Raw genomic sequence first — 144,179 nt, 5'->3', positions numbered from 1 at the left:
ACGATACAGCTTACTAATTAGATAGTGCAGTTTGATGTTTACATCTTAATCCCGCTTCGGCCGAGCTTGCATCATCGTCAAAGAATCGATTGCAAACGATAACCCTTTGTCAACCCTTCATCTACCCTGTTGATAGAAATTAAATTAAATTAAGTGTAATAGGGAAAGGGTTTGGTTGCTGTTTGTTAGAAGAGAAAGTGACAAAAAGTTAGGCAGACCGAGGTATCGTGAAAATTAGAAAACTTGGCAATCGTGCAAACGACTGGAACATCGTCTCATTAATATACAGCGGGTCGACTTTGCAATGGTAGCCGCACACCTTATCTCAGTCGGCACCGGTGCAATCTGAAATATTAAAAACTGCTATTCGCCAGCTTCAGTTTGCCTGAAACAATATGCAAGGTAATTAGAAAAAACTGTTAACCCTTGCTCGTTGCTTTTCCGCTATCGCGAACGTTGTATATTTCTGAGTAACTAGCTCGATGAAAATGGAAGACAGAGAAAGAGTGAAAGACCGGTGGTAAATTAAAAACTCTGCCCTCTTCGTTGCTGGCTCGTTTTCACGGAATCTTGTTTCTTCGCTGAGAAATAATAATTACGGCAGTTTCATCTAGAGAAACGTTATTTAATAAACACAATGGATTGCGTGACGCGTGTACTGGTTGAAATGCTTTCGAAAAAATATTCTACTGAAGAGAGGAAGAAATAAAATCCATGTTTCTCCTTCAGGCACAATCAACCTTGTGTACTTGATTCTGCTCGCGAACAATTAACCGCTTGTTTTGTAACGTCCGGTCTTACATACACTTGAAGAGGATTGAAGTACCTGCAGTTTCAAAAGGATTACTTTTTAAAAATTCAGCTGGTTTACCTGTAAATATATACGAAAGGATCTTTTGCTCATGGCCAATTTCAAACAGCAAAGAGGATTGCTGAAACGGGATGAAAATTCGATGATTAAGTAACACGGGAAAAGGAGCGTAACGGTGTTTCCGAAATTTAGCCAAAACTTTCCAGGAAATTCGTACACATGTTAGCCAACGTAATAACTGAACGCCGAGTTTCCTCGCTAGATTATTTCGAATCGATTCAACTTGCTGGTAATTTCCAGGCCAACGTTTGCCTTGCGTCTCAATTTAATTATTTCATTCAAATTTATTTGTCCTCGAGGAGACGGGTTACTCGCCGAGCGACTTGTTTCCACGAATAACAAAGCGTGACTACGGTTCGCTACAGTGTTTAATGAACCGTCCGACAAGTCCCTCTGCAAACGAAACGTAGTAGACTTAGAGTGTACCTTGTTTTCACCAAGATAAAAAATGAGCAGCTGCTATGGGAACTGAAGGAACCAGGGTGGGTTAACTAAATTGGATAAATATTCACTCAAGTCCCTGTGTCGCCGACCTTTCGGACGGATTCTTGGTATCTATAAGGAAGCATAGTCCGAGGAGAGGATTTTTCAAGTTTCCGTTTTACCACATTGGTCATCGAACGTCAATGTCCGAGCAGAATGTTATAAATTTCACGCGACAGGAAACCCGTTTACCTCATTACGATAAACCCTTTTGTAGGGTAATCAACGGGCCGCGTTACGAAGCCGAAATTAACTCGTTCCAATTTGTCATCACTGTGTGCCTCGTGAAAATTAGCATACTTATATACAGCAACCATTACGCTTCAATAACCGTTGTTCTGTAATTACTCTTGCGGGGAAATTAATCCACGGCATAATAAATGACTTCTACGAATCTCCCTCCGGTTTGCCGCTCTACTCTCGCTCGTTTTCCAACGAGTCTTCGTCCCTAGGGGGAACAGCGACAGGATGCGAGCGATAAATTACAACGCTCGCGGACGATTCGCGAACGAATCACGTCGGGCGTAAATAGCAAGTCGTTTTTGCACGGTACCCGATGAAATACCGTTTTCCACCCACCGTCCATTGCATTGTCCGCTCGAATCCGCCTCTTTATGACGATTAATCTTAACGGTATTCACAACGTTCTACCCTTTCTTTCTTCGTATTTCAATTACGTATTCCAACCAAATGTTAATCGTTTCGTGCCGATGCTTCTACATGGAATCGTTTTCGAGCGAACAAACCAATTGTTCGACGGCGCAGCGGTGCACAAGCAAGAAGGGAATTAGATTGTTGTAATATCTAGTGGTTGATCTCAAAATGTAATTAGCCATATAACTTGTAGCATATCTATTTGAAGAAAATCCTAGTTCCATCAAATTTCTGTTCAGCGAACAACTCGAAAAAATATTGGCACGACTTTAATCCAACTTAATCTACAAAGGGTTTCGCGCAATATCACGCGAATATTATTTCGAACGAAGCTGTTGAAAGTTTCATGAATAAATCGGCTATTCCATCTGCAACAAGCCAATACATTGGTATCGAACGGTTTAGAAAAAAAGAAAAAGGGAATGGCTCTATCGAGCAAGCAAAGTAGATCGAGTCTGCACGAATTCCGGCCGATCAAGGGGAACGCGTTTCCTGCTTTCTGATTTGCTTTGGAAATTGTCTGCTTCTACCCGACAGAAGTGAAAGCAATTTCCGCTTGATTCTGCGGCGACGATTAATCTTAGAGTGCTCGAGAGGCGGGAAAACTGGCTGTACAGGAAGCGGCTCTTCATTTTTTCCTTCGAGAAACCGGATGACATCGAAAGGGCTCGTGGAAACTTTGTTTCCAAAAGTTTTTCTTGAATATTTACCAAGTTGCGGGCGGATGCTTGCCGCGTTTAATGCAATTTACATTAATTCATTCTATATACCGTTGTGCCAGCAGTAACTCTTTTGACGAGGATCAAAATTCGCATATTTCCAGAATTTCTCGTGGAAAATACTTGCCGCACACGTTCGATCATTTTTCTGTAGAAACGTAAACCTGGTTATGTCGGTTGTAAGAATTCGAGAGGCAAAAGAGTGGTGGTTTTCTTAACGGCAGTCGTTCGCAGACGGAATTTTTCGTCTAGCAAGAGGGGTGGCGGTCTAGGGGCCGGAAAACGGGTGCGAGGGTGCGCGCAGGAAGGGGGTGAGTTGGATCAATAGTCCCGTTGCCGCCTCACTCAATTTGCTCACCCTTCCTTCTGCCGAATTTCTGCAAGTTCACTCAGCAATGTTCATTAACCGAGATACCCTCTAGCTGTCGTTGCTTCGTCTTGGATAACTTTTAATCCAAATAACTTCCGGCCTTGACCATCGTTCACCCCGTAGCACGACACGTTATCGTCCCTCTGAGTGACAGAACGAAATTGTCACCTCCACTCTAAGAATCTCTTCGATTCCTCGTAATCTGACCCCTCTATTCCACCATATCATGACTACTACGTGCCAAGATTTCTTGGATCGTTATCTTTCGGTGAGAGAAGTCGGTTCGTTAGCGGATCCCAATGAAACAAGCAGCTTAGCTATCGAATGCACGCGAACTCTGTTTTCTGTCTTCTTAACGAGATCTTGAAATTCATCTTTCCGTCAGTGAAAACGTTCAAGTCGAACTCCGCTCGAAATGCAGCTTGCAGCATACGTAATTGGGAAACCCAATTTATGTAGCCGAGTATCGTTCACGATATTCCACGAAACGTTTGCGATACATCTCTGCATTACTCGACTTTAAAGAATCGAAACTCTTCTCTAGCTTTCAACGAAAATAAACGATCGTCGGTTGTTAGATAAAAAGCGAACATCCTGCTTAGAACGAGTCATAATTCCCCGCATCCGGAAGTAATAAAACGGTCAACACTCGGGAATTACCCTTATTGCCGAAGGAGGTGTCGCCGTTTCCGACCCCGTCCGCCAAAGACAAATACTCCCTGCTGCAGTGTCGGCAAATTTCCTTCTTCCTATTCTTCTCCCTTCCTGCAGACACGTCGCTTGCCTACAAATTCGCTCGAGTTAAGACAACGATGTTGCTTAAGTAGAAAATCCTTCGCATCGTCCTGCTATTTCGAGGCTCTCATGACGGTACTCGAATTACTTTCGTTCGTTTTAATAACAAAGAGAGATAGTATTCGGTGGACTTTATCGAAGCACCCTGTCTCGAGCACCAGGTGAGAGGCAACAAATTTAGCAACCGGTAGATCAAAGCGGAAAATTAACAGCTCTGCTCTTGTACGGAGTTACCAGCGTATGTACAAAAGTGGAAGGGTGCGGTTCCATTGTGACTGCATGTTCGATCGACTCTGGTAATTGCTGGATTAAGCTGAATCGCCTAGGCGAGTTCTAAACATCGTAGCTACCGTCCGACGAGTGGAGGAGAGAATCGTGTGCCGTGAGTTCGAAAGCTGCGTACACGAGATTAAGCGAGAGAACGTTCAACTCGCGAGTTACACACGTGTTGATCGTCGGGGAAACTAGTTTCCAGCTTGTAATTCGTCTAGTGAATGCTCGGAATTAAAAAGTTTCGCTCTGCGGCAACGGTAACGTCGAAACGAGGCCCCTGAGGGATAGGAGAATCAACTTTTCGAAATTACTCACGTGATTTGGCGCTTCGATCAAGACCGAAGGTTATTCAATATTTCGATTTCTCGTTAAAATCATCGAATACACTTTCTGTTTCGATATTTACCCTTCTTTTCTGATCATTCCACGACCGTTCTATCCTCTTTCGTTCTTCTCGATAATGGTACTCTTCGTTTTACGATCGATAGAATAATACAGAAACTAACATCGTTTCGATCGGTAGACATTCCCAGGGTTATCGTCGTTCGTGCAAACTACCGAGCACGACGAGATTTTTATCCTCAAGTCGAGCTCTCATAGCCGATAAACATATTGGCCTCGGTGTGTTACCCTGGTGAATACATCCGATTTTCAGGACCGTATCATCGACCGACACTGCCTGTAAAACCATTGTCTCGAATCCAACTATCGTGATTCTTGCTCGACAATTTCAAGTGTCTTTCGAGACGAGTCGATTCCATTTCAGTCCGATCGAATCGGGAATCTACTACTGACCCTGGCCCGTTTTACATTCTATCCGGTATCTTCCCTGCGGCTCGTTTCACCTCTTCGATCACTGATTTTCTATCGGTTGTTGCAACCACGAAAAGTTTTACAATTTCTACGTTTCAACTATTTTTATTTAATACAAAGAAAAGGCTAATCCTTAACCAGAGATAAAACGATCGTTTCGAACAGGCAGTCGGCTATCAACGTCGTTTTCCTCGAGTAACAAAACTGCTCGTGCAGTTAACTGTGTTTTGTTGCGTCTAAGGGAAGTAAAAGTTTCGTTTCCGGATCGTTGTAGGTGGGTAACTTTCTCGTATCCACGCCACGTACTCGCGCCGCGAAACTCGTACGTTGAATCGAATTAACAGATATGAGGAGAAGTTCGGTTATCCTTTCAACGGAGTCTGCAACTTAAGTACGACAGCGAGTAAAATTAACCGTGGAATACCGGAAGACGCAACGAGAATACGGAATCTTCCTTTTAATCATCGGAGACAAACTCGATTTCCTCACGCGACATGCATTCGCGTTGACGTTAAATGTTGCGTGTCACCGATGGTACGCTCAAAGAATCCTATCAATTAACTATTAGACTGTTTGAATATTCGTTGTTTCATTATCTTCGTTAGAGGAATAAATAAATATTTTATTTAAAATAATCTATCACCGACAACACGTATTTCCATATTCATCAAAAAAATCTACCCGTCTGAACTTCAACGAGCAACCTCGGCGAGATTCACCTGGCCGTGATTCGTTAGTTTAATTCGCGAAAAATTAGAGGAAAGAGAAGCACAGCGAAGTCTCGAGCGAATGGAAAAGGAAAAAAAGGAAAAAGAAAAAAAGAGAAAAGAGTCTCAAGGGGTTTGAGGTTCAAGCCCCAAGGTCAGTCCGCGTCTGGAGAAAAATTACGGCTCAATTAAAGAGGCTGGCTTTTCAATCGTCGTTCCTCTAGGAAATTCGCGTAACGAGTGACGCCGGATTAACGGGAGGCGAGTCAATTTTACGTTGGCCGGTAATCCGGCTTAATTTGATCTACGAGCTGGCCACGGATTTCGCAGCCGGCGCCGATCGTTCTTTGGAAGAAAAATTATTTCGTTGACAAAGGCGAGCTTCCACGGGAAAAACAGATTAAGCGGCTTGCCACGACTACGGTGGGCGGAAAGGAAAGAGGGGATCGTACTTTTTTGAGAAACTTAAATTGAGAACTTGCCTTCGTCACACCATCCTTTCTCTACGAATTACTTTGATAATTGCTTATTGTCGTTTCATTAATTCAGTCCCCTTGATTGTCTTCCTCTATTCAGATTTCCTCCTGCCTCTTCCCACTGTTCGTATCTTTCTGATTTTCATTTAGAATTCGTATTACCGACCTCCTGTGTTCTATACAGGCTGTTGAACAAAAGAAGGATTTAGCTATGGTAGCTTGAAAAATGGGTATTGTTAGAGCTCCGAGCGATCGATAGGTTTTGATAATGAATGCTACTCGATTGTTTTTGTTTATCAAGTGCGAACGAGAAAAATATGGTGTTGGAGCAATTGAAAATCGCGCGTTCCCGTGTCAACGTTAATTATTTTCAGCTCGTGTCGAATAAAAGAATCATGTCCTTTGTTTACCTTGTTCGAAAGAAACTAGAGCCTTTCAAAGTTTCGAACTCCATCTTTGAAGCGTCCTGTACAGAGAAGACATTATTTCGAAACAAACTTCACCTTTTTCTACTCTTACAAAAGGCGATCGTCTATTTCGAGTCTAAAGACCATAGTGGAACAGGATATTCGCTCGATTCCAACGATGTCAAAGACAAACCGTGTTCCTGTTTCCGGATATCCTTTCGCGAACGCGTTTGTTCCCCGCGCCTCGTTCCAAATAAATAAATATCCCATTGTCGTTGGCCGCATCCATTTCGAACCGTTCCGTTGTCGAGGAAAAGAAAAATGAGACCCGGTTGAAGCGGCCCCGTCCTTTTTAAACAGCGAACCGTGCTCGATGCCGCGATACCAGGATAATACGTATGGCCAACTGTTACCCGCCGACAGCCGTGTATCGCTCGCGAGTTCCTCTACCTCCGAATAAATCGGCCTCCATCAGTTTTGCGGCCGCTGAAAAATGCCCGACGCCGCGACGAAACGAGCGCGAAGCTCCGCCTTTTCAAGAAGAAGAGAGAGAGAAAAAAAATGAATATTACGCGGATTTATGAGAGAACCATAGCAGGGGGTGGTGGATGGTTAAAACGAGCAGGAACATCTCGCTAGGCCGAGAGTTAATGTTTTTTTCTACTTTTTTTTTTTTTTTTTTATCTCGCCCCTACGTACGTTGGACAGACATTTGCATTTTACGGGAATCGAACAAGCGAGAACTTGAGGGAACTGGTCTGTGAAATCTCGAAATTTCCTGCCAGTTTCGGTCCGAGCCGCACGGTAAAACGACCAGCAGGACAACGGTCACGAGAGCGACGCGTCCAACACCGGACACTGCCTCGCTGTTTAACTCGCTCCCCTCGAATTTAGATGGCCCTTATCCGCCTCGAAGCGTGTATTTCCGTGTCAGCGTAGACCACCGTTTCACCTGGATGACGTTTTAAATTTTAAATCAGCGATGATACGTACGACCGATGGCCAGGCACCCTTGATTGCTTTAATCTTTGAACGGTTGAGCCGAATTTTTCCTAAGTCAAATATCTATCGAGTATCTTAAACAATTATCTCTATTGAACCGTGTTGCGTGGCTACGCTCTGTCATCGAATCTCGTGAAAAGATTGCCGCGAACGTATGAAATGCGATTGGGTTAATGGAATACGATACGAGCGAATCGAGCAAATTTATTAGAATCCATTAAACGGTGAAACGCTTTTCTCTCTGTTTTTCTCTCCTCTCTCTCTCTTCCATCAACGATTGGATCACGATGACGCACGGGAGCCGCTGATTAACTATTCGATTTCCTCGTATCAGCGAGCCGAATTTCAATTACCGAGTCGAAACGGTGGTTTTTGTAAACAGAACGAGAGACTCGGTGCCGGGGCAAAAAGAGGGCAGAGGGGCGGAAGGGTAGCAGCTTTTGTCGACCGCGCATTTACGACGAGTAGCGTCCGTGTCCTGTCCGTTCGCTTCCATTCCTCCTTGTTTAACTTTTACGCTAATCTACTTACAATTACAGAGTACGGATTTACTAGCGGAACGATATCGTCGCTTTGACAACGATCGATTTCGGATAAGCTTCGGCTCCGATCGTTTGACGCGACACTGTATCGTAATTGATCCTTTCATCACTCAAATTTCCCCGATTCCATCGTGTTTAGAGGACTCGCTGCGTTATCCTATTTACGAGCTCCGTGCATCGAAACGAATCGTTTCGTATTAATTACAATTTCACGATCGACGAATTTCACAAAAGATTCGACGTTTCCTATTCGAAACTCAACTGCCGAGGCTAAAATTTCAATTTGAAACACGACTGAATTTTTCACGTCTCGATCAGTAGCTGTACATCGAGCGCCTTCGACAATTAGCAATCGGTTTTTACCGACGTACATATACGTCGTTCGCATGGAAAGGGTGAAAAGTGAGCGATGCAAGCTACTCGAGGTCCATCAGCCGCGATAGACCGTGTCGCTGAGCAAGCATTGGAAATCGATAACGCAATCCGGTCGACGTCGCGCAAACGTTTTCGCGTGACAGCGGTCGACTGATATGACCCGACGAATGTGACAAACGCTCGTAATGCATGCAGATCGCGAAACGAACGGCCAATGGCGCCGTTGCTACGAAAAAATGGGAAAGATACGGCGAAAGGAGGAAAGAACGAGACGAACGAAGAAGAGATTTAAGGACCATAGGCAGATCCGGGGAGGGAACGAGAGAAACTAAGTGGCAAGAGGGTGAAAGGGCAGAGGGATTGTTTGAAATAAATGAACGCCATCGCTCTCTATCCAAATGACCACTTTTGCCTGGCAGGCATTGTTCATTAACTTTCCGAGGATCGATTAGTGGAGGAAAAAAATTCATTCGTCACGGAGATATGAATTGAATTCATAAAGAGACGGGTTCGGTGCGAAGTGAAAAGGGTTCGCTTCGACTTGCTAGCTTAATAACACGTTCGATCCCTGAGGTATCGTCGCGTGTTTACGAATCAGCATGGATAGTGAAAGCGGCGAAAACACGTCCGGTTGATCGACGAATAGGGATCGTTGGCGAAGCAAGCCGCACGATTGGGTGAAACCAGTTTTGGCCGGGATGTACGCGTCGTTCATTATCTCCCCGGAGGACGATTAATCGTTTGAGGCCATCAACGAGCTCGTTCGCCGCGTTTCGATATTTTCCGTGGCGCGGGCCAAAGCGGCGCGACGCGGACCGCGTGACGCGACAAAGAACCGCAGACCGGCGCAAAATGGATTACAACCAGACAGAATGCACTTGCCGGTCGAAATCTTCCGCACCCTTTGTTATCGCTTCGAGTCGCAAACGCGACTCGAATCATCCACCTCTGGATGATTTAATTCTCCCTGATCGGATCAACCGTCCATAAGTCAATCAGAGGCTTAAATAAATTCTTTCTTTATCGAGCAATGAATTTGCATGATAAAGTATCGCGGCTAATTTGCCCGATCATCCGGCGTGTTCCGTAATATCCTTTGAAATTCGTGTTCCAATTTAACGGGAATTATTTTCGCGTCCGATCCTCTGACCCGGCTCGCCTAATTTGGACATATCTATTCATTATCCGTGTCGAAAGCACAAGCTCGTAAATCCGTGACGCGGTCGGCGCAGTCTGAAAATCCTCTCTCTCTTCCTGCTTCTCTTCTATACGTTTGTTCTCCCTTCTACATCTCTCTCCCTCTTGGCTCATTGATTTTTGTCAGCAGAACAAACGAACGTATCCGGCTATATTTCCGGGTAGACAGCGGCTAAACGAACTCGAAAATCCGCCACGCGACCCTCGTCTCGCTTATGCTTCCGATGGATTTACTTTCCAAGAAATAGCCACGACTCGTGTTCCATAGGATTGATGGTTATTAGATTCGATATAACTAATTGAAATAAAAAAAAATGAAAAAATATTTCTACCAGTCGCTGTATTCGTTTGAAACAAAACGGAACGCGAGAAAAACAGGAAACATCGTTGAAACAAAGCTGAAAGCAAAATACAATTGGAAAGTTGGCCGCCGCGCGGGGTTTCTCTCGTGACGGGTTAAAGCTTTCGCAGCGAAAATGTTGCTGGAATTTCTAGGAAAGCCGTTAGCATTACCGTCTGATTTCCTGTTGGCGAAAAACAATGGGCCGATACGAGACGCGGCCGGCGTCCTGCGGGAATTTAAAGCCTCTCCGTGAAATTGTAAGGGTTCAATCGGATGTCGGTGGAACAATACTCTGCCGGTGTTCCGTTTGCGGACTATTCTTCGGAATGACCTCTCCTGCCACGGCACTGGCTATCACCTATGTATTTCAAAAAATTCAATTTTTTAACAACAACCACCACCGTTTCATCGTGTGCAGTTTCCTTTCTCTCGATAAAAAGTAATACAGAAAGTGAGGTTTTAATTCTCTTCGACCACTTTTCTCTTTCATGCTTTTTGTAATTCGGCAAAGTTCTTCTCGCGACTGTTACGCACGGTTTACCGAGGAATTATCGTATAAGAAGTTTCGAATGAATTTCTATAGGGACCATTAATAATTAGAGCTTTCGAGAGAGAGAGACACAAAAATCGAATGAAAAATTGGCGAAACATGTACTTAGAAATTTTCATCTTTCAACTCGCTTTTCTATAACAACGTATTTTCGTATTATAGTTTCTCTGTTCCGCATAGAGGGATGAAATGAGCGTAAGATAGTTTTGCATTTGTATGCTGGACGCTTCCGTATGGACGCGCTGAATTATCGACGCTCAAAACAATGGCCATATCGCTGACGAAATTTTTTGCCCTCCCAGCGAGAAAAGCATTGAAACGTTCCCTCTTCGTGCGCCACTCACGATTTTTACCTCGTTTGTCCCCCTTGTTTCTCCTCGTTTTCCACTTTTTCGCTCGCTCGCAGATGCTCTGGCGAATTCTTTTTCCTCTTTTTTCTTTCTCTCCTCTTTATATGTTTCAAATTTTACGAAAAATTAACACCGACACGGCCAATCTGTGTAGGTATACGAAATTAACGTTTTATGAAGTTAAGCACGAGCTTACATATTTCATGTTTTCCCAATAGGTATTTCCGTTTTCCATTCGTCGTAACACATCATTGTCGTGTACACGCGTGTTCGAATGGAAATAATTCGCTGTTTGGAATTGGTAGTCGCAGGGAAAGACGAAATCATTGACACAGTGGTTCCGCAAAACGGTAGCAGTTTCCGTGGAAGCGAACCCTTTGAAACCTTTTACCCGGGAGAATACGCGTCTCGTGTGCTTTCAAGAACGCTTCAATGCCGTCGGAATATCGTCGAGACGGTCTCTTTACAGCGGTCGACCTCTTCTTCAGGTTCTACGTTTCGGTGGTTCGTCCGGTGGCGTACAGAAATCCGTCCTCCTGTTCGATCGCCTTGGAGAAAACATAAAGGGCGTAGCCGCATAATTAACCTGTCGACCGTCGAGCGTAATTAGCCGGTGTCGAGTCAACTGTTTGCACGAGACCCGCCAGGAAAACGGGTCTCCTTCTTTTTTCTTCTTTTTCCACGGTTTTCACCCCTGCTGGGCGGAGGCGAATCTTTAATAACGCCAGCCAGACACAGGGCATGTTTCAAGGCAAGAAAAAAAGAAAGAAAGTAAACTATGAAAGAGTCGGGTAAGAAGCAAAGACGACAGTGTCCTTTCAAGAATAGCCAACGGCGAACCGAAGATTCACTCTGTGATAGAAAAAAAAAAGAAAACACCCCGTTTTCATCGGTAATTGAACTCTCGAGCTTAAGAAATCTGGCCATTCTCGCGAGCTGGCTCGTTAAAATTCCCCATTGCTTATTTAATCCGGTCGTCGATACGGCCGATAATGCGAGTCTCCATTCGCCATCGTTTTTCGACTTCGTTAACTCTAGTTCAGTTGAAACCTTGCCATTCTTTCCTGGCTCCTCTTCGTCTGCGAGAAAATAACGAGGCTCCTTTCGACGATTAACCCTCCTTCGCGAGGACGATGGGTTAGGTTCGTCGACACTGGAAATCTCGATTTTCTCTCCAGGAAAATGTGAAGGAAGATGATCAGTTGACAGGGGAATCGGTTTCCGGTGATTGGTAATTGACGATACGTCAGACATTTTGGAGGTAATCAAGTATTCAATGTTAGTCGGCTTTGGGCTTAGTTAATCAGTCTCGAAAGCAATTAGTACCCCAATCGGTCTGATATCTCAATCGGCTATTAGTTAGTTAACGGTAGGGCAAGCTGATTTACATACTCTATTTGGATTTTGGTAATTGATAGTTTTCACATGTTTTATAATCTTCCATTGGATAATCGAAGGTAATATCGAATAGACGAATAAATCACGTGAAATCTGGTTAAGGTAACGGGGTGTCCGGCATTGTTTGCGATCTTTTACATAGGATAACCACGGTTATTGAGACAGCCAGCAATTTGTACTTGCTCCGTGAGTCAGATAACAGAGTTTCCGTTCTCGAGGCTATATTAATGAGAAAAGCGATAGGATAAGGGTGTCGCGTTCCAAACTAAAGATCACAGTCACAACGAGGCTTTAAATTAATAAAGATAGGCTCGATTATCTCGTCAAATCGAAACACGAACGGATCCTTGGAACCTTCTTCGATTTATCGAATAAAAGAATATCTTCTGCAGAATCCACAACCATGCACTTTTCTCTGCATTAAAAAATAAAAAACCGTTTCCACGCGATGAGCAACTTTAAATACCGAGGGAAACTTAAAGAAAGCACGTTGAAACGGGTTCACCGGTTGAAAGTTTCTCTTTTTAAAGGTCTGTATCATTAATTCGAATGGAGAAAATGAATAGAAAAAAAGAACTGGCTGTTGCAATGGGTTTTATTTCGCGGAAACATCGTTTCCCAACTCTTTAATCGAGTTGCTTTAATTTCGAGTTCGAGCGAAAGGCGAGTGTTTTAAAGTGAATACAGGCAAGTTTGAACAATGGCTCGTATTAATATTGCACGATATTTAACCGGTTAATGCACGATATATCCATTTACAAATTTTAGACAAGTTACGACGTAAATTGCACGCCATGATATTTTAACTGCTTTTGATGATTTAACACCTTGACAGCCACGTATTTTATAGAATCAGTAGTTTGTAACTTTTTCTACCACGTACATGTGTTTTAAACACAACTGGTAGAAAATGTTACCCTTCGAAAGGAATTTCTCGTTCCTTTCAGCTGTTCTTTTTTATTTTGAAAGATTGGACCCCACGATTCTGAGCGTTCGCAACGTGTTATACGAAACTTTTGGACGCAATAACGACGTGTTTCTGTTCGCGGCGAGAAACACAGCCGCAGGCGAAGCGAGAGCTTCCTCGGCACATCTTAGAACTTTCTATAGGGTTCCCTTACCTCGCCTCCTCCCACGCTTCCTTCGCTACCTTGATTGACGGCTGACGAGTATTTGAACCGAGAAGCAAGATAAACTAATCAGCCCGTTGATAGATCGATTAAACTATTGCTCTCGTAAATTAAATTTAAATTGCTGCACTCGACTTATCTACCAAATTAATCGTTTCTGACGAACCGAGTAACCATTCCAACTACTATGTGCCAACAAGAGTATCCCATGCTTAATTAGAGAAATAAAGGGTAGAGGACAAATTTCATTACTTAAATTAGCGAATGAAAGCGTTAGATTATAAAATAGAACTCCCTGTTAACCCAGATCGTCCCGCGTCTGACTAAGCGCGGATACGTACTACTGCGCCAGTAGCATAACACCGATATATGTCAGACGATCGAGAAAAGGAGAGAGCAGTGCACTTTTGAATAGCATTACAATTATGGTGATAATGCTAAGTAATGAATTATATCCTTAATAGTTGTTATTACAAAGCGTGTCTGACTATTCGTGTATATTTTCACTTGCTACTGTAATTTAGTACATGTATCAGGTTGTTGCAGATGAAATTGCAGATTAATTCACCAAACTCTCAACAACCATAAGTTTGTTTACTAGAATATTTATTGTTAAAGCCATTATATATTTAACCGCGGTTGTTGAATCCAATAAACCGTGGCGTTTATTCCGAAGGTTCATAATTTCTGGTTGTAATTTCTCAAACTAACACCGTGTAGCGTGTTATTAGTCGTATTGCGCTTTCTATAAATGTTGCGTTTCATTACCAATTGCCTTCGTTACGGAATTTCCTGATTGAAATTCGTAACTGTACAGTACACAAATTTCAAGCTGCATTGTTCGTTGTAATTAACAAGCAAACCCTTTCGTATTAATACACCATTAACATTAAGCTAGAAATTCTAGCATATTCAGTGTAAATCGGGCGTATATCGTGTCAGTCGAGTCTTTTGCAATTTTTATACCAGCTAGATTTCTCACGTTCCAACTCGAGTCACGCTTCAAGCTTCATACTTTCGCGCTTTGTATTCACACTTTGGCTTCGCGCTCTTTTGAAGATCGCAACCCTAGCGACAGCTTGGCGACGCAAACCATCTTTGTGTGAAATTTTCTTTTCTTTTTGTTTTTTCTCAAAGTTTCACGCAGCTAGCCAACACGCGTCGAATGTGTTTCGAACGACAAAGCGATCGAGTCGACGAAAAGTCTCCGCGGACGTTTCTTTCGCGTACCAGTTTCCAGCCAGTTTCGAGATAATAATTAAAAGCTTATCGCGAAAATTGGCTGGCCGCCAGGCGACCGTGGATATTGCAGATTCGACGATGGTACAGAGAGAGAGAGAATGAAAAAGTGAGAGGGGAAAAAACGAGGAGCAAGAAACGGAAGGTGCGCCGGCCGAAACTCGAATAAATTGCTTTAATTAAATAACTCCCCTTTTCGAAAATTGGTTTCGTGCTTGGTGAAGCGCTAACTGCCACACTTTCAGCACGGCTCTTGGCTTCGTTCACCAGAGGCTGGCGCGTATCGTTTCGCGAACGTGATCACGAAATTTCCAGAGGAATGATCATAATCGTCGCAGCGAGATTAGAAGTAACAATGGAAAACATTTTAACGTTATGAAATTTTTCGCCTAAGCGCGATGGAAATGAAGCGTACGTAAATTAAAATGTATTAAAAAATTATAGTAGAGATGGATTGTAACCAGTGTAAATAAATCGATCGATTCCATCGAACAGAGATATGAAGGGAAAACTTGGTTGGTCGTTGAATGACCGGATATGACCAGGATTTCACCGTTTCCGCCATTCGTGACGGGATGTTTCAGGCTGGTTGGCAAACCCTTCTCCTGTCTCTCTGGCCGTGTCTCGCATTCGTGGCTATTTCGAGCCAGCATCAGAGCCGTCGAAGCGAAATGCAAACAGGGGAATGCCAAACGAGCGGCGTCTAGCTCGAAATCTGACCGGACGGGATTCGAATAAACGGCAATTAACTGTTCCTCCACCTAGCCGCAATTAAACCTTTTTAGGTCTATCGGAGAAACGTGTCCGGTTGCCTCTCAGTAGATTTCAAAGCACAGAATCAAGTGCAGTAGTCGCTTGAAAGGGATCGACCTGTTCCGATTCAATTCCAGATTCAGAGGACCAGATTCGTTTGAGAAATTCGCTTGCCACGGAAACCAAATCTTCTGACATGTCACTGCTAACTTCAAAACATTTCTACGACCTTTGCGTTCGTTTCTGTTTTCCATTTATTTCAACGTATTTTTACGCTGACGCTTGCAATAATATTTTCAATAAACAACGCTGAAAATTTTCAGAAATTTTTCCCAATATTCTCTAGCGAAAGCTGTGAATTCAAAAGAATTCTAAATTGCTTAGTAAAATCATTTTGAAAAAATTCTACGTTCGAATGCATCGAACTTTAGTGGCAATCGAGGACCGTTCGTCCGTCGTTTCGCGAATTAACCAGCGCGAGTATTGGATGGTTAAAAGCAGAATTTACATGAGGAATTTTTCGACGTCATCCAGTAGAGAGTATAGGTTTTTTCAATTTTTACCCTGGCGCCGGTGAACTTTTTAATTCCAACGACACGAGTTTTTGCTTTCAACACGGCAAACCGATGAACGAAACGTGCGTGCGATTTTTCAGCTTCGTATTTCTTGCGCGATCGCGTCTCGTTTTTTTTCTTCGTTAAATAAACCCACGTTCGAACGCAATTTAAAAAAATATACACTCCTACTCGTAAGCTTCGTGCTTCTATACAATTGAATCCGCGTCAGTTTCAATAATTTTTAAACCAACAAAATTACTTTTTTATTTTACGTTCTCTACTATTCGATAAAATAAATAAAAACTAAAGCGCAAATGCCTGTGTACCTGTGCGTTGAGTATACTCTATTTCAAACTTTTTATAACTATGAAAATAAAACATGTATAGAGGAGAGTGTACAGTGAATTGAACCATGATTTTGAAAATATTGATCTCGTAGGAACAAAAATAATTCACGCGTTCTAGCGAGGTGAAAATATTTTTGGTTTAAAAAGGGTTAAATCCAGTCTTCCTGTTCATACAGTTCGCTCGTGTCTCTAAAACTGATCTTCCCAACTTTTACTTATCCGGCATACCCTTTAAAGATTCATGTATGCATGCTCGTACGATAAATGCCTCGACTTTTCTCGCAAACTTCCTTCCCCCAGGATTAAGTTTTCGTCCCGTGCAGTTCCGCTGGCTTGCCAAGATCTTGATTAAACTCGCGACGAAATGACTTTATTGCGTTTTTCCCTCTACCCTGTTTCATTCAACGGTTCGAATTTTTCTCTATCTCTTCTTTTATTTTTTTCTCTCATTCGATTGTACTCTCGTAACACAGCATCCCTTGGAATTTCGATTTTCCCAAACAGAGTTGACTGTATTGTTTCGTTGTTTTTCGAGATCTTTGATCCTGGACGGCAATAAAATAGTTTTGCGAGGCCATCGAGCTAGCGGACAGAGATTTTCACGTAACACTGGCGTGGTCATTTTTCACGCCATCAAGGCGATAGAGGAACAAACGCGACCAACGAATTTATTACGCGTTCGAAGCAGCGTTTAACCCGTCACGCGACTGGCAACCGAGTAAATATTTTCACGGCCTATCGACTAACCGGAAACGGACATTTTTTTCCCCAAAGTTCTATCGCTATGCTTTTGTTTCTTTTATTTTAACCCCGACGAACGTAATCGTTCCGAGAAGAAACGCATCGATTAACACTGACTGGTGATGAGTTTCCCGTTGTAGCCGTTCAACGATCCACGCTAGTCCGTTAAAACTTTGTTAATTATTAGTTCGGGAAATTATTAATTACTGATAGGCTAATCGCTTCGGGACACTGTTTTCCCCAGTTTATCCTGTTTAAACTCTTGTCTGAGTCGTGTATACACGTCGTTGATCCAGAATTTGCATTATTTGTTCGAAACTTTCGAAATGAAATAAAGCTTGTTAATTAAAAACAAATTGCGCTGATACAACGATCATGCTGTAATTTCGAAAACTTTTAGAACGAGCTTCGTTCAGCAGAGAATTCACGTATCCTGGCAGAATCGCTATTCGAAAAAAATGTTAATTTCGGCCACATTCTCTCATATCCCTCTGCACGGCTTTCAAACAGCCGCGAAACTCGTCCATGAAGAATCTCGTTACTTCGGGAACGCCCATAAATCCACGTCGCTTTTGAAAGCTTCGGAAATTGGGAAAGCGCGTTGCAACGTACTTTCACCCCTTCCTTCTACCTTCTTCTCTGTTTCTATCTCTCTATCTATCTCTATTCCCTCGAATCTATGCACGTGTGCGCCACGCTGTCTCCTTCTCTTTCTGTCCGGCCACCACGTTTGCATCCCCCACACTGCTATTCCTTTTCTCGTGTGAAAAGCGTAGCCGATATTATCGGCCCCAGACGAGCTCCTCGCCACTTCAAATGCACGCGATACCAATGTTTCCTGCCGGATAAGGGATTCGAAAGAGAAGTATGCACGGAAACCTTTCCGCTTTGCCCTGCTTCGACGTGCAATCTGTTCGCTTAGTAAATTTTTCATTTTTAACCAAATAGTTTCAGAATTTTTTCACTTTCACTCTATTGTCTCGATTCAGAGAGATTTCATAATCGTTCGCGCTGGCAGGAGCCGATAATTGGGCCGGTGCAAGTTATATTTGCCAGTGTATCTGGTCACGACATAAATCAACAGTGATCCATGCGTGGCACGCTGGAAAAATATATTGCGGGGCCGGCCGTTTATCGCGGCTACGTCAGCCGGCAATATTACATTTTCAAAAGTTATAACACGCCCCCGCTATTTATCGTTGCCAGATGTACGGTGCTCCTGCCCCTTCCGTTTCCGTTTCTCTTTCTTTCCTACCCTCCCAGCTTCGCGTAATCCTTTTGCCACGCCATTCTTAACCTGTTAACTGGTGAAGTGCACTTGTCGATAATGTTTCAAAATTCTGCTCCTTCTATAGAGAGCTCCGCAATATCTTCGATAAAGAAATAACGATATCTTTGAAAACATGGCACGCCTTTTAAGCGGATATATTAAAAAATCTGGTTACAGGCTATTATGGATAATCAATGAAGGACTACAAAGTAGTGAAAAAATTAATAAACGCGCGAATATATGTAAAAAAGAAATTGAAGAATGTGATTAAACTTTCTCCATCAGCTGCCTTGTCACAGATTTGCGATTTGTTCACGAGTGTAAAATACAGCGATTTATAGCGGAGGTTTACTCTACTTTACTTTACCTTCGATCGAAAAATGTGCCGGTTAACAGGTTCAAACGACGTCTTCGACGTCGCGCCCGCGAGTCTCTTTCACCTCAAATATTTGGCCCGGATATAACAGCCTGTTCCCGTGTACTTTCCAGATTTTCCTCCGTGGACCACGATAAAGAGGAAGCCAGGCCTGCGGATCCCCATTGGCTTCCGCTTCCGCCGCCCGTCGACCACTCGACAAACACTTGGCGGGAATCGTTCAGACGTTCGCACACCCTGCGTCTTCTTCGAGCACCAGACTCCACAGTTGCTACGATTTTTCCAACTCTCCTTTAAAAATATCACCGCAATTAAATAATTTGATAACCGAATCCATTTGATCCCGAAAGGAAAATCGTTTTCCCGCCAAAAGTCGGATCAAGTATTCGAAAGAAGATTCGATCGCGCGCTTTGGGACTCGGACCAACTTAATTTCCCCCGTTTCCTCGCGATTTTCCGTGTCGCGTCAGCGAAAGGAACTTGTCTCTTTGACTTTCCTCTTTTTCCCGTCGCACAGCCAGCAACGGGCAACGCTTTATTGCGTGATTTCCAGTCCTAACGGGATGAAAGTATCGACTGGAGTCCCGTTCGCCAAGGGACTCGGACGAAATCAATTTCGGATCCTCTTTTCTGTCCCCTGATTCCAGTTACCGGTCGGAAGGAACGGAATAACTAGATTCTCGAAAAAGTATCGACAGCCCCGAGGAAATCAATCACGCTTCGCGGACGCTGCGTTCAAACGAGATTTCCTCTTCGACATCGAGCCGAACGCAATCATTTGAACGTGGTAGATTGAACAGAACGGAAGAAAACAAGATCACACGCTCGGTTAACTCATCTCTGATTCAAACATTTGTTTAAATAACTTTCCCTTTGTTTCGGTTACTCGCTGAGATTTCAATCAATTTCGAAGAACGATCCCGAAGATTTCGGTACGATACGTTCGGTATTACAGAAGATTAAGCCAAAAAGAAATTCAGTATCGAAACTGTATTAGTCTCGTCTATCGTGAAAGCGTTAAATGGTAACAATAGCCCTTTCAGAACGTCTGAAACTCGCTTTCTCTAAACGTTCTAGAGTCTAGATTCTAGACACCTGGTTCGTGCACCGAAACTTACTCTCTAAGCTTAAGAACTTTCACTGTCGCCCTCGTACAAGCTTAGCCAACTTGAATGCACTCCCGTGACTCCAACTTTTCCAACGTTACAAACTTTTTCACTATTATGCTATCAAATTTTCAACAAGATTCGAAGGATTTTCACGCGAGACCCGTACTCCCTCGAGAACGTTCACGATGCTCTAAAGCGAAAGTAAGGAATTGTACTTTAAACGCGGCTAACTTTTTCACTGGTGTACTTATCGAATTTTCAGTATAACACGATTCCCGGCTGATCTAATCGATCAATTCGGTATTTGCGTAATAGCAATCTTCGTGTAAAAAGGTGAAACGATCCTACGATCAAAGAAGATAGGAATGAAAAAGAGAAGATAGAGAAATAGAGGAACGATTCGACGAGGGAATTTACGGTCCCGGTGTGTCCTCCCGCTTACCCAACGCCATTCTTCCTTATCATTGTCTATCCCATGGCAGGTGGTACCCGGAGGCTGGGAAACAAGACCTCTTAGACTCCTCGTCATAGACGCTTCTTGAACGATTTATCGAGCCGCTCGATCAGAACGGACCGGCATTACCTGCCGCGAATTTTCCAGCCAAACGAGTTTTCGGTATTCAACGAGAAAATGTCGCAGACACCCTATCCACGGACCAGATCGATGCAATCTTCTTTCTACCTGGAAATTCTCCTCTTTCGAGTGTCTCCTTATGGAACGAGAGAATTTCTTGATTAGTCGATCGCTACGACCTGTGGAGCAACGAGAATGAGACAATTTCTTTCATTTCTTCTTTTGTCGCGGAAGCTCGGGAACGTCATTACGAATGGCAATAAAATTTGCAAAACTATGTAAATCATGGATGCTCGTATATTTCCTTCGCCTCCCTTTTTTTCGTGAACGCGTTTTAGATTTCAAAGTAGTCCGTCTATTTCTCAGGCAATGAACGTCCCATTGACGTCCCTTGAATCCAGAGGAAAATTGCAGTTTTTCCGTTTTTTCTCTTTCCCCATTTTTTTTTCTTTTTTTCGTTTTTTTTGTGACACGAGAAATTTATGAAGCTCCATGAAACTCGAGGACCAAACTGAACACGGGCGAGATGGAATCGTCCGATAAATTTGGCGAATAGCGGGCAAACATTTTTTCATCCAAACGAGTCTTTTGACTAGCGCTCGCGACCATCCATCCGGTGAAATAAAACGGAGGAAAGCGTGAAAGCTGGATAATCGTGGAAGATAGTCGACTTTAATCGGACCTTCACGCTACTCGAACGTCTAGTTGACCTTCGTCACTGTCGAACTTGTCGATTACTTGGCGCAAAAAGGAGGCTAAAACCTGTCGTGTGCCAACGACGATTTAAGCCTTTTTGAGGGAAAAAGTAGTCTTTAAAAATATTTCATAGAAAACATCGCATTTACAAAGAAGGGATTAACCTTTTTCCTTCGAAATCAATGGGAAGGACGGGTGAAAAGTATTTCTTTTGAAATAAAAAAAAAAGGAAACGATAAGAATTTTCAAGCAGACAACATTCTGCTTCCATCCGACCGGAAGAAATCTAATTCTCATCCTCCTACCTTCGAGCATTTTATCTTCCCTGGCGTTGTAATTTCGAGAAACGCATAAATTTCAGCTTCTCGTCACGCTGACGTATCGGACCGTTCGCTCCGGGCGTCCCTGTTTCGGTATAAATAAGAGAACTCTCCGTTAAAGGGTCTTCGACGTCTGTGACGGTCGAGAGGAATCGTGCTTTCGATCTTCTTCATGGCAAAGGGAAGTAAAAAAAAAAAAAAAAAGAATAATCCGAAACGAATCACCCAAAGATACCCCTTTTTGCCTCTTTGAAAAGTGACGGTGAGTTCGAGTTGAAAGAGGAGAGAAGTCCAGGATCGCGGGAATTAAGCGACGAGGTTAAAAGGTGGAAACGATGGTGAAAAGATGAAAGCAGGAGCGGGCGGGAATGGCGTCGAAAGGGGTTGCCAGGGCGAAACGGGGCTGTGTAAGTATTAAGCGGGCTGCGTTCGCGCGCACGAGAAACTTTCACAAAGCGTTTTCGAGGTAGTTGAGCGATACTTTGGTAGCGGGTGAAGAGCGTGGAGGCGGCGAAGAAAAAGAAGCTCGTGGGAAATAACGCCACCGCCAGCGAGCGTGTCCTTATGCTTACTCGAGGCCGTTCCTTCTTATCATTGTTCCCAGCCAACCTCCAGAATCTTTCAACTTCCTACGATGCTGCTCGACCTTCTCCGCATGAATGACTCCCGCCAACTGGGTCAATCTTCCTACGAGATCCTTCCTTTCTCTCGTTCCTACTTTCTGCTTACCCCGCGATAATACGTTCATCGAGTCATCGAGCCTGCCCAGCATTTCTCCGAGAAATTTCTATTTATCGTGAAAATCGAACCGAGGACGAGATATAACCGATGGCCGCATCAATTTTAAATGCTTTCACTGCGAGCTTATTGACCAGTAAATACAAAACTGCAGCGCGCAGAGTCGCTTGTTCGAATATTAATATTGTCACCATATGCGTCCTCGACTCGTGACGATGCCATTATTTGGAAGCACGCGTGTTGCCGCGATGAATATTTCAGGATACAATTTTGATCGTGCACTGGCCTACCGTGTGTATATCATTTTTATACCCGTTCGTGGATTTTTCAGTGGAAACAGGGTGGTTTCAAAGCAACCCGCCTGTTACGAATTCAAGCTACGATTTGTGGACTCGGATTCCAGGAGAATTTTCGTTCGAACTGGTCAACAAAGTACGGCGTTTTGTTTAAGTGCTATAAACAGAGATGCGTATTTATTCTCGTAAATATTGAAGCAGAAGAATGAAAGCTAATAAACAGAACGGGAACAATGAATTTATAACGGTGAACAGGAAATCGTTTCAACTCAAGAGGACCCATATTTACCGGGAAATTATACGCGCCTGATGGTTATCGATAATAATTTATCAATAAGTCGTCACTTGGGAATACATGGCCAGACTGTAGCTGGGAATTTAACGAAAAATAATATTGACTATGCGAGATAAACACGCTAAGTATTTATGGAATTTGTAATATACCCGTTCATATTTTACTGCGAAAATTTACGAAACAAATATGCCGGACAAACGACGCGTTAAATTTTCAAGCGAGTTTGTCCCTTTTTGTTTCACGAGTGAATGCTCTTTAATTTAATCAGTAAAATAGCGAAATAATATAATTCGTATGTTCTAAATACCTCTACTCCAGCTAACTCGAAGCAGGCTCGGATCACAGACCGAAACGTTTGAAGAACTGGAAACAACTGAGCTCCGGCTCTGCGTCGAGCGTGTAAAATTGTAAACATATCCCGACTCGTCTCGTTGGACGGATTATAGAATTCCTGGATGAAACACAGAAACACAAGTTACGATCACCTGAGGCAAGAGAAGAGATCTTCCTATCTCAGGAAGTCTATCTCTAAATTCTTTGACAAATAAAGATTGACATCCGCTTTTTTGTATTTACCCTTGGCTGTATTTAAGAGCGACGTTCGCAGGAAGTAGTTGTTCGCCTTCGGGAGGATCCTTGACTGTCTTCCGTTTCATCCAAGCTCGAAGGAATTTCATGTGAATGTTACCTTTGGGACCGTACCGGGAAACATGCTACGTGTAAGGCAGTCGGGATGAAAAAAAAGAAAGAGGAAAACGCACGACGCTTCTCTTGGTCTATTAGGCACGTACAATGTGGAGCGAGTGGCATTGTGCAGCTTGTACACAGTTTCTTCGTCCATTCCTCTACCCTTTAAACTCGTTCATTTCACCTGTTTCATCCCCTTCTGTTTGTTGCCTTCTTCGCTTCCTGCCCTCCGTACATTTCAAACTCTTCCTCTCGCACTTTGTTTTCCACCAATCTATTGACCCTGCCGAACGTTTCCCGTTACGTGAACTTGTCACCTGCTTTCTTTCCAGAGCAATATATTTTTCTAGAGTCAATTTTCCAAAGATCCGTTATTAGCAACGTCTCCGACGAACTCCGGTAGCGGTATGCAAATTGAACGTGTAGGAAAAGCGTACGGTGAAGTGTTTGGTGTGTCGTCGAGCAAGGCCGAAATACCGAGAGGATGTCGGACGGAAAAGAGTGATACGATTCCCTCGGGCGTAAGTGGGAAAGGTTGAAAGGGTGGCGACGATTCGTCGGGACAACGGGTTCCGACGTCTCTCCGAGAGGGACGCGTAAAATGCTGAACGAGACACCCGGTACGGGAACGAATGGAAATTTCTGCTTCGCGCAGCATCGACGACCGGGGGCTTTGAATTTAAATGGCCTTTCAAACAACGTTACTTACGGTTCTACCTCCGGCGAGCCGATGCCCGTTAAATGTGTAACGAGTTAACCGCGAACGCGGAATATTTTCGCGGCCGACCGGTTCTCCGTCGCCGGAATTCTAATGGGATTCCAGTTTCACTGTTTTCTCTCGTTCAGACTCTACTCCTTTCCCAGTATCCTTGCTCCTTCATTTTTATCCGTGCCAACAGCATTATCGCGACTCGAAAGGAGGATTCAGAGAGCAGTAGATTTCGTATGAAAAATAAAAATTTTCTGTTTATCAAACAACTGTGGACACTGTGATAATTAAATGTAGAATGAAACAATTAAAAAGCGCTTTCGAAACAGCCCGATAATTTACCATTAAACTTTCACTGTACTCCCGTTCATTCCTCGGCAAAAGGAATAATTTGCGAACGATTTAGCATCGGCTCGGAGCGACGCGTTATTACGATACGCGTTCGCGCAAGCTGTTAAATAAATCTCGTTCTGTCGGGTCATCGTCGTCAATTTACTAACGAAGCCCATTCATAAAAACCCGTTGGACGAAGGGGCGGCGTCGGGAAACTACATTTAATTACGGAACTTTTCGATATTCATATTGGATGCTTGCTTGTCCAGAATCCGTGATAATTCGACCCTGAATATCCACACTGGAATAGTTGAAGTTGGCTTCCTGCATTTTTTTTTTTTCATCTCTCTCTTTATTCCAATTTGATTTTGCACCATTTTAATGAAATTTTATTATTTTCAAGACCGGCAGCTAGTTTCGCAGGATTAATGGTTTTTGTCATTTGTCAGAAATACCAAAGGACATTATTTATAGCTGTTGTATGTTGATACCATCGAATAATTTATGATTTATTTGTCGCGGTATCGCTTCCAATCAACGCGAGCAATAATTTTCCCTTTAAATAATGTAAACGATCGTATCGTGTACGAATTTTACAACATCAAAAACAATTGTTTTTGTCAGCCCCGTGTAAAACACGACCGTCGTAATTTCCATCGATGTTATAATTCCTCTGAAGTCGAACAAATTTTCCCATGACTCTGAGTTATCGTTTTTGCTCTTCAAATAATATTAAAACTATCGATCTTGTACGTATAAATGTTAAATCGTAATATTAAACACGTTTCGCTTATTTTATTTATAGCGTTACTAAGTTGTTTGAACATTTCTGTTGCAGGGTTGTTATTTCCGTACCTGATACCCGGAGGGTTGACAGAGAGTTTGATCCAGAAGAGTTCCTGATCAGTTTCTACTCCTGCTAATCTTGCAATCCAGTGGCATGAATTCATTGAAGGTTGATGTAGCCAGAAGTGGGTCAATTGGAGCTGGCCCATTACGTTGGCGAACTCGCCGCACATAAGAACCGGTGAAGCCAAGCAAATTGGTACTTTCGTTACAAACGGTCAATCAAGATGGCGCTTATTAACTCGTAATTTTCACTTTTAGTTGGGTTCATCGCGACAAACCATTTCGTACATTCTGCTCTTACAACTTTCTATATTTGGACGAAACTTTGGGTTAACGAGGACCATTTTAAAAAAGGATCCCTTTCAGAATTCACTTTCGATTGAGAGCACTTTCCTGATTAACAGGATGAGAATCAAAATACTTATTCGGATAATAAAAAAGTAGAAGGGGAAGGTGTTGTAACTAATTTAAGAAAGTGCTCGTTGGTACCGTAACGAATCGCATTTCCTTCTTTCCTTTTTTGCTTTCTTCCGGTCCGTGTTTACCCGGTGGAGCCAGCTTTATCGTGGCTCCGAGTGGATTCAGAGGACCCTGGCCATCGTAAAGTCAATGAGACCTCGACTCCCTTACATTTTTCAAGGGCCCTGGCTTTCCCAGCTATAAATTACTGTCCGCCTTTGATCGTTCCCTTCCTCCCGTCGCTTTTCCATCCACTCACTTGCGACAAATACCTCTTCGTTGAAAGATTTCGGGAGAAAAGTCGCGCCTGAGGGTCTGACGGTACTTTTTGCGCGGGAAATAATCATGTGGACGTTAATCCTTTGAAAAAAGCGAACTTTTTTCAGAGGTGATGCGATATTGAATAGTAGATGGTTGCCTTTTCCTGCTCTTGTACCGTGCTCACGGTCCTGGCTGCTGCGCCACTTTTTATCAACTGTGATTTTTCCAGCATTATAGCTTCATCAGAGGTATAAGAATAGCCTCGGTGGAAATACCGACGGCGGATGGCCGATAAGAAGAGAACGGGAAAGAAAAGTACGCGCGGAGAGAAAGGGAGAATCCCTAGGGGGTCGTGTCGAGTCGGACAGGCGACGATAAAGAGGGTTGGGTGAGCTCAATCTGAAAAGTTTCTTTACGATGGTAGGTACGCCGACTCGTAAAATTCTGTACGAATCAAGTGTCGAGCGTATGAAAAGGGCAACGTCGAAAGTGGATGGTGGAAAGAAAAGAAAGCAGGAGCCGTGCGGGCGAGTTGAAGATGAGAGGAGTAAAGAGGGTGAAACTGAGGGAAGAAGTCACTTTGTGGAAACGTTTCGACGATATCGCGATCGCCGGTATAGAGAACCGAGAATAAAAAGATTCTCTGAATACGGTATTTCCGTGGCGAACTTTTCCCCGCTGAATCAGCCGCGTAACGATCAAAAATTCTACAATTATTTTCGCCACGGATCCGAGGGTGAGGGAGGTGAACACGGAAGTCGATCGGATGTAGCGCGAACCAGTGAAACGGTTCAACTAAAAAGTTATCGTTGGATCGAGTTTCAGTCACGGAATACTTCTTGCACGAAACGACCGTTCGCAATGGCCTTCTTCGCCTTTCTTAACTCGACCGAAAGGGTCTTCTTAACTGACTCGCTGGAATTCGAAGAATATTTCTCGAACCGAGAACTATCTCGCCTCGTTTTCCGCCAAACTGGCTGAGACAGGACGCTCTCCTGGAAAGAGAGAAAAGGAAAAATTAGAATAGCGACTGGTGACAGGGAGACACTTTGGTGACGTTGATTTATGGAGTCCGATTCTGTGCCCGGTGTAATTGTAAAGCGGTTAACACTTTGACTGGCATAATGGGAACAACTGGCTCTAGTACGGTATATGTCACGATGCTATTTGTACGAGAAGCTCGTGAATGGTGAACAATTTTTGTTTGCATTCGTTTCGCGACATCTTTTCAATCATGTAAATGAAAGGACGCGCGGGAAATGTTTGCACACATTACCATTGTTATTGTTAGGAAATATATGGACGGCAGGATGTTCGAGAATTTAGTAAACAGCACCGGAATTTCCGAAGTGCATACCATTATCATTAACTCCTGCATATATTCTTGAAAAGCACACATGTTATCAGTATTAATAATTTGTTAACGACCCGTCTATGTTTCAGTGAAAATTTTCAGGAAAATTTTCTACATTCTACGTGTTTTTAACTTTCGAAAACGAAAAATTCAACGCCGATAAAAATCTGTGCTATGCAGCGATAAAACGTAACGTTTGTTCTGGCAAAAAGAAAATTACCGTAAAAGAACACAGTTTCGATCTTTTTCTGCCAGAATTGAAAAAAATAAAAAAGTAGGAATTCACGCGAAAAGCTAAAGTTTACCGAATCGTAAATGCCTCTTTTCCCATTTTAAAACGTTGCGAATGGCTGCGATACGCGAGCTTCCGCTGTACAGACGGCGTATCAGTCCGGTATCGTATTTCAGCCGAAACTTTGTTTCCTGGCAGACTTGATTATGCGCGTCCCCATTTTTCGCCTAATTTCCCTCGTTTTATCCGGCGGCTCGCAAATCCGGTACGCACCGTCCACGTAACATTTGGCGTCCCGTTAACCCGAATATCGATACGAAATTCGACCGTGTTTTTCGAACGGCTAACAAAATTCCCTTGTTGTCTGGTAACAAGGAATTACGTGTCGATACTCGTCGATTTCACCGGCAAACCACTGCGCATCGTTCGGTTAACAAGCGACACAATTTCAATTTCGTTTACCGATTTTACATCGACCGGTGATCAACAGAAAATACACGTGAAAGTTTTAATTTGTTACAGGCAACAACTTTAACGGGGATGATAGAAAGGAAAACGATAAACTGTTTAATTTAGACTGTGTGTTGAACGGTTCTTCGAGCACCGAATAGCAGGAAATTAAAACCCAATCCTTGGATCTTCAGCCGACGCTCTGATTTACGTTCTCCTTAAGTCGAGCATACCCCGAGGGGAGGTTTTTAACTTTCCTCCTCTCCGCGATCATTTCTGTTTCGACGTTATTGCCTCGTGGAAGGGAAATAAATTTTCATTTCCTTTCCCAGAATTTCCTCGATAAACAAATAGAATCTTTTAATTTATATTTTCCGAGAAAATAATGTATCAAGCGTAGGCTATGAAAGTGTAATTACCATTTTGAAATTTTGAATAAATCAGCTATGAAAGCATAGTATAAGATCGTTTCTCGTTGAAATTATTCTTGCTAATGAATTTTAATCGGACGCATGATAGAGAAATTCCAGGAAGTATAAGCAATCTTCTCTGCGTTGGCTCGTATTGTTCTTTGGAATATACAAGAAATCACGGCCAGGAAATTGATGGGAACTTTTCTTTCGTTTATTTCATCGACATCCATTCTGATGGTATACACACTATAAAACGCGATTCTCGTTAATTTTCAATCGACCGTTTACTTAAATACGCTTCGCTTCCGTTGATAAACGGTAAATACGTGGAAATAAATCCCGGCCTCGCCTCGCCACCCCTCACCTCATCTCTCCTTTTACCTCCCTGTGAAATACATTTCATTTCATTTCACGAAACGTTTAATCGATGTCCACGAATTCGCATTGCTGGATTGTAAATCATCAACGAAGACCGTTTACTATTAAATCTTGCATAATCCGCTGATTACCCGTGTCAAAGAAGCCCATAATTGTGTTTGACGGGTGGAAAACGCTCTCTGATAAGTGTAACGGGCTCCAGAAAACCGGAAGTAATTACAATTAACGACGCGTGTAATCGAAATGACCTCGTTGTAAATTGCGCGTTCAATTTTCGTTTTGCTAAAAGTGAAATTTCATTTACTTTTGCAACAGGATTTTCATTGGAGTTCACTGATTAATGTTACATCGTCGAGTGGACGGGTTTCGTTAGAGATTCAAGGATGCAACGATCCTTTTCGATGGAAAATCGGTGGAAAAATGGAAATTGAAGAGAAGTCTCAGAATCGTGCCAGTATCTCAAGATTATTGCTTTCATCCCTCTCGAAGGATTTCACAGTCGCCAAGCGAACCACTTTTCTACGATTGTTCGATCGTTCAAGGATATGCTCTGCCACTTGCTGCCCTTTTTTCCTTCCGTTTATTACCTTCGGTTATCGAACTTACACTCCTTACTGTCTTTTATCCCTTTTTCTTACTATTAATCAATTTTTCTACAGTAGTAGGTCACGTACCTACGCGTCACAGACCAGGTCCCTATTCTTTAACAAGTACCAGGATTTCTTTGATTCGATCCACGATCCGATCGTGCGTACGATTTTCCAGAACACAAAGGTCAGAAACGGGCCAATTATTTTCACGGTGCATTTGAAGGTACATGGATGCAGATTCCGAAGACGCGGTGCAACAGAGCGAATCACGTTTCTGCGATTCGCTACGATCCGCCAGAATTGTTTCCTCTTGCTTAAAATTCGCATACCTACATTCTTCCGGCGAAAAATTGGAGAACGTTTCAGAGGGGATACCGCGATGCTGGACATCTCTGTGGCGTTTAAAAAATGATCCAACCTACGTGACTCTACGTTCCGTTGTTTATTGTATTTTGAAAACCGTAAAATCAACGAGCGGAAAACTACGCGATTTTCCGAAAGATTGACCCTATCCAATAGACTTTTTCATAATTTTTCTCATGGAGAATGAAGATAAAATAAATTCTTCGTTTCATTAATTTACATTTACATTAAAACCTGGGGATGTTTTTCAAGGTAAACGTAAGCGAAAAGTGCGGTAACTTGAGAAACGAGGGTAGGAAATAGGAGTTCAGGTTGGCAACGAGCGAATAATACGATTAGAAGAACGCGAATTTCCTTCGACGAACGTTTAAGCTGTTCGATACGGTAGGAGAGCATCGAGGCAGCTGTAACAGGGTAATTGAATAAAAATATCGAGCTTCAACGGCGGAATGCAAAGCGCCCTTAAACTCGCTTCTCGCCCGGGGAGAGGCTAATCGTCGAATTACCGTAACGACCGCTCCGATCTCACGAATTACGCGCGTGTTTTCGTGTTACCTGTTCGAAAGTGGCCAGAAAAAAAAAAAAAGCGACAGCTAACTTCTATTTCAAGGATCGAGCCGTTGTTACCTTGTTAAGCGAAGGAAAAAAAGAGAGAACGACTTTAATTACCATCTATTTTCAGGACTTGGTGTTTGAATAAAACACCAGGTACGCGGTACACGAATTTAGAGCTTGAAACTTGATGAAAACGACAATTAATTCAGTGATACGTGAAAACAGTTTTTAGTGTTTTCAAAGTATCCTGAAAGCTCTTTACGAATGCATAATTTACTTCATAAATGTTTCTTAAAGATCTTTTGAAACCTTCAGTTAATCCGTTCCTTTCTTACGTTATTCGAAACGTTTCATGCGTTGTTAACGTTTAACGAGCACCGAAGTATGTAAACGAGGGCAACGTGAGGAGAGAGAAAAAAAAACGAAAAAGAAAAAAAGGTCGCCTGCATCTTGTAAAGGAATATTTCGGAACAAACGAGAGACGCGCCGTTTTAAACGGGGACACGAGAATCTGCATAACGAATTTCTAGGGAATTATCATAAACGTAGCTTTCAGCTACGCTTAATCCTCGCCCGCATTAACGCGACAGACACTGTGGTTTAAGTTTCTCTTCATCCGAATACGTCCTCTGACGATTTCAATCCTTCCTAGATCTACTTTCCTCAGAGGCTGTAATCAATGCCGTTGAAAGTAAGCTGCGCTTTGAACTTGTGCCCAGCTGACAAGAAGAAAGCGCGAAAAAGCGAGCGGGCAACTGATTCTTTGCCGGAGCAGCAGGTCATTGACCTATTCTACTGCGGACACCAGCCACGTGGCGCGCATTCGATCCGCTTACCCCATTGTTTGCCAACTTGACGATACTCTGTTTTATGTTTACATACACAGTAAAATTTAATGAAACTAATTGAATCTGAAAACGTACGCGACTAACAAATACCTCAAATTATTCAAAATCTCCTACGCAACGCAATTGAATGTATTTGAAATTTGTTGAAATACTAATGAAATACGTGTTGAATGTTTTAATTAACGTTTCAACTTTCATGTCTGATTTACTTCGTTCCAAATATGAATTTTTTACAAAAATAAATCAGAGTTCATTGTAACAAATTCTGTTTCCAAAATTCGTCCGTATCAAATTAAATTAAACTTGATTTCATTCGGAGAAAATTCTCACGTTCGTCGTATTACATTTAATTAATATTATTAATATTAATTTCATTCGCTTGACGAACGTCGACGGCCCTCAATATTTTACACTTACCTCGAGTTGGAGCCATGGTATGATTAAAATTCTTGAAAAATGTAATCGAGGAATATCTAAGGGAGGAAATTTCCGTATCGCAGAAGGGCTATCCAGTCGGGATCGTCCTGTTTCGTAGCAAAGAACATCTCGAATCGATCCGTTCTGCTTCAGGAAAGATCTGAAATCTCATAAACTAAAAAGGCGATCAGTTTCCGTTCGTATCTGCCGAGCGAACGACATTTTTCTGCACAAGAAATTGAAGGACGACGAAGAGAAAACGAGCAACCGGGTTAATAGAAAAGCTATTTTTATTCTTTAATCTCATATTCAGTCGTGAAAAATCCTTCGCTACATCCAAAGTACGTACGACATGTGCAGAATCGGATACATTACGTTATACACGTTAATACAAATCGTATTGCTCGATCGTTCGGAACATCGTGTGTGTACATGAGCCTGTGTTACATGTATATTTATATATTTATATTACTTATATTATAGGTGTGGACGTGGTGTTGAATGTCGATGTGTATACAATTTGTCTCAAAAAATAAGAGACCGACTTTTTCAACAAAGAGCCAGAAAATTTCGATTGAGATTATTGATAAGTTTCGAATCGATGTAGAATGAGTGGTATTTCGGGATACTTTTTTGAGAAGAACCACCATACGTCAGAGAGGAACTTGAAGTGAAAAATCATTAAAGAAATCAATCTCATTACTTTTTGGACAAAGCACGCACGTGTGCACAAACGATACTGATTGTGTGCGGGTGTATGTGTGTGTAGGTGGCGGTGCGGAATCGTAACTATCTCCGCAGCAAGTTTTACGGTCGAAAGGAGGGTCGAACGAGATCGATACGTCTGCCCTCGATTCTCTACTCCTCTCAGCCCCCTTTTTCTCCGATTTTTTTTTCCCTTCCTTTTCTCGTTCGCCACCCTTCCAACCTAACCCATTCCCGCTTTTACTCCCTTTTCCAACGATTATGAGCCACGAGAAACCCTCGCGTCGGGGTACTGACACGCGCCGACTCGCGCTTTTCCATCGAGATTCTTTTTCCACCCTCCTCGACACGCTTCCCCGTTTCTCGCCGCTCTTCAGAACCTCTGGAATTCCATTTCGACTCGCAACGGCAAACCTAACGCTCGTTACGTCGTTCGAGCTTAGAAAAATACTGGCTGTTCCAAGGAAAACGGATATGAGACTTGAAGAGCTTAAAGTACTCGCTGAGAGGATAAAAAGAATCATCTAGCTGACCAACACCCAATTGTGTTTTTTTTTTTTTTTTTTTTTTTATCAAACATCCTCCATAGAGTGTATTCTTGAATCTCGTTCAATTTCGTTCGTAGACGATTCTCCCTGCGAGAAAAGAAAATGAATTCCTGAATCGTAAAGGATTCGAAAAGTGATTCGTTCAATCTTTTCGTAGATGATTCTCCATGTTCCGGATGGAAAGAAATTTCGTATGGGATGGCTCGTTGATTTTCTTCGCGACAAACTCGATATAGAAGTTCTTGCTCGTCGTGTTACCTGGATCGCAATCGATCGGTGAACAAAAATGCGTCGACTTGTATTTCATACATATATTCATATTGGCACCGCCAGGTTCTGCGACGCGGCTGCTCGACAATTCCTCGAATTTCACATCGCCAGTTATTCCGTTTCGTTTCCAAGACAAGGTAACATTTTTTGTACACCGATCTATCAAGATTCACGTGAAAACTATCGTGTATACAGATTGTAAAATATTTAATTTATTCCATTGAATTTCTTCCGAAAAATTGAAGCTATTTGAAATAGCATTTATCTTGAAACGTCTTCTATATTGCAAGGAAGAATGTCTGTTTTACTCAAAGAAGAATACGTCAACAGAGTACCTTGAGTTTGCAAGAAGAAAAATTAATGTACCTTGAGAAAACGTGGCTGGAACAAAGAGGAAATTCTCTTTCAAAGTTGCATGTCGTTTGTAAAGTGTCTATTGTAACACGATAATCGTTTTCCTACACGCTTCTTTATCCGAATTTACGGAGAAAGCGTACTCATTGTCAGAACGAAGGTTATTGCAACCGAATTAACCGCAATACCGTGGCGGAGTACGACGATTTCGATAACAGAAATTCGTAGAAGTAGTTGAACTGGTGACGGTAAACCCAAAGAGAACTACCGTGGCACGATCTCTGGTACATTCCAAACACGACCTGTGCCAATTTCTAATCCGAAAGCCACCAAAAACGACGGGGACCGAGGCCTTCGGTTAGCTAAATTGGAATAACGAAACCCATTCTGATGAAATTCTACGTTCTCATTATCACCAGAGTGCATTCTAACGCGGCTTGTTTCGCGATGGCCAATTAACGAATTCTATATGAACAGCGTGCTCGTTCCTGCATTATTTTCCCGAATTTAATGCAAATTTCAAATGAGCTACGATGAATATTTGATCGACTAACAAATAACAAAACAGTTCAGAGAGAAATTATTTAGCTGACTAATATATGTATAGTTGAAAATAGTTTGCATTCCAATAAAACAATTTATCATCCAGAGAATTATTTCCAACTAATTTTATCCTACTAATGACCAGAGTATGTTATCATCTGAAAACACAACTAGGACAAATATGGAAACTCATCGAATCATCGATTAAATTCCAATTATTATTAATTATAGTGGTCCTTTGACGCAGCTTCGAATGCAGCTGGTCTTAATTAGACTGAAAATATTCGAGGAATCGAAATGAATTTAATTTATTCGTAGAATGTGTGGTAGAGGAAATATGTCTCTAAAGAGGAGGATTTAATTTGAATAGCTTCATGGTTAATAATTCTAGTTATCCCTGTGTTTCGAAAAGTTGCGAGCGGAAATCGTATACGGGAATAGTTGTAGTACTTAGATGCGGTGAAGCGACAGTAATTAACGGATGGTCGCTGAAACAGGAGACAGTAACCGGAAGGAAACCGATGAAATAGATTTACTCGCATAATTCTTATTCGAGCACTTGATTATTTACACCGTGAACGTGTGAATAACTCTTATCATAGCGTATCATACTAGATACGCTTATTTTACTATGGAGGTCAACTTGTTAAGCCGTCGTTTGATTAAAACAAATCTGACCATTCAACAGAAGTGTGTCCAATCAACAGCTCTCAAAAAAATATCACTCTATTCACCGATTCGAGCATCGAAACAAACAATCGATCGTTTAGTTTGCTCCCGAAACAATCAACATCCAACGAAACAAATTTGAAAACTCGCTTGGAGTAAGAGAGATAGATATTCTACTATATAATGAATATAAAAAAATCTAAACGATACCGTGTAGTTAGGATCGAAAGACAAAATCTGTTATCTGGCTAGCTAGAAGGATTTTTGATCCATCGTTTATTGTCGAAACGGTGAGTGAGCCGCATTAGCGTCGAATAATTAAATCGTTGCGCGCCAATAACCATCGCTTATACCCGCTAATAATTATCACGGCCCGTTGCCGCGTTTCATAACTTGTCGTTAATTGTCGCGGAACGAAATATTCTGTCGATCCAGCTACGGAATCCTTTGTCGAGGTTCGAACACATTAAACTTCCGACAGCACGGCAGAGAGGACAGTGTGCATTGTTAAAAATAATGAATCATCGAGTACCGACGATTCATTGCTCACCCAACGAACTTGTGATATATAATCGAGGTCAAAAACATTTTGTAATGTTCTCCTTTGTTTATTATACGCGACGATAAAGTAGAAAATAACGCGATAAATACCGTGTAGGAAATTGTTTCGTCGCGGGATTAATTTATTAAACGATCGACCGAGGAAATTATTTCGTAGAAAATGCAATAATTTGATTTACTGCTTCCTAAGATCCAATTTCGTAATTTCTCATCTTTGTTATTTTATCACGATTGCGAGCAATCCGTGCGCGTCGACGTACCTAGACGAAATGGGTAGGCAGATCGTAAAACTAATTCTAGGCGAGGCGTGCCAAATAATCTGGACTATGTCGTAACTCAAACACTGTGAACGCGTATTTGAGTTACGACGCGTTCGTGGTTGAACTGAAACGATTTTTTCTCCCTTCGAAAATTTGATTGCCATCGTGCGAGTATCACGCATGAACGCCGGATGCTCGTCATTCTGGATACAGATTATACGTTTGAGTTATCGTCCACCGACTATCTCAACCAAACGAGTTTCTCCGATCCTTTGAACAGGCTATTGTTTGAAATCTGTGAAATCCAGGGAATTACAGCAAGTTTTCCCCTTAATTTAGGATTAGGCCGGTAACTTTTAGGCCATATTGATGTACGGCTCCCTTACACCACTAATCAGGAAAATTAAACGAGGCATCGATCATTTCTATTCCAAATCCTTATTTAGGAAAATGAAAATGTCTGCAGGTGATTTACCGTTTCGAACTCGAAACGAGAAGAAGAAGAACCGATACGACCCAAAGATTCGAGTTACCCCGGTCTGCTCCAATGGACACGGTTCGATTCTACTCCAGGCAGACCATAAAACGAACACTATTCATTCGTGAATCGGTTGGTAATTGCAATGGCAGAAAAGGGGCGAGCTGCGTTTACGATCCGTTTCGACTTGACTGCGTCTTTCATTCGAACACTGCGACCGCCACTTTGATTAACTTAATTAGACCCTAATGCTAAATTAACGGCTCTTTCTTTCTCGTCAAGTTGTCGCGAAGGGAATGAAGTTCCTTTCGAGGTTGAAAGAATTACCTTATTGTTATAAAATCGCATTACCAGCCAAAAGTATGGAAATCTCTGTGAATCGGTTCTTTAAATTTTTCGCCAAAATGAAAATACACCATTGCAGAATGGTTGGGCCCATACCTTCGGTTGGTAGTGGATTTATTCGATCGATCCACACGAAACATTGGATTTCAATTAATTTTCAAAGCTGATTTCTTCAAAAATATCAGATATTCGACGTTTCGTGTACATCGACTTAACTTACATAGGTGAATCGATCCTCGTAGGTGACTTCGCGAGGCTCGATTGCGGTAGCAGATGTTTCCAACTAAAATGTGAGAACCTGTGGGAATAACATCTTTCGAGGTTGTCGAGTATTGGTCAGTCGAGGATTGCTAAACTTTCGAACGAGTATCGCGGGATACCATCCGTCATGATCTTTCTCTAATATAATCGAACCTCGCGAAATCACCACGACCATTATACGTTTAACACTTTGACTGCCACAGTAGAAATATCCAGGAATTTTAAATTTTCTTCTTTTTTAATTTTCCAATGATTCAATTATCAACCTAATAATTTAATAATTAAACTCGCTGATCATCCCGTGCCAGCCAACGCGTTAAAACTTTGTTGGGCGAGGGTAAACCACCCTCGAGGGTTTAAAACGGTTTAAAAACAGCCTTGAAAAATATCTGTTCTCACCGTTTCCTACCATTTCGATCACGTAGTATAGTTCATAACCCCGTACGTGTGTATGTACATGTACGAGAGCTTTATAAATACATATATGTATATATATATACCATTGTCGCGTGTGTAGGTGTGTATGCTTGTGTGGTACGAATTTATACACATACATACGTATTATGTTCAACAGTTCTCTGTACATCAGGTTAAGCACCAGCTCGTAATCTCGCACAGTTCGCCAGTCTTAAACACCGAATTAACGTTATTATCACTACACCAGAATTACCTACAGCCTTTCGTCGGAACTTTCCAGACCGGATACACCAGTCCGGTCCGGGTTTCGGTCCGAATCCGACGGAGCAGTAAACTTTAATAACGATACAATTGGTTAGCCTAAAAGGTAAATCGATGGGGATTGGGAAACGAGTAGAGAATGGGACGAGAGGGACGATGGGGGTTGCATATGAGCTTGAGCAGATATTCCAACGAGTCACAAAAGTACAATAGTTTCTCTGCTTTTTTCACTTTTGCACTTTGCACTCGTAGTTATAGTTATCCGTGATTTAAATCGATCGTGTCTCTTAACGATCAGAAAGTTTACCCTTTTTTTAAGAAACGAAAGATTCTTCTAATTTAGAACAAACACACTTACACTCGACGTTTTACTTTGTACACTCTCGTTCCTTGAAATTCAAGGATCTCGTCCACTTAATGACACGTCTTAAAAGCGAGGTATTTTTCATTTGCCCCTCGTTAAGGCGTTGAATAGCTTCTCCGTGTGTTCCTGGAGTCGTAAGGAGATCACGAAATGTTTGCTCCGGTAAAATTCGATTCCTCTGCACCGTTAACGTATTCCTCCTTTCCAGGAGATTCTATTGTATCGGAGAACGACAAGGGGCGGAACAACGGGGAGGGTGACGCCAAGAAAATTCGAGCACAGTTACAATCGAACCTGGACCCTCGATTGTTTCGATCCGAACAATCGTTTCCCTCACTGTACTCCACCTTTTTCGAGTCAGTGAATTTTTCCAGGAAATTTTCCGAACGGTATAGTAGTCTAGGAGAAATTCTCGTGAGCTTTTGAAACGAGAAGACAAGACGCCTGTTTCCCTTGCACGACGAACAGAATTCGATTAGCGACGTCGGTCCTTCGAACACGGAGCTCTGCTTCTGACAAGAAATTATTCCGAGAAACCTCGCACCTGATTAATCCATTACACACGGACCGCTTTTGTTCCGGCTCAACCAGCACGACGTCTGACATCCATTCTCCTGGATGACTTCGGCGACTACCGTCCCAGCACCCTTCCCTGTCCCCCGAGCTTCTTGCTCGTTCAATCGTGTCCGTCGCTTGTTTTCCATGAACTGAATTCGTGCACGTTCGATCGACTTCCACGAACGTCATGCGTCCTATCAGCAACAACGATCAACCATATCCTCGGTACCAACCACCCTCACAAAGATACCAGATATCCACCATCAAACTTGACTCATCATTGGATTCGTCGATTGCCCCGTCGATCAGCGACCCGAGAATTCGTGAAAGATTCGACAACCGTCCTCTTTTAGACGTCCATTGCATCACCGACGTAACCCTCGTCGGGACTTTCGGGATGATGAGGCGGCTGAAGGTCCTCCGCCCTGGCTGCGGCCGCAGCGGCAGCTTCTCGAGCAGTTTTGCTCAGCAACGATCTAGGAGATAGTGGAGTTGTCTCACCTCGGTACGCAGCTGGTGGAGAGGGAATGAATGGCACCTCCGGGAACACGGCCACTGGCGACACTGGAGATACGGGCAGCTGCTGCTGGAGAGGTTGCTCCACTGGCTGAATCGGTTGCTGCTGTTGAGGAGGATACGGGTATCCCTCGGCAGTGTACCTGGCGTCGGTCCTAGGCAACACGGGGTCGTATCCTGGAGATCTGGCGAGGAACTCTGCCTCCCTCGAGTACCTAGCGGGTGGAGCCACCGCTGACCCCTCTACAGGCATCCTCTGCCTCAGTCGAGGTAACGTGCTCGCGGCGCTGAAGGGGATTTTAGGCAAACCAAAATTCAAAGGATAACCATCTTGATCCAGATAACTCAGTTGGGGTATGTTCGGTGGACGCAGGTCCGGCTGGAGCGGATACCCCGAGTCGTACTCCAGAATTTGTCTCTCCCCGGGCTGATGGCGGTACAGTTGACCATAGCCCACGTCGGTCGTCTCTGGGACCTCGTTAATCAGGTCGGGTTCTGTCAGATACTTTGAAACTGGACTACAATAAGGCTCTTCCAAATTTCTGTGCTCCCTCCGTTCGAGCGTAGCGGCTCTGTTCATTTCTCTTTCGGTATACGAGACCATCTGCTGGTGTTCCAAACCGATCAAACTTCCGTTGCCCTTCCTGCAGGGGAGACTAGTGGTGGTGTCTTTGGTGATGGGCATCACGGACTTGTTCTGCGATACCAGAGCCTTGGAGTTCCTTTTTCGATCACGACGACGTTTACGCATACAGAACACGATGCTGCCTATCAGTGATCCCAAAGCGAACAAGGTGCCTACCAGAGCACCCGCGGCTATGGCTACCACGTATCCTGATCTCGAACGATCGTTTGGAGGTTCCACGGTTATTTTCTCCTGGAACAACACTCGCAGAGAGAGGTTCGCCTCCGCGGATCCTGCTCCGTTCTCGGCTATGCAGGTATACGTGCCCTCGTTTAACGTTTCCACCGAGTAGAGCAGGAGGGTGCTGCTCATATTGGTTCCGCCGCGTTGCCTGTACACGTACCTGAAACAGGCGAACACCGGACTGTTTCGAATGTTTTTAAACTCGTAAAAGCGAATTCTTAATTTCTTCAAACATACCCTTCAGAAATTTTGCAAAACACTAAACGTTCATTAGACCACGAGGAAAGCAACGAGAGTAAGGTTTTAACTATATTCAACCAATTTATGACTCGTACACCAAATGGATTATCAACGAAGCAAAAGTTTCATTCATGGTTACAATAACTGTTGGAACGTTTGCGCGTAAAAAACTTTGTAATTTTTTCTCCTGGACGTCGTTAAAAATCGTCGAACGTACGCGTTACTTTCGCGTCAGTAATTAGAATACTTTGGTGATTAACGACCGTGACCAGCGTCTTTCGAAAAAATAGAACACGACCGACAATTTTTAGCATGCAGAAACAACTCTTCTTTCAAAGTACGCGAAATACATTGCGAACTCTACACGAGAACTATTCAAATATTATTGGAACCTTATTTCTATTCAGACAACCTTCGGAGGGAAGTAGCGGCGCGAGGAACAACGAAAGTTATTTTTCCAGAGGAAGCTTTGATATTCAAAGAGAATATTCGCAGTGTTTAACCCATTGAAAATATCGCTTCGTTGCCTTGGTCGACCTGAACTTAAATGGTGAAAAAAAAAAGAATTACTCACCGAGGGAACATGGGAGAAGAGACGGATATGGAATCATTCTCGTTCTGCAACTCACAGGGTTCGCCATTGAACCACCAGGCAAGCTTAGCAGCGGGCACAGCGTAGACGTCGCACTTGAGGGTGACGTTATCCCCTTCGTAAGCCTCCACTCGTTCCTGAAGCTCGATGTGGGGCAGGCAAGCAAGCTCGTTCACTTTTATAGCCTTGATCTGCTTGCCACGTAACCGCGGAGGTGCGTCGCATACCGGTTCCGACTCCTGGGGGGCTGCTGGGGCAGACTCCTTGAGCCAGGCCTGCGTGGATCGCAGTCTACAGTCGCAGAGCCAAGGATTATTGTGCAGGGTCAGTCCGCGAAGGCTGCCTCCAAGTGGTAACGTGTGTTCTGGTACACGTGTCAACCGATTCCCGTCCAATCGAAGCCACTCGAGAAGATGGAGACCATCGAACGAGCCCTGTTCTACGCTCTCTAACGCGCACTGGCTTAGCTCCAGGTTCGTCAGGTGTGGTAGATTTTGGAATGCCCCACGACGAACTTCCTTTATGGGGTTTCCGTTCAACAATAACTTCATCAGGTTCGAATAAAAGGGAAACGTTTCGGTCGGGATCTCTTCGATCAGGTTCTCCGACAGGTCTAGCTCCACTAATCCCACAAGACCCACGAATGCCCTCGATGCTATACGACTGATGTGCGATCTGCTCAGGTATAATCTCTGTAGATTGATCAAACCTAAGGCTTGAAAACACTCGGGCGGCAGACTGACCAAATGATTACTGGATAGATCCAACACCTGCGTCTCCTCTCGTGCACCCTGCGGCAACCCTTTCAGGTCTCGATTCGCGCACTCCACCCACTCTTTACCGCTTTTCCATTTACACGTACACATACTTGGACAACCCTCCGACGAGGACGTCCACGATAATAGCATCATCGTGCCGAGTAGAGCGCCCCTCCACCACCAGGCTCGCATCTTCGAGCACATGGTGTCCCGTTCCCGACGATACACGGCTGCTGCTTTTCTAGCTCATCTTCCTTCCGATCTTCTTCGTTCCCTCTTTTCCCTCTACGATCTTCTTTCAAGCTTCTCTTTCAGCGGAAGCATCCTGGCTCCTCGGTCTTCGAGATGATGGGTCTTGGCTGGTTGATCTTCGATGTTCAATCTGAAACAGAAATTGAACAGACTTTGTTAGAAACAACGTTGCTCGTGTTTTGTAAGGAGATAAATATTTTGGATGTAAATTTGTTTGAATAAAATTCGTCTACCATCAACCATACCCATGCTCTTGAATATTCTTTGAAATTTAAAAATTTATACCTGTCTGCTGTCTATAGAAATGAAAATTTAATATTTCTAAGGAGTATGAAATATTAGGAGGCACGACTACACTCGTGTTCGACTCGTACCCTCGTAACTAGAGGAGTTCGCTTTCAGGTACTTGCCTGCAGAGTGTGCACACATGATGTTCGTAAATGGACGCTCGTGTTCCTGGCGCACTTATATGCGCCCTCTCTAAAGCGATGAGGTTAGCACGTTCATCACTGCGCAAAATTTATCGTTTGCAACGAAAGCATCGAAAGTAGGTCGAAGCGCTTCGATCACCTTTTGCTCTTTTATCTTTGCGATTATTTTTCCAACTAACCGACGAAATAGATACGCGTTTATTAGTTTAAATTACTAGTTGCTAGAGAGTAGAGATTAGCAACTCCCTGTTGCTGGCGCACATGCCCATAGCCCATCATCAAGCCCCCAGCTAGTTGGAAATTCATCGTTCGCCTCGCTCGTAAAACATCGACACCGTTGACGTTTCCAACGTTGATACTGTTCCCGAATTGACGTACTGCGGATTAATAATTAATCGTTCGTTCCCGCGATACATTTTCAACGTCGCATCGAAGCGCATACTAATCGACCTGTATCCTAACGAACGTCGGCATAGAGAGTAGAATATTCCGTCTTTGTCGAGCAACTGGCGAAAGCTTTCCTATCGCGATACGCGCTGTACAGTCTCAGTGGTAGGATCGTTAATTCCAAGACAACGGATCCAAGGATCTGAACGAAGGGGATCAGTCGGGTCGATCCGGTGGATCGTAAACCGTTGGCTCGTAAAGTCCGCGTACGATGGCTGATATAATCGATTCATCTCGTTGCCAGTGTTCCTCGTGACGATCGTCCTACGCGAGGGCTCTGATGTTCTCTTACCCCGCCAGATCTACCCCCGGTTCGTCCTAAATGTTTTATTAGCCGCGAAATGGGCGACGATCGATCGTCGGATGGAACTTGAACCGTGAGAAATGTTACCGTAGACGATTCGCTTCTTGTACCGATACAGGATTCCTCGATTTTCAATTGTTCCCTGGGGATGAAACAATAAAGATAAGAAGAGGCAAGTTTCAAACTAAAATTCGTTCCTCTAAAATAGCCTATGCTGCAATGGGTTCAATCTGCTCGGAGAAGCATGCTAGAAAACTCGAGGAGAAGAGGATTATTCGCAGTTGAATTCGCAAAACAGCGACGAAGACGTGTTGCCTGTTATCTCTGTCTCGGTTGCAAAAATGCGATCAAGAATCCTCTCTGCTTTCCTCCGAGGCGTGTTTTATGGAAAAATCTGACCCGCATTCGCGGCGGCAAACTTCGGAAATCCTGGCGAGATAGCTGCCGAGGTGAAAAGAGAGGGTTGCAAAGGGGTGTAGCCAGGGGGACTCGGAAAGCAGAAGGAATGGATAAAGCGAGAAAAGTTGTCGCGCAAACGAGAAGTTAATCCTTTTTAGGACATTCTTTCTCAATCTTCGATATGTTCCCCTTTGACGTAGCTTATCCTAATGTTTCTTGCTCGTCTCAACGTATCGGGATGAAAAATCACAAATGAGGCAGGTGTCAAGACAAATAATCGAGCGAAAGTATCAAAGGAGAAAGGCCAACTGTGAAGTTAAAAGTTGCTGGAAGAAACACGTGAGATAAATCATTCAAGGAAAATGGAAACTGTTGAAACGAGTTGGAAAGAAATGGAAAAAAAAATAAAATCCATAGAGGCGGTAGTGTATTTCTGTGTAGGTGTGCGCATCTTGAAGACGAAGAGGTCGGCTCGGAGAAGAAACACTCGTTGCGGCAGAGTATCAGCCGATATCAGGATATCGGAATATCGAACGGAACGCATGCGGTTCAGCATGCAAACCCCACGGTTTTTCATGGCTTTATTCCAGCATGCCCGTTTCAACGAGCCTTTCCACCGGCAGCATCGCAAACGGAGGCCTCGAGGATATTGCCCGCTCGACATTTCGAATCCAATATCTACTCTATCGCCACTTCTTTTTTTTTTCTTTTTTACCCTTCGCAATTCTGACGATGCTCCTTCTAACGCGCTAAAAACCAGACCCTCGCCCCTTCTGGAAAATGAAGACCGTATGGCTGAGACGGTTTGCGTTTCTGTTCGTCGCTTCTCCATTCAATCGAATGGAATTAAGAATATTAAAGTCGACATCGTTCGTGGAACGAAACGTGTGCCTGCTTCGATAAACGATCAGGATTTATTGAAATGATATCGAGGGACGAGGGTAGCTGTCTTTCTTTCCTCTTTTCGTTTTCTCTTCTTGGAATCAATTTTATTTAAATGTTCGTTGGCTATTTCTTTTTTCAGGAATGACCTTACCCTTTATAGCAAGGTTCTATTAGGTATCTTATCGAAAAGTCCAGTGGTAAATCCCGAAGGAAATCTTGTTTTCTTGTTTTGTTCTGTTCGGCAACAAAAGGAGCGTAGGATGGATAAAAGGTAGGACGTCGCGAGCCGTTTTTTCTCCTCGGCTCGACGCCATCAGAGCGATGCTGCTCGCGTCGCGACGGGGCGAACGTAATGGGAAAATGAAAGAGGAGACGAAAAATGGGAATTCGATGTATTCTCGATAGCATCCCCGATAAACTTCGCGTCCCGAAGAATCCCGCCTCGAGTTTCTTGCTCGTCCCCGAGCGTAATGGCAGCGACGAATTCGTCGAAATAAATAACCGCGAAGAATTGGAACGGAAAAATAGGTAGAGAACGTTCAAGCATCCTGTTATTAAAATTCCAACGCTTGCTTGTTGTTTCTAACCCTGCCATCGGAAAATGTAAAACTTGGAAATATGTAGTGAAAATTATTAATCAACGCAGTGGTCGTCATTGGTCTCGTCGCTTATTGTAACGGTGGTAAGGTTTAAGTGGAAATTGTAAATTATTTATTAAAGTTGTTTGATTCTGATCGAAGCTGTTGTCGATGGCACTTCCAGCGAGGAAAAGACTATCGAAGTTTTCGGCTTACGGCTTACAATACCCTAGGCGAACAAGAGGACATCCTACCAGGCCTCTCATCGATCCAACCGAGTGGACCAAATCCACCCTTATTTCTCCTACCCTGTCGATAGTGGTTCACAGACATTCGACTATCTCTTTCCTCGATTTTACAAACCACCTTCAATTTATCTCTGTTGAAAGCAAAAAAAAAAAAAAAAACTTAGGAATACTTCAATTCAATTTTTAATTTAGTTTGCTACACTTCTGAGTGGCAGATTTGATTTTGACAATGTTGCCAGGATGGTTATTCGATTTGAGAACCTCTTTCCGTTCTCTAGTTGCTTCTTCCCTTCTACTCAAATCTTCCACCTTTTCAATCTCATCCTCCCACCATTTCGTGGATTTACTTGAATCCTTCTGGGTCTAAGGAAACCCAGAATCGTAAACAGAAATCGTCTCGGTAGCGATGCCGGGAAGCAAGGATTCAGTTTCATTAACATTTTCATCACTGACAATCTGATGTTTGATTATGGAAAAAGTGTTCAACAATTTTGAAGCAATTTTAAAGGGTTTCCTCAGTGATACCATAAAGTTAGGGGATGAGAGGATGGATGCGTGAGCAGGTTACGAATTTTCGATCAAAAGCGGATTTCAACGGCTACTACCCGGACCAAACCGTAAATCCAAAGTAGGTTTACCTAGCGTGACCGAGATTTTTTCCACCCGCTCGTTTCAGTTCCAACATTTTTCTGCTCACGCCACCAGTGTTCATAAAAGTAAGATAGTACACATAGATGGAAGCGGGCCGAGGTCGGGAGTTAAAGATCAAAGTCCTCTAGTTCGATTCACCGGGAGATCAATCGGGAATTCGGCAATTTCTCGCTCCGTTGGAGCGAATTCTACTTAAAAAAAAAAAGAATCGATGACCGGAAGCTGTTTTTTTTTTCTTACGGAATAGCGGCGTCGATCGTTGTCAGCTCGTTAACGATAGAGCAACCCAAGCCACGATTTCGAAACACAGAGGAAACGCTTTCGATGTTTTTGAAATTTACAATTTTAACATAAATAATGTTTCATTCGATATTCCAAGGATCATTTATTCCTCAATTTTCAAGACCTTACTCCATTACTAGGAAATCCGATTTCGCGATAATAACTTTGGAAACCCGTTCGTTTCTTTCGGATGACTCAGCTCTGGCCAGCAACTTACGGAATTCGACGTTTCGCCCTGCTCCTACCCCTTTCCTCTTCCTTGAAACTTTCCGATCGTTCCAAGTATTCAGTGCTTCTTTGCAAATTTCAGACATCGTTTTAATTCCTATAGATTCTCGATATCACTTGGTCGTTTCAATCAAATTCAGTTGACGTGGCGTTATAAATTCCATATTATACTTCTATATTTTGTGTATACCGTTTGAAGATAAAGAAATAAGGAAGATTCCCTGAGGGAGGGAAAAAAAGGTAGGTCTTTCGGAAGTGCGAAGGGAAAAATGGGGAGAATCGCCGGTGTTATCGAAGGGTGAGGTCTAAAATATTCTTTTGAAATCAAAGGAGCCAGTGTTGTATCCAGAATGGAGGGTGCGAATGTTTGTTTTGTGAAGCAAAGCAAAGTATCGTTTTAAAGTTGCTTTATCAAAAAATAGAAAAAGTACGCATCTTGTTTTGCGCGAGTTTTGTGCTCGGTAAACGAGGCAAAGAGCAGGGAAATCCGAGAAAAGCAACCCCGAAATCCTGCCTAATCGCATCACATTAGTCGGAACGGTTAACCGGAGTCCACCCAGTGAATCCGGTTCTGAACAATTGATATTAACGAGCATCACGGTCGACGTAATCGCGAGGAGAAGTTCGCTAGCTTTGTACGCCACGTAATTGTCCGTTAATTCAACGAATCTAACCCAGTTTCTAACGCGTTCTCTGTACGCGCTTCGCCTCCGTTCTCCTCTTGCTTCGGCTATTTTCACGACTCTACAGTTCACGGATCGATTCGTTTTAAAGGGGACACCGATCATTTCTGCCCGCTACATGGAAAAGCCATCTTCTCCGAAACGATTCCACGCCGGACTTTGAATACAGGGGACACTGGTTGAAAAAAAACCTTCGAGATATTAAGGGAGCAGAATTGCTCCAGGCCAACGCTGTTCATAAATCAAGGATCTTTTAAACAATCGGGTGATTCGAAATCCTGGCAAAAACAAAACCACCTCTGCTTCCGTCGAAAAGGAATATCGCAATGATGAATCCAGAACGTCGAGATTCAGGGTAGCATGAATGAAGAATAAGCCGAGGACAGGTACGAAACGATATCATCGCACCCTCGTTCGTGTTCGCCTTTGAAATTTGATAAAACGACGGCAATCACATATCGCAAATAACGGTTCGTCGTTTAGCGTGAAGTCAATTTCACGGTTCGAAAAGGAGACTTCAATTACACCACGCTTCAGGAGTCGGCTCTAATCCCAGCCGAGATAACGCGAACTCAGCTGATCCTGGTGGCTTGGCAAACGAGAAAAACAATTTTATGATAATTTCGGTAGATAAGAGAAACAGGCTAGACTCGCTATCTCTTACGGATCTAGAACGAACGTAATGGAGAAAGTTGACGAGATGCTGCTCGCACCTGACCTTGCAAATCTTTTAACATAAATCGTTCCGTCGAAGCATAAAATTACCGAATACCGACGCATCGATCGACAAGCCTAACCCTTGCCGCAGGAGGAGCAACTCGTCCTGTTCGACCGCGAGAAGGGTCTCCGGGCTGACTCGGTGAAGCATTACCCTATTACCAGCACCGCACGACCCTTCTGCCAGCTGAATTACCAAGTAGTTCTTCTCGCGCCCAACACTCGATAGGGTTCGAATATTTTATCCCTGCTCGTTAACGTTAGAAAAATTGGAAAATTTCCCGCACCCGATGATCGAGAGCTCGAATTTTCATTGACCCTGTTCGAAATCCCTTTGGATTCCCTTCGGTTTATCTATGAATAACGAGCCATTCAAACTATATTTCGATCTCATTTGATCTCTTTTTTGAAACACTCTGTGTAGAATGGTCTAAAAGACTTTGGGAGCTTTCCAAGTGCAGCTTTCGAACCAGTTGTTTCAGAACTGCTAACGGTATCCAAGTTGCCGAGTATAAAGTGTGTAAAATAATGCTGGTAATAAACTCTCGTTATTGCCATGCTGAGTTCCAACTCTTTAACTCATGCGATCGAAATAACGACTTAGGCCAAAGTGCTCGTAACTCTAAATTCCATGTGTTACCACACGAATACACGATTTTAGAACAAAATTCCAAGCGAATACGATACGTAGCGGGGTAGAAAACACGACCTTTGATTTATTTCATACCATTTTTCTGGAAGATATTCAGCTGATATCTCGTCCACGAAAAGCACAAAATAGACGTCGTCCGAATGGATGAGCTCTCCACCGCGCCACCGCGTCCTACGAGATACTGACGTTGAGAACTTGACGTGTATTCAAGAGATCTCAACGACACCCTTCGCGTGACTTCACAAGGACGAGATTCCCTAGTCACAACAACGGTGAGATCTCTGGATTTCACCGGCGAAGCACCGAGTCGAATATCAAAACGGATATCGAACAGGTACGAAACCCCCTCGGCCCTCCGAGAGGCTGCATAACATCTGCAGTCCATTAGGAATATTCTGCAACTTTGGGGGAGTCTCTGGACAAAAAGCAGCGTCCTCCGCGTGTTTTATGCGGGGAATCGATCGGGGAAATGCACACAACTTCGCGGCTTGACACTGATTAATTGATTAATCTCCGCCACGGTTTCGCAATTCATTTACCGCCCCAGAGACATTCGGTCCTTGTACAGAATGTCCGAAAGCGAATCGGAGATGTTTTCTGCAGCTTGCTGATCGATTTTGATGAATCGAACTAGCTGTGGGTACTTTTTTTCGGAACAGGGGGATTGGTTGGCAAAGAATATATTCTTTCCATTGTCGTTACTGGCAATGGTGTCACGACATAAAAACAACCCCTTTTATGTAACATTTTTTTCCATTCGTGGTATCATGATCCGGGATTCGCTAATGTTGTCTAGTAGAACGGGCAATCGTTGTCGTGCTTCGTGGTCCTTTTATGACCATAGTCCGCTACCATAATCCCTCGGGCTGTCTGAAGCCCGTCTCGGTGTCTCGACCAACGACTAACTGCAATTTTAGCCCCTCGTTAACTGGCCCGCGATAAACCGTCCGACGTTTTAACGACTCGCTTCCGAGTGTGCTGAACCCTGGCAAAGAAGCTACAACTCTCCTTTATTCGGGATTTCGTAGACGGGATTTATTGTCGGCGAATTAAACCTGTAGCAGCGTAGAATTAATCCAAGTCTACCTTTCTCGTCTATGACTCTCAAAATGTGTGTCGCGTGTGGTTTTTGATTTTAACGAAACATTCCGCCGAGGAAAAGACGATGACTGAGGAAAAAATAAATGAACTGTAAAAGAAGCGAGGCCGTATGGTAAGCCTGGGCCATTATTTTCGGTGGGTCCGCTCACGTCGTAAAGCAGAACGTTGCTACGGTTATCTCTAGTGCATTAAGTCTCGTTATCACACTGGCTTCGCTATCATTCCGTGGGTCCGGTATCGTTCGACGTGCCACAGGGTCTCTCAACCCTCCTGCAATTACGCCTACCAGCTACCACATTACTTTTAATGGCCCCCCTCGTTTCCGCTTACGAGCTTCGCTCAAAAAAGTAATCGAACTTTTGAAATAACCACGCACCCCAATTTGCTTTCTAACGAAACAGAGATTCGTCTTGAAAAAAAAAAAAAAAAAGAAAAACATGCAAATATTGAATTATACCTATCGAAAAGTTTTCATTCTTTTGACTTATATCGGTATCGATGCGAGGAAGCGATATTTGAACGTATCGACAAACATCCTCGCGAAGCAGCTCAGCGGAAACTTCTCAATATTTACCGGAGAAAAGTTACGACGATATTTTACAATCTCGCGAGTCGAGCAACAGGAGAAAAAATATGTCCGCGTATATACGCGTATTTTCCACGGACAACAACGGAACAGCAAAGAAATAAGTGGAAAAAGTTGCTGACACCGGACGGGCATCGATGGCACACGCTGGAAACGCGTTTCTTTCTTGCTTTCTCACGAAAATGGTTCGGGTTCGTGTCCCAAGGGTTCCCTCCCGGTCTTCCGCGAAATTTACACAAGGATTTTCAAGCTTCGCGAACGGTTGGAAGGAGAAAAAATAGGGGCAAAGGATGGGGTTCGTTCAATCCGATCCCCACCGGTGGAAACGGAAAAATTATTCAATTCCTGATGTTTCAGACGATAAAAAGAAGGTTGTAATTCCACACGGGACCCCTTTTTTATGGGACTATTCGGGCATTCGCGTTTTACCTTCTTCTATCCCTCTGTAAGCGGTTGCAATTCTGTAAAACTTGTCCCTCGTATTCTATCGAACCGATCGGAACGATTATGTGGACAGCTCGAATGTCACAGTGGAAAATGGAATGGCGGAAAATTTTCTCTTCAATTCGGGAATCTTTAAATTCGAATTCCTTGACATTTGATTCGAAAACGTTTGCAAAACTGATGCGTCAATTTGTGTCAGACTTTCAGAATATAAGATCCATTATCTTTTACAGATAAAAGTGCATAGTTTGCTCGTCGTTTGTTAGCCAAACGAGCTCCAATATAAATGGAAAAACGAAACGACAGTTTACGACTCGTAATTCCATTTCGAAATGGAAGTCGAAACACGGAAACGTTAACTTCCCCCTTTCTCGACCCGTTTCTGTTTTACCAGACTCCATTCCGCTCTAGAGCGGAGGTGAACGAACTTTCCAGGACGTTGCTTCACAACGAAATACGTACATCTAATCGCGGCGAGCGATCAATTTTTAAGAAGGTCGCCAGTCGAATCGAGGGCCAAAAATTCCGTACACGTTTACGGAACCGCACGCGTACTCGATGCGACTTTATTTACACGATAATCGGCGCGAAGAGGGTGCCAAGTACGCGGGTCAAGACGTCTTTCGAGGGAAAACTCGATTTCGCCGCCGATCGAAATCCTGATGGAGTCAGGTGGATACAGATTGACGAGTAAATTTCACCCTACCCACCATGGACGAAATATTCATATTAATTTCATTTCGAAATAATACCGTAACGATGTCGTAAATATATCAGAATTGCCGATAGAGGAGGAGAAAATTGTGCCAGGAAAAGTCAAGACAACGCCTGTGTCTAATGGTTCAACTACTCTCGGGTAACCGGAATTTACGACGTGACTCCGAGGGAAGCCAAGAACAATGGCTTTTATTTTGCCTCTTTATTCTCGCGAAGGGTTATGAATCCTGCTGTTACCGAAAACGATGTCGTTTCTCGATATACTATCCCGTTGAACGACGCTCCGCGCGTTGCCTCGAGAATTCCAAAGGTGTTCTTTATTCAAGCATCGTTCCCACCATTCTGGATTCGTATTAAAGGGAACGGTTCCCCTGTCGGTATACCGTAAACGTTTGCGAACACCGAGGAAATGAATTAATCATCTCGATAGAACAATTTTCTAAAGTTACTAATTGTGTTCGGAATTGCTTTTATAGCTGTATAACCCAATCAGCAGTTTAATACAAGGGGACAAAGCACGATACATTTGCGATCGGACAATTGTACGAGCCGTCTCTACATGCCGATTGTGGTCTCTGTAGATGTCCACGCGCAATTAATAACGCCGTCGGACAATGCAACAATGTGTATCCTATCAAGATTCGTCCATTGGTCCGCGGAAACAGTCGTTGAAGCGAAGCTGGGTGCGATTGGGCGGCAATCGGTCGTTGGATCGCATTACACGGAATTAAGACGACGCGGCGCGATGGGGGAGGATGGTGTCGGAGATCGATCGTGGCCGCTTTACGACACCGATTTCAAGCCCGTGTCACCGGCGATAGGCAGGCAAGGCGATTATCTAGGGAGAGAATCGGCGAGGGGCAACCTTAACACCCTGCACGAGGCTGCGGCTGGTTCGAACCGCAGGGTCTGCAGTCGAGCCGATAACACCCCCGGCCAGATGCATTCACGAGCAGGGGACGATCGTTCGAGCGTGTCGCCTTTATCGGAACGTTCCCGTTTGCTCGGACATTTTTCTGTTTCCTTTGTGAAGGATTTACTTGACAGAAAATCCTGCAACCTCGAAAATCGGAGGGTATATATCATTGTGTAAAGGGTAGATCGACAGGGAGAGTCGAGGGGGGTGATCGATGGATAGGAAACATTTTACTCTTGATTGTACAACCGGATTGTGAATAATGTACGGTATAAGGAGAAGGTGGACAAGTGCGAAGGAAGATACGTCAATTAAGGTTCGAACAAGGTTTCTTCTTACCGTTCTAAAGTAACGCAATTATCTTTCCGCGCACGAAATAAGGGGGACAATAATGAGGGAAACAACGTGTTTTAGTGCTGATGCAAATTACTCCCTACGGAGACGTTAAATGCGTCTTAAATTGCACCACTACTCGGTGGGACTGGAAGTACTCGTCCCTGTAAAACAGCATTTCCCATTATCTAAACCAGAGGTTCTCGGCTTTTCTGGGTCACGGAACTTTTCAAAAATCCAATGCAAGTTAAGAGGCTTTTCCTACGAGCACCGTTGTAAATATATTCGAGGAAGATGTTACGATGAAACTTGGCTAATTAAAATTAACTAGAACTTAAAAACAAGATAATGATAGCGCCAGTTTGTTACCGTTGGAGTAATTTCTTGGGTTAAATGGATGGTAAAATATGAATTACTTGTTGTAACGTATACAAAATTACTTCAGAATCCAGTTCTATTTTTCAGGAACAACAACAACGACTGCGATTATCGTTAATAATTTCGATAGATATTTGACGCGAATGGAGGCCGCGAATGAACACCGATTACCCGATTATTCGCAATAAACGGAGAAGCGTTCCGGTTAACGCGGCATCAACGAAAACGGCATTAACTCCAGCGATTCGCTCCACGTTCAATCTATTTATTTATTTGTTCGCCGGCCGCAATCCTAGGCATCGCTAATGAGTTCGCGGTATTTGCGTAATTAACACATTGTCGACCGAAATTGGTAACCCTTTTTGCGCGGGCGAATCGTGCCGGGCGATTGCCCGCGGTTAAATATAATATTTGTGATATCGCGGTGTACATGTCACGCGCGAACGTGTTCGCAAGAGGTCAGGGAATTCCCTTTCGGGTCTCTGGAGTCCTGCATCGATACGCTGCTATGAAATCTTTTGAAAGTACAGCAAAGAAGAAGTTGCCGAAGTAAAGGCAGTAGAGAATAAGCGCGAAAGAGAGAAAAAAGAAAGACCTTTAACCGTGTAGCAGAGATTTTGTTAGTGTACGGTTCTCTTTTATCGAATACACGGTACATTTGTCGTGGCACCGTTGGTCCAGTGCTCTTTTCCCTCCGTGTTCTCGTTCCTTCGACGCGATTTCCTGGCCTTTTTTCCAAGCATCAGGCGTCGACTGGTCTGAACGGCGACATGGCGTCTCCACTTTTGCCTTTTTCACCCGTCCCCCTCGTTGTCGCCGTTCCATCCCTCTTTCCTTTTCTCTTCCACGCGACAAACTGTCACGGTTCTCTCCATCGAACCTGCCTGCTGCCTGTCTGCGCGCCCTTTGTGCACACCCATCGGTCCAGACTGCCTGAGAGCCTTCGAGTTTGCGGTCGCGAGACAAAAGCTGCCACTCGCGTCGTCTCCAATCAGCCGCATTCTACATCCGTTGCCTCGGAAAGTTGTACTTTTTCTTTTTACAAAATATCACAATTGATATTTTCCCCGAACGGTCTTGGTACCTAACGAAATCGTAGTTTGCGAAAGTTTAGGTGACGATGAAGCGATCCGTGCAGAGGTGGAGGATCGTTTGAAGACGGTCCACAGTTTCCACGGTTGCACAGGAATGGCTTGGAATGGAATCGTGGAAGAGGAGAAAAGCACGGTCGAGCGGGCAAAAGGTATCAGCAAACGGCGTTCCAGAGACGAAACGAGCAGCGAGCCGTAGACTTCTCGCGGCCAGCAGCCAAAAGCTCGGAAACTCCGTGAATTACGGTCCCGCTTATTGGCCCGAAACCGTGTCGACGCTCCAATTTTTTCCCCCTCCATCTCTCCTTTCCTTTCCTTTCCTTTTTATCGACCACGATGTATTTCTTCGCGGCCGAGTTTCGGCGTTTTATGACCATCTACCAAGCTACTATTCGTCTTAACCCGCCCTCCCTGCAGCAATTACCACCCCCCGTTGCCAGGATAAATAAATAGCCGGCTAGACAGGCGACGGTTCCTTTTAATGTCTGCTTGCTTTCTTTGTCGCTTCTTAATGTCCAACGGAAGTCACGGAAAGAGCTTGATTTTCTTAACGAGTTTGTTAACACATTACCGTTCCGATCTTTTTTATTCTAAATCATTCTAAACATTAGACGGGTAAATAGCATTTCGTTCTTAGAACGGTGGCTCGAGTAGGGTGTAGGTGGACGATCGAAAGCTTAATCGTGCAAAACGTTGGGTAGCCCGTAATCTGCGACGGCAATTATGGTACGCGGATATAACGCGAGCTTTAGCCATTTCGTTGAGTTGAAGTAGCACGTTGATCGCGGTGTTTCAACCACGTTGGAGCAGCTCGTTAAGCAGTCTCTCCCCGAAAATCGTTGTTACAGAATTGCAGGGATGGTTGAAACAGAGCGGAGAGGACTTTTTTTTTTTTGGACGGTTTCCCGGACTTTCTCCATACGCGTAACCGTCTGCGAGAGTTTCCACGTCGGCCATGCATATATGCATCTCGAGTGCGTTGCAATTTCGACGATCCTAACTTCAGGAACACCGGTTTACAAACCGAAACCACCGGTCCCTGGCTTCGAAGTTTCGCATTCCCCACGAGATTACGATACATCAATCGCTATTGGCAAACAGGATAGAACTCCTACCAGAGTCCTCCTCCAACTTCTAATTAGAATTTCCGGCCTTTCTGTCCGTAAATAACTAAATTGAAGAGACCCGTGCGCCGAGAGAACGTTCAAACCTGACGCGCCTGAAAGCAATGGGTGTCACGAATCTCGTTTGCATTCCACCGATCTTGCAAACTGGTACTCGCAACTTTGAAGAGGAATTTTTTTCGAGCGAACGTATAGAAATTATAAAATGTACTTAGACCCGTCTATAATTTAAATGAAAAAGTTTAAGAAGCGTTCGTTCAGCTCGTAACGTTATCCTATTATCTTCTTAAACGCCATCCTCTCGCGGAGAACCATTCTTTTAAAGTTCGAAGAAAAGACAAGTTGGTTAAGAGAAGCTAGTTTTCGGAAGAGAAGAAGAAAAATTCTTCTATCTCTTTGACGAGGTGAAACTTGTTTCCCTACGAACGGTGAGCATCGTCGTCGACCAGAAGTTGTTTCCATGCCTCGGCTCGCCAACTTGCTACTAGTAAATCGTATCTCGAACGAACGCTCTTTGTGAACGTCCGCGAATCAATTTTCCAACGAAGCAAGTCGGGAAAACGGGAGCTGTACACGCTTCGAATTCGCTTTGACGCGAATTCCGCTTCGGCCCGCGTTAAATAGAACGCGTGCAAGTATGGTAATTTCGAATTAGCCGTTGCTTCCAGTTAACTAAGGTCTTCGAAAGACGGAAGGAATCAGCTCGGTCATACGAGAAGGATCTTACATAACGAACATGATCGTAGATGGTTGACATTGGCTCTTATTAGGTAGTCTGCCGGAACGGTTTCCGGTCTTTGGAATCTACTCGGTGGGAAGGTTGCTTTAGGAGTTTCTTTGTGCGGTTGGCGGAGCAGGCAGAGGGTTCGAAAGCCGCGTGTGCAACGCGCGGCTGCTGGGACGAGAAAACGAGACGAATTCGAGCGTTCCGCCCTCGAATTCGTTTTCAGGCTAACGAATCTCGGTCGCGGGGCGTACCCGAGAGCGATGCAAGTTCGATTCTAATTTCGCTGAGTAGCTCGCAGCAACGGGGCGCTTGTTAAGACGTCCCGCTCCCTCTAAGACGAACCCTTGCCACACAACTCGCGGAAACTCTCTCTAGAATTTCCCTACCTCTGCCTCTTCTAGTACAGACGGTGAAAGGATCACCGGCTGCTTACCGGCTTCTCTCTAAAACGCTAATTGCTTTCGGCTAATTCCTTTGACGAGACCGATCCTCGATCCCTCTTCAACCACTCGTTTCCTCGCCTCGCAATTTATCGAGGCCTATCGTTCGATGGAAAATTTCCTTTGAACGCCGTGAAAAAAAATCGTACAAAGTTCCGCCGGAGAACAGTATTATTTTCTACACCGCAGAGGAAAATTCAATCTCCAAGATTGGCTAAGAAAATGCGGAAAGGACTTTTAACGAAAGTCACGAGGTTGCCTGTCTGAACGATGATTCAGGCAATTTGGCGGGGAAAGGACGAGGATCCAACTTCTCGTGGAGAAACATCCGCTGAAAAAGCACCGCGTCACCTTAATATTTTAGCTTGTCGACAAAACGTTGCGTGTATTAACTGGATGATTCAGGTCTTTCAGAATTTACCTGGCCCGTTTCACGAAATTTCCTTCCACGGTACCTCTTCTTTAACTGAATCAAGCCAGTCGTTATTGCTATCCTTTTTTACACCAAAAACCAGAAGAAAAATGGTCTTTTTACTTAGAACCCATAATAATCCTACTTAAGGGAATAAGATAGAACAGAAATTCCTCTTTTGTCAAGCGATGTATCAAGTTTCGGTGTCCGAAGTTTGTAAGCTGAAAACTCGAAGCTTGTTTTAACAATACCATTCCTGAAGAACGTTCTTCGGTCGAAGTTGCAACGAATGCAGGCGTATGCATCAAGCGTCCAGCAGAGCCGCCTTTGAGGCATGCCAGATCGAAGTTACGAAGCGAAATCCCTGGAGAAACAACGATACCGTAATCCGGTTAAAATACGACCAGCCGAGTATCCGTGGAAATTCGACCGCGAGACCGGTGTACCGTAAACTTTGCCAGCGGGGGAAAAATATGCAACTCGGGTTACGGTAGAGGGTTCGAGGGTACGCGTAAAGAAGCTTACACGCGCGTACACACGGGGGTTGCACCGCGTGAACAGCATACCAACAACCCACCACTCGAATCGATGCACGCCCGAACCTCGACCAGGGACGTACAAGGAATTCACCAAGTCGTGAAGAGAATGAGGACGATTTTGTATCCTCTGGACGTTCTACGCGTTTCTACATGCTCTACCGAGTCAAAACTTCTTCCCTATTTCATGATATGAAACTAGAAGCAGCTAGATCAAAGCAACGGTCGAGGAAACACGAGTGGCTGGCTCGTGAATACCTAAGGAATTGCAATATTTTTATGTCGTCGCTATCTATGTTTGGGAATCAGCCGTTTGAACGATTAGAAAAGGATTGGAATTAATATTGAAACGCAGCTATATGCGCTAGACCGGTTATTTTCAAATGGGAGGTAGCAATATTCTAAATAATTTCGCGAGTGGTCTCGATAGGACATAGCGTTTTGACCGCGTACCATGATCAAAGCGGGTGTACACCAACAGAGCAATAATGTAGCCGAAATCGTTAGCTCGTCGTTAATACGGTCGATCGTTTACTATTTAGCGGTGTTCATCGAACATTTATAGAACGAGTAAAGGGTCGATAGTAGCGCAGTTTGTATCCTGGGTATTATTTCAAGCCCGCCGGCGCGGATCCATTAATTATTCGACGAATTATTCCAACGCCATGCCGGCTGATTTGCCGCGCCGCACCTCGCCGAGCTGGTGTTTCGCGACACGTGGAGTCGCGAGTTTCCCAAAACTTCTCCTTCGACGACGTACAGTAACTCATTTACGCGGCCATTGTCTCGCGAAACAATCGCAGTTCGCCGTCTCTTTGTGCTCATTACCCGTGCACGCGATCGGAGAACTTTAAGAGGAGAGAGAGAGATAGAGAACCAGCTTTTCTCGCTTCTCCCGGACCGTTGGGAAAATAAATTTTCCGAAGGAAACACCGCGCAAGATAATGGCCCCGACTTGGTGTAACCAAGATGCGGGTTAAATGTTCCTCGTCTCGTGATTTTCGCTCCTCTTTCGATAGAGAAAATCCTCGAAGCGAAGTGGAAGGATAATTTTAGGATTGCCCGAAATCGTGTGACGATTTCGCTCGATCGACCGTACCGTTCGTAATTTCACGAATTCTCCGCTGAAATGTGCCGCTTTGAAAGCATGCTGGATGGTTATTAAACGTTCTTGCAACCCTGTCAAATACGACGTCACCGGGGCTGGAAAATTGTAACCTAATTTTCAGTTAGAAGATGAGCAAACCTCGGGACGTTCATCCGAGACAGAAGCTTAATTGAAGAAAGATGCTGGTTAAAGAATAGAAGCAAAGCGAGTCAGTGGGAAAGTAGTTTTAAGATTAGTTTTAAAGTTCCAACGACTGACCATACGGTGTTCCAACTAAATATCAATTTAACCGAGAACGAACTACTTGCGCAATCTTCGAGTGTTGCTATTCTGACCTCGAGCACCATGGGGAATGAAGTTTGGTAGCGTAGCAACCACTGGTTCGATTAATCGCCAGCGTCGATTCCTCGCTCTGGCTAGCAACTTTTTCAATTAAACAGCATCGCGACGCAGAAGGGTTGCAAGTGGCGAGACACCGTGAGAGCGAATAAACTTTTCATTGACGCATTCAACCCTTGAATGCAATTTTTTAATTTTCAAACAATCATCGAATCTAACCATTATAAAGTATAAAAACAGTTATGGAATAGTCATAAACGAGTCACGGTACGACTCGAGCCTCGAAACCCGAGGGTTGGAGGGCTGGCACAAAGCCGACCAGGGTAAAACGTAGTTGTAGCACAAGTTTTATATGATTATTTGACCGAGGACGCGGTAACCACCAGCCTCTTCCTCCCATTTAAATACATGATTGCGAGAGATTTTTTTCTGGCCAACCTATGTTCTCCAACCCCTTTTTCTCTAGTAAACCACCCCCATTTCGTGCACGGCCCGTTTCAAGTTTTCCATCCGGCTGCACTCGGATCTCGTTTCGTCGGCGGCATTAAGGAGAGGGTCTCGCACTCGAGACTAATTACGGAAATAATGGGCATCAAAAATGAACGCTTCTAGTACGTGGCTCGAGCAACCCACTCGACTATGTACTTTATCATCTTTCACAGATCTTACCATATTTATATATCTACGAAAGAGTGTCTCAAGAAACACAAGAAACTCAACGTGTACGATATGTTACGATTAATCTAGGACATTCTTAAAATTCCACGCGTGGAAATATTTTCCGATGGAATTTATTAACTAAACGCATTCAAAGCACTCGAGGAATCGCCTGCATTCCGTTAATTATTAAATTTGCAGGAAGCGTTACAAAAGATATCTACCATTCATAGGAATTTCAACAAAAATATTCTCCTCCTGATCAAAGATATCGGAGATGTAATGGAAAAAGAGAAATATCCTGGATATTACTTGAAAAATAAGTACAATCAACGCGCTACAAATCGGATCCAGATGTTCGAAATAAATCCGTATTTTTATTGAGGACAGATGAAAAGGGGAGATCGTAAACGAGATCCGTGTTCATAACTCGCAAATACAGGAAAGTAGTTTTTATACCGGCATAGTTCATATTTCGAATATTTCGCTGGTATGACGCATGAACAAATATATTGCATATCTAGTTTCGTAAAATCAGTTCCATTCGTTACCTGTCGATCGATAACATCTCTGCGCATACATATAAATATGAAAAACGCGTGGAAACGTAGATTACATACGGGTAAATTAAAAATATTTGCATTATAAATCAACGATAACGAATTTTTTGCATATTTCCTATCGTCCTTTAATCCGAAACGCACAGATAAATAAAACAAATCGTCATCCTGCAAGCGGTGCTCTTTGAATATTTCTCTTTTAACGCGATTTCATCGCATCAAAATTATCGCAAAAAGTTCACCGGTATCAATTTGATGCTTCAAATCTCGTTGAAATGACCACTCAGAGATGTCAACAATATCGTCAAAAGGGGTGTTGTAAAAATTTGCATGAAACAACAGAACAAAGACAGCAGCGTCGAAAATATTTTCCGGCCCACGTGTTCGGAGTACGAGCGAGTTTGAGAGGGTGGAGGTTCGGAAAAAGAAGAGGGTGGATGAAACGAGGCGGGTAACCAAGCCATCGAATCGTTGCCGGTTCGAGAGCACGGATCGGTTTGCATATTAAACAAGTTGAAACCCTCGTGGATGGTAAAGAGAGTAAATGAAGCACGTTTTCTACATTAACGAAACACGTTGGGATTGCGAGACGGTTGGTTCGAGGGTAAGACGACCAGCCGAAGCTCTTTTAATTCAATTGCTTCCCCTTCGACGCCCTGTCGCTTCTCCTTTCTGTTCCGCGATCTTCGAGATCTCTTGGAAACTTCGCGTCCAGACACTTTCCCCCGTGTGTTTGTTCTTCTTCGAGGATGCTCGTCGTTTCTCTGAACACACACACACCTTCCACTTTTTCCACGAGCAAATTAATTGAGCTATTCTCTATTTATGTAACCTAGATGGACCACGCGATTTTCATCAAGGAAAAAGAATACAAATATCGGGGCCACGTTAATCGCGTCAGCTTCTTCGTTGCCCGTTAATTAGATTCGAGGAGAGAAAGAAAATCAAGGAATCAGGAATTTAATTCAATTTCTTCCAGGCGACGTCCTTTCCTCGGCTCTAACTTCCATCGAGCAATCTCGAAACTTTCTGCCAAGTCCCCGTCACACCCCCATCGTATTTATTCTCCCTACCTACGGGACAATGAAAAGTGATCCAGAAAATTTCGTTCAATTTTTTCACTAATCTACCTAAGCGATATAACAACGAAACGTCTTTGAAAAGTGGAAAAATTGTTCCTATTTGACAATGTCTCTCCAATCAATTCGAATCGAACGCAATGTAATCCCCAGGATACCAGTCGCGTTATTTACCAGCCGCATCTCGTACAAAGATAGATTACACGCCGATGGATGCTGGAGAGGACGAGGAGAAAAGTATTGGAAATCGTGGACATCCTGGTGGTTCGAATAAAGGAGAATCGAGTAGTGCAACCCCCTCCAGTCGATAACCGCATTAACAGCTTTCCTTTGTTCATTCTGCTTATTTTCTAGTTACGAAAACTGGAGGAGACACTAACACACAAGTATATGCCATGTCTCGCCCACACTTTTCTGTTACACTGAGAATTTTTACTCGCGCCCCTTTCTCTCAAGCGACGTCCGGTTTTTTGTAACCGCGACAACGCTGTGAAAGAGGGAGGCACAATGAATGCGGACAAGTCTGTCCGTCATTCGAAGAAAAGGACCAACGACAGAGAGACGGTCGACACCGGAGGGGTAGAAGAGAAAAACTTAGGAGAGAAAAAAAAACGACCAACGAAATGGAGGATGGAGTTTTGAACTGTGAAGAGGGTGGAAAAATAGAGCGAGCGAAATTTTTTCTTTTCTCTGTTTTCACGGATACGAAGCTACGTCCTCGAAACGAAGGTGTTTTATTTTGGTGGGAAGTCTTTTTTTATTTGTTTTCATGCAACATCGCTAGTCGTATTTTTCTAATATCATGTTAGAGCGGCGGGATAGGCGGATTTCTGGGATAGCAAGCTCTCGTCGAATTCGACCAAAGCAAATTCCGCCGGAAAACGTTTCTTAATCCTCGCATACGTGACGCGCGTACCAATATCCGGCAAGCACAACGAATACTCCTCGGTTATTGTGTACGAAGGAAATTCCCGTAACGAGAGCTGTGCGTTAAACGAAGCGTGCAAGAGGAGTGCACGTCAGCTTGCCACGCTCGATATTTTCCTTCGAGCTTTTCATCAACCCCCTCTGACTAGACGAATATTCCAACTATCAATGAGAATTACCCTTCGCCGTCTACGCGCAAAAATTGGTAAAGAGCTGTCGTTTGAGACAGCTATGAAACTGAACTTTAGCAAACAGAAAAGATTTGGAGGCGGAGGACGAAAAAGAAATTCCATTCGTTCGGACATTGGCTGTCAGCTTCTGTTTGTTCCGCTATCAAGTCCAATATCCGTCGTGTATTACATAAAAATTCCAATATCACTTCTTTGAGCGAAACTGGCCAGCTTCGATATGACACAATCGGGAGAGAAAAAAAAAGAAAGTCGATGGTGTTATCAGTTTTTAAGCGTCCCTCCGCAAAGCTGTCTTCAGCAGAATCGTGACCCAGTATTCGTAGCTCAAAGACACCGATTCCAACCCCAAGTTTTAATATAGAACTAACCTACCGGACGAAACTCGGCGACCCCGTGGCAAAACTTAGCTCGTATCGAATTAACATAAGCCGTGCTTTATAACAAAGATCCATAAACACCGGTTTAATCCTCGCCATCGCGTTCCCAGTTCACAGAAGCATTCTCTTGTGTGCTCTTTCAGCTGTTACTTGCAAAATGGATACAATAATTACCGATTAACTAGCGGAATACGATCGTTTCGAAACTGCAGTTTAACCGAGAATATATCGCCGCATTGCAGGGAAACTGATATAACTTGATACTTTTTCAGTTTCATAGGAAAACGAATAGACTCGAAGTCTAAGGGTCCCGCGCGTCGCCGACCTTTCCGGAAGCATTCTTCGAAGTGTAAGAAATTTAAAGTATATCAATTTGGAAATGCTCGAGATTCTATGGAGAAGAGGATCTGTGAAGCAGGCGTCGCGTCGTGCGATCCCCTTGAAATCCTTCGATTCTCCTCTGAACAAACTTCTTCCAAGATCAATGTTTGCTAAGTTATCCAAGCGATTTCGATCGTTATAGAAACTTGAATACCTCCTAGATCGTATCTCGTTAAACGGGTGATTAGATTAATAGAGCAAGTTATATATTAAGCTTCGACGAGGTGCTGTAATGGAATGCTAACCTTCAACGTCTAAGCTCTGAAGAGATTACGAAGAATAAACTCACTTTGTTTTCGTAAAGGCAGGGAATTTAACTGAAGGAAAGCTAACGTTCGATCGAAGAATCGCGTTCTCCATAGCTTATGAGAGACAACGCTACACTACACGGACAATCCCAAGTGTATGCTCGCTTCTACGCACACATATGTTGTGTAAACAAGTATTTGGAGCCACGAAACGACAAAGGCAAATGGGAATTCCTTCTTTGTTTCAGCCCACCTCCGTTATCTATCTTCCCCGCTCGAACGCAAATACCTTCTTCTCTACCTCGAAAGTTCTACCCTTATGAATAACGACACCTGTCCAACTCTGCCATGCCATGTCCGCCTGTAACATACCTTCTTCGTCCGGACAGACAAATTATAACTTTCCACATTTCTTTTTGTCCTCTTCGTCTACTGATCAACATTCGTTTTTATACGGTTGCTTGTTGTACAGAATTCTACAATTCGAAGGTGAGACTCGTTTAAGGGAGAAACGTTTCATATCCATTGTATAGACCGTTCACGAGGAAAGGATCTCGAGGGACGTGCAAGCTTTTCAACGAAACAGACACCAGTGGCGACCGATTGTTTCGTATTTCGCGAATAATTCAAAGCTCCGATGCAGAAGAAAATCTGAATAGCGAGACGAAGAAAGGTTTTTTCAGGTAAACAGGAAATTTTCGTTGATATCATTTTATAAAATTAACCGAGTCAGTAGACGATATCAAAAGAAATTTAATATCACAGATATGTCGTTACAAGATACCTTTCAAGGATCTCGGTAAAAGCTATCCTGGATAGAGTAACTTTGAATGGCGTCTCTGTTAAGACACTCGAGATTATTGAAATCCAACTCTGTTGACGGAAAGAGGAACACCTTTGTGAGCCACTAAGACTGTCATCCCCAAACGTCTTCGAGAATCGTTGAGACGAAGTTGTAAAAGAGAGTTTGTTAGCCATAAAGGAGGAAGAAAAAGAGACGCGAACGTTGAAGAAGAAAGAAGCACGGAAGGATTTATGATATGCTACAGATCCAGAAACTTGCATTCTATCTCGAGATTCGCAGAGACATATTATTTTCCTTCAACAACGAAGTGCTTGCCTTGTGTGAGTAACGACACTCGTTTCTGCTTGTAAAACAACCTGCTAAATAAATGACACCCCGTCGTGTTTTTGCAATCATTCTTCAGACACTTGTGAGACCCCACATCGATCCAAATTTTTTTTCCCCTTTACCTTTTCCAGTATCATCCGGTTCATTCGAAAATTTGACCAGGTTATTTTATGCCGAAATGATTCCGGTTCATCGTGTCAAAGTGGTTCGAAATTTTCCGGCTATTCGAATGGTTGGAAAATTTGCACGAGAGACTATCAAACACCCATCAATGTCCAAAGTTATCCATCGCAGACAAAAATTCAATGGAACGTTAGTCCCATTTTTTTTTTTCATCCCTCTCGATTTTTTATATTCCATCCTCTACCATTTCTATTTTTTTTTCTTTTTTTTTTTTTTTTTTTTTTTAACCGGCTATTCGACTGGACCTCTTATGCAGTACTCGTTTTTGCTCGTCCTCGCTGCCATCACGAGTCACGCGAGTTTTCATTTTCCGCCTCTCTCCTCTCCACTCTGCTCGAATTGGCTTAGTCGATCGACGTTTTTTCCCCTCGATTGTTTTCGTTTTAGTCGAACGACCGAGCCCCGTTCTCTCCTGCGTGACTGTGGTTCTTTAATTTTTATTCTCGGTGCCGTTTCGTGCCTCCAATCATTCCTGTCGGAAATCAGTCTTTTTTCTCTTCCTTTTCCACCGATACACCCACCACGAATTTTATTCTTCCCTTGACAGATCATTCATTTCTCGCAACTGTTTGCCATGAAACATGACGAGAGAGACTCGGAAGCTAACTGAAAAATCAACTAATCGATTTGCATTTCACGAGGGATGGATGGTCTTTTTTTTCTTGAAAATTTATTTTTAAGAGCGTTCGCGAAAGCACGGGGGTTGGTTGGATCGTAAAAGATTTCTGTCCGCGACAGACGGTTCGAGTCGTTTCGTTCTCGGTCAAGTAGATCGTTCGACTCCTCTTGTAACGACAGCTTTATTCCTGCTACGTCGTATCGACGAAAGGATATGGGATTTTTAGCGAGCCACTTTTGTTCGTTCCATTAAGATTTGGCTGAACGTAAAATTCGATGAAATCAGAAGTTAACGGTCTGCACTTTGGAAACTTATTTCTGGTACAGTGACGCGTTCTAATTTCAAGGAAATGAGGTGCATCAAATGATGATAGAATTAGAAGAGATTGTATTCGATGGTACAGAATGCCGAGCATGCAAGCTATTACTCTTGACGCGCGAAACCCAACAAATGATCGAAAGAATTATATTTCATTCAACAGTGAAATAAAATTCCTCTTCCTCTCGAAGCTCTCTCCATTCAATCTATACCGCTGTTACTGCATCGTTAGAGGAAAAAAAAAAAATTGATATTCCACTTGACACGAACGAAAGCTAATAACCGATACAACCGGCATCAGCCAGTTGCGCGTGCTCAAAAATTCAACAAACTTTGTAACTAGCGTAGCATTTGTGAAAACAATCTCGTACCAACGTTATGACCACTTTTTTCCTCTATCGTTCAATAGACTCTACGCAACATTTCATTGTCAGCAAGAAGACTAGAATTACTCGAAGTTTCATGGTTGAATGATAATTGTGAAAATTACAGGGTCGAGCGAGGGAGGGAAAGAAATTGGTTGGAAAAGTTTTGCGAATGACGTTATACAGAATTTTGTGTGCAGTCGCGAATGTAATGGCGTAGAGCGTAGAGGGTAGGATAATCGAGTCGCTAATAGGAGGACGTGCATCGGTGCAAGTTACTTGGAGCGACGGTTGATTCGAGAAACTTTTCGGTGTTCCGCGAGCAAGCCACGTACACACGGGTATATGCATGTATACATAGGTTAGTCGAGGGTTGCACTTACGAGCAAGATGCATGCTAAAGTACTTTTCAAGTTTCGCGACGTGTACACGTAGAGAAAACGCGTTGGTACGCGTGGAAAGCGACACCGGTTCCCCGAGAGCGCTTGTAAATGCCACCCCCTTCTCCCTTGCATTATTAATCCCACCGAGATACCGTGAGCGCTGCTGTTATTGCGGTTACATCATAATTCGCAGCAACGTTGCACTTGGATGAACAAGTAAGGTGCAATTTCATCGCGCCACTGTCTTCCGTTCCGACTCTACTCGGATACCAGAGTCGCGCGCCTCCCTGAATTGGTCTCCCACCCATTCGTACAATGAACTTGGACACCGAAAGCCTCTGTTAATTAATCCTTTCAACCGGAATACGCGTACCGTACAAGTTTCGAATATCTGTTTAAGATAATTCTAGAATCGTCAAAAGGATAGATCGGTAGAAAGAGCTTTATCGTTTCAGCCTGCAAAGAGATCAGCCGCGTAACGATACGAACTGAGAAAAAGGAGTCGGTGGAAATTAGAAATGAGTTCCGCTTTATGCACTTTCCAGCAGCCCGCAAAGAAGAGTTCCACGGGGTTCTTGGTAATTCGCATTCAGCTTTTTCAAGCACCATCTCGTAGCCAGGCTACCTTCTGCACAGCTGCTTTCCGCTTCGTACGTTGCCCCCTTTTCACCGTGTTCCTATATTTTATTAAGCGGCAACAACAGCAACAAGAAGAAGAAGAAAAAAGTGAAATAAAAGAAAAATTCTCATCCCTTTGAGGCTGGAAATTCGTTGAACGATGTTGGCTCTTTGCGCTCAGCTAGGAACGAACGAACGAATTTCGACGAAAGTAAAATAAACCATCCGTGTGTTATCGCTGAAATTGGAAACTACTAGAGTTGCAATTTAACTGCGATTGAAATCGAAAGGTTCCTCGTAAAGTAACAACGTCGAGGATGGGGCTAGATTGTGGCTTGGTAGATAAACCAGAAATATTCCGGGATACTTGCAAACTAGTTTCCTTCAACTTATGCGCTCCTCTTCATGAATGCATAATTCACCAAAGATTCCGTGTTTTGTCTGACGTTGCGCCGGTAAAAAAAACCGCTGCACCGGCATCAGCGCTGTGCTTTCAGAATTGAAAAACATCCCCCATCTCGTAGCTGCTGAATGTATTATTATGGGATACTGCCATTCAACTATCGAACGCTCATTTTATGTGCGTTATACGGTTTCAGGATCACGCGATCGAGCGGAGTATTAAACTCGACTTTGAAAAACTGAAAGAGAAAAGAATTCTCCTTGATCAACGTGGCGAGAAGCGAAACGCGGAAAGAAAATTTCGTGATTAGCTCGTGATAAGACGTTTAAGAATGCCTTTGATTATTATTCTTTTCACGTTCATTGTCGTTCGCGCAATCTCTCTGGCCTCCTTTGAACAGAGCTTCCTCGGTGTTAAAGGAACAACCTAGCCGGGCCATTTTCTTCTTTTCCTTGCCCGTCAGAAAAATGATAATTATTCCTCGCAGTCGGTCGGCGAAGGAAAAAAGCGACCGCGAGCCATCCTCGTCCCGACGATCATTTTAATCGTGCAAAGTAAAAGAACCGACGCTGCCATCGACAGCCTTTTTGCCAGCGTTTGTTCGCGAAACTTCTTACTATCGATCGTTAGATGCCGTGGAAAATTCGCTGTTAAGTTTCTTCGTTCGAATCTAGCTCGTGAACGTTTCGATTACCAAAAAATCGGCATCGATGGTATTTTACAAAAAGAAACGGCTCTTTGTTTCTGCGAAGGCATATTAGTTCGACGTTAGAAAAGGGTTAGAAACATTCGTTAATATTCCAAGGGTCTAGTCTAAGAATTTCACACGAGAAGAAGGAGTATGATACTTGTTCCTCTTGAGAGGAACGCGATGCGAAACGAACGCGGAAGGCGAGAGCGAAAAGAAGAAACACGCCCGGCGTTTGCAACGCGCGTGAATGGAAAAACATGGTGGAAAGAGAGCAAATGATAGCAGAAGCTGAAATATACATGCGTCCATTCATCTGGATGAAAAGGTTCGTTATAGGGGCAATTACTGTGGCGGACCGGTACGCTGACCTCTGCCAACCTTTCCTACCCTCTCACCCTTCGGCCGGAGAACCTACCCGATTCTACACCCTGGCCAAACCGGCCTCACGGTTCTCTGCATTTTAGATTAGTTTAAAGTCAACGGTAGTGAGCGAAAGCAGCCGCCTGTTGGCCGATAAGAGGATTAACCGATAGGGTAATAAGGAGGAACCATGCAAACTTCTTTTCCTTCTCAGTTCCTCCTCTGTTCCTCCTCTCTACCATCCTTCTCCCTCTTTTCTTCCATCTTGTTGCCTTCCTTAAACTCGATTATAGGTTCAACTTGCTTTCGGGGTATCAACGATTTTTAATCTACCCTTAGCTATAATATATTTCCTGACAGTGAAATTTTGTTCGCATTTAATCTTTTCTTCGCCGTGTGGTGAATCGCGGATGGTAATTTCATTTGAAACGTGATATCAAGCTTAACAATACTTGCGGTCGTTCGTTTCACCAGTTTCCCTCTGAATAGTCGAGGAAAGCAATTAATTTATTAATAACGTAATGCAATTAACAGATTCCGATTAAAGGGATGTCATTATAGTTAATGTATTGAATGTTACCAGTCTATATTACCAGTATCATACATATTATCAAGGGGTATCGATTATCCGGATAAACCGTTCAAATTAACACGCCGGGTTTTATGGTTCACGCTTTCCGAAAAGAATTTACACCAACGCGAAAATATCGTCAAATCTCTGACGATCGATACTAACGAAGATAAACAAGAATTACCCTACTTTACACGATCAATGGTGAGCGATAAACACAGGGTGGTTGAAAGAAGAAACGAGCTTCGAAACTTATGAAGTTGATTAAATTAATTGGATTTATAATTAATGGCGTTCGAATTTGTCATATTTTGAATTGAAATTTTACGTAGTACTACGAGGCCCTTAAGGGATGAAAAACGAATCTGTGCCACTGACAGCAGCTGTCCACGTCGATGTTTTTATCGATCTCGCCGGTGAAAGTTGATTAACACGAACGATCGTCATCATTGCTATAATAAAAAGCGATCGAGGCTAACTAGAGCGGCGGGTCGCGTCGTGAGAATCGGTCGTATTAGCCGTGGAACTAATCGTTGTATATCGGAGCGTACAACGACTACGGAACGTGCAATTTCGAATCAATCTCCGGCTAGCTGACAGAGGCCGATGCTCATTTTTCTCTGGCTGCGGGAAAATCGATAGACAGCTTTATCCGGTAAAGTCACCGACGGGGGCCGCAACAAACGTGAAACTCCATTTCCGTGGACAGCGACCGTGTAACCTACTTCCTTTTAGAACAAGCACAACCTCTCCGGCTTTGCTCCAGACCAAACACTAGCCAATCCTCTTCTTAATGACCATTAATACAAAGTGACAGATAAAACTACCCTCGAGTGTGCTCTTATTTTGTCTGTAACTTAAAAACTAGTTTATTTTACAACACTGGATGTCAACTCTCGTCGAGTTTTCCGGTAACCACGTTAAAATCCACGATCGGCCATTGGAAAACTTTTCATCCCCCAGTTTTCCGTCTATTTACGAACCGATTTTTCCGTTTTCCATCAAGTTTGGAAACGTGCAATTTCAGAACGAAGCAGACGTTTAATACGAAAATATTGACTCAGGAAAATTCAACTCGAGTAGCGAGGAATTCGGAAACTCTTGATACGATTACTTTGAATTTTAACAAGAAATCATAATTTATAGTTTAACTTTTAATTTCATAACTGGCCGTCTCGTTTACGAAGAAAATAAAGGTAAGATTATGGACGGGTAACGAGAAAACTTCCGCTGGAAAATTAGATTGTCAATGTTAGAGCTGGTCCTAGAGTATCCGAGAATAAGGTAGGATTAAAACGAATGGATTTCTATAAATTTCACCGGAAGAAGTTCCGTTTAAACCGACAATTCCGTAATTTACAGGGATTAGAATGTTCCTTCCTTCGAGTAATTTCGCATATCAAAATTTTCCTTTTGCAGTCGTTGCGTTTCTCAAAATTTCAGCACACACAAAAAAATGCCGATAAAGGGTGGGAGGAATAAACTACGTTTGTGATTCGGTACACTAATAAATGAACTGCCTCTTCGTTGAAGGGTACTTATTAAAGCGATAACTGGTGATCACGGTGTTACAACTCTCTCACCTCTCTCGACCTCTTTGAGCCTTAACGAAGACACGGTAATTAAAACGCCAGCCGTAAAGTAGCTTCCCTCCGACTTATCAAATTTGATCGCCTGCGTAATTACTCTGACACCAGGGTTATCTGGGAAAGTTATTAAAGAAAAGGGATCAAGCCAAACGGACAGCTCGACAAATTCTTCCTTGTCGACTATAAATAACCATCACTTGAACAGTCGTTTCAACGCTATCCTCTGTTAGAAAACTATCTATAAACATAGTTCCATAGATGAACCGTTAATAAACGAGATTCCGACTAAATAGAAGGAAGAAAAAAGCTTGCTTGACGACACTGCTAATAAAGACTTATTAAACATGTCCCGGTACGTCAGCGGAATGAACGCAATATATCCACTGTTCTATATTTCGAGGTTCCATAAAGGCTGGCGAAAGAAAGGCGAGCCAACGAGAGGACTCTTCTTCTTTCCCTGTCTCTGTCTGTCTTGAAAAGAGTCGAAATTCTGAAAAGTTTCGAGGTGCAGCGTGAGGTTTATGCGCGTGTAACATCCTTTTTACGGTGCATAGCTAATGCAAGTGGGCGGACCAGTGCAAGGCCTTATCTACTAAGTAGTTATACCATGCGATATGCACGCGTCGTGGCAGCAAACTCTTCCAAGCCTCTCTATTGTACCACCACCACCACCGCACGATGCACCTGCATTTCGACCGACTAACGATTCCTATCTCCTTACAAATTTATGTCTCGTTTATACTCGTGACTCTCTACCTCACACTCCAACCCCGTTCCTGTGTTTAACGTCGCGTAATTACACGTCGGATACCTTTCCGGGTTAACAGACTTGGTTGCTTAAAAGCGAGCGCGTCTAATTATTAGAAGTATCGTGAATGTTCGTCGAGCAGACGCGAAAATCCTAACTTCCTCGATATTAAATTATTATATCGGAACCAAGGCAGCAAGAATATTCGGCATATTAATGAAATTACGTTAAATACTCGAATTAATAAATCGAGGGGTAATATTAATGTTATTTAAAATTTTTCACCCTCGACTCTCGTGACGTTCAAAGCGTCAAGCCGTTTAATCTGACGAGCTACCATACCCAAGGCAAATAGAATTTTATGAAAAAAGTTATTTTACCGTAGATTTCAAAGAGAGCGATCAGGATCGATTTGCCAGGAGGTTTTCGAATTTCTGTCAGCCGGCCGTGAAATAGCTGGTGAGAGCCGGCGACGCGATCGGTCGGTCGATTTAATTAAGCCGGGTTAGCGGCAGGACGAGGAACGATTCTTTTTTCCACCCTAGCCTTTTCGTTGCTCGTTAGAGTTTCAACTTTTTCAATCGCGCTAAAATGTTTGCCCGTGCGAGCACGCCTCGGAAAACTTTCCTCGTCGCAGGAGCGTGCTCGTTTGTGCGTCGTCGTGCGACAACTAGGGGCAGAAAGAGGTGGGAAAAAAAAAAAAAGAAACGAAGGAACCCGGGGGTACTGTTGACTCGTCCCCGCTTGTTTTAATGACGTCGAACGCGTCGGTCGACGTCGTTACGACGAAAACGACGACCAGCCGTCGCGTTATCGAGAACCGAAAAACGAGCTGCGCGCGTTAAGCCGATTCCGCGTTCCTTTACTCGTGGCTAAGCTTAATGCGCCCCCTCGACCGTGAAGAAATATCGAGTAAGCGGGGATCAGAGATACTCTGGGAAAATTTAGAGAAAATGTTATAATCCTTTTGAACAGAAAATATTTCCTTCATTTTCTAGTTAGCGACGGGCACGTCGTTAATAAAGTAGAACGTTCATAATCGAGGATACACGTGTTTTCGACGATGAAATTTCATCGGTTACCGGTGTATTTTCGTGTTGCGGTGGCGGTGAACGAAAGCCGCAATACGGCATTGTAACTCGCTATTAGCACTTACTCCAGAGCAAATTCCATAACGATGAATGGCTGAAGGAAACAAAAGGTCCTACCTCTGAATACCAGCTCTGATGACACGATTTATTAAACGGAAAGTGATTCGTTTCAACAATGTAGTGGGACACTGGAGAGGGCCAATCTCGGTTACCCAAATTCAATATTATGTTCCTATAATTATGGAGTAAACAGAAATAAACAGTAATTGATACTGTTTCAGAGATATTAGTTAAATTTATAATATTAAGCCACTTAATGTTACATAAACATCAATATTACAGGAATATCAATATTAAACAATGTCATCCATAATTAATCCGATTGTTGCAAAAACGAATACTTTGATCCACTGATTTTTTGCAAAATGGTATTCAAAAAGAGGAAAGGGATGGATCGGTTTTCAAAAAAAAAAAAGGAACGCGTAGGACAGACGGGTTTCCGTTTGGCCGATTAAACGGAAATCCGTGTAAAGGGCGCACGAAAGAAGCTTACAGGACCTGTTTCGTTGGTATCGATGATGACGGCGATATTTAGCCGGCCGTGAAAATTCCTAGGTAAATTTCGAACGTAAATTTCTTTGGGGACAAATTTTTTTAACTACCATCTAATTTTCGCTGAAAATTTTGAGAGTACTTTGAAGTATCCCTTAAATCTTCTGTTAATTGTTCACCGAATTTGAAATAAACTACACGTGTGATATTCCAGGCGTTTTTTATCACACCCATGGATCGTCGATCAAACGGTCTTTTATTCGCGTGTAGCGAAATTGCGTTTCGTGCTTGAATCCTCCCTGAAAAGTTTTATTTCTCTTGAATTTCGATCAGCTTCGAACGCGTTAATGCACCATTTCGGTCGGTTGCGTCGCTTCGATAACACACAGCCGGTTGCTTACAAATATTTTCTCTGTTTTATCTGATTTATACACGCGTGGATCGTTGACTATCAAACTATTACACGCCCGATCGTCGTTTTTGCATCCATACTTTCCATTCTATTTAAAACGATCGCTGCAACGCTTTAAAAAAAAAAAAACTTTGCCTCTTGTTTAATCGAAACTATTACCCCAACAATTACACATTAACGAGCACGATGGTTCTTTGTTCACGTTACGATTTTCGCATAATTTCCACTCGATTTACCTTCGGTTAATTATTCCTTGGGTCATTGGTTTCAATCGACCAACTTTGTACTCCGATTTCCGATTATCAAATTGATTTTAGATCGGACGTCGATATCGAGCTACGATAACCGCGCTGACACTGAGTTTCAATTACTGCGACAACACTAGCCGATCCCGTGTAAACGCAGCAATTATTAATTAACCGAGTAGCCGTGTAACGATGGTTAATCGCGTTACGCTTCAGTTGAGCCGATCGCGACCCGATTCTTTCGATGAAACATCGCTATGGTATTCGATACTGGAGATATTAAATATTAAGTATTTTCAATTTCCCATACTCTAAAAACATTTAATCCTCGCGTCGAACATCAGTCGATTTTAATACGAAATTACCCACCGCTCTCATGTTTTCATACACCCTGTGATTAGGGAGGAAGGGTCGCGTGATCCGATAGTTCTGTAAAAACATGCACCGGCATAATATAGTGCCCTAAGCTGCATATCTTCTTGGATCAACGTATTAAGTACCTTTCACCGAGCGAATAGCATGCCGCACAATCGGTGTACTATAATTTTGATGGTTATACAATGTTTTCGAGGGTACTAAAATTCCACCCCTATCGACGTAGAGGCAAGTAAGACAAGTAAGACGGTAAAAGCCTTTTTCCTCTTCTTCCTTACTTGTGTTTTTCTTTCGACCGTTTCGCTTTTCTTCTTTTCCCTTCTCGGACAATTTTCTTCTCCTAGTTCGGTCGTGTCTACATTCTCCTTTTTCTTCCCTGCCTCTTTCACCGGAGATCGTAAGATAAATTGGTTGGCACGGTTCTGGCCGCTCGAAACTTTCACGATATTTCCAGCGTTAGTTAAAATTAGTGGAGTATCGCGGACGAAAAGTCTGATAATGTTATCTTCCCGTTTCCGTCCGGCTCCTTCCTCATCCTGATAACCCCTATCTCTGTTTCCGTTTCAACTGGACGCGTCCCTTCGTCTCCAGTCTCTCTGCTTCTTTAGTATTTCCTTTAGAAATATCTAAATTTGTATCGTGCGAATTCTCTATAAAACCATTACGCGTTTCCAATAAATATTCAACGCTCCTCGGTTAATTCCCCGCGGTATAACTTATGGAACGACGCTTTCGTTTTGGACAATTACGCGGAAGTTTAAAAAATTCAGGCAAACGCGACGAGATTTAAAAGATTAACGAATATAAACGTCTGTTTTACATTTTGCGTGGTCGTACCGTGTCGTTTACTCCAACAGTCAAACAAACGAGAGCAGAGAATTAACGTAATTAGCAATGCCTCCCTGATTGTACCTGTTAAAAAAAAAATGGCGGGAGAAACGACACGTTACGTGTTCCTAAAATTTACCTCGAATTAAATCCTCTCCCCCACCCCATTCTTCTCTTTGTAATGCTATTTATGATCTTTATTGGCCGTGTGTGTGAAAAGGGGTGGAAGTTTCACGTCGTCTCTCTGATAAATATAATCGTAAAATTTGAATCAAAGGGATAGCACTTGATTAAATAAATGCTACTTTTCACCATTTGATAATGATAAGTTGGCACGATGAATTTTTGTTCTACGAACGGATGCGATGTTTTCAAGTTCCTCTATCAGAGGCTCGACTTCCTGTTGCAGGTAAAATTGCAAAAATTATTTACACTGACTTGTCCAGCCAGCAGAAACTGTTTAAATTACTTTCAGTCGAGGGAACGTTTAAAAATTTTCCAGCTTTAATTACGAAGTACTTGAACATTCGAGTAATTAAAGTAGAAATCTCGGGGTGCCGACGACTGTCTAAGAGGCGGCAAGTCACCTCTTAAAATTTACGTTACTATTTCTTCTTTTTTCCTTCTACTACTTTTTCTTGCGTACCGCTTTCCAATTACCAATTTTATCGCCAACTAGTCATCGGCTATCCCGAACAAAAATTTCATCATCGATCGAAGCTTTAAGAAACAATAGGATCGCTTGACGAGCAATCTTCCTGTTCCTGACACGAAGTGAAACGAACTTCTTTCTTATAAATCGCGAACCTCTGGAAAACACGATAAATTGAACGAATCTAAACCGAAGAAATCACCGTGCACTCGATGTTCTTCGTGTAGTTCTCGTTCAACGTCTGAATGAATATCAATTCCTGCTTAAATTGCCGGAAATTAAATGAAAATTTACAGCATCGAAGAATCTGATTCGACCATGTAGATTGATCGTGATTATTTAGCGCCGATTGCATTTCCGTGCTGATTAATTAAAATTGACTAACGCACCGATACGATGAAACATCGCTGTGTGGGTGGCTACCAGGGAAACTCGTTGTTTATTCAGAGACAATGGAAAAGTTTCGGGTATTGGGAACTTTACATCGAAACACCAGCTGTCGACGTTTCCCATTCAAGTTTCTTGATTGTTGTTACAAATTGCTTTTTAACGCTCACAGCTGCGGTGGAAACGACCGTAAGTAGTACAGCTCGGTAATAATACGGGCTATCAGAGATATCAAGGATTTGTTTATTTATTTCATTTGCATTTGCTAATTATTCGAGTAAATTGAATTTGTAGCATTAATTAGCAACGATCCCCGCGGCAATTAATGCTTTAAACGTATGTTCCTTCAAAGTTCAAAGACCTCGCTCGCTTCGAGCATAAATTAATTATTCTACGCTATTTCGGCTATAATTCGTTTAAACGAGTGCCAGACGTGCCAAGTGGCCAAATGATCGCCCATTCGTGAAACCTCTTGCAAACGTAATGCAACGTCAAGTTTAAGAGCAATTATCCTAATTGTCGTAATTGCAGACACGGCAGAGAGAACGAGACTCGCGATCATAGAAGCTGATCAAGAACCTCTATCGGATTTCTCCTCTAATCCGAATCTCGCGGTAATATTTTTCTCTTGAATTTAGAGAAATAATTGCCAGCTGCTATAAAGTATCGCTTCGCACAACAGCTTCACCCTCGATTCTAGAGACCGATTCAATTACCTGAACCAATTATAACGCGAAGATATTCGAACAATGAGAAATGAGGGACAAAGAAACAAACAACAAGAATAACAAGAAAAGATAGAAACAAAGGGCGTGGAAGAAAAAAGATCGTGTACAGGCAGAGTAAGCCGTAACACAAATTCCAGGACGGTTCGTTAGAGGCAAGAAAAGAGAGCGTAGCGTGTGTTCGTACCTTGAGAGCGGGCCACGCTTCGTTACTCATCCGTCGAGAGGACCTGAAACAAAAACGGCAACGGATGCAATTAGACGCGAGGATCCGTGTCGGTGCTGGAGCGTGTTACACGCGTACAACTTGTGTACATTGGCGAGCATGGATGCTTACGTTTGATAGGGGCTGTATTACTCGAAAGTGGATTATGATTCGCAAAGTAGATGATAAATTCTGATAGAGATTCATACGCAATCCCATATGAATTATAATGTGTCACAATCCAAGAGATCACCCGGATACCCGGTCCACGTGTATATTATCCTTTAACAGGAAGAAGCATCCGTGCTCACCAGTGTACCAGCTCGACCAAGAGCCAGAGAGAGGAAGAAGGAATAAAGAAGGAGGAGAGGAGCGGTTCCGCTACCACAAGTCGGATTTCCTATTGAATTTAGCCGGGCTCACGAGAGATCCGTAATATTATATCGCGGTCTACCCTCATTTGCGCACCCCCGAGGAATCCATTTCCGACTTTTCTCCGTTCTCAGTCCGTGCCGCTGCGCCATCGCGCCATCGCGCCATCGCGACGCTTTGGGGTTCCTCCCTTCGTCATCCACCTCCTCCACCTAACGTTCTACGAGTAGAAGAGACCTCGTTTGTCACGACTTGTTGTGCACTGTCGTTTCCCTATTCGCGAATGATCTACGTTGTTGGCGAATGTTCTCTTACACCGTTCGACTCTGTTGATGCGATATTGTGCCGTGACAAGTTTGAAAAATCGTAATAGAGTAAATCGATGACTTTAAAATTGCCTTCGATATTTGGTATTTTATATATGGAGTATTTTCAAGTGATCAAGATAGATTCTTTTGCGATTAAGGGAGGTTCGAAATGGAAAGGATAATGCATAGACAAGAGGGTGGATTTATACGGGGATATTTTTCAATTGGAACGTTATACTCCGCGGGTGTGTCTTCGAGGGGAAAACGGTGCGAGACAAAAGTTCATCCTCGAGTGGCACGCGCCAAGTAGACCGATGCATCCTTGCGGTTGAGTAATGCTCCGTTTCTCTGCCAGGTGAAGTTCATAAATAAATGTATAGCTCGGAAGATTCCCGGCAAATACAGCGAACCGACTGGCTGCGCTGCTTTCTCGAGAGCTTTGGATCGGAAATGAACGGTAACGACCGAAAGATGGAGCGGCTTTGTATTTTTGAAGCGAACCGCGCCACGAATTATTCATACGTTGTGCGCTTCGAGCTCCTTTGGCAACGAGAATTAAAACAAAAAGTGCTGCTTTGCATTTCGGATAATCTTCACTTTCGACCTCTACTATTTATCATAACTTGAAATGTACCAGTTCCTGGCTGTATCGCTTTTTCTTTTTGGTAATGCTTAATTTTTCCCAGTAGTACAAGTAAACGATTTAGCAGACGACGGTAGAAAAGGCAATACTCTGTCAGGGCGAAGTTAAATCGTACTTCCATTGGAAAAATAGAAAAGACAAGTGTCTCTTAGCGGTTAGTTGTAAGCAAGCGATACATTCGGTGGCGTGACAACGAATCGAGCGTACGGTTCGCCGGCAAGTCTTCGGTTGAGCTGGTTTTACTCGCGTTCCCACTCGGGGGTAATCGTGAATGCATGTCGACTGCGAGCTACTCTTCGCTTGGAAACGTTTTCCATCGGTCGTCGAGTGGAAGCGACGATAGAGAGCAACCCTCGCCACCTCTCTTGTCCTCTTGTCCCAACGCTCCTACTCGCCGAATGATTTACGCGATCCGAGCTTTATCGCGGGTTTACGGTGCGTGCGTTCGAGCATACTACTTTTTTTTTTCTCTTTCTTTCTCCCTTTTTCAACCTCCTACACCGGCCGCTATTCTCTTCCTTCTTTTTTCGCGTTCGTCACCACCTCCACCACCTCCTCCTCCTCCGCTTCTAATTAACAATGTCCCCACGCGTCGCTGGTTCTGCGGTCGTGGCGGCGAAAATAAAAAGAAAGGAATTCACCGCACCAGCTAGAAGCTTTTAATGAAGCCAGCCGCGACGTACGGCTGCATCCAATTGGGACCAACTGGTGCGTCCATGCGAGACGTGCAAGCTCGCTCTTCTTCCGTCTTTTTATCCAACGTTTCTCTATCCTTGCCTCTTCGACCGCCTAGCCTCACCGTTTCCTACCTTTTATGGATCGTTTCGTCTTATTACCGCGAGACAGTTCGACGACCGATAATCGTTAGCTCCTAATAACGCGCTTCATCCTTCGTTCAACTTCCTCTCGAGCAAGTATTTTACGTAGCACGGAGAGAAAAATACATCCGCGTGGTTATTACACCAAGAATTCCTAGACAATTACTCTCGTTTCAAGCAGACAGCACCATGCGCTGACCCAACAATAGGAATCGCAGATCGTCGAGAAAGGGGGAGCCGTTTTTAAACGCGGTGTGGTAGCCAGAATCACAAAGAACACGACGACCCCGGCTAGCACACGTCGATCGAGAGACAAAAGGGGGAAAAGCAAGCAAGCGAACAAGCCAGCGAACATCGTTCGTTGACTCGAAACGGGGCCGTGAATCTCAGCCGGTTTTTGGCTCGCAATTATTTTTTACTGGTGTACCGTAAATGGAGGTCGCGATCGAACGAGAAACGGCCAACGAATCGTCAGGGTACCACGGCGGGGGGTTGGAGAAGAAACAAAAGGATTCGCGAACGGTGCTCTTTATTTCCGGCGCGGGGGCCACGTTATTATCAGCAGACGAGCGAATCTGAGGATCGACGATGCTCGAATCGTCGCACACTAGCGCGCGATATTAGAGGGGGAAGGAGGCTGTAACAGGGTGAGAAGAGAATTAAAGGGCGAAAAAATGAAAAGAACGACAGAGAACAAAGAAGAGCCGATTAACACGTTCGTGACCGCAGTTTAAGTCCTAAATCCCTCCGACGCAAACCTTCATTTTTGCTACTTCTACACAATATGCCACCAATTTTTACGAACGCCATTAATTTACTACGTTATTCTGAACTGTCTCTATTTGATCGAGGAAAAATTTTTATTTAATTATTCGATCGAAAATGTAAAACAAAATGTCTGACGAGGGGTTTTAGATAAAAATTCGAAGAATAAATAACCAACGAAAAAAGAAACCCCAATCAAGCAGTAATGGGGATGAAAAAAAGAAGTGCAGGTGGAAGGTAAAAAGATAAAGCAAACTGGACAGGAAAGGATGGAAAAGAAAAAAGGAAAGATCCAAAAGAGGAAACGTACAAAGCACCGGTACACGATACAATAAAAACGAGGCCAGAGAAGAGAAGGATGGACAGGACAAGAGAAGAATATAAGCAGGAAATGAAGTTATAAAAGTGAAGGGTAAAAAAGATAGAAAGAGAGAAGGGAAACGGAAGCTTCCTTATCGCGTGTATGCGCACGCATCCCTTGAATGCGAATGCATGCGCAGATTTTATTGAAACCACTGGTCCTCTTTTAATTGTTCCCCCATATGACCGGCGTTATTTGCATAGTTGCTTTAACAGAGGAAGAGGAAGAGGAAGAGGAAAAGCGAACCGGAAGAGAAGGACTTGGGGATCGATATGGGTCGGCTTAAAGCGTTATAACGTAATCCTTCGGGCGAAAAACGAGTAAAATATCGGGAACGAACGAATGGTTAATTCTATTACGGAACCGCGTGGGAATTCGGGACGAGTGAACAGCGAGAAAAGAAGGGGTGGAAAAAAGAGAAGAAAATAGGAACACGAAGAAGAAAAGTTGCGAGAGCGAGAGAAGGGGAAAAAATTTCGCGAAATTTAACCCGCTCATTAAAGTTGCCGACAAAGTTTCGCGGTTATTGCTGAAAAAAAAGAAAAATTCGATTTACGACGGAAAAAGAGGAGGCTCACCGATATTAAATATGCTCGAGGTCGAGCACGATTTCTTTTTATCGTAACTATGTGTAAGTACGATCAAAAAAACAACCGGATCGTTGAAAGTTCTCGTTTACCAAAATTATATACGCCCGATGCTGTTCAAACTGTTTCTGGTATTATTTCCCTTAAGAGATTTATTCGGCCATATTTACACGAGGAATTATGTAGGTCAATATATTTTTATCGAACGATAATCTTTCAACAAATAAACTTTGAACATAGTGCTGGTTCGAATTATTCAGAAAATATGATAATATATTGAATTTGACGGTAGTCGTCTAGACGGCGGAGCAATTAACGTTCCACTTTAATCCAGCCACTAATGTAGTTTCAAAGAAACTTGACAATTTCTCGGAGAGAAAGCAGAATGACTGGAAGGATTTCAATGTTCCTTCGTCAAAGCTGGAAAACGTTCCTGTGCGCGTGTAAACATCCAAACAGTCTCTGTATTCCAGCTAAAAGGTTAATTAAAATTAAATGCTAATTAAAGATGCCGAGCCGCGCATTTTTCCGCGGTTAGAACGGTGGTAAACACTCGAGATGGTCGGAAAAATTACAAGGGAAGCCAGTGGCGAGGGAAAGCGACAGTTTTCCCTGGCAAACTGCTTTTTCAAGTGGAATATTTCACCGAGTTATGCTGGAAACTTTGTCCTTAAAATTATCAAATTTAATTGCTAATTTATCGAGACCGATATTTTTCACGAGGAAACTCGTGGGTAACCGGAAGAGGCTACGTCGACGGAATGAAATCGATTGATATTCATGGTCGATTGGCTGGAGGCGTAGCACTAATCAGGATTTTTGTTCGTTCGTTTGGATCAGCTCGATCAGCGGCTTCGTTTTCGAGACAATGGACCGAGTGGTGGTCGCCTCTGTTCCGAAGAATCAGATCCCGACGACCTGGATATTTTCAGCCTGTTCTTTCACCGGGATCACGAAAATTTTACCAGCAGAAACTCGACGAGAATATTCTGATTCGAGAGAGGATGTAAGAAAGGTGAACGGCAGAGGATGAATGGCGAGTTTTATGACGCAGAGCTCGCGACGTCTGACCATACGCCGCGACTAACTACTGCGAGACAACGAAGGGAAGAGAAGCGTTTGAAAGGAGACGCGGACGCGGTTGGAAAGTTGGAAGACTTGAAAGGAGAGACCAGGTGAAAGAAGCAAGATAAATATCGCGATAAGGAAGGGTTGAAGCGTACGAGATTCTTGCGGTGTTTTAATGGACCTCCATCGTGGAAGGCAGCACCCATTAACGCGGTCGTTGTCTCGATGATTTAACCGATCGCCACTAAAAATTCAATATAAATTTAAAAGCTACAATTACGCGAAAGTATTAAATAATTAATAACCAGTAATTGAATGCACGAACGATGAAAAGACAGCAAATAATAGAACGTTAAATCACCAAGAGAAAAAGCAATCTGTTCGAAACAGGCTAGGTATTACCTTCTTCGCTACTCGAGCTACTTTCACCCCAACAACTTACTTAATATTCAAGCAGCGTCAATTAAAAGCTGCTTCTCGTAATTCACCGTTAATCCGTCTGCTAGCATGTTTAATTATCGTCGGACTGAAAGGCGAACCGTGATCCTACCGCCGAAAATATTACGGAGCGAAGGGTGTGGGAAGAATGTAAGGAAGAAACACGATCTCTCTTAGGACGACTACTTTCCGACGTTAATTAATTGTTTATTGCGTGAATTAATCACTCGTCGCGATGGGGTTCGTTGGCTAACATGGAAGCACGAGACTTTTCGACTCCTAACGATCTCCCAGGCAAATTCATCGGAGTAATTAAACGAAGATTTCTTAACTAGAACGTGTAACCCATTTTTTACTTTTTTCCATTTTTAACAATCTGTCTTATCGAACCATCCACCTGCAAGTGTCATAATTCATGCAACTTCTGAAGCGATATTAAGGAAAAGAAGTTAGAGTTTAACTTGGAATTATTACCTTCAACTTAATATCGTCAAAATTAACCTCGCTAAGTGGAAAGAATTTTTATATGCTTCACATCGTATGAAAATTTCAGATTTATCCATAACGTTCGTTGACCCAGTTTCCTTTTTACAATTTTATTTATAGAACGATGTTGTTACATCGTTCAAACAACACAACACTTTATTTATAGCATGTTTACACAACATGCAGCTCAACTTTGAGAAAGTTTACAAAAAACACTACCCTTGTTTATTACCATATATTTTATGGTTTTTTAAAAAAAATTTTCAATAAATAAAATAGAATAAAGTATGATGCTAGAAATAAAGTAAAATAAATCAAAAGCTTGTCAAAGAAACACTAGAATATCTGCACCCGTATAACTTTCTTCCTGTTCTTTTATGTAGAGTGGGAATTCTTTTCTCCATTCTCTTATTCTAAAGCGTTCGTCGTGAAGAAGTTTCAGGATCCGTGAGAAAAGAGTAGTCGGGGAAAAATAATCAAGCAATCAGCCGAATGAAACTGAAACTGCCATTCATTCGTGGCAGGTATGCAACGAATTCCATGCCTGGCTGTTGAATTTTCCAAGAGATTCTTCAGGAGAAAATGGCTTGCTTGGCTCGTTTGGAGAACAACGAAAATATTTCAGTTATTTCTAAAGTACCTTAAACGAGCAACTCGTGAACACCAGACGGCTGTTTCATCGTGTGACCACCTTCAAATTACGATCCTTTCAAAAGCGAATTATTAACATTTGCAAGTCTACATTATTCAAGCTCGGAAAAGATGATATGGGAAAGGGTTAACAGAAGACGCGTTAGAGCTAGTTGAGAATGTAAGCAGAAGGTACAACGTTTTCGTGAAAACGCTGAAGCGTTTGAAACAGCCGCGAGGAATATTCGCTCGTCGAGGCATCTGCTTGACAGATTCAGACATTTTCTCTCGCGAGTAACGTCTCGTGAATCGAAAACGCTTGACTGCATTAATTTATATTTTAGTCTACGCTATTGCGGTTTCTGTGACCCATCAGCCAAAGGTTAATTTCCAACAAAACTTGATAATTCCATAATATCTATGTCAGGTAGTTTAAACCTATTTTCCAACGATTTTATAAAGAATGATGGTTCGAAGGTGTCATCTACCCGGTATGGAACAAATTTGAACAAGTACGTGTCCGTGGTTGGGTAACGAGTCGGAAAGTGGCGGGTTCAAGGGAGGAAAAACGACGCGTCCGAGCTGAAAAATGTTGTGCGAAACAATCCTTTGGCGGGAGTCAACAATGGTTATTTACTTTGACGCTGGGTTACCGCTCACGTACACGCCGGGGCGGACCGCTCTTTTTTCGTTACTTCACCCGGTGGCCCATCAATCACCCGATAATGGCGGCCTCTTCGTTTTTATTTCGCTTCATCTACAGGCTGACGCGAAACGCGTGGCCGTACACGATGCTGGATACTTTATAAACAGGATAGGAAATGATTTTTCATCCTTGAAAATCATTTACTTACCGCTAATTATTATCACGTTAACATGCGATAAATTTTCACGACGGGGGAGAAATTTATTTTCACTTTCAGACTTGTTAGAGAAAATTTTGAAACACTCGATACAAATGGTATCGAAACGATGATACGGTTTTCCTCTCAGCCTGTAACGCTGATCGAAATGCCGCGCGCAGAAGAAACGACGTAAGAAACCCCGAGGAAGAAGCATAATGCCGAGGGATAGGAGAAACTCGAGTGTTTCTCGCTTGTTTCGAAAAGTAAATGGAAAGCAAGAAAGAAAAGCACGTCGGGCTGGAAAGCAGGTCGTTGAATAATGCAACAACCACAGCGAATAAACAACCTCTAATAAAGCCACGGGTATCGTAGGCTTATTAACGAGCAAACCAGTGCTACAACGATGTCTCGCGGGTGCAGTAGTTGTAATTCGGTACGATGCTAGAATTTTAAGCAACGGTACAACTGTTAACATTTTTCGCTAATTCTTAAGGCTCTCTATTAACGATAGTAAAAAAAATATTGAAAATTCGAAATTGTTGAAATCTTTGAGAATTTTTCGTAGGCTACCTCCAATTTTCTAGCAATATTTTTAAGAAATAAAAAATATTGCGTTCCTTCCAGGGAAAACGTAGGTAAAAATCGATTCTGTAAACTCGACGAAGCAGCTTTGTTTACAGCCTGTTGACAAACAAAGAAACGGAAAACTAATTTCGCCATACTCTGGAATATTTATGAAGCTTTGCAAACAATGACATTACACGTATGTACACTCGGAAAACAGAAACGAGCCGGTTCCACAGAGAATTCAAGAACATATTGCGACGAGAAACGTTACAAAGCGCGATTAAAAAATATCCAATTATTTCTTGATAATTTGCATACCTTTTGCATACTCCAGAATATCGTAAACACCTAAATATCTGTAGTCTACTAACGATTCGCTGTTTTTTCGATTACCTCTTGGATTTTGAAAAAATATCAACTACAGTTTTCAACGTTTTTATATTCGCACTGCTGAAAATTTAAAAAAAAAAAAAAAAAAAAAAACAAGAGTGCTCAGCATCTGTGAAGGGGTGTGCGTTTGAATGCTCTCATAAGCTTTCCGCGCGACCAAAGTATTAACATGCGACGAGGGAAATAAACGCGAAATTTTCAAGCGACCCGTAAAACATTTCCGTATCTAAAAATTGCGACAAACGATTCTTTCTGCGACTATAATCACACGCTGGAAACACGAATTTTTTTTCTCCCGTCACGATGGGGAATATACAAAAAAAAAATTTTCGAGGATCGAAATTCAACCTTTAGCTACTCGTTCGAGCGTTTCAACTACCCTCGTCGACAAGAGAAGCGTGCAATCAAATTTTGGTGAACATTTCGACGGAAGGGAATTTGTCGTTCGACAAAGTTGAGAAAAAATCGTATTGATATGGAATTTAATACTCGAAGCCGATGTATGTTTCGATGAAAGGATTTTGTTATGTACGTCCAATTTGTTAAACAATTATTTTCTTGCAAACGCATTAAACAATTATTCTGAAATATGGAAAATACTTTTAATATCTTTTCTAAAATGTTACAAAAGAACTTGAATAACAAAGAATTACTATTAAGGAACCTCGTTACGGACGATATATCTTCAACAAATGGATTCTTCCTTCCTTGAATAAATTACTTTTTGAAGAGTTTCCAGCTCAAAATGGTATTTCTCGCTTTCCAACCGCGAATGTATCGTCTCCGGCTAATTTTGATAGCGTGCTCGCGATAATTAAGCCGACGAGACGCGACGCGTCGCGGCACTGAAGAGCCAGTCAACTATTTTTGAACGAGTCTGGCTCGACAAGCGAGCGAGGAAAACGCAACGGAACTAACTGGAAAGCAAACGTGATTATAAAGAAATTAACCGAGCCAGTTTCACCTTTTTTAATTTTTGTTCCACTGTACTCCAGACGTCGCGTCTAGTTTGAAGAATGAGCAAATTCCAACCAACTGACAGCGTGCAATATCGCTGAAAATATTTCGAGAAAATGAAAGAACAAGAGTTTATCTCTTTATCCAGTGAATAAATTTATCATTTCGAATTCCGAGCTGTTTCCAAAGTGATTCCCTTAAAAGGGAAAAGAAATCAATAATAGGGGTGCGTCTGAACCAGACTTACTCCGTCGTTGGAGGATCAAAAACATACTTTAATCATTCTTCCCTAAAATAATCCAGGTGAAAAGCAGCCTGTAACCCTGGGTATTTTCGCCTGAACAATCACACAAGTTGACGCCACGTTATACAGGAAGAAGCACAAAAGAATTCCAGCAAAAACGGTGTTAGCAACGGAATTGGAGCGTCAATGTTCGGACTGTGATAATAAAGGCGAGACGCGGAGGAGAAAGAGGAATTCGCAAGTACTGGCGAACGGATAAAGGAAAGCCAGTAGCCATGGACTACGAGTTTGACAGCCGACCCGTGAAACCTGCGATATGCACACCGTATTACCGGTATCCCTGTGTGTTGGCGGGACTTGAACAAATCCTGACACCGAACGCATCGGAACTCTGCTCGTAATCCGGTGTACCCACCCCCGCGCACACTTGCACGCTCGCACACTAGTGCATAGAGTGGGCAGGAGGGTAGGTGTGCAACCAGGGACCGGATACGCGAAGCTTTACGACCAGAACGGTGGCCTACCTCTCCGGTGGAGCTAGCTTTCCCTCTTTCTCCAAGGCTAGCCATGCTGCTTTCACAGAATTACGAGCCGTCTTGCAGGAATTAATTCTCTTTGCTGCCGGACCCGCGACTCCTAATCCGACGAATTCGTTTTAATCGCTTCACTCGTTTGACCCTGATAAAGGATAGAACGTACCGAGCCACCGGAGTACCGCACCGGATGGATGGTCGTGAAATTTTCAAACGAGAAACCTGAGTGAAGTTTGTTCAATTTCTTGAGGTACCTTCGCGTTACTACGTTCCATCATTTATTTCTTTTGGTACAAAAGTTACGATATTTATGACGTTTTTAAAAATCGCGAAACCAGATATAACAAGCTGAGAATCTTTACGAACGAACGTCCAACGTATCCCGGAGATAACAGCTGTCGATCGTTTCGATAAAACACTAGGAATTATCGTGGGCAAACGATACAGAGAATCAGGAAAAAGGATGGAAAACAAGGTGAAAGTTTCATTGGCGATTTCAGTTTCACGTCACGTAGCGTTATCCCCTCGTAAAGTTGCTACACGCTCTGTTCCACAGAGGATTTAAATTGCCCGCCGAAACAGAACATATCGACGAAATTACGAGAGCCTCTTGGCGTTGCCAGTGGCGAACCTTCGACACTCGCAACCCCACTGCTACCGGGGATCTAACAGATTTACTGGATCCAACGTGCCGGGTTATGAAACTTTGAAACTAGCTAGAATCGACTAGGTAACTTAATTGCCAGCCGTTCCTGCCTACCTTCGACGTTCAACCCTTTGGAAATTCAGCTGAAAGGCCACCAGGTAGAAAATAGCCTCAAAAGCGATGAAAACGGTGACAAGCTTTCGATTTCGACGCACGCGTTCAATGTCGGCTGACTTTCCATCCCCTTGTTGCGGTTTTCATTGACGAACCCACCCTTTGCTGACCTACAATCGACCACTATGTTTCTGTATTTATGAAACCGTAAACAATAAATGACACCCTTCCAGAACTACTGGTACAAATTTTACAATCATTTTTTAATAAGATTGAAACTTATACTTTGAGACGAAAGATAGAAAGGCGTGGGCGCTTCAAACGAATCGGAAATGCTGAAAGAGAATTAAAGCCGATCGATTAGCAAGGACGTAGAAAAACGAGACATTAATGAAATTAATACCAGCGTAGGGGATGGAAATGGAAATTTATGGATTCTAATATCGGCGAGTGCATCGGCGAGAGTGGAGGAAGATTAAAAGGTTCGGTGGAAAACGCGACTACTAATTCGAAACGAAGCTTAACGTGAGAGGGCCGTTTAGCTGCACGCGAGAGCGCACTACGTTCGCTCGCGTGTTTCAAAGCTACTCTGCTCGCGTTACAACTCCCGGTTAATAACCTGCCACAATATGTACTCTGGTCAACGATTCGGCAAGTGAATTTCGCTAACCAGGTCGCCGGGATACGGTGCGAAAATAAACTAATTAGTATTTCGCGATAGCGTGCCTCTGCTAATTTTCAAAAACTCCCTCCTCGTTTCACCTGGTTACATCGAAACTACGAACGGATTTTCGAAACTATCAACATCGTTCGAAAAGTTTTACAGGAATTAAAATTTGAAGAGAACCCCGCAACTGTCGCGATCCCAGAAAGCGTTAAACAATAGCGACATTAACGCGTTTGTCCAACGAGCCAGCCTGGCAAAATCTACATTTATCAGAGCCCTCCGAAATCCTCCGGTTTGCTCGACGTTCGACGAAGGTAAACGCTTCGAGCATGCAAACTTCCGGCCGAAATTAATCAAACCGGTACACGAGTAAACGCGGGCCAGAAAACGAAAAAACGATGCGCTACGCTCGCGCAAAAAGTACCAGCCGTCAAAATGTATGTAATGAACGAGCAAATACACCATGTTCCTATATTGAACGCTTGACGAAGAACAAATCGAGTTTTGAGGGGAAAAAATGTGCGTCAGAATTGAAAGAAGCCGCAAGAAACAGGCGGTATTCTTGTTGCTGATCAATTTTCTCGTTGCGAAATTTCCTCGAGGCTACACGACGTTCTTGTTGCACATTTTTAACAACCTTTTCACTTTATTCCTTAAAGCTCACCAGCAAAGGAGTATGTAAGCGTGCTAAGCTAGTAGAAAAGTTGCGTCTCGTAAGAAGAGTGCAGACTCTCGGTTTCTCCAGACCGTGTTTACAGGAAAATAAAAATAAACGAAGCAACGTCGTAGGTAAATTAAAACGAATTTCGAAATAATACGATCCTCCCTCTGCGAGTAAATCTGACGAATTCCTGGCTGCCTGCAGCGAAACTCCACAGTTCTCTTCACGTTTTTTCACCGCATTTTAAAGTACTTTTCGTTGTAGGTCTTCCTTCTTAGCTAGATATACACGGTATTGCTGGTCGCTTCCAACTCGATTCATCAAATTGCTTTGGTAAATGCGTTTCTTTCGTATTTTTGAAAATCAATCATCCTGAAAATTAAGCATAACAAGAATTCAATTTCCCTTTGCGTTTTTCACGCAAGCGATCGATATTTCTCCGAGCGCAAAGTGATTTCAGCAACACCCTGTATATTGGAAGTAACAGGGTGAAGTTGACCCGCTGGTGGCAGAGGGCCAACGATAAGAGCCGTTGCCTATCGGCCGTAACAGCCTCCTTTTGTATTAATGACCCTGTTCCAACTGTAATGGACGCCATCGCCCTCCGGGTTATTAAATCCCGCGATATAAATTAGTTAATATTTTTCACGCGCCGTCGCTTACTCCTTTCCCCGCCTAGGGAAAATCCATTTTCCCCCGGCAAACTTAAATTCGCTTCGTTCAAACTCTTCGCGATTTTTCTAATAAAGGTCTGTTCGCGTTGAAAGAGTTGATCGACGACGTTCGATCAGCCTACGATCAATGGTAGTACATGTTTTGAATTTTAGCACCGATGAAGAATCGACCGATTTATAATCCACGAATCGCGTCGAATTTAATATGTCGGAAAATTATTCTCCTGTTCGAAAAGGGTGTGGAAACGTTTGCGATTGTTAGGGCGTTGAATACAAAGGATGCCAGGATAGTGTGATTCACACGCATGAACGTGTTGCAACACGTAATCACCGTATCGTTGATGCAGGCTGCTTACGTCAACCTGTTCGTGGCAGGTAGCCGACGATAAGGGTTGCCACCCTCTGCGATATCAAGCCTGTTATCAACCGTACAAGCTTCGTCTGGTGTAATGATAACGTTCCCTGCATAATAGGTATTTTCGATATCGTTCGGGAAAATGATTTCCCAATATATTTCCAGGGAAATTGCTTTGTAATTTCCTTGCTGCACACGTGAACCGTCTACGTGCCAGGTCATACGGCTTACGTTATCCAGCTTCCCTTAACGACCGTTTTATTGAACCATGCGATCGACCAATGTGGCTAGTAAATGCTTTAACCCTCTCGACACTCGCGCCGGATCTCATAATGGCGTGATTCTCTGTCCGGTTTGTCGAGTTCAAATTGAGGAGAATTGAAATCCGCGCGAAACAAGCGACGCCAGAGAATCGTCGTAAATAAAAAGAGCGGAAACATCGTTTGGCACGGTCAAGAATTGAGAGAACTCTTTCGTCGAGGAAGAAGCGTTATTGTTCGCGCGAGAATTACAACAGCGATTCTCTCTGTTTTTGGAATGTCAACGTCCCTCCGCGAGCCACGAGCTCATTGTGTCGCGGTAGATTGGAAGGAAACGCAAGCGGAGGAGGCGTCGTTTGTCGAAAATCAGACGGGACCTCGGTTTTTCTCGCGCATTCGCTGGAATTTCCGCCTGGCCGCTGCGTTTCTTCCGTTGGAGCTTTATTTCGTCGCGACAGACGCGACGTCCCGCTTAAAAATCCCTTCGTTGCACGCTTCGTTGAGCGACGCGACGACGAGACGAGGGTTATGCAAATTTTCACCCCCCTCGAAACGTCTACTCTCGACGTTTCTTTGAATAAAACGCGTCTTTGGATTAACAGCTACGAGCTCAAGGGTCTGATCAAATTTCGACTGCTTTGTATAGATAGAGACGTTGAATCGTATCGGAGAAGCAAAAATCAGACATTTGTACTCTCTTGTAGGGAGAAGTAACGATCTCGAACCTCTTCTCGTCTCGACGACCCCTAGAAAAGGACCTCGTCCTTGCCTCAGCAATGACAAGTGTCTAGACGAGTTCTCCTGCACGGTCCACGCGAATCCAGTCTAGAATATCTGTGCTTGATATCCGTGCACGAGTCGGCACACACGCGTGACACCCTGTTCTTGCGCGCGACAGCGACCCACCCCCTCGTCGTTTGCCTGTTTCTCGAGGATGCGCGATTTTGCTTTATTTCTCCTTCTACGCTGCTGCGTATAAGTAATTTAAGCTGGAAGTTTGAGGTCGTGTATGTAGGTAAAAAAAGGAGAGAAAAGGGTGGATACGAAGGATGCCGAAGAAGGTCGGTGGAGCAAGAGAGGAACCGGAGAAGTAGGCCCGTGTTCTGTACACCCTTGTTGTCGCGTGTACGCGCGTGTGCCTACCAGGAATAGTTAGCTGGTGCTCGGTGGTTGCGGCGTCGGGATGGCGGTGGTGGTTCGGGATCGATCCAGGGACCACGGCATCATCCTCCAACCGTCAACGACCGACTCGACCTAACCCTCCTCCACCTCCGCCTCTTCTCCTTTCTCCGTGTTCACGAAAGCCACCTACCGCTTCCAACTTTGACCCCCTTCGTACCATCTCTGTCTCTCCGCCTCGTGTGCTCGTCTTCGTCTTCGTCTTCGTCTTACGGAACTCCTATCGCGGTCAAATAAAGCCTGCATACCGACCGTAAGAGTACTCTGTCAGCTCTATCCTCTACCTCTTCTTCAGCTTCTCTACGTGCATCGGGTCGTTGAGGATCGAATCGAGCCAGGTTTTAGAGCACCGACGAGCATCACCCTAATCTCTCGAACGAAAACGATGGGTCAATGCTCGCATCGAATATGCCTGGCAGTAAAATTGATAATTACCAAGGGAAAATACACAATTTCCCTTAGTCGATGGGTGCGCTATTTCGACAACAAAGGGGCAGGTAATTAAGTAGACTGGCAGTAGGGAAGCATCGATTTATCGAGAACCTGTCAACGGACCTTAGAATGCCGAGCAAGGAACCCTCGTCCTTCTTGTCCCTATCCATTGTTGCGTAATAAAGCGAACGTGTCCCAGCTTCTTCGTCGGCCATAAGCCAGGATAGCCTGTTCGACGAAGCGTCGTCGTCTCTACCGAAATGGCTTTGGCAACCGAGGGGTTGTTCGCGAAGTCATTTGGCTATTCTCGCGTTAGTCCATCAGTCTTTTCCCTCGGCTGAGGCCAGTGACAGAGAAATAAAAGCGAGAGATGGCAAAAGGGAGGCTCGATCGGCTTCGATGAAAAGCTCTTCGACGAACAGATCCAAGTGGATTTCGAGTGGACGGCTCGCAAGAGCGTGCTCGAGGATCTCCCGATGTTCTTCCCTGACGGATTGTCAATACGCATAGAATCGCGGTCATGTCCAACGGCAAACGGAAAGTTTAACTCGATTGTTTGACGATGATCGAGTTCGATAGGGTGCCGTGTCTTTCGGCAAACATGAATCTAAGAATTGATCGAAAGTTTTCGGGAATCAAAGTCGAAGGAAAATAACACCGAAAGCAAACGATGATGCAGCCAACAGTCCAGTCATTTACATCGGAAGGAAGGAAGCAAAGCGTCGAATTATACAGAAGAGGAAGGGAAACAGCGTAAAACAGATTAAGCTTGGGGCAGCGTTTCGAAGGGGCGAATAAATCCGAATTAACGCGGCCCGTGAGGGTATCCAGAAACCACGGGTAGCGATAATGTAGCCCAGGGGTAACGACTTCTACTTCGAGCATACGCTATTCTCGTAAAACTCCTCTTTATGGTAGCGCTACGTCACAGTCAAACACCATCCCCGCATCTATACATATATATAGGTCTGCTGTTCGAGTTTAACGGCGGGACTGGTGCACTTCACACGGGTTGTTAGGGAAAAAAGTGGGCCACGGGATTTCTGAAACCGATGGAACTTTCCGTTTCGTGGGAACAACACCGATTGCGGTGTCGTTTCTTTTTCACCTTGTTCTCGCGGCAGATAACATCGTTCGATTAACCCTTGCCCTCGTAATGGCTCGAACCCGAGTGTATCAGCTTGCTCGTTATTTCCGACAAGAAATCGACACTATTTCTCTCTACATGATTTTCTAGACGGGAACATCCGCAGCTGATAACTCGAAAGGAAATTACCACAGTTCTGTATAATCTTTTCAAAGTTATCTATGGAATTGCCGTTTGAAAAAGGAAAATACAGCTGAAATCGAAATGAACGCGAAATCGTTTGAAATCTTTTTCCAAAGGGCTCGGAAGCGGAAAAGAAATACACGAGGGAGCTGGCGAAAGCATAGTTCTTTGATCATCGTCGCGGTTACCCGATCGAGAGGTCTAACGATAAGTAAGGTCGTCAGCATCGGCAGCAACGTCAACTCGGATAATATCCTTTTCTTCGCTTTTCCCTTACTCGATGAACGAAGCACCCTGTCGATCTCTTTATTTCTTTAACATCAGTCTCAAGGATCGAGCTCTCTCTTCTCCTCGTGCTTGTATTTAATTAGAGGACGATCGTACAAGCGCTCTACTCGATCCTGTTAACTTTAATCCTTAACAAACAGTCTCGATTTCCGCTTCGCGGAATATCCTTCCAGGTGACTCTTCTGTCTATCCATTTCTGCCTCCTTCTCTCTGTTCCAGTAATAAATACCAGCTGGTTCGTTCGCGTGATACGACTACCATTCAACTTTCCAGACAAATTATTATAGTTCAAGGACTTGCCGTTCGGGAAATCGAGAAATGTCGAAACATCACGCTCGTTTCAGCTTCGTAATTCACTGGGCCGTCGATAAATCATTAAAATATCGAGAGACGAACGACGGAGACTAACGATTCGCGCGCAGTGAATAATAAACAATTTGGTTGGTCTTCAACTATGAATATCATGGCAGATCCTTTTATAAAAATTAATCCCTCGATCATCGTTTAATCCTCCTGAATTCTTCACGAGAACGTTAACGATATTACCGCCCCGTAAAGCGGTTCGATGAAAATTAATGAAATATTCAACACCGGTTTGTCAGGAATGATTAAAAAGTTCTGACTCAAACGCGACCAACTGTGATAAATAATTCAGAAACAAGCAGAAGGTTGTTTCCTACGTATAAACTGAACGAAACTTCTCGCCTCGCTCCCGGTCCCTGGTGTTTATTAAAAATTTCATTTCGTTTACGCAAACATCGGTCATGGCACGTTTTACCTGACGCGTAACGTTCTGCAGTGAACGGTACGCGAAACGTCGAGCGATGTAACTAGTTATCGTTGCGATAATTTACACAACGTTATTAAAAACGTTTTTACTAGAGGATTTCAAGTAAATAAATTCCCTTTGAGGGTGATACGATGAGCTTTTCCTTGGATTTAAATGTCAACTCGCGTACAAGGAATGAAACGAATGCTGTATATTTAATGCGTTGCTCACAGGATACTCGAGATAAGATTTCATGTTTAATCCTCGGAAAAAAACGTGCCGTGGAAATGAAATGTTCTTTGCGTAATGGCTAATGCCGAGATTTAATCTGAGTACGGTTAAAAGTAAAAACGCGCGAATGATGCACTTTATTCGTTCGTTACGTTAATGGTAACGGTGTTTAAAGGTTCTTTAGCTGTCTTTAATTACCTTATTACATTGAAATTAAGGCGCCTGTAACAGTGAACGTCTTTCGAGTATTGTTCAAGTATCGATATATTCAATCGGGAACAGTTTCCCTCGAGTCGATTACGAGCTGTATAATCGAATGTTCCAACTTTACCTGCAGTTTGACGATCGTTTTGTCGTTCTCACTATGGACTACCGGGACCCGAGTTTCCTACAATAATAACCGGTCTCCAGATACTAATTCCAAAGCGGAGAAATCGCAGACTGCGATACAACTTCCCTAATCGGTACGGTATCGCAAGTGACCCGATTCCCGCGATGTAACGATCCCGTTCGATTTCCGTTTAATGAAAAATTTCAATTCGCTTATCGATACTGCCTTGAGTAGCTTTTAATAAACAGTACTTTCTACTAAAAGTGACACGATAAACGTAGGAACACGAGATAAATACGTGGAATCGAAATTTCAAGCAATTTAGTTTATGGTAAGTAGTACGAGTCAATCATTATTCGGACAAATTCGAATAATACCATCATAATACAATTGTTTGTTAATAAATAATTTGAGGAACAATAGAACAGAGAAAAATACACAAGCTAACTATAGGAAGCGAGGTTTGGAACAGCTAGATATATGCACAGCAAGTAGCGCGAATAAACCATTACCCCGACCCGCATTAAGTAGTTCGAACAAACAATAACTCCGAGAAACTCGACGCGAACGCACTAAACCACAGGCAATTTAACCACTGTTTCCGTGTCGATACGTACCGAAAGAGGAAAAAAATCGATGGAAAAAACACAATTGAACAAGGGCAACGATTCGTTGTCGATGTTCCTCGCGCGAGTGCCGAGCGTGTGCTCTATTTACGTCGCAAGCTTTGTCTCGTTCCGTCGTCGGTGCATTAAACGACGCGCTTATGCATCGCGACCCAATAAAAGGTTAACGTTCCACGACCAAGTAATAAGAATAGAAGCGTAGCAACGACGGCTATCCCCAGCAGGCGGACAGGTGTGTTCGATTGCATGATAAAAACGAATGGTCTAATCCTGTGGATGTCGGTCTATAACACCGGTTACTCCACTTCACTCCGCACCACCGACCGACAGACGTCTCCATCCACTTTCACGGTGGAGAGAGCACCTTGCGGAACCTCTTCGTCAGAAGATAATAAGAGCAGCATGCCAAGCACGAAGGGTATGGCACGTCGTTAAACGAGTTGCTCGACTTCCTCCAAGAATTTTATCCACCTTCCGGTGCGGACAGAACCGTTCATCGCGACGCGACGCGAGCCGACCCGACGCTTACACCGCCCTTCGATCAGCGACAACGATCACCCTCCGGTTACTGAAAGAGAGACGGGGACCTTGAAACTACTTGGACCGACTCGTTATTACTTTCATCGAGTTTTATCGAACTTTTCAGATCATCTTTCCCTTTTTTCTCCTTACTTTGCGTCGGATAATCGCCGTTAAGTAGGCGAACAGAAAGTCGGTTGACGTTTGATCGGCTTTGGAGAACGGAAATGGCAAGCGAAGGTGAATTCAATGGAATTTATCTAGCGGTTCAGTTTTGTCATTTAAAATAAGAAGGTAGTCATTTCGAGAGATTTCACTGTTGAACATTTATTCCATGAAATCCTTCCGTCCATTTATTCCTGTATTCCATCGTCACCCTGTCCCATCTATCCGTTTCTATTTTTCTAAAGGTGTCTCGGTAGCTCCACAAATTTACATAATCCAGCGTGTCTCTCCTTCATCGTGCTATGCTGTTTCTCCGTTACTCCTTCTCTTACCAGAACCGCACGCTTCCAGCCATATTTCCCGGCCGTCTCATTATGTGCTCCTGCGGTCGTCCATCCTGTCGTCTTGCTCTACAAGCATTAACTCCACCGCGAGTTTCACGCGAGCCAAGCCCTTTTCCTCGCACCCATTACCAGGAGAACGAACTACCTCTGCGCCCAACGCGACTCCCAATTACTTCTCGCGAATCCCAACCCAACCGACTCCACCTGGATAACTTTTCTTTTTTTATTATATCGTACATTGCGACCAGAGAGCTTGGAATTTCGATCCGTCCCAAAAAGAATAAAAATGTTTGTCTTAATTCGTTCCTGAGGTGGCCAACCATTCGGCCACATCACGTACAGCTCTAACGACTTCCTGTCCGGCACGCATTTATTTCCCTGAAATCCCCTGATTTCACGCGATTCCCTCTTTCTTATGACGAACAAATGGGACACGCGCGTGCCATGAATTACCCTCTACAACGTGCTTTAGATATTTTCTTTACCTTACCTTTTTTTTTATATTACGAAAGCGTTGTTACGGAATGATGAATGATTTTATTAACGAGTACCTGAAGAAGGCGTTCCTCCGAGGGTAAAGAATAATTGGATGATTGTTATCGACCATTTACATATATGCAAATCGTGCGTTATATCGATGAAGCCTCGAAATTAATACCCGAGGGATATCGGGCTAATTGACTGAAATAACGAAGATACGATACCCGTGGAAAACAGAATTCAATTTCAAGCGTAAGCATAAAAAAAGTCGATATTTCGAGCACTCTCGTGCGTCTAAAAAATCGTGCATCAAGAGCTCAAGCTTTTCAAAGGGTTGAACAGTAACGGGAGGATCGCTATTCCATGTGAAACGCGCTCGTTGAATATATTTCGCGACAACCAGTCGCGCCACCATGAGTTATACCTATAAAATATTTAAATCCAGCCGGTTGCATTAATCTTTCCGATCTGCAATATCGCGGATAAAAGCTCCAGAGGCTACCGACAGATTGGCGTGCTAGAAAATAAAACATATCCAGCAATTGGCGTAGCTGAATCGAATGTCAGCTACCACTCATCTCCGGCTTTGTCGGGCGGCAAATATTTTTCCCAACTAATATCGGCTATTAATCAATTTGATTTAAATAATGGACATTCTACGATATAACAGTACTTTAAACCATGGCGGATTAGAAAAAGAACCACCTCGCCCGCACCTCTTTCTGTCCCTTCCTGGTTCACTAAATTATCCCGGAATTTTCATCGCCAGACTTCCTACAACTTCCTCTCCGCTTCCTGTTCTTTCTTCCCGCTGCCAGTAAGTTCCAGAGATTCGTTCAATTCCACGACGTACTTTACTAGCGCACACCGAAATTCGATGTTCAACCCTACACATTCTCCATCGACTTTCCTGCTTCTCTCTACGCGGCGGACTTTCGTTTCCACCTTCGTCTCGTATATCTCTTCCATCCCTTACCGTAATAACGGCTATTTATTGGATACTAAATAATAAAGGATGGTAAAAAAAAGAAAAGTAATAAAAGTAGCTCGGTAAAATGCAAACAGCGCAGTAGCATTGGGGCGTGTCGGTGACAAAGGCTATTGGCCGAAAGTGATAGAGTGGTAACACGAAATCGAAGTAGAAACGGTTGACCTGTCGCGTCAATCACCTAACACGCGATAAGGATCGTGTCAAAGGGTGACCCCGTCCGGGTCATCCTTGCATCAGGAATGGATCGATTCCCGTGTATTACTACGACGACGACGACGACGAAGCTGACGACGATGATGACGATAATAATTCTACCGCCTCCCCTCGACGTCAACGATCACGGTTATCACTGATTTCACGCTTATCCAGCATTCTCATTCGACCGAGCTAATTTTATGATGACGAATCATGTTCCAATTATATCACGTTATTGCGGAATGATATATTCGACCGCATACCGTCCCATTATATCGTTTACGTCTGATCGGAAGCTTATTTACCTGTGACCTGTTCGAACCTTTAGGCGAGGTAAAAATTATACGTATCAACGATAATATTATTTCAAATTATACGAATGTAATTACGAATTAAATTCATCAGCTCGTTTTATTTGCAAACGCATTAAAATAATGTACTTAAAACAAAAATACATAATGAGTACGACAATTTAAAAAATAATGCAAATAACAAGCTACAATTTAACTCGTTATTTCAACGTATAATTAGTCGGTTCCAAATGAAATTTAACTTTGACTAACGAGATTCGTAATTACGTTTCAACGTCCTACGCCAAAGAGTATAATAATAAATATTAATTAGAGAATTTTCATAAATTCAGCAGAGGATGAATGCGCATTGGGATAACATCTTTCGAAAACAATTGTTTGCATCCGTATTTGGTGGCTTTGCGGGAGACGAGAAAAAGGAAAGGGGGAAAACGTTTGAAATTTTACAGTATGTTGGGCAATGAATAAACATCAAGCTTCCTCGGTCGAAACTAAAAAGCAAACAAGTGCTGTCCATTAAACTAGAATTCTCATTTTACCGCAAACCTTGGCTATTTTTTTTCTCCTTTTTCTTTATCTTTTTGAATATCACATTTCTACGGTAACATCGCATTACGCTCGAACGCCAGATTTATTTTTAATTAGAAAAGAATCTAGCAAACAGGGGCAAACGTTGCAACGTTTTACTACATTCTCTCTAAAATGTTTTCTCCTATTTCTGCAGGATTAAACAAGCAGAACACAGTTGTTGAAAGGGTCTCGTTTGCTTGCGTCTCTGAATTTCGCTCAAAAATCGTTTCATTTTCCTTTCCCTTGAATTGCAATCAGCAATGTTATCCTCCCTCTCTTTCCTTTTTAATTCTATCGAAGAAATTAAATTTTGCAACGGAAAATCAACATTTCGCTCGGTAGAAAAGTCATTGTAATAACAACACGAAATCGGGTTAAAGAAAAATTTGCGCTATAATTTTATCATAACTAATTAATTTCGCTGTTTGTAGATTTTAGATAATAAATATTTGAAAAGGACTCCAGAAAGAGTCGAAACGTTACGTTCAAAGATAAATGAGTTCAATTTTATTTTTCATCAACTTTCATGAAGAGGACACTTCTTCCTTTGATTACGATTAATTTTATTTTCAGGCAAAGGAAAAAGAGAAGTTGTTTAACTACGATAATTATTGCATCAAAGGCACAACGTAATTAAAAAATCAAAAAGAAATAATAACTTTGACTTACTCCTTCGTATGGAATGACTTTTGAAGTAGTATCGCCAATTTTGAAGCAACCCGTACACTCGTTAACCCACTTTAACCCATCGCGCTCGTTTAAGAACATTTCGTTAAAAATTTCTTTATTACGTTTCGCAAAGTGTATAAAGCAAACTAACCCGAGTGCAGTTAATTATACCGAGCAGGGATTTTAGGAGGGAAAATAACAAATTAATATAATAGAGATAGGTGAAACGAGGGATGATGGGTTTAATGTTGGAAACTCTAAAAACAGTTTGAACCAGGTACGAAATTACGGTGAACGAGATAGAACGGCAGACGTATATAAATTGGGACGGTGGAAACCGAACTCGAAACAAATTACGCGAGATTAACGAACATTTCGCTTAGAGTTCCCACGCGACCAGCACGTATCCGGAACAGCAAGATCACGTTCCGGCCAGGACGAAAGAGCTCGAACCGTTGCCTCTGACAGCCACATATTTTCCACTGTCTCTCTACACCCGCAGCGTTAACAGGATCCACCGTGTCCTCCTACACCTAACCCATGTCTGCGGTTTTCGCGGTAAAATTCGCCAGTTCGAATGGTCGGGTCGCGTCGTGTCGCCCGTTGCCTTCCAAGTAATTGTAAATCGAACATCTTCCCTCGAAATTTACCTCTGAATTTCCTCATTAACTACAACTGCGGGATGTTGAAATTTCATTTGATTTTACGTCGTTCGACAACTATGATAAGATTGATCGAGACTGATGGAATTTCCTGAATCGTTGACACAATTTTCAATGGTGCAGGAATCCTTGTATCGAGAGGCGATGGAGCACCATTAACCGACTATGGATTTATGCGAGCAGAGTGTTGCGTTATTGCATGTGTGCCGTGATCGAGGGATCTCGTTATCTTGTTGAACAACACGCTCGTGTACCTTGCCATTTAGTGCCTAATTTCAAACACTCGGTGCTGTAACATTCGTTACACCATCCTGCCGAATCGATACCTCATGTGCGTTAAGACATCAATCTTTTTGGAAACTGTGAACACCGATTAGCCCCCGAATTCCTAATCTTATCGTTAATTACTAAAGGTTCTATCTTCGCGTACCGATCGAAACATACGTGTACACATAGACAGGGTAGAACACAATTTATCAAGCTTTTAACGATCCATTTGTAACCCTCGCATAGCTGTTAGCAGGGTGAATGGATCAAGTGTTAACACAACTGCTATTACCAGTCTGCTTTCCCGACCACCACATCCTTTCTCTGCTCAACATCCATCTCTTGACTCGTAATTGTCAAAATTCACCGCGCTCCCGTGCTTTCCAGATAAATCTAGCCTAGCTGACGTGACCGAGATTTTACCGAGTGGAAAAAAATTTCCATTACACCTGCGAAAAACTTTGCTCCGCGAACCCGACGATTCGACTAAGGGAAAAAAAACAGACAGTACCTCGAGATAGATAACGTTAGAATCGTTGGGAATTTTTTTCACCGCATTAAACTGTTTTAATTCCTTCGCGTGATGAGACACGGAAATTACACAACGAGGGAAGAGTCGTATCGCGGGGGTAAAATGAAACGAAGCGTAACGTTGCCGGGGTTAGAGGAGGAGACCGCGGAAACCGCAGCAACACTCGGCACGCGTTACCAATGATTATGGCAGGGAACTGCGGACGAGGCCAGAAAACGGGAAACGGACAACGGAAAATATAAGGGCTGTCAGTGGCAAACGTTTTAGCCTCGGCCGCACGTGGCTGGCTACCCTATGAAACGCAAGATCCGCCCTTTATTCCACCGTTAGCAGGACCAATGTAAGAAATAACCTTCCGCTCTGCGGAGCGGTATGATTAACTTTGGAATGAACGCCCGCTGGCTGGAACTAATGCCTTTGTATTTGCCGGTATTCAACGAGCTTATACGTCTGTCAGTTTCATCGTATTTCGCGGTAATGTCATCTTGTTCCATTTCAATTTATCCTATTGCTTGATATTTAGCGGCTTGTCCTTCGGCTTCTCGCGTAAACGGTAAACCAGCAGATCGGCGAGAAAATGAAACAAGTTTAAAAAGAATGGAAAAAAGAATGGCTACTATTTAAACAGAAGCTTGATGAATCGCGTTCTTTTCTCTCGCGGATCGAGTTAAAAGCGGAAGCTCGGCTGAAATATCGCTTGAAATTACGAACGATGGTAAATCTCTGGCCGGCTAATTGTTTCAGAATCCAACGTACTGTAACGCTTTTCTACAACGCGAAAAGATTAACGAAATTCATTTTTCTTCGGCTAAGAGAGAAAGCTCTGCCGTCGAGTGGGTTAAACGTAAAGCTGCCTTAGTCGTTCATAAAAGAAATGGAAGCTGATACAAAAGGGGGATACACGAACCTCGTTGGTCTCGCGTGATCGTAAGGATTCCTAGTACACGTAACAAGTATACGTTTCCTTCGAACGTTCGAACTTACAGGTACGAGCAACTTTATCTACTAATCGTACGGTTTAACGACCAACCGTGTAATTACTTCTGCGATTCGAACGTTTCACGATCTCGTTAAACCTCTGATAACAACAAACCCACCCAGTCGCGATACTATTCTTGCCAGTGTATTTCATCAACCGTGTAATTGCTTGTTCGTTAGAAAGGCGTTAATTTCATTTGAAATCTACCAATTAACCACTTTGATAAAAAATGATCTTTTAACTATCACCGTGATAAATGATGCCCTCTGTATAATACAGTTGTCCGATATTCTGCAAATTGAACAGTTCGTCTAGTTTCGGCTGTACGAAGTGCGCATTCAATATAACCAAAGGATGAAGAGTAAACGATCATAAATCACTAGGAAGTTCGAACGTATCATACATAGATTCAGTAGGGGCGAGTAGCCAGATGCAATTGCGTTTGTTTTCCGTTTTCGAGATTGAAACTCGCTTCGACGAATTTCCGGTTAACAATAAGATGTATGACGAGCAATACGTATCTATCCAGCGGGTTTTGATTGATCGAACATTAAAATGTTAGCAAATAAACGGAGAATGGCGGAGTAAATAGTAGGTTGACCTGGCAGAATGAACGATGCCTGGGAATAGGTTAGCCGAGCCGAGCCCTAGCACTGCCATATGCTACCAGCTTGTATTTCGTATAATAGCTACACATATTTAGCGAAATCTCGTGCAACGGCCTGGCCGCGACTATGTTCCATTTCTAGCGGTAACAACGAGAATTTAGACACCCCTGCCTCGTGGAAATTTGAACGACACCCAGACACGACCCGACCCGACACCTCGACCCAATTTAAGGGCCGCCCTAAACTACCGCTGCATTTCTAATCCCGTTGCTTCCTACGAAATATCGTTGCTCGTTTATCCGCGAAGATAATCGCGTAGAAAAAGGCATAATGGCGAGAAATAAAATAACAGAAGAGATTCGCAAGTCTCCAGCTATAGTTGGTGGTCAAATAAATTAAGATGCGATATCGACGTCCGGATGCGCATAAGAACAATGTCCGATCAGGGTAATTAGCCTGGGAATTTATTGCTTGGAATACTGGGTAACGGCGACGCGCAGGAGAAATAGAGGGAGGGCAAACAGAACGTGATAATTTATTCGGTGGAACGCGAGAGAACCGAGTGGCCTGGGTTAGTCCAGCAATAATGACGCTTCGAGATCGATTCTATCCTCCTCTATTCAAACATTTACGATTTTATGATTGAATTTGCACCCTCGTACGCGAGACACCAGAGTTTCGTCGATTTGCGCGATCACGACGAACGGACGCCATCACGAATATATTACCGGTCCATCGTGTCCGATCAAATTTCGATCGATCCTGTCCCCACATTCATTAACGCGAATCTTGCTCGAAGGAAACGAACAAAGAACAAAAAGCTTATCTTAATCATTCCGCGCACGTAGGCTTTCGTTCTTTGCCGGATTCGCGTTAAAAATTCGAAACGCAACTCGAAGACGACAATTAATTTATCGTTAACGTAGTTGGCTGTCGCTTTATCGCTTCGCTGAGTATGACACGATTTGCTTGTACCCCGTAATCTTTATTGGCTTCGCTTTTATACCGTCAGCTCTTTGCGACTAGAGCGTGTATCAACCCTTTCTTGCTCGAGAAGCTAATTTCATCTCGAGTTTTGTCTCTTTAAACCAGCTGACAACATTTCGACCTAACGCGACAACTTTTTCTACCGTTCAAAGCAAATAACTTCCCTTCCAGAGAGTTTTCGCGCGGAAGTAAATAGGAGAAAATACAGTGATATGATATTTACTCACCGGCAGATGTTAGTCGGTAACTTTCAGCCTGGAACCAGGACATAATTCTGCACGGATTTCACTCTGCTCGTCCAATCTCTACGGCAAACAGAAAACTACATTGTTAATAAAAGTTTAAATTTCCATAATATATCAAGTACAATAGTCTTAAATATTATTGCAAAACATCGTAGTATAGTTGTCTCCTTAAAGCACAAGTTCAATAGAACGCCCTTCTAAACGTATCGAAACCAACGAGAGTAGTACACTCAATTATCCCGCGTATCGTTTCCACCCACTCACCCTTTGGATTACCATTTAAAGCCCGTCTGTTCCAACCCTTCTCTGTTGGAAGCAGCTAAAACATCGGTTGAGCTTCCACAGAGACGAGAGGATTACGCATGTACACCCACGTGCATAAATATCTTTGCTCGTTTAAGGAGAAACCTTAGGAAAGGGCACCTCCTACTAATTTCACCCGACGCGAGTCGAACCGAACCGACCCAAGATCGGTACTTTTACCTTTCATCACGCGAAACTATCTATGCAGCCGAGTGTACATATCTGTTTTCCATCCAACGAGCTTGTTACGCGAGATTTTTCGCTTTGTTAACGTATACAGCTGGCTTCTTTTATCCTCGACACAATCGATTGCACGACGTCGAGAAGGATGCTAGTTTAACCAACGACAGACTCGAAGAAAACGACAAAAGAGCAGATTAGTTGCGTGTACCTAGCGTTCACGTGCACCCACGCATGAAATCTTTTCTTTTCTCTTCGTTTCGAGGACGATGTTTCATTTTCTCGTAACAGTTGCTTCTTTCCTCGTTATTCTTTCCCATGTCTGTTTCGTTATTAACCTGTGCCGACCAGAGTATTTTTACCTCATTTTATTATTATTCCCAGAGAGAAGTCTAGCGTATTCTTCAACTTGTACTACTGATTTTCACAGGAGTCAGCGTGTCCTCGATCTCGATTAACAAAGGCTGTTCACAATTGATTCACGACTGGATGAACTTTGTGCGAACCTGCCAGATAGATCGAACGATTCGAACGATGCTTGGTCGATTCGTTTGTTCTCGATACGGGCGACTCTGTAACGCTACGGTCACTAATTAGACGACTGGTTCTGATACATTCTTTTACGGTACATCCTAGAAACCTCAATTAGATCCTACCTCCCTTCGTGTCAGAAATCGTTAAACGCAACTATCCTAAACCATAAGCTCTGATAAAAATCTGAACATTGTGAAAAGATAAAAGAACCTCTGCCTTTTCTTTCCAGCTACTCCGGGAAAAATAAAACGATTTCGTTAATCATTCAACGAGAGCAGAAATGTCTTGCGACTTTGTGGGCCCATTTGAAACCGGTCTGGTCGTCTTGAAACGATAAAATGCAACATTTATAATGAACCAGAGGTTTTTCTGTTACGCATTCAGTGCACGTTTCCCTTCTTCCACAGATTTCTGACTGCTTGATTTCGAGGGGAGACAGCTGGATAATTCAGCGCGTCCTGCCGTTCGCAGGGATCGTTTTCGTCGACGAGGAGGAACGTTTTACCGGGATGGGAACAGGGTCGAGAGGACAAGGCACGAAAACAGGCGAAATTGACTTTAATAGCAGAGACAAGGAGGAATTGGAGTCGGACGATCGTAAGAGAAACTCTTCTTCTTCTCGAATGCTTCTGCTTGTATATTTCTATCCCTGTAACGATTCCAGCCAGAAATAGAGCAGCCGCTTTAGTTGACCGACTTTAGAGTCCCTCTTTTCTTCTTCCTTTTGTCACGACAACTTGTCACGCCAAGATTTCCGTGAAATCTGCTTTAAAGACGTGAATTAAGTCCTCGTCGTAAGATGCGTGCTATCTTTTATAATGTATCTTTCGTCCGACTTTCCTAACGATCAAATTAGACATTTGTCGCTTCGATGTTGACATAGATAAGAAGGAAATCCGAATATCCTCCGCGAGTCTCGATCGAAATAAAAATGGTAACTATTTGTTTTGCAAGTTTATGGAAAGAGCGATGCAATCAAGATCCCTAGCTGGAATAGTTGGGTCGAGAAACAAACCCGGTTCATCCGTTTAACCAATTTTTCCTCGACAACTTTCATGCTTGAATTATTCAGTCGCTTCCCTCCGAATCACGCGGTCAGGAAACTCGAATGTGAGAGACACGTAGAGGAGACACAGTCAGCGGAACATTATAAATTCTCTTGGCGATGAAGAGTATTATGCCGGATAAGAACATCAGGATGGACCGAGTATCCCGGATGGAATTACAAAGTTGGGTAACATCTGCAGTTTCAGAAATTTTAAGATACCAGCTGCTAGCTTTTTTTCAACATTATTAAACAAAGAAAAAATAAGCATGATTCGTGGACGGAGAGGAATCCATGATTTACCACAGTGGAAAAAATAAAAGAAATTTATAGACTCGAATAAAAAGTTGGAAAGAAAAAGTCAAAGTACGAATATTTACGTCCAAATTTGTATTAACTTTTATTTGTTTCGCGTAGGATGTCGCTTCAAGGATAAATACAAGTAACGCGTCGGATAATTCCGATTTATAGTCTTGTTGCCGCGAGCGTCTGACCTTGTTTCAAGAACGACAAATAGTTTCGGTCAGACTGGAGAGCCGAGTTTGTCGTCTGACTTTTATTTCCGCCCGTTTACTTGTTTGTGCCTACCAGCAGCGTCGTTCTTTTTCAAAAATTCATCGACAAACATCATGAATTTCGAAAAGAACCAGGACAACACTGACACCGTACCTCGGATCCATACGTACAGACATGTCTTCCTTTTTTTTTTTCCTTCTCTTTTCATTGAAATACAGACGCCAGTAAATCAGCCGCGTTCCAAAGCAAAAGCTATTCGTTGCTTTCTCCTCGAGAACGGAATATCGAGTACCTTTATTGTTACGGTATTGCTTTTACACTGACTTTCGAAGGAGATACAGCTTTCGCATACTCGCTTCAAACTCCATGGATTCGATCTTTTCGCAGTCGAAAATACTGTTTCGACTCTCGATACTTTTAAATTTAAATTTATGGACAAACGTAACCTTTAATATCCGACGATATCTCTCGCTTGGAAATTTGAAAGGGTTGCCCTTTCAACGCGACTGTTGCGCGAGAAATAGATTCTTTCTTTCTTTTTTTTTTACGATAATACACCGTCAATCGATTCATGAAAACCGCAAGCTCGTAACTCGTAGTAGTAAAAAGCATTTTACAACCTTGAAGAAAAGGAAAATAAGGGATGATGGCTTGTCTTCGAATACCGTCAGCTTCGCTTCGGGATCGATCAGAGATTTCATCGTGTATCTTTCGACGTATCGTACAGCAACGTTCAACCATGGAATCCGATTACGTCGCTGTTGCTAGAAACTTATCTACTTCGAATGTTGCTCGAAAAGTTCGATTGCTTTCTTCCTTCGCGAATCAATAGGACTTTACATAACTTAGCCAGAAATGATGTTTAGAAAGCTCTACTCGAACGATGCTATTCGAACGATCGAGAGTAATGGAACGCGTATCTCAATTTCGATGGGAAACGCTGGGTGAGCCAGCAAGATTTGGAATTTTCAAATTCATCTATTCAAACGTAGAGGATGTCTATTTTGCTATGAATATCCGTGATCTTAAGACGAAAGTAATTAACGGTAATTAAGTAGCAAATGATACCGAGACCACCGACGATGTCTGACACGAAAGGTTCGCATCTACTTACGAGCAAAGAGTCAACTTGCTCGTCGACTTTGAAGATAATTGCACGTCGTTCAAACGTCAACGAGGATGAAAAAGTCTACGAAATAATGCGTTTCCAGGCAAACGACCCTCGCTGAAAGGTCTCAGATACACTGTACAACTACCTCCGAAGAAGAGAATACAGAGGGGAATAATAAAGAAGAGGAGAAGATGACATACAGAGAGACAAACAGATAAAAGTGTACAGGCAAGAAACGCAGCGAGAACAATCAACTGAAGGCGAGCGCTGTGCATTTCAATTTCAACGTTTAATCTCGCCGAGTTGGAACACTCAATATCCTTGCCTTCGGCCATTGCTTTGGCAAATACACTGAGAGATCGGTTCCTGTAATAGCCTGTACTTTCCATCTTCCTTCGCGTCTACGATGTTCCAACAATAATCTTTTTCTCACATTTAATTTTCTATCAGGAAATAAGTTACAGAGATGGCATTTTACACGGACATTCAAGCGTTTCGCTCGGAATAGGTAAGAGTTAATTAACGATCGGCCAAGTAAAAAGTAGCCCTAGTTGGAGCATTTCGACCGCAAAGCGAAACGCTGAAATATCCAGACCGCTAGCCGAGAATTAATGACGAGACTCGGGCGACTTTAGCGTTAACAACGAGCCTCGAATGAAATACTGGCCAGCTCCAACCACCGGGAATTTTGCTGTTCGCACGTGCACATACTGCTCCCTCGGACAGCTTTTACGTCCGCAAAAATCCATGTACTCGTCGTACCGGTGAAAGAGGGAGATATTGCTCGTTTCTCTGCTTTCACACGGACAAATTTACGCACAGGATCGACGAACGAACGATATGTTGGACGTTTGACGTTTAACTCTTGGGCAACGAATAATCGACGGGTCAAACATGGCCCAGCAATAAAAATTTCACTAAACGTATTCTTAAACAGACTTTCGATTCATGGAGAATTTCATTCCAACGTTTAAGCTTGGAATACTTCATTTTTCAGTCATTAAAAAGGATCATAACGAAAGAAGTTAATTTGACATTCCTATACCGAAGTTCATAATGTATAATGAATTTTTCAAAGCCCGTTTCATTTGCTTTGCGCTGGCAAATTAATATTGTAAAAGAATATTAAATTTAAATGAAAGTAATATGACGAATTGGGTTAATAAAGGATAATAATGAGAAAATCGTGTAAAATTGAATTACTCTGAATTATTGCATCGAATAATACTTTGAATATTTCCTCAGCTTTTTCGAACTTATAATCGCGTTTGTATAAAAATATATCATTTCTAAAAATTCTCCATCTATCTTCCTTTTACATTAAATTCTCTCTCACTCAGTGAAACAATGAAATCCATCTAACAGGAAATATAATAGTTATTTCAGTATCTGTATTATATAAAAGGCTCTTGCAAAAATTATTCTTCATTTTTTTAAATATTTGTATGGAAATATGTGCAGGAGTAGTCTGAATGAAATGAACTCGGATTTCCTCCTTTAATCTTCAAAGACAGCTAATTCGAACTAAACGAAGTGAAAATATTCGAACTTCCTCATTCGACGTACCAGAAGGCGTGCCATAATTCAATTTTCACGTTAATGAAACAGCGATGTACACAGCCATGCGTTCAGGAGAAAAAAAATCATTTGCTTCCAAATAAATGAATTTTTTTTACAGGAACACGCAAAATTTTGATAGCGAAATTAATTGGCCTGTCCGAGTACGATTGAGTTAATCACTTTTTTTTCCACTATGAAAAACGCTATTTTTTCCCACTTTTTTTTTTTTTACTCCCTCGTAACAACACATTCGGCTTTTACATCCGCTGGAATTTTGGAAACCGAGTCGGTGTACGACCGACGGACAGGAAATTCGTAAAAATTTTTTATTCGACCGGTCTGTTTGCGAACGCGTTCTCTCATCGTTACAAACGCATCGAGTTGAATGTTTACTCGCAACTGTGACGATCCAAATTAAATACGACGCGAAATATCATTCCGTGCTCGGTCGAGCCAACGTTATGGTTCGTATTTCAATGTCGTTCGCTCGAATTATCAAACATGCTTTTCATGTCGCATTCTCCTGTACACCGTGCTGGTTACATCCAAATAGAGGCCATTAAACCATCCTATTAAAAACTGAAGAGCCTTTTCGAGACATTTTTCAGAGGGAAACTTATTAAAACTAGAACATTCCAGCAACTTCAGCAATTTTCTTTTTAATAGATTGAGAGTAGAGAAAAAAGAAAGGAGAAATTAAATGGGACGGTTCCTTTCATTTCGCAGCACTCGTTAAAATTGACACCTTAAACGGTATAAGAGCGAGTTTAATTTTCCGTAGAGGATTCCGCTCGCTGTTCTTTATTTCCTGTTTCGTGCATTTAACACGCTTCGATTCGTTCCATCTGGCTACGATCGTTCGATGGAAGTGAAGAGGTCCTTTTTCGGGATGAAGAGAAACACGAGTGGATAGTCGATCGCGATGGGAATCGTCTCGTAGCATTCCACTCGACCTCGCTCGAATTAAAGCCGATTTGTATTATTCATTCAGACGCGTTACCTCTCTAGAACGTAATTATTCTGACTACCGGCTACGCATACTGCTCGCATCACCGATTCCCATCAAATAGTTACGTACTCGAGAATTTAATAGTGGTTAACATTTACATTAAATAAGAATGGTAAATCAGTTTAATTAATTTAGAACTGGAAGCATTTAAGTCCTCTTATGTATATTTTATTCAAATAAAATTCTTAAGTATTTTTACCCTAAAATTATACAGCTCTGGCTCATTAAATATACATGGCTTAGTTTTTGAAAAATTAATGAAAAACACTAACCTATCAGGGTGCATATTGGGCGCAGGCTCGGCTGCGGGAATGACAGCTACGAGGTGCGTGCTCGACCGTGGTCTGGAACAAACTGCTCCGCGCGTCGGCTCGTAGCCTACACTCACATGGCCGAGCATGCGCACTGTGCGCGCTCTGATTTCTCCGTGTTCTTCATTAATAATTCAAAAACTAAGCCTAACGAGCATTTTAGAAAAGAAAAATGTTGGTACCCCCTCGAAACGTACCTACCCCTAACTGCACTCTCTGTACTTAGCCCCAAAATATTTAAATTATTTGTTAGAAAAATTTGTATATTTTATTCATGTTTTCCTAAACTAGCCTGTACGAACATTCGCGTTACAAATGTTTAAATCAAGCCCGAAGGAATATTATAAATTGTCCTTTTATCCAGAACTCCACACGAGCAGCGATTATCCGACATTAGTATTTGCCTTCGATTTGTACACCTAAATAAATTACGGAAACGTTATGACCGACATAAATCGCATCGGTCCAGTGCAAGCTACGCTTTCAATTTCCTAGCAGTCGCGGCCATCGGGTAAACACTGTAAGAGGATGAATTTCATCCTCTTATCGGTCAGTTTGAGCTGATTACCAGCCGAACGGTATACATCGTAAACTGCGGGACGAGGGAAGCTATTCTCTAACGATTTATTAAACTTTCCATCCTGACCGTCTAGAATAGCATTCTACGATACAATGGACGTTCCATAAACAAAGGAACGACTCTACCAACGAACTCGTAAACCTGTAAAATAGAAAAGTGGTCGACACGTTTGTTACGTTAGAATTTCTGCTGGGATTATGAGGCAGCTGTTGGAAATATTGCTTTTCAACAACATTGGTCTCTCCAGAGGTAGCCAGCACCACTAATTTAATCTAATTGAATAGTTAAGGGTAAATATCTTTCGGTCCACGTAACAAAGTAAAGAACAGTTTTGATTTAAAGAAAATAAAAAAACTTTGCATGGAAAACTGCTGCGAGCAGTGTTGTTTCACTGATTAGTTTATCCTACATTTTCAAGAACTAATAATGTTTTGAAACTTTCGAGAGTTTCCAAGAGTTTCCCAAGAATTATTGACTTTGAACAAGTGTTGAAGCGATTCGAAGTTCTAAAGTGATTGAATTGCTCGAAAATTTCCATCAGAGAGTACCGAATCCATAAAACTTAAACAAGTCAGAAATCGTTAAGTGTTAATTTTTTAACGCAAATTTAATAACATTTGACGCGTTGGAAATCAGAGCCGATTGCGGTTTTGACGAAATAACAATTCGAAATCTGATTTGTCAGCATTAACCATCTTGGGTTCGAAAAGGGGAAAAAAGGATGGCTAGAGCAATTTGCCAGACGCGATTACAGGATTACGCGCTCGTTCTAATTGGCGAAATCTTCTTAAGGTTTCCGTGGAGATGAGGCTTTTTCAATTTTCCAGCCGCAGCCCTCGGGAAGGGTGGACCAGCGATAACCGGATGAAACTCGGAGGGCGTCGGTCAGTTCGAGCCGATGTTGCGAGCAAACCATACACACGACGTAAATTGCAAATTAGCTTAAGCCGGTTTTAATAGAGTTTACGTTCGCTCATGAGCGGGCGATGCTGTTTAAAGAACCGCGAGCGTACGCTTTCCAACGGGGTGTACAAGAAGTACTGTAAATCTATGCTGATGATATAAATTTCAAATTTTCTATGGCACACCCTATTAAAACTTCTACAATATCCTTATTCCTATAATATTATCGATTTTGCAAGATCCCCTTTATAATTGTTGATGTATTAAGTAGGTTAATTAGGTTTGATACGGTACAAAGTTACAAGAAGCTAAGGGATTAATAATTTAACTACAACTCCGAAGACGTTATCGATTATTAACGCGTTTCCTTTCGCGGCATTATCATCGTAGGTTGAACGTTCAATTTCCTAGGGAAAAAGTCAATTTCAAATGTACAACAGACCGACCAAGATCGACCAGTCGATACGAACGGGAATGCGCATAATGTGTCGTTAAAAGGTGGAACGTAACGAGGGATTCGAATAACGGCATAAACTTTTAATTAAACGACAGGGCCGGTAACGAGAAGGATAGGGTTTGACGCGAGGCTGTCGGTGGAAAAAGAACGGAGGAGAGGATAAAAGTGAACGAGCGGGTATCTGGGCCGCGTCGCCGGGGACTCGGAGCTCTGGAAATTAGCTGAAGCGAGTCGGTACGTCGGCGTCGTCGGGAAGAATGAAAAGAAACGGACGGTGTGGGCGCGTGGAAATGCGCATCGAGCTACGCCACAGCCGGAAACAATGGAAACGCTGGCACACGCCGTTACTCGCTGTTGAAACGAGGATCCGTGGCCGCGTGCTATTAAACGCTTAAATGGTTCCTCCTTCGCAGCACCGTCAGAAGGATCTGCACCCTCTTGCTCGTGCAATCGCTGACAATGCGACCGTGTTACTTTATCGAGTCGCTTGTCTTTGATTCTTTAAGTATTAATAACTATTTAGCGAACCAACACTTGGAAAGATCAGCCACCCTTGCGCTACGTCAGCAGCAACCCCTTCTCGTCCGTACCTCCAAAATACTTTTCATGTGCATACAGTGACTGTTGTGTCTCATAAATCCTCGCTTGAAGCAACTATTTAAACGGATCGGTCCGTTTCCTGGGTCACCAGTGCACCTCGTAAATCCTGCGGGACTAGAGATAGTCGTCGGAACGAGGCACGAGGGATGGAAAAGAGGGAGAAGAGAGACAGACCGGGTAGAGGAATATCCATCGGTAGGTATAAGTAAAATTAATCTTGCGACGGGGTGGATGATTCGTCGGGTAGGTGCGACGAGGTGCCGTTTCGCGCCGACTACGCGACGGTGCAAGCTTTGAAAAAGGAACAAGCGGGTGCGAGCTGTAGCCGGGCAAAGAGGAATCGCGTTAGAGGAATTGCCGGTGGCTTAACAGCGAGAACACGGTACGTTCGGAGTTCTCGCGTGCACAAAACACCGGTTGAATAGCCGCGAGCACCGATTAAATGACGGCTGGTTAACAAAGCTGGAATTTTACAGTTGCCTAGGAACACTTTTTGTCCGGGCTCGCGGGGCTGTGCTCACTGTGTGCACAACCGGCACCAGTTTATCGGATGTTTCGTTGGGAATTTGAGGGATTTCGTTCGAAACCGTCCACCATTCCTCTACAAAAAGAAGAGTTTTTCTCTAGGGATTTCAATTGCGAGCCTCGATGCCGTCCTTTGAATTTTCGAAAATCTAAAAAGCGCGAAATATTGATCCTCGCACTATCGCGGATTACGATGATACCTGTTGGACATCCTCGCGTCGGTTATCATTATTTATGCATACAGGAGAAATGAAAAAAAAAATATTTAACACGCACTAATCTAGTCTGAAGGGATGGAAACAACCGTTGAAGTTGGGGTTGCGAGCCATATTTTGTTATACCCCAGAGAACACTAATTTATAATGGAAGTTTCTACTATAAACCGAGCTTCTCAACTTGCGCCAGGCTTCGTGATAAACATCCCATGTGTTTACTTTGCGACCATGAAATAACAAATGACTGCACCAACTCGTACCAAGAAGGCAGCCCGATAAAATCTAGTACCGAGTTTTAAAACATCCTGTACCACATCAAAAACTACCCTCTCTACGGAGAAAAGTGTAAAACAATGAAGTTGATCGATGAAATGAATTAAAGTAGAAGAATGTCCATTGAAAAGAAGAGACATAGATCTTGCGAGCGATGGTAGAATTGAAAATGAGCTTGGAGCCGGTATTTTTCTCCTTTATCTAGGCGATAAGCGGCCTCGGGGCTGCCAATGAGAGTCAAAAGCCCCACGGGTAATTCGGTTTTCGATACGGCTCGTTGATCGACGTTCGATCGGCCTTTAATTCGACCCCACAGTCGGCTTTGGTCACGCCAGCCTGCACATCGACGTTTCTTTTTCGAGCAAACGTCGTTACCACCGGTTTACGATCACGCTTATTCCCTGGGTGCCTCTTAATCGTCCTCCTTTCTTTTCAGCGACGAGCTTTGGATAGCGAACCGATAAGGACGAGCGTAATTCAAAACATTGCCATGATATCTCGCGTAAGAAAACGTAATATCTCTTTCTCTATGCGTCTCCTGCACAAACTTCAGCGTGTAGTTGCTGCGAAACTACCTTTTTTTCAGATAGTAAAAGAGTCGTTACGAGCAGAAAATATTCCCTTGACGTTACGGTAATCTTTGCTATTATTCAAGAGTTTATTCTTTACAAACGTACCGCGAAAGATTAATAAAATATTTAGCTACTGAAATGATCGACTAGGCGTCAGTTACACGGTACGCTTTTTGCGAGTTGACTTGTTTAAAACATCGTGTGATCGCAAGGTATCTAGAGGATCGAAGGTACCGAGACGGAAGCAAGAAACTTGGCCCAAACTCGGAAACCTCTAATTTGAAAGAGAAACATTTGCAAAGGCACAGGTTCCCGTAGACATCTTTTCGTCCTCGCAGTCGACGCCGAGCGTCTTCGAAGTTTCGCCAAATATTCCGCGCGAAGAGGCAGAATCCGTGTTTCGTAACGTAATCTTTGAGGATACAGCTATGTAGTAGTCTGCCTTTGTACCATGACATAATTCCAACCGATACGATATTCATTTCCAGCCGTATCAAGATTCTACAGTGGTACATTCCTTTGGGAACGAGATACGTCTGGGGATAGGTGTCCGTTCGCGTCGAACATTGTCAGACGTACAGGACGGCTCAAAATAGGTGTCCATCGTGAAAATTTATATATTCGAAGCTTTTGGAATAATTTGAAATAATCGTTTTCATTTCTTAGACTTCATCGGCAACACCATAAAAATCCAAAGTCAATGATCGAGAAATAAAATTGTTGGTAATTTTACCGAAATAAATTGCGTCTGTTAACAGTTAAGCAGTGTTGTATGAATTCACCTGACGATGAAGAGGAGAAAAGGGAATTCGAAGCAAAGTAACCGGCATGATCATGAAAAAGACGGCAACAGGGAACGCGGAAAAAGAGCAAAGTAAGCACTCGAGGGAATACATCACCGAGCAATCTCGACACAGAACACCGGAAACGAGAAAGAACGATTCTGTAATACTTCTAGCAGAACTGTTCTGTCTGATACACGCTCGAGAAAGATTTATTTACGAGCATTCGTGACAAACGTATGAAAGGTACAAATTTTGTTGCAACACCCTTAGGTTTTCTTTCTTTATTCGATTCTTCTTTGCGAATCGTTATTGGAGTCAATCAGACGTTAGATTTCCCGATACAGTGTCGATCGGACAATCGTTACCGATGGCAACCATAACGCAGAAGGCTCGATCGAAAATGAAGTGTTAGATTACTTTGCTCCATCATGCAAATGATTCGACGGAGTGTGTGTACGCAGTCTGCGCCACGATTCGACTCGCTTATGGATCACTCTGATTGCACACGTCGTTACCATCGATGCTTCCATTCTCTGATTACCATGATCTGTCTATCTGCTTGATTTTCTAATAGCCATCCCGCGTCGCACGCGTACACTCGACAAAACGCTACTTTCCATTAGCCCCAGCCGTGAAAGAGACCAGCCGGCTGCAATTTTTCCATGTCAGAGTTTGGCGTTGCGTTAATGCCCGGCATCATTTTTGCCCTTGCAAATCCCACGCCGAAAAGCTTGTATCGGAGAAAATAGCGAAAACTGTGCCGGAAGTAATTGAACCTCTCCCATGGAACGCTAGAATCCAGAAACTCTTTGGCTGATTAACACTGGAATTAATTCGTTGCCTTTGCATTTCCTTTCCTCGTTCATCCTTAATTTTCTTCATTATTCTCTTAGATGACTGTGAAGAATTTTAATAAGCTTCATTACCAAGAATTATAATATATTATAAGGTTGATGCGTATCAAAGTTTGAATTTCCTATGAACACTTTCAAAGAACCAATCACAATTTCGTTCTAACAGAAAACAGCACACAATTACTGTTCGATATATTGGAAAAATTGGGTACATCGTCCAAAGCACCGTGTAAATCGTTGAAAACAGAATTAACTCGCGTGTCTTCTGTCAACGAGCTGCATCCATTGTATCGGTTGTCGCTACAAGCCATGAGATTATTGTTTCAACAATCGAGTCACGGTAAGCCAGTTCGCTATGATAAATTGATACATCCGTGGGCCATTTAATTTCCCGTTGCTCTTTCTATTTCTCTTTCGCTTTGTAGGGAAAACAGTTAAATTTATCCTTTGAGCATAGCCTCGGCTAAAGGATAGCCCGTTTCTGTTACGTTTTCCCGTACCCTTTTGCGTAGACTTTTGCCGGCAAATATAGGATCGTTGCTTCCCTCCCAGCTGTTTGTTCAGTTCACTCGTCGAAGTGGTCGATTCTCAGCTTTGAAAGCTGTACCCGTTATTGCTACGTTAATGGAATATCGATATTCGATCAAAGCAAAAGGAAAGCATTGGATTTTATAAGGTAACATTTAATTGGATATGTACAGGGGCTTCAGGAACCACGTTCGCAGTGAAAATTAAACAGAAATTTATAAATTCTTTACGCAATTTTACAATTCGGTTGTTCCAATTCAGAGCAGTGCCGTCCAAGTTTTAATAAATTCGGTCTAGGCGTTGAAGGGGTAGCCTTCCGAATTCGTTCAACCTTCCGAAGATAAGAAAAAAAGGGGTTTCATCGTTTGCGAAGATAAAAAAGATGCTGAGTAACTTGGAAATATCACGGCCTATGGTCTGGCGTGATAATCGATATCGTCTGGGGGATGCCGTAGCTGCCACGACAGCAAATCGCAACGCGAAATTCAGGAAAGGACTCGAGTCAGCAGACACGGCTCAAGGAATCGCAACGATGCTTCCTCCGCGGCTTTCATCCTTGCTTACCCGCCTCGACTTACGATAAATCGATCCACTTGTTTATCTTGGAACCTTGTTTTTCATCGTTGGCGAAATTTTGACAAAAATAAACATTCCCTGTAATTGGATTTTCCTTTTACCCTGCTGAAACTCTAAAGATACAGCCGCACGAGATTTCCAGCAGATCCAAACGGTATCTCGGACATTTACACTTTCGGAAGATCATAGGATTAGTAAATAAAGAAGTTTTCACCAAGATTCGGTATAAACTGACAAAGGGTTAGAGATACTTTTTTGATAACTCAAGGAAAGTCGTATTCTCGCTGGTTTTATAGAAACTCGAGCAATTCAAATTCGATCGTTTCGAGTTTCCTACGAGCAAACTTTTCTCCCCGGGTTGCTCTACGTTCTGGTTTAACGTGCCTTTCAATTTATGTGGCTTTATGGGATGTTTCCTTCCGTCCCATTAAATTTCGAAGAAAAATAGCTTGCAGAGAACGAATTTGTGCGATTAATACGCTCACCCAACCAATGTACACGCTTGCTACTTGTGAATAATGCGTATCGAATGCTAGCGGCAAACGGCAAGAGAAAAATAATCTGCTCGATCATTTGCTAATAAAGTGTCGGGTATGCGCGTTGATATACTGATACGATAAATTTCAAGTTCTTTCGACCCTTCTTACGGTATGCCAACGCTGAAAGCATAATGCGTATTCAAACAACCCTCCCGACACCTTTCTAGTGTCCTCACAAAGTGAGAATCCGGCGTTGCGAAACGGGTGGGTCGTTGAAAAAAAAAAAAAAAAAAAAAGAAAAAAAGGAGAAGAAAATAGGTCAATTCCAGGCGGTAGAAAACTGCACGTAGGAAGGTCGGTACACCAGGAAAAATGGTGGAAGGTAAATGTAGGAAAAAGTATACCGGCCGACAAATCATCCGGTGATAAATTTATGGCGAGCATGTCCCAGCCGGTGGGGGATGAAATTGTTCGGAACGTGGGGTGAATTCCGCGAGGGTGGACATTGCCCTTTGGCGCCGCGCCGTTTCGGCTTCGCCTCGGTGTTAAATCCATTACGCAATTGGACGTAGGAAAAATTATGAAATCAGCAGGATGTTATTAGCACGATGGGGATGAAACGTGGTCAAATAATCGAGTCGATTTTCCGACCACCCTTCTTACCTTCTTCGACATTGTAATCCGATTACCCTTGATTTATCGCGAATTTTATTCAATTTTATATTCCATCCGTGTCAAATTGTTCACGAACGAAAATAATTTTGCAATTTATAGAAAAATCTAGTTCCATGATTCATCTCTAGTAACTTGAAACAATATATACCGCGAGATTTATTTCAGTCACCGCAACGAGGCCGGATCATCGCGTTAATTAAGCACGATAGTCCTCTTTAACTCGAATGTTTTTCAACATTCTTTTTTTGCCCCGACTTTAAGAGGCATCGTCTCGTTTGAAGAAATATAACCAACGTTTAGTATCCTGTGCATCAAACAGAAAATTACTTTGTACCGCGAGCCACTCGTTGCTCAACGACCTAATTTGCGAGGTTAATCGTGCTAGCCTCAATTAGTCGCAGCATCCGTCCCGTACCGAGTTCATTAACGATCGTTCTCTTCTTTCAAGATGCTGTTCTTCCCCGTCTTTGATCGTCCTTTTCGTTGCATCCTCGTTTCATCGTGCGCTTTCCAAAGGTACTCTCAATTGAACCGTCAAATCAGGATTTTGCGAGTTAATACATTCATTGCCGCGGCAATTACCGGTAACTAGGGTTACCAAATCGATTAAACGAAATAAGTGAAGAGTGAAGAAAGGACGAGTATTCTGAATACCAATCAATCGAACTAAAAAGGATCAATCCTGAACGATATAGCATGAAACGAGGATGCTGGAACAATAATTAAGGGTTCAGGCTCGCGAAGATAGGTAATTGATCCTAGTGGATAACAACTGACCAATAGATACGGCTCTAACTACGTTCAAACGGTTGTCCAGAAACACGAACACTTCCCTCTGATCGTTGGCGGATAACGTTTCCCTAATTGATTAGCGTGCTAGCAATAACCGGATATGTCGTAGCGCCGCGCCGCGTGTGCCCAACACGCGTCGTTTCGACAAATTCGACCAACATTTCATCGATAACCTACCACCACCCTTCTGCACCCTCCTGCTACAAATCGAGTTTCTCCCTAGCTCTCGTAAAAAACGGAGAACCTATCATTGTTCGAATACATTTGACGCGTTGCTAACTACGTTACGACTTAATTGCAATTTTTTAAATAAATAACTAGACGTAGACCTTAAATATAATTCTCCTAGAAAATGAAGCTGCAGCAATTAAATTTCAAGCAATCCATAATTGAAGAAACGATACTTGAAGCAGTAAAGGATCGAGATACGCTTTCGCTTCGAGTGCAATTGATTCTCTTTCGCCTGGTATCATTAGCGATGCAAATAACCGCTAATTAAGAAGCCTGATAACAATTGAAAGGATTATCGAGCAATCAACTGAGACAATAAGCAATTTTTCCTTGGTAAAACCGTGATAGGAGAACGTCGTGAAACAACAACGCTCGGGATAGGTAGAAACGATCGTTTCCAGGAGAATATGTCCCGTGAAATATTCCCAGAAAGCCAGCTATCCCCGCGTAATTCTAATTACAAATCATAACCGCGCATAAAGCGTCATTAGCGTCGTTAGCCGACCAAGCTATTTGTCAATTTAATCGGCCAACCTGCAGCTTTTCATCGAGGGTCTGCCCAGCCGAACGTACGCCCCTGGCGATCATTTAATCGCAACCGACGAATCTTCCACAAGTTGAGTCATTAGTCGCTATTAATTTCGAGTACAATTTCTGTAACGCGAACACGTTCATCATCCACGCGTTCGCTGTACTTTTCAAATATACCAAAGCCACACCGAAACCAGAAACTTCAACTACAATTATAACTTATCGTAGAAATCAAAATATTTCATTTACCGCGTGTATTTACAAAAATATTGAATAACAATCATTAATAGTTGTTTCGAACGTATTTTCAATCTTAATTGAACAATACTACACCCGATACGATGGCATTGTTTTTTTAACTGCCTGTTATATACCTTCCTAAAACTATAACATTCACGTTTTCAATCGCGGTTTATAAACATTAAACAAAAAGATGAAATTTTTGGTTGCAACGTTTCATCAAGATCGTTGTATTTTTAAACTTCGATCGAGAACAGATTTCAATTAACAACCCTGAATCGACTAGGAAAATTCTATTTGTTGCGTGAAAATTCAGCTGTTCGTTTTTCCATCGTAACTTTCATAAATCAAAAACTTTTGAAATTTCTCTATACCGCGAGGTTTCAAAGACCCCAGCACTGCTCTAACGAAGTTCCAATTACTTCACGCTCGATAACGTTTCTATACCAACCGGTACATCCGCTTTTCCGCGTGGATTTTCTTCGAGAAAGAACGAAATGAAACGAGGTAAAGGATTTACGGAACCAGGAACCGATTAATCGAAATAAGTAAAAAAAAAAAAACAGTTGACTTGTATTTAAAATCCTGTTTGAGGCACATGCATCAAACAAAAATGACGCGCATAAATCTGCTGCAATAATGCATCGATCCATATTTCTTCCAGCAGAACAGCATGCCAACCAGAAAACTAACCTAAGCTTACGAGTAATCTCGTCGGATAACATCGTGTGATGGATTCGCCGAACTTCGAGTCGTTTTTAAAATTTAATATAAAGGGTATTGAAAAAAGAAACGATTCGGCTCGCGACCGAACCCTTTCACCTAATCGCTATAAGCCACCGTTGCACTCGACTGTACATCGCAAACAACAGAAGCTATAGAAGAAAACTTTCAGGATCCTAAATCCTAGTTACTCTTCTTCCATAACATCCTCCATTTGTCCCTACTCGCGACACGCTTCTTCTTCTTCTTCTTCTTCTTCTTCTTACATTTGCCAAACTTTCGAGTCCCTTAAACTTCAGGAGACCGTGAAGCTCTCGCAATTTAGTCTCAGACCTTCGAACGATACGAAAAACGATTTCCAACCATCTTCCGAGCAAATTGCTTGAAAACTCTGCAGCGTGCGCGAGAAAGACAGAGACGAAGGGGGAATTGAATGGGCATTGCTACAAATAGCACGAAATCCTGCACACTGGGCTAGAGATCCAATAGGATGAGAGGTCGCAAGGGAGAGAGCCTCGGCCTTTCTGGTTAGAGAAACTCTGTTCCGCGAGGCCAAGTTCAGGCAACCCCGAAGAAGAATCGAGTTCATTCTCCTGACGGCCACGTACCTCTACTCGTGACTTGCTAGATCCTGGAAACCGTATCCCTTTCGTGGATTCCCACGGGACGTGGCCAACTAAGACCACTGTTACTGCATTCGCGACAGCCCTGGGGCTATCGTTACCGGCTTATCCCCGCAATGACGTCCGGACTGCGAAAGAGACACACTGAAATATCTTTGCTGTTCTTCTCCGGCCGCATATTTTTCCGGAAAATTTACGTCAAACCGTGTGAACAATTGTATCCTGAAAGCCGTTTCCTTTTTTAAACACCGCGTCCGAGTTTTCACGACTTTTTTCTGGTTTTTTAATATAACAAATAACGAGTTGCCGTTGTTTGTATAAAAACAACGTCCAAAGGTAACGTCGTTTCAGTCTATGATGATGAAAATCAAAATCTAGTAAAGTCCTGGATGTAATGGCATAGGCTAAATAACGTTATTACAAGCATTATCATGAAAACAGTATCGATGAAAACGAAGTTTTAACAATATTACCATCGAACGAACCGATGAACTGAAAAACATTTACTCCCTTTTGCCATAACCGATATGCGACTGATGCCTTACCAGCCTATAGCTATTATAACGAACTAATTAATTTAATAATAGTTGAAGAGTGATCGAATTAAAGCACTAAACTTTTTCCAATAACTCTCGCCGCGATATTCAAGCGGAGGGGGTTTCAGTCGAAAAATTTGAGAATTCTTCGCGTAATTCGAAATGATTCATTCTTATTTTTATACGAGGCTGGGTTTCGTGGTAATCCTTATAAAACCACCATCGAGAAAGAAGAAGGTATTTCATCGAATAAGCCAGTGCTTCGCGACTCGGTTCGTAATACTGGAGCAAGTCTAAACAACATGCAAATATTTGCATCGTGCCTCTCGGCTTAGCATTCACCAAACAGTGGAAAATTTCCAATTCAAAATGCCGTTCGCCTTAAAAATCAACAAGAAATACGAGAGCGGTAATCGTAGGGATGGAAGAAGAAAATTCACGGTTCAGCAAGGCTCGTTTCTACGTTCCTCCCAGCTCGCGAACCAACAACGACCAGAAACGAGAAAAATTTCCGTTCGTTTTACGAACGAGAACGTGTACACACACGACCTTGCTGTTTGTAACCTCGTCGTCGCCTCGCTAAATATTCGCATTTTCCTTCTACCGGCCAACGATCGTCAATATTTGATCGACGTGTGCTAACATTTGTTTAAACGGTTCCCATCCTGGTACACGGCTCTCTTTCGCTCAGACGAATAACGATCGTCCTTTAATAACTAGCTTATCTATCTACATAAATCGCTGCTCTTTCTATCTATTAACCCTTCCATCGACACTTCATTTATATGTACACCGTATAAAATGGGAAGCTAGGGTTGAGGCGCGTGGATGTCGTGGGATCCTTCGGTTAGGTCAGGACCCTTTTTGTCAGAGGGAATAGAATTAGCCGGCGAGTTGACCAGGTCAGTGGCTAAGAGAAAAATGGTGTCTTTAAGAGCTGAGAACTGTAAGTGGGTCTAAAGGTTCCTACCCCCTAGGGAATCGTATTTTATGGAGAATCAACCCTTCCATGATTTTATCGCGATTGCAACCAGACCATGTACATACATCAAGGTGGCAATGCGGTTGAGAAAGTAAGTGAACCGAGACGATTAAATGGCAACACAATAGAAGGGGTTATTCGCCGATCGTGTCCTGTCCACACCCCTTCGCTCGTTGCTCTATAAGACGGTTATGGATGGCGGGAATAATCGGCTTTGCGGTGCACTCGAAGCTCCCTTAAGTCGCGAGAAAGACACGTATCGATAGCTCGTACCAGGCATTACTCTTCGTAGAAGTGTTCAATGACGCGCGACGTCATGGATCGAGTAGTACGAAGATCTTGCTCCCCTTAGAATTTCCAAATTATACTATTATGGAAAACTCTTATCTGGACAGAATAATTTCGTACCGAATTCAGCTTCCAATTTTAAAACACCCACCATTGCCAGAGATGAATAAATAATTGATATTAAATATGTACAAATATTTTCGTACGTTTATCGCAAATATTTCAACGTTAATTACACCTCCTAAAAATACCTCGATAAATTCCAGTCTGTTCCGAAAAGGTCATGTTTAATTATTGGTCAGATGTAGCAGTGATCGACCAATGTTAACTACATGTCGCGTAAATATTGGCGATACGCTGACACCTGATACTTAATCAATAATAAATTCGCGGATCTCTACCGTACTATCGCGTTCCGGCACTCGATAACAGTGTAATCATTTGAAAACGCGAAAACTTCGTTGATTGTCGAACAATTGTACCCGCTAAACATGCATTAAAATGACCAAGAAATTTCATTAAAACAAGTGAAATCTTCCGCATAGCTGAAAATCCACCCTGTCAATCATTTATCTTGCAACGCTCAGCCATCGAATGGGGAAGTCAAGGAAAATGTGGCAAGTTGGAGTAAGTGAAAACAAAGGCTATTCGTAGAATGCTTAAACAAAGTTCGAAGAATGTTCCATCTAACAGTTAGAGAGGTTGGCCGAGCAAAGTTTCCGGCACGCCAGTGCTGTTATCGCGAGTTAGAAGAAACTATTTCGCCACAGAGTCTGCTAATGTTTGAGGACCGAGGACGCGCATCCCTCGGTCCTCGTCCTCGACGTCGTTTAAACGGAAGGCAAGCCTCTGTGTCGCGAGTGTAACTCGAGGTTTCAATCTTGCAAACTCGCGTGGAACGACAAAGCGATTCATCATTGGCGAAGGTTACGTCGCCGAGAACAACGAACCTGGAATATCCTGAATTGATAAACGCCACTAGTTCCGCTTCCCGTCGATCGGATATTTCAGCGGTCTGTTTGCTTCGATACCATCCTCTCGCACTCCAATTCTCTACAGGGTGTCGCACGCAACACGGCCAAATCACCAAAATCATCAAAGAAATACAGTTTCATTGTATTTCTTTGTTCAACGCGAGTCGATTTTTTGCAACATTCTGTGTAAAAAAAATATTAAAAAAGTTGGCGAGATATTTCATGCAAAAATTTGCAATATCTCACGAACTATCAATTTTTTTTTTTTTCAATTGTATTCCAATACCTTTTCACGTAGAATGTTCCAAAAAATCGATCGCTTTAGAATGTAAATGAAAGGAGCAAAAAATACGCGCAGGATGTAAAACCACAGCTCCAGTGGAATTGCTCCTCTTTTCTTGTTTTAATACATCATTAACGAATGACGTTTTCAAATCAGAATGATCTATCAAGTTTTGAATCACCCTATATATACATTTGCCTGTTATCTCGTCACCGTTCGACGCTTCCAACTATCTCGCCTTGTAGCAAGTAGCAAATGGAATCCACGATTGGATCGTGCCAAGAGATGTTTCGATGTTCTTCCGTTCGTGCATCGAAACCTCGAGACTCGATCCCGTGGTCCACGGAGAGGGGTATTAGGAATCTGATTGAATAATTATTAGCCGGTCTTAGACCGGGGGACTTAAACGGCATTCGTGACGAGAATTCAGTTTGTATCGATCCTCTTGGAATGGTCGGGGAAAGGGTAGCAAGTTTCTTTTAGAATCACTTTTAATCAGGGATTATCCGTAATCTCCTGCCGCTTGTTTTTCATCCGCGCGTGTTCTGACTTTTCTCTTTCTTCCATTCGATTGGATTTAGTTTTAAAATCTTCGCAGAGGTCAATTTTGACTTTGCGAAAGTTACCGATTCATTCGTTACAGCGCCGGCTATCGAATGCAATTAGTTTGCGAATCGAATTGGGGGGCCTTTAATTACGCGATACAGTGAACCCTGCCCTAATTTCGATCGGATGGGGTAATGCGTTTCTTTGGTAAGTCGCTCCCGCTAATTGTCTAATCAGGTTGCTGGACGGATGAAGCCGCGAAATCCGTTATACGCGAGGGGGGTAGTTTACGTTCCATGAAATCGGTATAGCGATCGTTTAGGCATCGAAACATTTCTGAGCACGTTGCCAGTGCCACCGTGCAATTCCATTTAACCGGATAACAGAGGAAGACGGACGAAGGGGGCGCGAATGCATCGAATCACGGCTATCGGCAGGGATAATTAGCTGGGAATTCGAGATAATTGCGAGAGCTGGAATCCAATCAGCGAGAATTCTTGAATATTCGACCAGCGATATTCGATTCGACGGCTGATGATCAATAAAATATTTGCGACTGCGGTGACTAATTTTGTCAATGGCTACCGAATTTGTCACTCGCATCCACTGCTATCGACAATGATTACCTAGTTTTGGGATGTTTAGAAATGGTACTATTTGACGAATACTTGAAATTGAAAAATTACAGTCGCGTTTAAAGGGGTAAAAAATAATTGAGTTGGTATAAAATTCCATTCATTAGGGAAATAATAATTATGGAAATTTCATAACGGCGAACGAATGAAAGAGGATAATCGAACTTTCTCTTTCAAACGGGAGATTTCATTTTTGTTTAAATTAATGATCATTAGCACTCACGGGCGAGTAATTAACGGCCCCGTGTAGCGGCAAGTGGCGAGCAAAAACATAATAATTACCGCAACCTATATGAAACATAACGATAAAACGGATACAACCTAACCATTAATGTTCCCTGATGCTCTGATAAAATTTCATCATACATCAATGAACGTAACACGAATCTCTATAAATCTTATCCGTTTTCATTGATATACGATAAAATAATTTTATTAATAATCTTATTAATATGAATATTAAATTCGTTCATAATCGTCTCGTACAACCTAACCCAGGCATAATGCGATTCAAAAATGTATTTGAATCGTAATACAATGAAATAAGAACGAGAAGAATGTTAAACCTGGAGCGGAACATTTCGAAAAGCCAGTGGCTGGAAGGTAATTGGACGTTTGAAAAATACCCCATATATTGGATCGAGCTTTTTAAACTACCACTCACGATCAGCGGTGAATACCGAGGTTGCCGCAGGCCAGAACAAAATCGACCGCATTTACCCTTTTTTTGGCCAACGTCAATTCGAACGGTAGCCGATTATCGGCTTACCAAAGACGAATAAAATAGCGTTGCTACGAGGGTGGTCGCGCGTTCGAGCATCATGGAACTTCGAGAGCATCGAACCTTCAACGATATTAACACGCGGATCGATTCGTGCACGATAAACGAGAGAATTAGTTTGCAGTACAGAAGGGAACGAACGAGTAACCTACGACCGAGCCGCAATATTACTTATAGAAGAATCGAATGGCTCGTTCGAGTGGCGCGATGAATGGACAATCCATGAAATGTTTTCCCTTCCCCTGCAACTCTCTCTAATCCCTTGGATTCGATTCAACCCGCGTACCGTGTAGATTCGTATTCAATTTTCTTCCATATAGTGTGGATTTTAGCTGTGAATCTGCTTCCTATGTATATTTGCCAAAGCAATTTGACCAGGCAGGCGCGTTCGTTCGTGAAAGCTTGATAAATAATTTGTTTACCGGTACATAGTTTTAATGACGGTAATGGCGCTCGTACGGTTTTTCTCATGAATAAACGATTTTCTCATCGGGCTGAGTAGAGGGAGGTAACGACGAGTTTAATAAGCATCGTGCGTCAACGAGTGAAGAACAATTTCGAAAGAAGCTACCTTTTATACGAATTTCCTGACCGCATGGGCAACCACGAACAGCTCGAATGGAAAAGTAAACCTGGCCAGCTGTAACGTGGGCGATAGCTAAAACTTGGTAGCACCGTTAAGAATATTATCGCGAGAACCGGAGGACCAGTTTACTTAACACTTTTCAACGAAGCCATGCCCGAAAAGCTTTAGGTTCCGCACAATTTAGCCTGGCGACCGTTTGCGGTGAAGCACCCCGAGAAAAGAGGATTGCTTTTCCTGGCCCTGCGTGGCGGATAGCAGGACAAAATGCTGGAAACAATAAATAAAGGGAAATTTCACGAACGGGCTTGAGCGTCGGACGCCGACAGAGACGCGCATCGACGCGTGAACGCGACTCTCGTGGATCCAGGATGCTTATTTTCCGACGGAAAATCCGATATCGTATTTCGACGACTCGGCAGAAGCCCGTTCACGAAACTATTAATTCCAGGATACCTGCAGTTACCCGAGGGCTGCCTCTATTTTACCAAACGAAATATTTAATCCCGAGGACGGTTACTGCTTTCAGCATTGTTATGCTGAAAGTGGATAACACGGGGAAAGGGATCGTTTTTCTGTAACGAACGGCCATGCTTTCCTGAGGATCTACTTAGTTTACCTCTGCATCGCTGAATGAACCACTCTCTTTCTTAACCCCTTCAGCGGAAGTAATGAATCTCCGCTACATTTTCTCGGCCAAACTGCAATTTGATGAGCTTAAGCTTGCCACGATATTTAAATCCTTCTTCTACATACGACTTCTTTTTTCCACCAACCACATGCTTAACCACTATTTCATTTCTTTGAAAATACATACCTACTGTAATCTACTCGAAAACTAACACAACTTTAAACAAAGTATTAACACGACAATTTGGATTTCAAATTCAGGTCAGATTCGATTTGCAATAAACGTGTTGATACCTTGCCTAATCACGAATACGAAGTGTATACATTGGCTAGATATAATTTCACAGATTGCCGGGTTAATTTTGGCAATGTGTACATTGCCTATAGAGCGCAAACGTTTCCATACTCTAGGTTATTGCGTTAATTAATATAGAGGTCATCGATGAACAGTGTTACGAATTTTAAATCGAGGAACGAAGGTAAAATAATTTCATCCTCGGATCTTGCCGGTCCTACGAAAATCTAATTAATGCATCTAAAAAAAAAGAGAGAAGGAAAAGGTTAATCCAAAGGTGCAACTTGGATGGCTTTACTTCCACAGAGTGTTTGCCATAAACCCTCGAGTGAAGGATCGACTGGTGGGTAGGTGGATGAAAAATAATTTGCATATGCATATTCCTGACTCAACGAGCCGTCTGTGTCGTTCTCTTGCTGCACACCCTGTCAAGCCTAACTCACAATCAGCCGGCTCTAGAGCAGCGTTTCAGAAGCGTGCAAGCACCACACGTCCTGTCTTTCCCTATCTTCCCTGTCTGTCTCTGACTGGAACACTTCTTTGAACGGCCATCTCAAAGCATCCCGTCAAATTACTGAAGGCAGCCGTATGAAAATCACTAACGCTCGAAACTCCTCTAAATTGCAAAGCAGATCGGCTCAGAAACACGATAGACATCGTTCCAAGGGAAATTTCTCGAACATATTCCTCTATACTGGATTTTTCCACGATGTTATCTCTTAAAACTCAAACCACCTAGAGTGAATATTTCTTTTTCTTTTTCTTTTTTTTTCTCAAACGAAACGCAACTTGAAAGGTAACATTTCTCTTTTCGTAGCTGGTATATCGGTGTCCTTAAACGGAAAACGATAGATCGGTCGATTCTCCTGGCAATATCGGTTACCCATGAACCCTAACATTTTCATATTTATTGCCAATTACGCTTTCCCATTAGGCTCGCTAATTTTCGTTAATTATTTTCCGCCCGGTGGCGTGAAACAACCTAACGCGTTTGCTCTCGTTTCAATCGTGCCAAAGGGTGGTAAAGGACGACAAATTGTTACATTACCTGCGCTGAGAACGAGGGATTAACAGGAAAAGCGATTGCTCTTCGAGGAAAGTCGGGATACCGATGGAAATTTGCAGAAATTTATATACCGCAATGGCGTAAAGCAATCATACGTGAATGAGAGAAACATATTAGATCATAAAGAGATCTTAATGAGAAACATACAAATGGCAATATATTTAAAGCATCGTAAACGACAACGTTGAACGCATGCACGTCGGTTTTATGGACCGGTAAATCCGCTTTGTCGCCGGAACATCCGAACTTCATTTCCGGGCAATCTTATTTTCGTGTTGTCGGAACGCGACGCGACGTGGACGAAAATAAAAGGCAAACAAAGCTCGACCAGCGTTGCTTGTCCGCGTAATTAAAGCGAAGCTCGTTCGTGTGTGCCCGTGTATGCACATCCAAGGAAATCGATCTACAGTTACACTGAGGAAGGATGGAAGGACTGTTGCCAGGAGTCCGGTGAAACTTTGAGCTCTACTTACACCGTCAATCAGCCAATCAGGCGGCAGGATTGCAAAGTTAAATCCTACTTAAATTTTAAGTAAGAGGGTTCAGCGGCGGCTTCGCGTCAGAGAATACGCGCGAGCTTCGAGCGGCGAGCCGATAATCGCGCTACGAAAATGCCATTCTTCTTCCTCTACAATCCCTTCGGCCCTCTTACCTCCTTCTATCGATCCTTCCACCTATCTACAGCGTCCTGAACGCGTTTTAAATGTATCTCCTCTCGGAGGTAGCCTGACAAATGCTAACTGCTGATACTTCCCGCGTTCGCCACCAGAGGGTCGTTCGCCAATTTGCTTTCTCGCTAGTCCTCACTCGTGGAATCGTCCACTATTGCTATAAAATGGAACTGTTTCCTTTTCTTTCTACAGTATTTTATAGTAGCATCTTTGACGAAAAGTCAAAGTATCCGGAGGTAAAAGTGTTTAAATCCACGTTTATTACCTCGCTGGTTATCGTCGCGAACCCTTCCCTTTCGAAGGAGCGTATATCGATTTGATTTATGTAGCGACACGCTCTGCCAACCAGTTCGCGGGTCTGACGCTGATACGAGGACCCAAGGTGCAGCCGATAATGGGGACAAACGTAATGGCGAAAGGATCGTTCGATGCATTATCCGTCTTTGCTGCTATTCGCGACTATCGGAACGCAATAATCGACCGTCTCTACCTATCTACTGGCTTTACGAATTCAATCGTCCTTAAACGACCTTACTCCTAGGAATTCCACCGTGATGTTATTACTTTTTCTCTGAATACCCTCATCGCTTTATCGGATTAGAGGATCCTGGAATATGGAAGAGTTTTCCATATTCGTTAACAAATTCGTTGCAACTAACACTTTTAATAAAACTATAAAAGCTGGTCCACTCCCCCACCCAAAAAATAAAAATTGTACACGCTTTTTCGTCAATTTCTCTTCGCAAATGACGTTCCGCGCGTGTCACGCTAACAATTGGACACAACAAATGATACAGTTTCACCAGGCTACGGGCGTGAATTTCAGGTCGAGCGGGCACCAACAATGAAACAAATCCGAACGAAAGGGTTTTCGATCCGTTCGTTAGCATTCATTACGCCGGAAACGAACTAGCGAGCGGCGAAGAATTGCTACATGGACTGATTTCATTAATCATAAGCATCGAGGGAGTGAGGGCGGGAGATATTCCCGATAGAGGAAAATGAAAGCGCACGTTCTGTCACAGTCTACGATCGCATCCTGTGCCAAGTGCTAAATATACGGTGTGCCCGTGGCGTGTTCTACACCGGGGACCCCTGAACATACGGTTCACAATGCATCAAATTGCATCTGGCTTTGTACAGTCGTCACGCGTGTTACGCCTCGGTTCGATTGTTCGATAGTACAGGAAACAAGCTGCGTTACCAGTCACCTGCCCTCCGCTCCTGCCCTTCCGCTCAATTTTCTGACCTTTTCCTTCTTTTTTTTTTTTTTTTATGTATCGCATGATTACCCGCACCTATGCCATCTACCAACCAGACGGTACGCCCTTTCTCATTTTTAAACGAATATTCCGTTAATAAAAGCAGATGTTGAAAAAAAATAATTATAATATAAATCCGGTGAAAGAACAAAAAATGGTAAAAAGACGCGTATCTACCGCGAAATCCCGTGTCTCTCCACCCCCGATGCTCTTAACAACGTTATTTGCCTGCACTTTGAAAACTACGGGAACGACTATTTGCGAAAATAAAGTTTAACGCGAAACGAGAGTTCGCAACAAACAACGATAGATAGAGGAACGAATAACGTTGCATGTTAACGCTGCTACGATCGTTTATTCGCGTATCGACGTGAAAAAAAATATTCTCGTAACGAGCAATAACGAGAACACCGAAGGACATGGAACACAAAGCAGAAAGAATTCTTACTTTATCCGACGATTGCTTCGCTGCAACGTAATCTCGACACGCGTTTAACAACGCAATTTATATGCGCCCTAGTGCATTTACATGTAAAAGAAACGAACAGCTACACCATCGGCTAAAAGTCTAGAACGAACTCTCTATAAAAATATAAAACATTATTCAGCCCCTTCTGCTGAAACTTTATGCTTTTAAATTATCCTTTATGATTTATCGTAGAATTTAATTTTAATACTTTTCCTGGCTAGTGTGTGTATGCAACAAACACTTCGTTTTACACAGTCTACAAGAACAGCACAGAGGAACGGTTTTTCTTCACGATTTCAGATGAAATATCGTGTTTGCCGTTCCAGATTAATGCACGGGAGGACGGCTACAGATTGCGGTTGGCGTTAAAAGATTTCCCGCGAAAACGGCGACATCTACGAGGACCGTGGTGGTAGCGAAAATAACCTTAAATTACATAATGGCAACTCGCTCGTCGATTCATTGCGTATTCACCGGATACCATTTCACTCATCGTTCCGCGGGAATAATTTATCGAGCTTCGATTTAAATATACATGATATTTTGTGATATATAGAATTCGCTTTAAAGGTAAACGCCCAGAAACCAAACCTCCGCGTTGCCGCCATTTTGGTCGTATTTTTGAAACGGACCCGTGTATCGTACAAGTCTCTCTTCAATTTTACGCGTGAAATTAATGAAATATGATAACAAGTATATTTCACTGAGATATGTTTGAAAATAATCGAAAATGTAATACGTAAACAATTTGTACTTACGAAGCAACGTGTTTATATGGAACAGTATCCAATTTTCTGGTGCCATTCGCAACGGGAATCATTAAGCTAGCTAAATATTAATTTTCGTTCGTTCCATGGCAGCGAGAATGAAAAACAAATTCAGATAAATGAACTGGCGCTCGTTAGAAATTCCTTCGCCTTTTTTTTTTTATTTTATTCTCTCTTTTGTCGAAGCGAAAAATCGAAAGCAAATAATGTTTGTTTTTGCGAGCACAGTGTCGCCTTGCTCGGCGTACCGTTGTCTAATATAATTTTGAAAAAGCACAGAGTGTTCGTTTGTTCGATTTTGAACAAATTTCACTCGTATTTCCTTTCTCGCGATACCACGATATTTCCGATTAAACGAACATTGCCTCTGTTACAATACTGAAACACCCGATACACGCTGTTTTTTTTCTTTTATTTTATTTTTTTTTTGTTTTTTTTTTCGTGCGTAATCGATGAGATACTCGCTTTAACACGAGCAAAGCGTGCCGTAAAAGTATATGAACCGATAAACGTGCTACGATGTTTACGTAGCAGGGAACTTTACGTGAAATTAAATCGACAACGAGCCACTTAACCGCCCAACATTATCGCCACGATTCTTGAAATTGCAATCTCGCATCCATTCAAGAAAGTATCAATAGAGCTTCCGGCTAAAAAACCCTCCTCTTAGCGTATGAACTGAAATGTCTTCAGCACTGAGATTTTTTTTACAAAAATTTAATTTGCATTGAATTCGAATGATTTCAATGGAAATAACAGGACGGTGGACATTTATGTAAAGGCACCCATCTCGTTCTCTCTAGTATTCAACCCGTTCAGCCACAAACAAACCTAACCCAACCGAGATCAGATAATATGCATCAGTCAATTGCTGCAATATCTACCTATCTCTCTCGGTTAGGACAGTTTGTAAAGGAATACTATTGTATACGAGGACAGCCCGAAAAGTCAGAGGAGGATTCGGTCGATAACCTCTTTCGACCTTCACGACAAATCCGCTGCTTATTTACCCGTTCGTTCCGCGACCCATTCCACTTGACTCGTTTTTTAAGTTCCAAGAGACGCCGAAACTTTGTAGACGGATACGTTCGGAAAAGACGAGAAGCAAGTTGGACAGTTTATCCGATTCTCGATTATCGGTGCTAGCGAGAGAAAAGAGACGAACGGTCGCGTCTTTCCGGGATCCTCTTTTCATTTTCTTTCACGAACAAGGCTTCAACCGTTCCGAACTCAAACCGAACTCCTCGAACGATTTTCATCAGAGAGGTAAGTTTGCCGGATGGACTATGGGGGTGAGAAGAAAGAGGATTCGTTCGCCAGGACACGCGTCAGGTTTTTCTCGAAAGTGGAAAGTTTAGTGCGTGGACGGGATTAAAAAGCATTGTCAGGAAAAGTGTACAAGTATTCGATCGAGGGGGTCGGATACCGAAAACGTGGCTGATCGTCGAGATTCGACGCGAAGCCTCTTCGCTTTAATTGCTTGGGAAGATCCGGTCGACGTCTACGCGGCGAAGCCATTAATTTCGTTTAATCGACCACTCTTCTTCTCGTTTAGAGCGAAAGTCTTACCATTCGTTGATGATTTCGAAACGAATGAAAAGAAACCCTCTAGGGACCGACAATCAGCCTCAACCGGAATATACGCAATTTATACTTTGTGCTTAGTTTTCAACGGCTTCGATTCGCGGTACCTCGATCCCATGGAGACCGCCTTTCTTCGATGAAAATCAGAACGAATAACAGATATAAACGCGTCGGATAAATAATCAATGACAATTCTCTAAATTTTTAATATCCAATTTCTATAGACATTATATATGAACGCTACTTCGATACCAATCGACGGCCAGTCGGCCGAATCGATTGTTGCTCGATCACTTCGATACATAACCTAGCAAGAACGACAACGCAACGAGTAACGGAAATGGAGAACATCGAACAAAAATGCCACGCACACGACTATACCGTGGATAAAATCGAAACGATCCAACAGGATTTCCATGCCGATTCAACGGAACAATATTTGATCCACTTACCTTTGAAATTGTCACGATTCCGTGGCCCTCATGGCAGCATCCAATCAGCGTCGATATCCGTGTAAGTCTCGTCGTTGCACGTAGTATCCGGCTGGTAAACAAATCACAGCAACCGAAAGGTACAATTCGAAATCCCTGCTCTCACGAACACTTGTTTTTTTCTACCGATACACGAAATAACTGTCGCGTGTAGCGCGATCCTCGAGATCCACACACAATCGATACCGATCGAGATCGAGTCTGTCCACCAATTTCACACGAACCCGCCATTCGACGACGATGGCGTAGTTGGTCGCGGGTAGAAGGAAAAAAAATGAGATACGCGACGAGATCGTTGAACCGATCGCGAAACACAAGCTCGCGGAAAAATGTCTCGCGAGGACGACGGAAATCCCGAGCTCAACGTCCGCGTAGCGACTGGCGCCCGACACCTCCACCCTTCCGACAACACCCCGAGCAGCTCACTCGCGCGACAGACAGAGACCGACTAAGGAGCCCGAAGGGAGCGATTGAGAAAGCTGCCACCGATGGCGCTAGCTACGGGACGAGGCAAAGAGTGGGGATTGGCTGGCTGGTTGGCACGAGAGCCTCCCTTACGCTGACTAGGCCGGCGACCGTCGGCGGAAGGGGAACCGAGGCAAGGGTGAGCCTAGGGAGAGAAACCGCTAGTCTTGCCCCTACTTTCTCTCTTCCCCATCATACTATCTACCTCTCTCTTCCCTTCTGTTTCTTATCTTTTTACCATTTTCTTTATTAGCATAAGTAAATCGATAAGAATTAAATTTTACACGAGCAGTTAAGTGGGTGACAAGGGTGCCGTTATGTAATTACCGTCATTCAACGGTACGTATTTCTACCGGCTCTTTTCTTTCCCTTGTACGTATTGTAACTTTTCAGTTAATTGTTTTTATCGACGGTAAACTGCACACAATTCGGTGAATCGATGCCGTAATGGCAACGTAATTGACCGTTTACCTGTTAACTGGGTGAGTTTACGATCCATAATGGGTCATTCTCCTTTTTTTAAGCGTTATAAAAGAACAAGTGATGTAGGTATGTCTTGCCTGCAATAAATACAATTTCCTCTATAATAAAATTGTACCGATACATTTGAACTTCTCAGCGTCGCTCCTATGCCTGACTGTTACTACTGCGTTAGCGCGTCGGTTGGCACAGTAGAGACGGTCATAAGTAGTAAGACAGACCGTATTTCGTTTGATAAGAAATCCAGAGTAGTTGTGGAAGCATTTCTTTCATCTATTTTTGTATGCGCGATTCGGCGAAATTTCTTCTTTCACAGCAAACGCATTTCTGCTCGGTGTCCCCTTTTATAGTACTCCCACCCCCGCACGATGGTCAGCATCTTCGCAAGGTGGCTGCGCTTGCGCGCGGTCCTAGATTTCATCTGGCCTCCTGATTTTTCGTAATAAAAACGTTTGTCTCGGAGAGTAACTCGGCTGGCATATCTCTCGACGCGAACACCTTCTTTCTTCGCACGCCCTTACGGTTCAGGTTCCATCATCCAGGCCGGGATGATTTCTGACGTTCAGAAGGGCGACGATCCGTCATACGATCAGTGAGAGATCAAATCGAAAGTAGGACGGCATTGGCTCGGTCTTTTGCACCAATGGACAGTGAAGCAACGTGCAAAGGGGACTCGTATCGATAAACTTCCAATAGATAGGGACAGTCGCATCGATGGAGTTTGAAGTTTCGCTGTACCATTAGAAATTAAAACCCTGCCACGTTCGATCTCAAAAGTATCGAAACAGTGTCAAAGCAAACAAATCAGAAGTTGAACAGTTAACAACATCCTCGTAAATTAGTGCTGAATTTTTGTTTACCATCAGATGTAACAAGTATGAAAGGGTGCTTTTCACCCTCGCTCGATTCTACCCTATCTACTTTGACCCTGACTACTTTCTTCTCATCTGTCGTCGTTCTTACGCGAGATACCAACAGACAGAAAATTCCTTTTTAAAGCAGCCCTGGAGAAAAGGTTATTTGAAGTGAAGTATCAAGAGTTAATGGCTCTCTTGAGACTCTTTGCGCTGGTTCAACGTAACTTATCTTTTTCAAATTCTCATCAATCTACGAAGAAAGTAAAATTTCTTGGTAGAATCAACAAATTGCGATAAGTTACGCGATGAGATTCATTTCCTGCGATCTTTCGCGAAAGTCAAGTGTCGCTGACCTCAGCGCCGTTCAACGTGTTAATTAACTTTTTGGCTAACACGTTCGCGAAAGGGGAAAAACAGGTCACTGTTCTTACATCCTGTTGAATATTTTCAACCGGGAAAAAATGCAGCAGCCGGAATGTAATTAATTTTTAACGAGATAGATAGAAAAATTCTCGGTCCCGAGAAATTTCGAGCGTTCACGGAAACAATTTACAAACTCATTATATCCTTGTCATGGGGAAAGGGGAAAGAAAAGATAGATAAACAAAAAGTAAGTATACACAGAGAGAGTTTTCGGGTTAAAATTTGCATAGGAGATCACGTTTGTTTCAAAAGCAGTTATCACACCTACGTACCTAGATGCATGAATGAATATGTATTTTAGAGTACTTTGAGCAATTTCGGTTGAAAAGCTGTTCCATTGAAGTTACAGCTTTCGAATAAACGTAGTGTATCAACTTTGAAGGTCCTATCTAGGAACTTTGGATAAACGAAGAGTATCATTAGTGTTATTAGGTCGACGAGCAAATTCCTGACCTTTCCTATTTTCCTTCAAACGTGTCGAAATTCTATCGTAAAGAGATTAAAAAATTACTGATTCAACGTTTCTGGGGTATCACGGATAGAACAGTAGTCGATAATCATTTTCTATGCGCTCGTTTCATTAGAGTTAATGAGGTCTGCTTCCGTTCCAGCTGGGTCAAGGAAGCTCTTGAAACGTAACAGAAGTTTTGTGGCGCTTTCAAACGTGTAAAGTCGAAAAAAATCATTCTTCCTACGATACGCTATCTTCGTTTCAATATTCCAATATACATTAATGAAAGTCGTCGTGTTCGTTTCAATTTCGAAATTGCGTAAATATATATAAATCGCGGATCAAACAAAAAGCAGATTTAACGAGTCAAGTTGGAGAGCATTTTTTTTATTATTCAAATTCAACGAGTCCGGTTTCTCTATCGATTATCGTTCGTACAAACACGCGAAATTATTCTGTGGGCAAACGTTCTTTACAAGTCAAACAAAGTTTCATTTACTGGAAAAATAAAATTTCATAAAAACCAGACAGTAGATACGTGTTTGTAATGCAAAATGAAATTGATTTCGTTTTTCCATGTTTGCCGGACAACAAAAATTTGTCTAACAATGTATTTAAAATAAAATACAGAAATGTGATCGAAAACGTTGCATGTTTTCAACGCAATCAAATTATTTAATTGATTTAAAGAGAAAAATGTGAAAGGATATCGAAATGCTAAACAGATGCATGAAATGAATCGTAGATGTACTTTCGTTAAATATATATAAGGAAGATCGATCCTTTTTTTTACGTTTATCCTTTGCCTCGTAAAGGAATAACGATCTCAAAGGACCCTCGACTTTTTCATCCATCATTGGATACTACGTTGAAGATAAAAGGAAACGAGTTCGATTAATGCGAAGAAGAAAGAATATCTCTTCTTATCGCCTGCGTATTGGATTGCGTTATATTTACTTTTTATCGTGAACCCCGTTAAATGAAAACGTTACATCGAACTGACAGTGAAATATCTTGTTGAATCCCTGTCGTAAACGATATTCGTTGTCCGTCATAAAAGCGAAAGAAATTAACGAAATTCCTTTCTTTTCTACTTGACCCAACGTGCAGGAGTCTATTCGGTGAGAAAATTCTCGTTTGTTTTATGATAGGTTTATGTTTATTTGCTACGACCACGCTGTCCTCCCGTTAAGAATGTTACGCTAGTACACGTTGATGATAATACGCGATCTGGAATTTGATAGAAGGGAGGCAAGTCAGGGTGGAGAATTAGCAAGTGAAATATATACGTAGCGCATTCGTAGGATCGCGGTGGATTAAAGTGTCAAGCCGGATTGTATTGGCCGAAAACGACAGGGCGGCTTCATTCGACGCGTGAATTATGTAGACGCCGGTGCACAGGCGCTGTTATCGAGGAAAATCGGGTCACAGTCGGGCGGTGCCGTCGATGGGGTTGGACCGAGAGCTAAGGCACGTCGAAATGTGCCCTTAATATTAATCCCTTCCGGCGCACACACCACTTACATGCCATCCTCTCTCTCCATCCTGCCGTGCGCTAAGTACGTACGCAGGAAATTCGGCATGATGTCGTAGTGGAAATTCCTCTCGTATCTCGACGAAATATTTCGCTCAAATTATTGACACTTCAAGCGGTTACACGTCTTTCTCTGTATCGTCAACAATTACACGATTCTTGGAAGAAAACGGAGAGAAAATGAATCCTCTTCCGTCAAAAGAAAACTCGTAAAAGACAATGAACGGAGGGTATCGAAAGCAGGATAACCAAGGTGGTGAAACAATCGGTAGGTAAGATAATCGTTAGATCTGTTGATGAACGGCAACAATCGAAAGTTCCCGAGGCAGACACGTGAAATCGATAGAGCTTGATTCTCGAGCGGACATTGTTTCTCTCTTGATCCTGTTCACCGTCGGATCGCCTATGGCTAGGGTTTCTAGATTGAAGGCTTATCGTTAGCCTCGTCGTCTGACAGCATATCCTCTCTCGAAATTAGACATCAGGACAGCCGGCTGTCTGGTCCGATTCCGTCTGCTGTCGCCATTGCAAATCCATCCCCCTTCTCGTCCTTTGGTATCCTTCCACCTTCTCCTCTTTGTCTCTAGAATCTAGAGGTGTGACCTGGATACTCTACCGATTTCTCTCAACGTTCACGACGCTGAAAATCGTGGCGGAAAGGAAACGGCTGGTAGAAACAAGATGATCGAGGTAGACGTCGTAGAGGAGAACGACGGTCAGCAGGCTTTTTGTCCCGAGGAAAAGAGACTCTGCGGTATCGGAAAATAGGATGGAGTGGAGTAGCGGAGCGTGGCCCGGGTTTATCGGGAACCGAGATGAAGTAAATCCCGGAAAATTAGTGTCCCGCGGTTCTTTGCCGTTTGTTGCTGTTCCACCATTCTAAGCGAATGATGTTTCGCCGTCATGGCTGATTTTTCACCTATTATTTCATGTACTGGGTGCTTCACAAGGAGCGGGATAAAAGAGGGGTGAAATTTTATTTTCATATTTTCCTGCTACGTTTTCGATACGTATTTCGTTTGTTCTCATTAATTTGCTGGAAAGGTGAGCGCGGTTTCTCGCGGGAAATCGACGAACAGACGAAATACACGGAAATATTCGCACAATTTTTAATTTCCACGTTACGCTGGTCGTTGCTTTCGCGATGAAGAAGCACCCGAACGTAACGTTATCGTTGCCACGAAATTGCCCCACTCGTTTCGTCTGACGGACTGGCAAAATAAATTTTCCGAGAAACACGCGAATCGTATATACACACATACATATTTGGCTGCGAAACGTTCGCGTGTGCTAATCTCATTTTTGCCGTTTAATTTCCTCCATTTGCACGCGTCCGTTCGCCTTTCCATTTGTTTTCGATAATAAACAACCGCCCGATATCAAAGGATCGATCTTAATTTCGGTACAGATGAAACAAGAGTTCACTGTTTCCTCGATGCTTCATTTCAACTGCACCTGTTCCACCTTTTTACCTCGTTTCACAGTCAAATTCCTTTGCTCGCTGACGTTTTAACTGTTATCAATTATTGCCAGTAGCCTTTGTTCTAGTTAATTTTCACTTTTTATATTTTGTAATTGTGAATGCTTTATGTGATCATTTTTCTCAAACTTTAAATTTTAAATTGATATACTGTAAGCGACTTTTTCCTAATCCAAGAATTGCTTTGGCGGTCAAATTGAAAAGTTTGAATATCTCTGGAAGGGAAAAAGTTAGTAGAGAAATAGGTAGAAGGAGGAAAGAAAAATTGAATAGTATGGCGAGTGTACGAAACTGAAGTTCGTTATACTGTTTTCACCCAGTAGCCAGTGAAAGCAATTCGAACAAGGATTTCAGTTGCCAAAGCATGGTCGTTTCTCGTAATCGAATAAGCAAGTCAAAGCTCGCCTGTGCTTCGGGGGGAATTAATTTCAAAACTTTCATGGATTAACGAAGTTTGTAAAACAACTAGTTATATACCGTAATCGCTACTTCATGCTGGTGTGAAACTTAAAGAGAGTGAGCTTCGTCTTCTCCTGTAGTACGTGCCATCTACCTTTGCTTCGATTCTAACTCGTACCCAAACACCTGTATAATCTACATTTGAAGACGATTAAACGCCCTACGATCATAATTTTCATTTTCAGACGGATCTTTGAATGTACAAGTTTAAATTTTAATTTTTATATCTTAATACCATTTTGCAATGAAAAAATTTGAAATCCTCTCATAAAAGTCCAACTTAATAAGGATCGAATAAACGCTTGAAAAACCGCGGAAACAGCTACTTAACGAAATTCACAGTAAACGCGGAGAAAAATGTGATATCTCGTAGGTGAGACAGCAAGCACGAGGATAACATGAGAAAAAAAAAAAGAAGAAAAAAGGAAGAAAGCTTGGCCCTGTTGGAGCTAGTTGGGAACGAGTAGCGTGACTGCTTAATTTAACAACAATGAATTCGTTGTCCCGCCACGAATTTCCACGGAAACAAGGAATAAAGTCGAGTTTTCGTTCCGGCTCCGTAACCAAAAACCAGCCACTGTCGCTTGGACTTTTCCTTTATAATCGCATCACTCGTGACCCCTGCCTCTTTATCCGTAAAGAAAGCAAAAAGGTAACGCACGCGAGAAAGTAAATCGCTAGGAGCAATTGAAACACTCGCCAAAAACAACTTGGTCACGAGTAAAAAGGAAAAAATCGACGTATCCTTCGATAGGACCTCCCGCGTCCCGTACGTCGAGACGCTGTTTTGTTTACAAAGACAGCCGAGGATTAGCCTTGCTTCGATCCCCGCTTTCTACCATTTACATCCTCCGATTGCTCGTTTTTCACGGATTTGCTAGGTACACGAAAAATTCGAGGTACACTGTTGTAACAGCATCACCGGAACAACGACGATAGGGAAACTTCCCCCTCGTTGATCCTGTGAATCACTATACTACATAGGCTCTCGCATTCCGAGAGGTGGATAACACATAAGACACTTTGGGTAATTGAAAAGGTTAAACTGTACAGAACGTTGTGGATGTGGCAGAGGTCTTTCCACATCTATTTTTAAACAAGAATGATTTCATTTCTTTACGACCCATTCCCCTGACCAATTTACTTGAGAAACAACGAGGGCAAACTCTGTCAGGTGCAAGTAGTTCCCCTAATATATTTACCCTCTGGGGGGTTCGAGGTATCGATAAAAAGATTTCAACGCGTGGCTACGATATTATCGATCGATTTACAAAGTGATTCAATCGCGAAGGGGTGCATAAAACAGCGTGTATTTGTTTGCAACGATCCCAAGGGTGAATATTACGTATCACGGTGAGGCACCCCTCGTGAGGCGACCTGCTGTGACACGGCTAACCCGCCACAGGGAGCGACTTTGCAATTCTATGAATTAACCTGCACTCATTGGTTCAACACTCGACAATCAAGATTTAACTGTTTAACATATTACGCTCTATAGGGGTTAACAATGATCAACGCGACAAATTTCTGAACGTTACCCTTTAGCGTACTTTATTTAAATTATACATTTCCGAGGATTAAATTTCTATTTGCTTAATTGTAATGTCAGAAATCGTGGAAATTACAGGAATGTCGTCGAAATAATTTCATACTCTGTCTGAGAGGATACGTCTCTTTGACGCGGAGAAGATATGGTTTCCGGAAGAATAATCGACAAAGGTTAAGGGTGTAGATGTGTAAGCGGAAGTGGCTCGAATCAATCGCCTTGATGCACCGCGTTAAATATCTAATTAGTGAAATTAGGCTGTCAGTCGATGGTGATCGTGTCGCGAGGAAGACGTCTATGTATGTACTTAGCTACCTGGCCGTAACGAGGATACGTCAGGACACGTGCGAGCAAACGTGTTCGGGTCACCACCTACCATGGTGTGACAGCCCGGTATGTATGGAAGCGTACCTCAACCTCGTACGTGTACACAGCACAGTCTGTATATATGCAGCTGTAGCCAAGTGAAATGAATTACTCTACCTGTAAAGGGAAAATCACGAAAGGAAGATAACGCTCTCTATCCCCGCAGCTTCCTCAATTAGTCGTCGTATCTTTCATACGTGTTACCTGCCGGCTAGATTGAAATCTTAATCCATGGATGATGTGCTCGTGAAATATTCAATCTACCGCGTCGAAAGCGTATAAAATATTATGAAATTCAGTTAATCCGTTATAAATCTACAAACGGAACGATAAATATTTTTCAAATAAGTTTGTCGATCCGTACGACGTCTATATAAAATTGAAAAGAAAACAATTTCGTAGGAATGTGACAAGTGTCCCGAGACTTTTGAGCAGCAGTGTATAGACAGTCCCGGAGCGTTATATATATGTCTGCAGACGTGCTGTAAACCTTGCTCTCGTTTAGGAACCATAAATCTTCTCTGGGTCGACCAGATACCTATCCCTGCCCTCCAATTTCCCACGCATTACGTTGAAATATCATAGATTTATTGAAAAGCCGCTGCTATTCGACTCGATGGATTAATAGAAATCCCCTCGGCCTCGCGATCGGGCCAACTTCCCAATCGTCGCATCGAAGGAGAAGAAAAAATCGAAAAAATAAGAAGCTTTTCCTTTCCGTCTGTCGCGTATGTCGGGCCTGGCACGATTCATACCACTCGTCTAGTACGCATCTCGTACACATACCGGATGCTGCTGTGTGTTATAACGGTTGAATTGCATAGCTACGTAGGTGGAGAGAAATGGAATGGTTGTCGGAAACGGAAGTAGAGGGTGGATGGAGAGGGTGAAGGCGAATCGGGGCGAGGTCAGGGGACGAAGACGAACTTTCGACTGATCGTACGACGAGAGAAATGGATCAGACGAAAAGCGTGTACGTGTTGGAGAACTTATTCGCTGAAAATTCTTTCGATTTCCGAGACGAACAGAAGACAGCTCTTTGTGCGCCGCCTTTCGATCAATCCTGTCTTTGCTATTCGCGTGTGTCGCGTTCACGATCCACGCAACAATGATACAGCACGTTGAAGAAATGATCTTTTTCAATTGTATCTCGTTGAAAGGCGCACCTGTTATCCCAGCCGTTTTCCATTACGGTGCTCGATACCCTTAACCGGTCGGTCTTAAACATTTGAAAGCTGCCCGTTAAAGGGGGTCGTTTAAATCGGAATTAGATGGGAGAATTCGGTCTGGTTGGAGTCGCGCAGATCCAGTCTGTAATTTCGTTAGGGGCCTCTTAAAGCCGGCAGCTGGCCGTAGCTCCTCGTTACAAGAAAGGATCGCTTGGCGCAACTACGGACAATTTCTCTCGCGTGCTTTCCCTGGCACGACGCGCCGTTCAACTCGCAAGGCGTCGCGACGACGTTTCTCCTCGATTCCACCGACAATCCCTCGTGTGTAATTTCAGCGCGCATTCGTTCCCTGCGTCGCGTGTAATCAAAGGGACGTCTGGCGTAGTCGAAAGAGAGCGGACGCGATGAATTCCCTACCTGTTGAAAACGAGCTGACTAAATATACGCGTCAAGGTAAAGTGTGTCTGCTAGAGCACAGTCCTCGGAGTAATTCGTTTTCCATCAACTCACCGCTCGTTTCGACCTTGCTGAAAGGTGTCTGGGTCGTTTCAACCCTCTCTACAGTTCGAGGTATGACTTTGCCTTGAATCACGTGGGTGCGACATAAGGCATACCGTATCGACCTTATTTGTCCGGAACACAACGTATCAGATTACCGAGAGAGATTTCCTCGATGCCTATCCCTGATCTACATAACATCGTTTGTGTTTTCGATTTTATCCATGGTGGAAAGAAAAGGATCGGACGAAGGAAACGAAGGAAGGAAGCTAAATTGAATTCCGCTTCTCCCACTCGATTTAAGTTTCCGAGGTTGGCGTTTGGCCCCTTCGAAGAATGGACCAGAGTTCGAAAGGAGAGGAATCGCGTGGTACCGAGACGAAAAGGGAAGAACTTGGAACGGGCGTTACCGACAGCTTTCTTCTTTGTCCCCGAGTGACGCATTTAAATCGACTGTTTAAGTCGGCTCTACACTAATTTCGTGATTCATTTCCATGCTTAACGTGGATCCTCCACGTCGAGGTAGGAGGAAACGGAACGCGACGGAAGAGCGTAGAAGGAGAAAGAACGAGAGAGGACCCGAGCCCGGAGAAAAGGGGTGAAACGCGTTGGCAGGAGACAGGAAAAGCACGGGTACAGCCTGGAAAGCCGACCTCGACCTGGCCATATCCGTTGCCAGGCGACTATAAATAAATTAAGCGATCTCGCGAGTAAGCTTATGGAAA

At 43.0% G+C, this 144,179-nt stretch overlaps 1 protein-coding gene across 3 annotated transcripts; it reads right to left on the bottom strand.

Annotated features, from left to right (window-relative positions):
- Nucleotides 1-31,972: 31,972 nt before the first annotated feature.
- Nucleotides 31,973-134,113, bottom strand: LOC114871059 (leucine-rich repeat-containing protein 24-like). 3 transcript variants are annotated; one of them, XM_029176480.2, is made up of 5 exons: nucleotides 133,688-134,113; nucleotides 103,135-103,212; nucleotides 76,096-76,138; nucleotides 40,457-41,614; nucleotides 31,973-39,802 (listed from the first exon to the last, which is right to left on the bottom strand). In XM_029176480.2, exons 4-5 carry the CDS (start codon nucleotides 41,434-41,436, stop codon nucleotides 38,608-38,610), a joined length of 2,175 nt encoding a protein of 724 aa, XP_029032313.1. In that variant the 5' UTR covers nucleotides 41,437-41,614; nucleotides 76,096-76,138; nucleotides 103,135-103,212; nucleotides 133,688-134,113; the 3' UTR covers nucleotides 31,973-38,607. The 3 variants fall into 3 exon arrangements, with proteins under 3 accessions (XP_029032313.1, XP_029032312.1, XP_046141772.1); XM_029176479.2 differs by lacking the exon at nucleotides 133,688-134,113 and adding an exon at nucleotides 109,683-109,753; XM_046285816.1 differs by lacking the exons at nucleotides 76,096-76,138; nucleotides 133,688-134,113 and adding an exon at nucleotides 109,683-109,753.
- Nucleotides 134,114-144,179: the final 10,066 nt, after the last annotated feature.

The sequence above is a fragment of the Osmia bicornis genome, chromosome 5 (genome assembly GCF_907164935.1).
Source record: "Osmia bicornis bicornis chromosome 5, iOsmBic2.1, whole genome shotgun sequence".
Classification (NCBI taxonomy): Eukaryota; Metazoa; Arthropoda; class Insecta; order Hymenoptera; family Megachilidae; genus Osmia; species Osmia bicornis.
This window is presented reverse-complemented; position numbering and strand designations above follow the sequence as displayed.

What these genes read in the sequence shown, in the direction of transcription:
- LOC114871059 (XM_029176480.2), bottom strand. Translation starts at nt 41,436, where the DNA reads ATGTGCTCGAAGATGCGAGCCTGGTGGTGGAGGGGCGCTCTACTCGGC. An exon ending in TCTTCTCCCATGTTCCCTCG is followed by an intron (nt 39,803 to 40,456) that starts GTGAGTAATTCT and finishes CGCCTGTTTCAG; the next exon opens with GTACGTGTACAGGCAACGCG.